Source organism: Leptodactylus fuscus, chromosome 5, assembly GCF_031893055.1.
Source record: "Leptodactylus fuscus isolate aLepFus1 chromosome 5, aLepFus1.hap2, whole genome shotgun sequence".
Classification (NCBI taxonomy): domain Eukaryota; kingdom Metazoa; phylum Chordata; class Amphibia; order Anura; family Leptodactylidae; genus Leptodactylus; species Leptodactylus fuscus.
In genome coordinates this window covers 125,611,972-125,756,150 of record NC_134269.1, presented here as the reverse complement: position 1 = coordinate 125,756,150, position 144,179 = coordinate 125,611,972, and the positions used below count along the sequence as shown (strand labels likewise).

Here is a 144,179-nt window from a genome sequence, read left to right as displayed (position 1 = left end):
ATTTATTATGTCCACGCATTGTGACTGTCCAGTCTGACGATGGCTGCACATAAAGCCATTCCAGGCCATGTCACTCTCACACCACACGTTGTGCATATGTCTTCTAAACACACCCCATATCAATCCCATCTACTTTAATGCTGCATGGAGAAATAAAAAGCATAGTAAAATGACAAGCCATCTTAAAAACTGTAAGCAAAATAAAATTGTTTTTTTGTGTTGTAAGCACATGATTATGCCCTCTGCTGGCACAAATAGATTACTACAGGTTAGTCACTGACATTTCAAGTCTTTAAAACAATTGAAAATGTGACTCCAAGATAAACCTGATCTGACATGCCTTATCCATGTCAGATGGGCACTGATTCAGGTGGAAGGATCGTCAGTTTTAAAAAATTTTAAAAAACCTCTGAGGACTTTATGTGAAAAGCGCTGAAGGAAAAAACTACGATGAGTTGCCGCCACACTTTTTCCTGCAGCGCTTTTTTGCTGCAGCTCAATACATGGGGCCTTAGCCTTAGGGTTGGTTCACACTAGCGCTTGTATTCCGTCCGCAAGAGTCCTCATGGAGACCCCCCCCCAGACAGAATGCAATCGCAATTGCAAGCGATGTGCTTGCAAAGCACACGGAGCCCATAGACTATAATGGGCTCCGTGTGCTTGCCGCGCACTGCCCGCACAAATGAATAGTGCGGGCAGTGTGCGGTAAGCACACGAAGCCCCTTATAGTCTATGGGCTCCGTGTGCTTAACTGCACAGCGCTTGCATTAGCGTTGGTATTCCGTTCAGGGGGGAGGGGGGTCTTCATGCGGACTCCTTGCAGATGGAATACAAGCGCTAATGTGAACCAACCCTAAGGCTAAAGCCCCATGTTGCAGAAGTGTAAGATTTTCACCACTGCGGAAACAGGGCGGCAAAAACACTGCACTGTGTTTTACGGTACCAGCCAAGTGAATGGGATTCTGGCTAATCCCATTCACACATTTCAGAAAAAAAAATTGCAGTGGAAAAGCAGCATGTCAATTATACCTGTAGAATGGCGTTATACATATAATATACTGCCTATACGTATAATAAGGGCTGAGAGTCTGCAGAGGAAAACTTTGCAAAAACACAATGACAAACACTGCGGAAAAAACATGATGCATTTCTGTGGTGTTTTTTTCCACAGCCTTTTTTTTTTTTTTTTTCAATGCTTCGTTACATGGGGCCTTAGACTGAGTTCACACTGAGTTTTTTGGTCAGGATTTTGAGGCCGAATTCACCTAAAAATCCTGACCAAAAAGACGGTTCCCATTGATTTTAATTGGAGCCGGTCATTTCTTTTTTCCGGGAGTGGTTTGTTCTGGCTCCCAGAAAAAAAGAATGGACATGCTCATTCTTCAGGCAGATTGCGGCTCGCGAATCCGCCTGAAGACACTCCCGACTAGGCCCATTCATTTGGGCCTAATCTGGATCGCAGTGCCACGACTGGATGCCGGTGTACTGCACCAGCATCCAGTTGCGGCTACCCCGTATTTTGCGCAGGGACCTGATGCAGCCTCAGCCTCAGATTCCGGTCCAAAATACTCCATCTGAACTTAGCCTCAGGGAAGATTCACATGCAATGTTTTGTGGCCTCAAGCAGGGGTGAACCTGCTCCTTTCGCCGCCCGAGCGAAGTACAGAAAGCCCCCCCCCTGCCGGGAGGAGGGGGCGGAGCGTGGGCGTGGCTTAGCAGAGGGGCGTGGTGCCTCTAAAGGGGGCGGGGCTTAGCGCCGTTCGCCAGCAGAGAGCAGGCCCGGAGACTGCCTGCGCTCTGCCTGAGCATGAGGGGAGGCTGCTGGAGCAGAGCTGCTCCAGCGGCCTCCCCAAACCACCGCTCCGTGCTAAGCCAGTCCAGGACAGCTTGTCCTGGACTGGCTTAGGTTAGCAAAAATGCCGCCCTCCCTGAGGCCCTGGCATAGTGCCGCCTGAAGCGCTCGCTTCAGGTCGCCTCATGGGAGGTGCGGCACTGGCCTCAAGGATGCAGACCAGTTTAACAGAACATTTTTTGGACTATTTCATTGTCAACATGTCAATATTTTTCAGTGGAACCATTTCGGGAAACATATGGTTTACTGATTACATTTTATTAACTCTGGCTTGGTTAGAAAAAAAACTGCAATTTTGCCTCTGCTCTCTTTTGCATTACAGATGTTGTGCAATACACATGAATGGGGTTTTCCATTCACAGATAATAAATGTCTCCTCTGCAGAGTTGAGACCAATCTGCAGATTTTTACGCCAATGTCATTGCACCAAGGCAGTACATATGTGACATTTTTTATTTATTTATTTTTTAAGTTCTAATTCACAAGGTTTAATCATGTTTTGTTACCTTACAACAGAAGTCAGAAGTAACCAAATAAAAGAATTGCAACATATTTCCTGACTACATAATGTTTGTATGTGTAACAGGAAATCATTAAAACTGTGCATGAGATAGAGGAGATCTTGGCAGGCATTTGGGAAATGGAAAGTTTTCGGTACATGGACCAGACCATTAATAAAGAAAGGGGATCCTGCTTCCTTCACTACAAAAAATCTCTAAAACTCCAGCTCTAGTATATAATATGATCATGATGATCACATATATTTATTATAGTCTCTCTTCTTAAAACATCATTGCTTGAAAAATATATTCCTTTACATAAAACTCACAAACTGGCATATTAGGTAGGGGGCAGCTAGTAGTATAAAACTAAGACTTCCTATAACAGCGCTGCAGACCCCAATACAGGGAGCTTCTAGGCCCAGTGGATTGGCAGTGATGACACTACTGCCATTTTTCACATGACTTCTCAGTCACACTTCCAGTCTTTTTCCTTTTCCTCCGCCCTCATTTCAGTGGGTGAAGGGTGAAGGGCTGCCATGTAGTTTTACAATTAATGAGCTTTGATTAGAGGAGCCACACAATGGAGGAGCTGCTTCACTGTATCTTGCAGCAAGTATCCCACTGAATGGCTCCTCACCAACTCCAACCGGTTAGTGTTACCAGATTTATTAACCTGTATAGTGACTTAAAAAAGCTGCTCCTCATGGCCAGAAAAATCTCACGTGCATTTCAGCTGTTTTTACATTACAAATAGCACCCTGCTAGATTTGCAGCTATAAAATGGTCTGTCTTTACACTGCCTTATCTGCAACATCCCAACTCGGTGGCTCTCCACCTTAAACATACTGGAACGTCTCTGTGAACAGCAGAAGGTGATGAATGATTATTGCATTTAGCAGATCACATGGACAGTGTGTTACTTTGAGATACATCAGTGAAGATTCATCAGGGAAGTGTGCTGACTTCTCAAACCTTTTGAAGAAGCCAACAAATTTGTCAGCAGGACAACAGCAGTATCAACAAAGTGATCCCTTTATTGTATATCTTACAGGAACCCCTTACACTCATGCAACAAGCGATGGAAGAGGAGGAACAGTTTTCACCTCTTAGTCATCATCATCATCTGAAACTCCTCCTGGAAGAGGAGGAAGACTTTTTTTTTTTTTTTTGAGACATCACAGGCATAGCAAGAGGAGGAGGGTGACTTATCTGTTTCAAGATGAAAATGATGATGATGATGACCATAGCAGGCCCTTGGGTCCGCACGTGTGCTTGCAAGCAAGGCAGGCTGTATGCTCTGCTGCTTACACAGCCTCAGTGTATGTACATAGTGTAAGTGGGATGCTAAGTCTAGGGATGAGTACTGAATGGCAGTGATCTTAGACTCTCGTAAAATGGGGGAATTCTTCCCTGCTTCCTAAAAAGAAAAAGAATTTGAATATTATCTGGATAGGGTGTATACCCAGCCAACCACCGCATTTAGGAAGACCACTGCAACTGCAAGTATCACATGTACCCAGGTGGCCTCTGCCTACTTATAGTCCACCTCACATAGCCACTACTTCTCTTCCTCTGCCAGTGCCACAAGTGTCAGGGGAGTAAAAGTAGCAGCAACTAGGCCCAGTACAGTAACACAGGTAACCTTATTCTAAAAAGTCACCTGAAACAACACAGAAAACATGTTTTGTGTTACAATCATTCATTGAGCTGTTTGTCACTAATATTCCTGGAAGGAGTTTGCACTGTATACAATCTTCTTATGGGAAATCAATAGATATTTTCTTTTCCTGCCCTCTATTTTGATTTCAGCATTGGATTTCATGTGCACAACATTAAATGAAACTTAGTAAGTGCTATAATAAGAGCTTGAATACTACATCGACATCAACCTTGGAGAATCCTTCACAAGGTGATTTGTGAATAGCAGATCATGGTGAAACTGGAAGTGGACTTTTCATGGGAGGACTTTATAAAGGAGTACAGCTAAATATATAGTACTTATACCTTCATATACTATCAAGCCCAAGATTTGTAAGGATGAAATAAAATGAATAGTTGCACTATTTTTATTAATGCCATTTTTTGATCTATATAAATGTTTGGGCAGATTTAGGGACACTGGCATTACTCACAACAGTTTTCATAGCCACAGAGCCTTTGGAATGTCCGCTTCATATATTTACAGGGAATACACCCCCTCATAAATGAGTCGCACCCCCTGCTTGGCTGTACATCTCAGGGGAAATGTACGCCAATGTGAAGCTGGCGTACATTTCCCCCACCATTCATGCCAAATTTAAATTTGGGAAAGTTGCAAGAACAGTGCAGATTTTGCACAAAAAAATGCAACTTTTCATGCCTTGTAGGCCCCATTATGTTCATTTTATTGCATGGGTTGTATTGGTTACAGCTATACCAAATAGTTTGTGTTACTTACACTTCACTGAATGACCATCACAAAACATAATATTACTAAATATTATTATTGACATCTTTTAAGAATAGTAATACTTTTAGCAAACTACAGAGGTGATTCACCATCTTCTTAAAATTATATTCTTATTAGGTCTATTCATAGGACTCAAACCCACACAAAGAACTAAAGAGCTGAGCCACAGCTTTACTTGCATGGTATTTTTCTTCCATGTATAATGTATTGGTATATAAAGCTATGTCTCTATATGACAGGTAAGTTGTGTGCTTTAAAAAAAAAAAATCTATCTATCCATACAAAAAAATATATATACACTACCGTTCAAAAGTTTGGGGTCACCCAGACAATTTTGTGTTTTCCATGAAAACTCACACTTTTATTTATCAAATGAGTTGTAAAATGAATAGAAAATATATTCAAGATATTGACAAGGTTAGAAATAATGATTTTTATTTGAAATAATAATTTTCTCCTTCACACTTTGCTTTCATCACAGAATGCTCCATTTGCAGCAATTACAGCATTGCAGGCCTGTGGCATTCTAGCTGTTAATTTGCTGAGGTAATCTGGAGAAATTTCCCACCATGCTTCCAGAAGCCCCTCCCACAAGTTGGTTTGGATTGATGGACACTTTTTGCATACAATATCGTCAAGCTGCTCCCACAACAGCTCAATGGGGTTGAGATCTGGTGTCTGCGCTGGTCACTCCATTACAGATAGAATACCAGCTGCCTGCTTCTCCCCTAAATAGTTCTTGCATAATTTGGAGGTGGCTTTGGGTCATTGTCCTGTTGTAGGATGAAATTGGCTCCAATCAAGCACTGTCCACAGGGTATGGTATGGCATGGCATTGGAAAATGGAGTGATAGCCTTCCTTATTCAAAATCCCTTTTACCTTGTACAAATCTCCCACTTCACCAGGGACCACACGGTGGCTCAGTGGTTAGCACTGTAGTCTTGCAGTGCTGGAGTCCTGGTGTTCAAATCCCACCAAGGGCAAAAAAACATCTGCAAGTAGTTTGTATGTTCTCCCCGTGTTTGCATGCATTTCCATCCCATATTCCAAAAAAGACATACTGATAGGGAAAAATGTACATTGTGAGCTCTACGTGGGGCTCACAATCTACATAAAAAATAAAAAATCTCCCACTTTACCAGCACCAAAGCAACCCCAGACCATCACATTACCTCCACCATACTTGACAGATGGCCTCAGGCTCTTCCAGCATCCCTTCAGTTGTTCTGCATCTCACAAATGTTCTTCTGTTGATCCAAACACCTCAAACTTCAATTTGTCCGTCTATAACACTTTTTTTCCAATCTCCCTCTGTACAATGACTGTGTTCTTTTGCTCATATTAATCTTTTCCTTTTATTAGCTAGTCTCAGATATGGTTTTTTCTTTGCCACTCTGCCCTGAAGACCAGCATCCCGGAGTCGCCTCTTCACTGTAGACGTTGACACTGGCCTTTTGCAGGTACTATTTAATGAAGCTGCCAGTTCGGGACCTGTGAGACTCTAATGTACTTGTCTTGTTGCTCAGTTGTGTAGTGGGGCCTCCCTCTTCTCTTTCCACTCTGGTTAGAGCCTGTTTGTGCTGTCCTCTGAAGTGAGTAGTGCACACGGTTGTAGGAAATTTTCAGTTTTTTGGCAATTTCTCACATGGAATAGCCTTTAATTCTAAGAACAAGAATAGACTGTCGAGTTTCACATGAAAGTTCTCTTTTTCTGGCCATTTTGAGAGTTTAATTGAACCAACAAATGTAATGCTCCAGATTCTCAACTAACTCAAGTTGAGGCTTCTGCATCTTTTTTCAGGCCATCATTCCAGACTTGTGTAACGTGCGTTGCACAGACATCTGTGATTTTACTATTAAGAAACATTTGAGCCACCTCCCTCAACTGCTTTTGTTTGTCGCACTAGAACTGATAGACCTTGAAATGAACTGATTTGTTGACTTTGATAATTTGCCTGGACATCCACCTCTTTGCTTTCGAATGGATGGATGGACTTCTTTTCATATTCTTCCAACAATTTGGCAATTTACTTGTTCAAGTGACCGCTATCGATGAGCTAGATGATGCTGTTTCTCTTTTCTTGTAAAACTTTCTTCATGGCTTATCCTTGATTTGAATCAGTAACTTTTCGCAGACTAAAAACAAACTGAGCTATTAGGGCTAGTACACACATATAAACCGCCTGGCTTATTTTGGTCCCGAAAAAAAACGCTTCCTAATTAGGAAGCGGTTTTTTGACCTTGAGGCGTTTTTTGGAGCGTTTTCTGGAGCAGTTTTTTTCACCTCCCATTCACTTCTATTGCTTTCCTCAGACGGAATCTGCCTGAAGAAAGGGTATGTCGCTTTTTTTTTCTGCTAGCAGCAAAAAACTGCTAGCAGAAAAACGAAAGCTAGCAGTCTCCATAGACCACCATTGTATGGAGGCAGATTTTGAGGCGAAATCTGCTGTCAAAATCTGCCTCATTGCCCCCCGTGAGAACTAGCCCTTATGGAATGTGAAAACAGGTTGTAATTTATAGTAGAAGAAGAAGGACACCCCTTTAACACAGTGTTAGGCAACATGAACACGACCATGAAATCTTCTGTGTGCTGCCCGTATTTCCGCGGCCGCATTCATTGGGGCCAGTGAGTACGTTCCACAAAACAGACAGGAATACAGTTTTGCTCACAGCCCCATACACTGGACCATGAAAATAAACGGTCGTGTGTATGGGGCCATAGGAATTAATGGGTCTGTGTGCTAGCCATGTTTTTCATTAGCATGAGGCCTTAGAGTGTATAAAAACGTTCAGCAAGGCTGCATGTATGAAATATTTCTGCCCAGACCTACCATAACTGCCTGTCTATACAGGCTAATTATTAATAGAAAACAGGAAATTATAATACTTACAAAAGAGGAACTTTGTTACTGAAATTTGATGCGAATACTATGGAACAGAATCTGCAGATGTGATTACAGGCTTTATTTTTTTGTCTCTAAAATATCCTGTTCAAGGATTTACTCTTGATTTTGGGCTCCTAAACTGAATGAAAATGCCATGGGTGATCTTGACCTTAGGGAATGATCATGCATATTGTTTTATTCATATTTTTTAGAATTTGCTCTGAGTGAATCGTAAAATATTAATTCTGCTTTACAAAATGCATTTTTGTTTGTATTTTTTTGCATTTTAAAAAATGCAGCATGTTTCATTCTTGGTGCTTTTTATAATGCACTTTTTTTTTTACGAAGGGTTCAAGCATACATGATATTTGTTTTGTATAAAATTTTATTCCTTTGTACACATCATATTGTCTGTATAATGGCATATGTAGATAAGCACTATGGGTGCCGTTGTACAATGTGTTATCAGATACGATATGTATTAAGCTATGGTATTCCCGTAATTGCAATAACTCACCGGACAAAGCTGCCATGTCATTTTTAATGCAAAATGAACACCATAAAAACAAAATGCAAAAAATGATGATAGACTTGTGTGTTATTTCACATGGACCTCCCAAAAATGTAAATAAAAGCTAATAATAACATTATATGTACCCCAACAAGGTGCCAAATTATGGTACAACTCATCAAGAAAAAAATAAGCTCTAACATAGCTATGTCAACAGAAAAAGGAATTTTCGATAAAATATGAGCTTTAATGTTCAAACTACTCTGCATCTGAAAAACCATCCCCTAAATAGTAATAGATGTCTGCTCACAGCATATTTCCTTATTCTGCTTTCACCTTCTTCAGTAAATCACATGATTTTATTTTATTTTGGTAGCATCTGTAAACCTGCAGGTACTACTGAGAACTACCACATGACCTCAGATTCATTAAAGTCCTGACCCTGTTCTTCTGTACTAATCATTTTGTGAAAACACCTCCTCTCACAATCAGGTCACTATTTCTCCATTACCTTCCCCAGTCTTATGAGAAACAGTTGGTGCCGCTTCTAGGACCACTGGTGACCTCATGATCACAGTCTAAGGTCCTGGAAGGTCTATTTTTATTTTAGCTCTGCAGTGTTTTGCAGAAACAGGAACTAAATATGGATACAGGTACTAAACATGGGTGACAGCATCAGCAATAGCAGATTTTGCCAAACTTGCACAGCTTAAAAAACGTTGGCGTGTCTCTTGCAGAAAACTTGTGATATAGTTACAAAAAACCCAGAAGCATGTCCATTTTTTGTTTTCGTTTTTTTTGGCTGAAACACATTATTCGCTATCCATTTTTTGTAAACATTGTTAGGGGATGCTACACAAATTGCATTTGTGCAGTCAAGTGGGTGTCATAGCAATTTAATGTGCAGACCAATTTCTACTAAAACCGTCTACCTAATTATTAAGGCAAAGATTGCAAACTTGGGGAACACACAAACACAGAAGGAATGTATGGATGTCCCAATTTATTTTAACAGAGTCCAGTCTTTTATATCATTCTTTAGATAAGAAAACACAATATGGGAGCCTTCACACGGAGTAACGTTCCGCGCATTTTGCTCCAAATTAGAGCTAGTTCACACAAGGAGGCGGATTTTGACAGCAGATTTTGCCTCAAAATCCGCCTCCATACAATGGTGGGCTATGGAGCATTCTTTTTTCCGCTATAGGCATGTTGCCGATAGCAAAATAAAGAAGCGAGTTGCTCTTTCTTCAGCCTCCGCCTGGCAGTAGCAACCTCCGGTGTTGGCCCATTCATTTAAGCTGACTCCGGAGAGGGAAGCCGCAACAGTGACTGTCGTGGCAGGCGGGTTTTGACCCGAGAGTGACACGGCTCCCCTCGTCACTCCCGATGCCAAAATCCCAGGGGTGAACCATGGCTTTCTGCCGCCTGAAGCGGACGTCAGAAAGCCGCCCCCCCCTGGAGCGGAGGGGGCGGGCCGAGCAGAGCGATCGTCTTTAGCAGGCAGAGAGCAGGCACGGAGAGGACCTGCTCTCTGCCGGAGCGGCGGCCGCTGGAGCAGCGCTGCTCCAGCGACTTCCCCAATCCACCGCTCAGTGACGGTGACCCTAAGCCAGTCCAGGACAGCTTGTCCTGAGCTGGCTTAGGTCAGCAAAAATGCCGCCCTCCCCGTGGCCCTGGCATAGCGCCGCCTGAAGCGGTCGCTTCAGGTTGCCTCATGGGAGGTGCGGCACTGCAAAATCCACCCCACCTGCCCCCGAGTGAACTAGCTCTTAGGGTAAGTTCACACTACTGATACGCTGCTTGATTCTGAACGTTAAAACACGTTCAGAATCAGTGCGTATAAAGCAGTTCCCATTCATTTCTATGGGAGCCGGCATACGAGCGCTCCCCATTGAAATGAATGGCCTCCTTTTTTTCACTACGAGCACTCCCATTGAAGTGAATGGGAAGTGCTTGCGTGTACGGCTCAGAATGAGCAGAGCTAGCCGTACACGCGAGCACTTCCCATTCACTTCAATGGGAGCGCTCGTAGTGAAAAAAGTGTGAATTCACCCTTACATGAGTAAAAATACACGTGTAAAATGTAGTAAGCCATTGAGTTCAAAGGCTTTTTTTTTTTCGTATAACGCGCGTAATTTCACACGTAATTTTGCGCGCGCAAAATTATGTGCTTTATACGGAAAAAAAAACAACATTGAACTCAATGGCTTACTACATTTTACATGTGTATTTTTACACGTGTAATTTGGAGCAAAATGCGCAGAGTGTTACTCCGTGTGAAGGCTCCCATTATGTGTGCTAAATGCCAAGGAAATATAGTTTCTGCAAGGAGGCCAGGTAAGGTAAAAAAAAAACCAACCCATACTCACTTGTCTCCTGCTGCTGTTCGGCCCAGTGGCGCCGTGGGGCTTCTTCTGGAGGTAGTCCTAGCTTCACGTGACCACTAAGGCCAATCAGTGGCCTAAAGAATTGCACCTGTGACGTCCCATATTCACGTGTGGCAAGGACTTACACCAGAAGAAGACCCAGGGAGCAGCCAGACCAGGTGAGTATGTTTTGGGTTTTTTTTTTACCTTTTCCAGCCTCCTTGCATAAAACTGTATTTCCTAGACAACCTTCCAACATGGGTTAAACTTCCAGTTTCTTAAAACAAATGACGAATGGATAATAAATCACATATACATGGACAGAAAACTGCTGAAAAACAGTTAGGCCCCGTTCCCACAGAGTAACGTGCCGCTCATTTAGACACGTATACACGTGTCAGAGCGAGGCGCTTCAAAACAGATCCCATGGACTTCAAAGGGTGCCGGTTTTACGTGCGCTACACTTTGAAATCAATGGGTTATAAAGCCTCCCATTGATTTCAATGTGTAACGCGCATAAGCCGGCACCCATTGAAGTCAATGGGATCTGTTTTGAAGCGCCTCACTGACACGTGTATACGTGTCTAAATGAGCGGCGCATTACTCCGTGGAAACGGGGCCTTATTGTCACAGATGAAAAACTGACCGTTTTCCATGAGTAAATAAACCCTCAGACTTTGAACCTTTTCCCCCTTATTAAGTGGAAGTGCCTCTTCTTACTGAACGTGTTCTATCCCACAGTGGTGGAATTACAGCCATAGCATCCATAATGGCTACTATGGGGCCTGCAACCTTAGGGGGCCTGGGCAGCTATGCTTCGCACATCACATTGCTAAACAGCATCAGGACGCCACTGACACACTTCAGCGCAGTGCAAAGGACCTCCTAGAGGGCAGGAGTGGGGGATCGTAAGTAAAGAGGGCAGTAATCCAGCAGGTAACAGCCTAAAAGTAAAAGCAACAGTAGTCCAACCGGGCACCCTAAGGTCACAGGTCCCAAAGGTAGAGGTCTAAAGTCACCATGGGGGGGGGTCAAAGGGTACTTCCTGTGTAGGGGCATGTAAAGGGGGCATTTAATGCATGGGACCAATAAAGAAGCAGTATCCCTTTTTTTTTTGGGGGGGGGGGGGGGGCAGTAAAGGGATATTTACTTTGTGGAGTCCAGTAAAGAGACAGCAGACTGTTTAGAGTTCAACAAAGAGACAATATACCATGGAGCAGTAAAGGGGTGCGGGGCGGTATACCATATGAGGGCAGAATACCATGTGGGGGCCAGTAAATGGACCATTATAAAATATGAGGGCCAGTAAAGGAGAAATTATACCCTATGGGGCCCAGAAAATGGGGCGTTACACCATGTGGGGGCCGGTAAAGGGGGGGTTTATATGTGTGGGCTTTGGTAAAAGGGGTTTAATACAACGTGGAACCCATTAAAGGGGGCTTTACACCATATTGGGACCGGTAAAGGGGGATTTACTGGTAAAATGGACGTAATACAATGTAGGTCCAGGAAAGAGGTTGCTTTGGGGCCCGGTCTTTGCTAGTTATGCCCCTGCTAGCCCAGCTTGCCTGCACTAGCCAACATTGGAGGTTAAGGTGGCTAGCCTGAAATAAGAAGTGGCGAGTTGGTGCAGAGCAGGTGCATGTGCTGTGACAGACATCTTGTTACTACAGGGAGGAGGTGACGCTCACACAGCACATTCATGGCCAGCTTTGAGGCGCTTCCCTGTGTGTCACCCCATGTAATGTCGCTGTTCCCTCCACCTGACTCCTCTCTCCTCCCCCTGCCGCCCAGTGCTCTCCTCCTTCCCCCTCCTCCTGCCACCTCCCACCTCCTCCTTCCTCCTGGGCAGCCAGCCTTGTGTTTGCCGGTTTCACAAAATGAGCAGCCGTGGCGGATTTTACCGGCAGGAGCTGAATAAGACGGTGTGGGAGGTGCCGGAGCGGTATCAGCATCTCACCCCTGTGGGCTCCGGGGCCTATGGATCTGTCTGGTAGGTGAATGGGCCAGGAACAAGTGCCTCCCCCTGCCCCCTCTTTCCCGGGCCCCTGCAGCCGGTGTCTGAGGCTTGGGAAATTCAGCAGTACTAGTGAGCGCTGGTGTGAGCTTAGTAGTGATACTATAGTGAGTGCAGCGACTTGTATGGGAGTGCGGGGGCCACAGCCCTGCCTGGTGTACAGGAGGCTGCTGCTGCTGCATTCCTCACCATGGCTATATATCTGCCGCTGTCTATAGATGAGAATTGGGGCATTATTACTAGGAAGGTACCATCCACAGTATGTGACTTCAGTACAGCGCCTCCCTAGTCATCAGGCCAGTGCCTGGCATAGCTCACTGCCATAGAGGTCATGTAAGTCCTGTCACTTTAAGAAAAGTAACAAGGTGCCCCACTTCAGCACCTGAGGACTGGCATAAGAGCAATGTCTTATTCATGAGCATGAACTTGCTATGGAATCCTGGTGACAGGGACTGGTACTTTTGTAACCTTCTCTCCAGGCCTCCCACTCTACCTGTTTTACAACTACAGGAACTTTCTTAATTATAGTGTCTGGCGCCATGGTCATTGGCATCGTACCTCCTAGTGTTCTCTGGGTTCTGTCTTTATAATCACTGCGCTGTTCCCCTCACTTTCTGATTGGGCTAAAAACTGGGGCCATATCAAGTTCATTCTGCATTCCATAAAATAACCAGTCTTATATTCTGTATGGTAGCCCTCCTATTTATTATCATAGGAACAGTATGACTGCACTTAGGTACAGGTACTTAGGTACTCTTTGATATAAAGTACCAAATCCAAACCAGACATTGGTTTAAATTATTTTAAAAAATTAAATAAAACCCTGCAGCAGGTTTTTAAACCCCCAGCTGATCATTTTCCTGCTGTGGGTTTGGGGTGTTTTTCAACATTTGTAATGCAAAGGTTAAAAACTATTTTAGTTGCAGGGGGACAATTCCACAGCAAGGGATATGCGAATTCTGTTGCCTTTTGCCACCGGCGGATCAAAGAGATGCCTAAAATGGACTTGTTACGAGTAAAGATGAGCGAGTACTGTTCGGATCAGCCGATCCGAACAGTACGCTCGCATAGAAATGAATGGACGTAGCCGGCACGCGGGGGGTTAAGCGGCCGGCCGCCGTCAAAGCGGAAGTACCAGATGCATCCATTCATTTCTATGGAGCGTGCTGTTCGGATCGGCTGATCCGAACAGTATTCGCTCATCTCTAGTTACGAGTGGCCTAAGGCTGAGTTCACATGGAGTTTTTTGGTCAGGAATCCTCCTTAGGGTAAGTTCACACAGAGTTTTTTTGGTCAGGATTTTGTTGCCGTATCCGCCTCAAAATCCTGACCGAAAAGACAGCTCCCGGAAAAATAAGCGAGATGTTCGTTCTTCAGGCCGATTTGCCTCGCGATTCAGCCTGAAGACACTCCCTCCTCCAGACTAGACCCATTCATTGGGCCTAATCCGGAGTGGAGTGCGCGGATGAATACCGTTTTTTGGTCTGGAACCTGAGGCGGCCTCTGCCTCAGGTTCCGGACCAAAAAACCTTGTGTGAACTTACCCTTAAAATCAGCATCCAAAAAAAGCCTCCCAATAGAACTCTATTGGAAGGATTTTTTTTTAGGCTGATTTTGAGGGCAGATTCCTGGCCAAAAAACTCAGTGTGAACTCAGCCTTAGGGAGCCTTCACATGGAGTAAACTCTCTCTTATTTTGGCAAAATACACATGTAATACACGTGTATTTTTTACATGTGTATTTTGCCAAAATGAGCGAGCGTTTACTCGGTGTGAAAGCTCCCTCAGGGTAAGTTCACATGGGTTTTTTTGCTGCCATGGTTTTTCCTGCAGTGCTTTTTTGCTTTGGGTCTGTGGCCATCCTCCCATAAACATCAATACAGCAATAGAGTTGTATTAAGAAGGAGGGGGGGGGGCAGCTAGTAAAATATAAAAATTAAAACCTCCCAAAAGTTCAAATCACCCCCTTTCCCTAGAATACATATAAAACTAAAAATTCACAGTGAAACACATACACATTAGGTATCCCTGTTTCTGAAAACACCCGGTGTACAAACTTTTAAAAATATTTTTACCATACAGTGAATGTCGTGGTAGGAAAATTAAAAGTGCTGAACTGCTGTTGTCGCCACTGATAAACTAAGTAATCAAAGCAATGAACATTCCTCAAAATGGCACACCTGGCTCCGCAAAAAAAGATGCCCTACACAGAAATATAAAAATTTCCAGAGTTTTAGATATTTGTTAGGGAGCGTTCACACTACCGTCGGTGTCCGCTCAAAAATCTGTCACGGACACTAGAAGCGGACACTAGCTGTGTCCATGACACCTGTCATTTATTTCAATGGGCATCAGGTGCGTTCTTTTGCACTCCGTGCATGCAGGGTTCCTCTGTCCGCTTGAGAAGTCGGACATCTTCACTTGTGGACAGGAAAGGACGGGCACGGAGTGCAAAAGAATGCACCCGATGCCCATTGAAATAAATGACAGGTGTCACGGACACAGCTAGTGTCCGCTCCTAGTGTCTGTGACAGATTTTGAGCGGACACTACATGTCGGACACAGATGGTAGTGTGAACGCCCCCTTAAGGGGTTGAATAAGTTTATTACCCATGGAGTCATACTGAAACCTAGAATACAGGTGACGTCATTTTGGCTGCAGAGTGAATGCTGTAAAAGCGTAGGCCGCAAGAAAGTCACACAAATGCACTTTTTTTCCAGTTCTACCCCACTCTAATTTTTTCTCCAGCTTCCCAGTACATTGTATAGAATAATAAATGGCAACAATTTGTCCTGCAAGCATTAAGCCCTCATACGACTCTGTGAACAAAAAAAATAATAAAAGTTAAGGGGTTTGGAAGGTGATGAGCCAAAAACAAAAATCAAAAAATGTATGGCTAATGTTATAAGGCATGTATGCTATTTTTTATTTATTTTTTGCACAAACTGCACCTGGGTTCTGCACATTATAGTAGTAAATCTTTTCACTTTTGTGCTAGATTGGAAAGTCATTGTGGTGGAGCCAGCACATCCATATATTCTATGGACATCTATTTGTGGCTAAAGGAATCCCCTGGCGGTGACATCTGATTTCAGGGGACAGTGGAGCTGGAAGTGCAGTTATCAGCTGATCTGATTCATTATTACAAAGGGATCGGCTTAAAAGTACATTCCTGCTTAAAAAAAGTGGACAGGCTGTTTCTCTGTCCAGCACTTTATGCTCCTGTCCCCTGCATGCCTGTAGTTGAATATGCACACTAGCAAAAGAATAGTAAAAACGGAGCTAGAACTCTTTATTTAGTGACCATGTGATAAGGTTCCTGTTCTCTGCTTCCTCTCATCTGTCCTGTTCGCTCCTTCTTCACATTGATTTTACTTGGTTGTCTGACATTACAACATTTAATATGATTTGTGAGTCTCAATAAGCTGGGCCGATAATATCTGCAGTGCATGGGAGAAAAACAATATTCATTTTGACCTACATGGTTTTTCCTTTTAATGAAAAAATAAGTCCCAGATTTACTTGACGTTGAAATGAAGCTATCAAAATATGTAAAAATATGTCTGCTGGCACCTGGCTGGAAAGTAATAGTATGCTACGTAGTATATCCATATTCCAGTAACTATGTATAACAATAGAACTGTATACTCTTCTTCTTTTCATTTTTGTTTTTACTTGCAGTCTATGGTGGACATTTGCCCCTACATACATCCTGTGACAGAGAAGATCAAAATATGTTATTCCGAACCTAGCATTAAAATAAAAAACAAAGTTCTTTCTGTCAGCTTAAGGGCTCGTTCCCACGATATAACGCGGTGCTCATTCTGACACGTATAAACGTGTCAGAGTCAGCGCTTCAAAACAGAATCCCATTGACTTCAATGGGTTCCGTTTAACACGCATAACACGTTGAAATCAATGGGTTAAAAAGCCTCCCATTGATTTCAATGTGTAGCATGCGTAAGACGGAACCCATTGAAGTCAATGGGATTCTGTTTTGAAGCGCTGACTCTGACACGCGTTTACATGTCAGAATGAGTACCGTGTTACATCGTGGGAACGAGCCCTTAAGAGGACCTTTGTCCACCTCCAAGAAATCCAGCTCTTTACATTATTGAATAGGTTCTGCTCCGCTGATTCTGGCACAGTTAGATTTTTGCTCTAGCCCACACCATTCATGAACAGTCAATGCTGTTAGTTTGGTGCCTGATATGCTATGTAGACTCTGTACTGTCAGGAGCAGATAAGGGGAGTGATTCTGAGCTCTGACACTGGCTACATCAGATGGGAGCTCTGAATCACACCACCCCTGACTGAATCTACCCTTCTGACATTACAGAACTCAGTCTGAATTCACAACTGCGTTTGAGTCTTCATAGTAGAGTCCTTGCAGGACTTTTCTCTCCCCTGGTTTCAGTATAAAACCGGCGGAGCCCCTGTATAGTCTAGTTGGAGAACACTTACATGCTCCTAGGACAGACAACGGACTCGCAGTAAACTCAATGTTGTCTTTGTGTTTGCATAGAGAGAGATACTGTCTGAGCATTTGTCAGCAAACTGCAGTTATCTGATCTGATGGCCTGGGATCTAATAGGAGGAAAAAAACGGTTCTGAATGTAATACAGAGAACTCATCCGTCCTCCTCTTCAGTGAGCTGTGTCATCTGTCCTATAAGCCTAGATAAGGAGAGAGAACAGGTCGGGTCCCTTGATAACACTGCAGAAACTTTTTTAACCTGCTGTTTTATTTTTGCCAAACCATATATATATATAATATATATTTTTTTTTAATATCACAAGCAGAGAGGTCTGTCAGTGTAGCTCTAAATGAGTGTGGTAGTTTAAGGTGTAAAACCTACTATAGTCTAACAGAAAGCATACTGCTGGGTAGGATTGGGTGATTTTGCAGTATAGCAAGTACAGTACTCAACTATCTACAGTGCTCCCATAGAGAATGAATGAAGCTCATGCTTAGTCTGCTGCTTTAACAGAAACCGGGAAGCAGGTCCCAGCTGTCAGACCCCCCTCCAATAATGAAGTTAATTGTTATCCTGTTGACAACCCCTTTATATATTATCAACTTTTATTAAATAAATGATTCCTATTTCACTTATTTAGTTGCTCATTACCTCTTAGGGCTGGGTGATTATGACCCAAGTCAAAATTGCGATTAATTGGGTATTTACATCGATTTCAGTTAATGAATGATTATTTTAGGCCATGCCCCTTTTTAAAACCACGCCTCGGAGACGGATTATAATCGGCGATTTGGGTGGTAACCCAGGGCATGAAGGCAAGTAATTACCCATTTGCCTATATTATAATCCACCCTCTTAATCAACTATCGGAATCCGCCAGTACTGTTGGTTACTGTTGTGAGGCATGGAAATCTACAAGAAGTGGGTATGTGATGGCTGAACCTCGCCCAGTGGTTTAGTTTGGTTTTTATTATTATTTATTTATATAGCACCATTAATTCCACGGTGCTTTACATTTGGAGGTTACATACAGTACACAAAATATACAGGCAGATATAAAACTAACAGAGAGAGAATTTCTAACAGGAGGGAGTGGTCGACTGTGTCAAAGGCAGAGGAGAGGTCAAGGTTTGACACGGAACTACTATTATACTCTGGGCGTCTCTTGACACTCCAAAGTGTAATAAGCGGAGACCAAGAGGAGATGAGCAAACATAACAAACAGTGTTGCTCACTTTCGGCAAAGATCCGTCAACGCCCATGTGATGGCTAAGGCCCAGTCTCAGGCCTCAGCGGTTCCTGACGTCATTGAGGAAGTCGGAAGATAACTTGGGACCAGAGTCCAGGGGAGGAGTGTAACTATGTTTGTCTCTGCATGCTATACTTTTGGGTCTCAAGAGCAGAGAGAAAATAGCATTTGCAGTTTGAACGTGTTCTGGCTGAAAAAAACTGTAATAATCAAAGTGAGAAAACTGACATGCACAGAATAACCTAGGTTATCCGAGTTACAGTGGTGCAGAGATGACAGATGCAGGTATTTGTGCGTTTTTTTTTTTTCTCCAATAGCCTCTTACGTCCCACTCTGTTCTCCATAGATTTCTGTTCAATAAGTAACTCAAGCTGATGGATCAGAAAACATATATTGTTCACTAAGAGATATATATATATATATTTAATTTTTTTTTCTTTTAATTATCCTGTGCTAATAATTTCTGAAAAAGTTTTGCAGAAATATAAAGAAGCATGTCATCAGTTTATATTACCCGTTATTTGTGAGTTTTCCCAACCTGTAAGCAATAGATATATGGGTTGTTCCTGGCTGTGGTTGCTAAATGTGATGTAACCACAATAAGTAGACCAATGTCTTACTTCATCAATGTGTTTTGAAATTGTCTCCGATTTCTTCATAAGTTTTAAAACCACCTACCCTTTTTTTTTTTTCTCTTTTAATAAATGCAGCCCTTGCCTCACGTGTCATGAAAGTATATTCAGTCTGCTCAGCTTAGCGATTGTGCCTTATGGAACAATAGCAGCACCTTTATTGCTCCAAAGAGCTTGTTTGCATATTGACAAAACAGTGATATATTGGCAACAGAGACCCTAACCTACCTATCTGCAGGGCTGGTTTTATATGCTTGCTTCTGACGAGAGGTGTCTGGGTTTTTTTTGTTAAAGGGGTATACAGAAACACTGTATTGACAGAACCAACCCAGTCATTTAAGAGAATGATACTGTGAATTGCTTGGTTGCCTTGATCATTCACATTTATGAGAAACTTGGGTCATGCTTTTATTAAAGGGGTTGTCCAGGATAAAATGATCTTTCTATTCTAAGCTACCCACACTATCATACTTTACTTGTCTTCCTGTCTTCTGGGCATGAAACGTCACTTGTGCGGTTGCACCTCCTCTTCTTGAGGAGACGGGGAAGGGGGTTGAGTTGGTTAGGAAGGACTAGTACTGGGTGTGTTAGCATGGGAAACAGGAAGGGGAGGGAGGTGGTGAGAGTCCGCTCTGTGTGAAGCACAGGGCATCCTGGTAGTTGTAGGAAATCAGAACAGGAAGCTAGCCATGGAAACAAATGCAGAAGATGCCAAGGGTTCACAGAGAGAGAAATCTCTCAAATCTCTGCTAAAGGTAATTGGTTGCACTTATTAACCTATTAATAGAGCTAACAGACATTTTTTTTGAAAAATAATATTTTTGCCCAGAAAACCCCTTTAATTCTTAGCAGCCATTCACAATGTAGAGGTGTAGAAGGAATTTGTTACTTTCTGTCAGGCCTGTGGTGCCTCTGCTAGTTGCTTTTGCTTTTTACAATGCCGGCCTTCGGTCCAGAACATGGCCTTTTCTTCTTTTTATCACTGTAGAAAGACTAAGTTAATATAATGTTTGCTGTATAGTACAACAGAGCATGAGACAAATGAAAGGTAATCAGGTTGTTGAAGTGCTCATCTGATTTCTTGAGGTTCCTCTTCTGACATCCTCTGCAAATAACTGATTTTACCAGGTAAAGTTACAGTTACATTGCATTGAGGCTATTCCAATATATTGCCAGCCATGCCCTACATGATGCACACGATTATGCTAGAATAGAAGGTGTTCTTCAAGCAGTTACTCAGGATTGTCCTGAAAAGGGGAAACGGATGCTTGCAATATATGAGAGCAAGTGAAGGCCACAGAAAGAAATGCAAGCAGAATTTGTAATAAAATCTTGTTTGTGGTCTTATATATTTTTATTATTATTATTGGTTTAAAAAAAAAACTAAACAAAAAGAGCATTTGGAAAAAATTTTCGTTATACCTAATCTCTGTGTAGAGTCTCCACTCCTGGTTCTGGCTCACAATCATGGATGCAAATCAGCGGCCAAACACTGGTGTGTGAATAAGTTTCAATGAATGTTCCCCATTATTCAGATGTTGTTATAAACAGCCTGTCCTATTAAAACATGTTGAGCTATGGGATTTGGCTAATAGCTCAATTATTTCAGGTTATAGAACTAGTCATTCCAGTTATATGGATTTGCTCCTCCTTGCATATTTAGAATATTAATATGGCAGTGATACGCATTTGTCAGCTACTAGTCATTGTGTGCTTGTGTCAGGACAGTAGGCTGGGCAAGTTCTTAGAAATGTTTTGTCTCTCTCTTGGCAAAGCCACATCTGTATCCTGTGGTTAAAGTTGTAGCTTTGCAGTCAGTAATATTTCCTTAGTCCAAGGCACCCACATGCATTCTAAATTAAATAAGCACTCCAACTTTTTTTAATGTTTCATCATATGCCTGTTCCTACTTGTATATCTTTGTGTGTAAATTCAGGATTCCTTCTCACTTGAGTAATGTGATCTCAAGACCTATTCATATAAAACAGAGTATGAGTTCCCACTGTCCAGGGGAATCAGGACGGTGGGGTTTAGTGATGATACAGCCATGCTCAGATAATAGAAGAAAACTCCCCCTGTGCTCCAAAATCCTCATCGGAATATACAACGAAAGTGCTTTTTCTCTGCATCCCTGGAGCTCTGAAACATAAGAAAGGTATCATTTTTATTCTGCTAACAGCATCTACAGCAGTATGAGAAGTGTTTATTAAAGTAGCTGGGGGCTGTGATAGACTCCCTTTACTACTGTGTAGGAGCAGGTAGTTCTGGTCTTTGGATTTGGAGGCATTGTTTGTGCTTATATTCCTATTAGTGTATGTTGAAGGATACTATTTATTACCTTTGACAATAGAGACTACAATTAGTATTTCTCCAGAGTACCATAATTACTCTGTGCAAATATTAGTAGTTTTAATTGCTATAATGGTTCACTCTGTATTGATAATTAAGTTTGCATATTACATCACAGTCAATGTACAAACTTTTGGATTAAAATAAGAAAAAAAACAGGGAAAAAAAAATCAGTAAACGATCACAGAAATTGATCACCTATGTTTTAGGAATTAAATATGCATACATTTTTTCAAATTCTGTATATTAAGTTTTATGCATGATTAAAGGGGCAGCCATTTAGCCATTTTCAGGATTGTACTTTACAGCACATGCATGAACCATTGGCAAAAAGGTAAAAGGAGAGTTTAAGGGTATGTTCACACGGTGGGATTTGCATTCCGCATGTGAACATTCCGCGCAGCTAGTCGCAACAGGATACTAGTGTAGTGCATCGGCATCCCATTGCGGCATTCCGCTCTGGATTAGGCCTAATTGGGAAGGAGTCTCGCACCGTGGCTAAGTCAGCGGCAATCCACGGCAAAATGGGTCATCTCACTTCTTTTTTCCGCTACTAGTTAGCGGAAAAAAGAAGCGAGTGGCTCCCATTGAAGTCAAATTGAGCCGTTTGTGGCAGTGGATATTGAGGCGCATTCCACGTCAAAATCCGCTGGCAAAAAACTTAGTGTGGAAAGACCCTTATGTTCTAGCAGCATTTAGTCTGCTATGCCTGCCCAAATAGTTTATTCACTTGACTCCAAAAGTCCTGACTCCTGAGCACTCCCAGGTACTTTAACAGTCAGTTCTTAAAGTTTTTGTTTTTCTACCTTCCATTGTTTTCAATGGGAGGCAGAGATCACAGCATGATGCTAAAAAAAAAAAAATAAGCATCATGCTTGGTCTTGCCATGGATTAAAAAAAAATTTAATTTATCTGTTAATGGATTTTGTCTACTTTCTGTGGAATTCAGAGTTGAAATCCACTTCCTGTCCCGTCTCTATTCTTTCCATTGTTTTTGCTAGAAGAAATCCTCAGTGTTTGTGACTGTGTGTACGGAGTAGTACATGTCTAATGCAGAAATTCTGATGCTGGGGGGATCACCTATATATATCAGGTATTCTAAAACATAGGACTATGAAAGATGAGATTCTCCAAAGTTGTGGTTCTACTTTTATTTTTGGATATCCCCAGTTGAAAGCATAATTGGGATTGATTCCGCAGCATGTAAACATGCCAATCCCAACTGTGTTTTCAACTTGGGATGGCTCCAAAAATAATAACGCTTGAATTGCGGCGTAGGTGTCAGAAGATCAAACACCTTTGGCAGGTCACTATCAGGTCATAAAGATCAGGACTGCTGAGATGCAGCAGAGCTGAGTGTGCAGCAGGGTTCACATCTCTGCTCTGGTGTAGCAGTGCTGGCCGTGCGCTCAGCTTGGCAGTATCTACGGTGTAGCCAAGCTAAGCGCACGGCCAGCACTGCTACATCTCAGCATAGGAATGCATTGACCAGCGTTGATTGACCGAATGCCATACAGAGTACAGCATTCGGCCAATCAATGCTGGTTTTGCTGGAGGAGGCGGAGTCTAAGATCGGTCCACAGCAGTCTCCATTCTGGTCCGATCTTAGACTCCGCCTCCTCACAGACGAGCCTCCGGCAGAACCAGCGTTGATTGGCTGAATGCTGTACTCTGTATGGCATTCGGCCAATCAACGCTGGTCAATGCATTCCTATGGGAAAAAAGTCAGCTCCCGCATATCGCAAGCTGATAGGGATCCCGACGCAATACAGTGACTTGGGTGTATTAGATGCCCACAGACATACTTCCCCTGCTGTCCCAGTTGCATTCCAGGGTGTTGGCATCATTTCCTAAGGTGTCATAGTGGACTTGGTGACACTCCTGAGTCGAATAGTGGTTTCCCCCTTAACGAGTATTTATTCCTCATAGACTATAATGGGGTTTGATGTTCGATCGAACAGTCGAGTATTGGGCGGCTACTCGAATCGAACTTCGAACATTTCACTGTTCGCTAATCTCTAGTAATCTCTAGACCTGTGGAATAAAGGTAACCTCATTGTTATTGCACAGTGATTGCCTTAAAAACTAAACTCTTTATTAAACGATGTAATGGTGGGGTTTTTTTTCCAATTCCAGCCCATTCAGAGTTTTTTTGTGGCTTTCCAGTACATTGTTTGAAATACTAAAAGGTGCCCTCTCATTATTATAAAAAATAAAATACAAAAGTTAAATTTATTGGAACGTACAGAGGAAACAGAAAATTTGCCACAGCAGGAAGGGTTAAGATAAATTTCCCTTAATGTATTTATTGTATTGTATTACTTCGTTTTCCAGTTCTGCCTATGACACAAAAACAAGACAAAAGGTGGCAGTAAAAAAGTTATCCAGACCATTTCAGTCACTTGTTCACGCACGGCGGACCTATCGGGAGCTACGTTTGCTCAAACACATGAAACATGAAAATGTAAGTAATTTCTTCTGAGAAAACTCTTATTGCACTGTAAAGGTATAGTCACGTATTGCAGATTTGTTTGACTTTTCTGCGACTCAAATCTATCCCATTCGTATGAATGTGGTTTCTACATACCGTATTTTTCGGACTATAAGACGCACTTTTTTTCCCCAAAATTTTGGGGGAAAAGAAGGGTGCGTCTTATAGTCTGAAGGTGGCGCCTGGCATCCGCTGTAATAGAGAGACGGAAGCCGGCAAGTGATAGACGCCATTACAGGTGCCGGGGCCTGAGACATCGCTGCGCTTCTATGCCCTGCATGAAGCCAGCAGCGGCAAGGGCTCCTCCGTCCCCCCGCCGCTGGCTTCATGCAGGGCAGAGGATCGTAGCGATGTCTCAGGCCCCGGCGTCTATCCCTCCCCGGCATCCGCCTCTCTAGTACAGCGGATGCCGGGTCAGTATCCGTGGCCCCTTCTCCCCCGGGGCCGGTCCCCACCGGCCCCGTACCTGTAAAGTTGCAGGCCGGCTCCTGCGTGGCGATATCGCAGGAGCCGACCTGTTCGGGTGACAGCCGGGAGCCTAATGAGGCTCCCCGGCCTGTCACGGCTCTATTAGTATTGCGGATGGTCTCTATGACCAGCCGTAATACTAATAGACAGAATGTCCCATAGACGGCAATACAGTTGTATTGCCGTCTATGGGACTTGCGATCAAGTGACCGCAGGTTCAAGCCCCCGGGGGGGGAATAAAATAGTAAAAAAAAAAAAAAAAGCTTTAAAAATATGAAATAAATAAAAGTTCTAAATCACCTCCTGTTTTTTTTTCAATACAAGGTGATCTAAGCAATAGATATCCCCCAAAATGGTATAACTAAAAATTACAGCTGGCCCCGCAAAAAAAACGCTCTATGCGTCCCCGTACAGCTGCAGGGTCACCTGTCAATGTGGCCTTGCAGCTGTTGCAAAACTACAACTCCCATATATTAAATATTTTACCAGTTTTTGCTTCAAATTTTTTTTTTCCCTATTTTCCGCCTCTAAAACCTAGGTGCGTCTTATAGTCCGAAAAATACGGTATATAGTAAATGGATCTGTGTAAGCCGTATTGATGATAAAAAAAAAAAAAAGAGAGAGAGAAAATGGACATTTCCACAACAAATTAGCCTAGTTAGACCTTTTGTGTGTTATTATTTTTTTATTTATTATTATTATAGCTGCATCCTGAGATGTTTCAAAAGAATGAATGCTGGCAATAGCCATTCGTTGTAAATGTTTCCTTATCTGATAGGATCATAAATTAGAATGTGGTTTATTTCTTAAGGGCCCTTTACATTGCAGAATATCTGCCTGAATGATCGCTTTTACAGATGTTCTAGCTTAGCTTACTTATTCATGCCCCTTACACAAGACCATGTACTAGTTCAGTGTGCTCTCCAGGTTTTTCCTGGATAGCACACTGACCCATTAATTTCTGTCAGCCCATGCACATAACCATGTATTACACAGATCCATGTGTGGGCTAGCAATTATTTATTTCTTTAATCGTTTGAAGGGATTTCTGAGTACATAATATTTTGTTGTAATCTCAGTGATGCAAAATACATAAGGGTAAATGAGGCCTTAGTAAAAATCCAGCTGGCTCTTGAGCCATAAGGACTGCAGAGATGATGAAAACTATGACTGCGCATTGATTTCCATGGAAATTCTAAACTATAAACTGTAGACATAAATCAATGAGAGCGGAAAGTCTGACACCAGACTAAATTTGGCCATGTATATTACTTTAATAGACGGTTAAATCCCCAAATTTCAGCAAGGTAGGCTGACAATCTAAAAGTGTATGTTGGAGATTCAGATAATCTTGGGAACAAAAGATGTATCTACCTTGCTGAATTTCAATCAGTCTAAATGGTTCCATAATGAGTTTAAAGTTGGCTGTGATTTATGAAGATGTTGGGGCTGGAATCCTTGGTGAGATCTGGAAAAATAGAGGAGGAAAACGTTGGTCGGCCTATTAACTCCACAGCGCTGGTTCTTATGAATAATCGCACCTTCAACGTCACAAACTAAAATGATCAAATTTTCTAAACGCTCAACAGCTGAAACAGACTGTGTGACATATCTTCTCCTAGGCATGGACAGCTAAAAGGGATATTTCCATTTCCAGGATCATATTTAAAATTGAAGTTTATTGTGCTTTACCCAATATATAGCTTTTTTTTTTTTTTTTTTTCTTTACGTATATTGTTAACCCCCATATAAGGCTCACAATGTACATTTTTTCCTATCAGTATGTCTTTGGAGTATGGGAGGAAATCCACGCAAACACAGGGAGAACATACAAACTCCTTGCAGATGTTGTTCCTGACAGGATTTGAGCCCAGGACTCCAGCGCTGCAAGGTTACAGTGCTAACCACTGAGCCACCATGTTGACCCCAATATATTGCTTTTTCTGTCTTGTCCCATTTGCCAGATACTGCTCATCATGTCTCCTCACTGTTTACAACTCATTGGCTTGGTTTTAGACCACCTCTTATCTAGATGGCTAGTAGATCCTTCTGTTAGCTCTGTACAGTGAGGGTTAGAACAGTGCTTGATAAGTTCAATGTCTCTTATGTTTGTATGTAAAACCAAAGACAATAGTGTACAGTGTCTTGAAGCACAACACGGAGCTGGCCTGATCCGTATATCACACAGGCTATGCCTGAGACCGGGAAGAGGAGGTGAAACCCACAGATGGTAAACTCTTTCAGTTTCAGGGAAGATAAGCCACCACCAACAGATTACTTCCCATTGAAAACACACATGCATGCTTTTCTGAGTCAAATGTGTATGTTGAGATTGTTCAGCCAGCAGCAGTCTAAGGAATATAGATAACTAAACTCTGGCACGGTTTGTGGACATAGAGAATATTTATCTAGATACTGGTGTGGACACACCTTGAAAACGTTGTAATTCCCTGTTGTCTTTAGACACGAGATGGCCTCATTTAGTTTTATGAGTCATTGCCATCTCCCAGTAGTGCATCCCACTTAAACATACATTAATTCTTGCTGTCATTTTGCTGTGAAAAGCCAGGCTCCAATAATCAAGGCCTTAGTGCAATGTCTTAGCTAGAGATAATGCAGGGGTGGGGGAAGAATGATGAGGAGCAATGCTGAAAGCAATAGACTTTCCTCTTATAAATAATGGCTTATGAAATTGCAGCCTCTGTACCTTTTTAAGCCTATTTTTATCATTGATTTCTCTGCTCCAATCTAATTATACTGCTGATCTAATCCATCAGAATGTGATTTATGTCACTGTCTTTAGAAAATCTTCCTACATTGAGATGTTATAATTGAATTAACGCATTGGTGAATATAAAAATGGTTTTCCCTGAAAATAAATCTTCAGCATGCCATCTAACTATAGGCGGTGAGACACATCTTGTTAGCGACTTTCCAGTAGGACATGTCCTATAATGGAGTGTTAAGTTTTCTCTGTAGCTGTCATAATTCAAGCAATTGCTGCAAGAAAAGAGAGTGCACAAAGTATCTGTGTTATCAGAAGATATCTCCTTTACAAAGCATAGAATGATAGGTACTGACAGCTCAGTTCTTCACAATGGCCATTCATCATGTGACATATCTCTGCTTGGTGGATACATTTCTGAATTTGTCATATTGTTGGTGTAAAATGTGTTTTAAAAGCCAAGCTGAAACCCAACAGACTCCTGGTGGATCCCGTTATGGTCTATGGGGTCTGAGGGTAACATACTGTTTCAGCGGTCCAGCTCTCTATCACTCTTGTCTCCCGGCAGACCCGAACAACACAGAGCCCAATGCAAGTGTGACCCTAACCTAAGGCACAAATATTGGCACAAATATTCGCTAAAACACGTAATGTGTCACCAGAATTCTTAAGCATTTAGCTTAGTATATCTCCCCCACTGTTTTATAGACGTTTCAATGTGTAATGTTATAGAGTTAAAAGTTTCACTTGTTTTTCAGGTCATAGGACTACTGGATGTCTTTACCCCATCTACTTCGGTTGAAACGTTTAATGAAGTGTAAGTATTAGTACCACCTATGAATTTAGGTGAATATGCCAGCAGTATTTGCACAAGTCTCCGTGCTGTTTGCTCCACTGTCTGGTAGCCAATAACAGTTAGATTTTTAGAACAAGCACAGGGAATAAATTATGGAATCGCTCAATTCTGAGGAAAAAAATATGGAACCATAAAAAACAAGCAAAATAACACTTCAACACATCACTAGTACTTTGTTGCACCACCTCTGGCTTTAATAACTGCTTGCAGTCTCTGAGGCTTTGACTTCATGAGTAATAATCTTTACTCTTCATCATTCTGGCTCAGTATGGGGACCATTCTGTAGTCAATAACATCAGATACACATGCATAAGTCACAATTTTGCGCTTTAACAGCAAATGTATGATACACTATATAAAGGTGGCAAGTGATATCAGCGGAATGCTATGAAAATATTATTGAACCAGTTTATAAATGGTAACGGGTTACCTTCTATGACCATTCATTCTAATAACTTATGTTAGTTGTAATATCTTCATATGACATTATTACTCATTTGAATGAACTAACCAATATGTCATTCACGCAGGGTGGAGGTGAAACAGCTGTTCTACAATGGGCTGAAACATTATATCACTAGCCTGGCTCACCTATGGATTTAGTATGGGAGTTGTCATGCTATAGGAGTTAGATGTTTACCCATATGCACTTGACTTGCGTATGCTTGCTTTGTACACCCACAAATATGTGTTTTACTGTTGCATTACATTTAAAGAGCCAGTAAAGTCTATCTTTGCAGCTAGTATGTCTAAAATATTTTAACAAGTGCCATAGCAGTGCTTGTATTCACTCTTCTCCGTAGAATGACAGATCTGGAAGCTACAAGTACTAAACAAGGATGTAAAGTGGAATTGGGATTCTGTAATATGCTTACTTAGTTGTTTTTTTTTTTATTTAACAGGTATCTAGTAACAAATCTAATGGGAGCAGACCTTAATAACATTGTGAAGTGTCAGAAGTTGACAGATGATCATATCCAATTCCTTATTTATCAATTACTTAGAGGACTCAAGGTAATACTCCCCCTCCCCTACACAAACATGTCAGTAGAAATGTACTTGTTAGGTTATGTATAAACATCAGATTAAATGCAGTGTGTATAGGTGTAACCAAAATCCGAGTCTGTGCCCTCAGATTTCTGTTGTGAGTGTGTAGCAAATCCAAAGCAGGTGTGCCCAAAGATTAGCCTCACATAAATGGGGCTAATGCTCTGTATTTATGACCAAAAAAATTATGTACCACTTACTTCCAAAATCCGAAATGTCCAATGATGTTAACGGTGTTTCAAAAACCCTATTCACATACAGTGGATGCCGATTTTGTCTTATTTTTGCCATTTTATATTTTTACACTTAATAACTGAAGTATCAAACTCCTACAGATTTTCATTTGCCTCTTTAAGGTGGACCTGTATGAACAAATGACCATAGTGGGTGCTGGGAGTGAGTGCCTGCATGGGGTCCCTAACCCCCCTACTCCACAATTCTCCCTGCACTTTAAAAGTAAAATGGATTTTTTTCCTTTATTTATTCAAAGCAGATAGTGGAATATATATATATTTTCTTATTTATTTTTATTTAATTTTCTGATTATGAGGGCTGCCATCTTGTCTGAGCTTCTCATTTGCTCTAACAGCAGTGATATGCTTTATGGCATCGTCATGGCCATAGGCAGCAATAGACTGGAGCTGGCTCATTGAGGTCTCCAATGAAGAGTTGATATTTTATTTGTATACTATAGTAAGGTGTCATCTGATCATCAGCCTGATAAGGGGATGGGTCTTATGAAAAAAAAAAAAGTTCAGTTTTAAGATTTTAAGAATTTTTTTTAAAACAAATTATGCCAGTTTATAGGTAAACTTAGACTAGGCAGTATTGGTAAATCTGCAGCAAAATGGTACATTATAGAAATGAAAGGCTAGGGCCCCGCTGCAAAGTGACACTAAATCACACTTTTCAGAAAAATACGCGCATTGCTATTTCCAAAACCGTTGTACCATGTCAATTATACCTAAGGAAATGCTGGCGGTCTCCCTATAGGTATAATTAAAGAAGAAAGATTTTCTATGAAAAGCACAGTGGGAAAAACCGCAAGCTGTTGCTTCCATGGTTTTTCTCGCTTTGTGGAGCCTTACCTTAAAGATTCTTTAAACAGGCTAGTCAGGAGAGCTAACACTTCCTCTCTAACGTACGACAGAACATTAGTTCAGTTATTTCAAGTGTTCATATTACACAATGTCTAATGTCTGAAGGCAGCTAAAAGCAGAAATGTGCTGTTGCTATATGTTTAGCACTTACTGATCTTTCAACTAAAACACCCATTCCACAGTGCATTATACAAGTGAATGGAGCTCATCTGCAGTAGCACTGTATGGCCACTACACAATGTATAGAGCAGTTTACTTCCAGCTCTTTACACTGTGTCGGCGCACTCCCATCAATCTAGAATGGATAACTTATCCCAAGACAGGACATCAAAATGTAGTCTTGGATGGAATTGTGTAAACACACTTTCATACTAGTCTTACAATAATTCTGGAGCATCTCCTTGTTTTAGAACTTTATTTTGTTGTTCTCCTGTTATTCCTACTATATATGTAGGAATAAATTTACTGTGTGTTGCAGTTTGGAGCTATGTCCAGTCAGTGTTAGTGTGTAGGTGCACATTCAAAACTGGTAGAGATGAGCGAGTAGTATTCGATCGAATACCTCACTGCCATAGGGTGTAAGCGGCCGAACACTAAGGGGTTAAGCGCTTCAAATATTCTCTGCGCTTAACCCCTTGGTGTACGGCCGCTTACACGCATTCCTATGAGAGCGAGGTATTTGATCGAATACTACTCGCTCATCTCTACGGCCTCTTTATAGTATTATTCATAATCTTCTAGGTGGAATGACAGGAATGGCACAACAATTTTCTAATATACAGTTTACTATTATGTGTGGAGAGTGGCGTTCTTGACAGAATGAAATTCAGGTTCACATATTTTTTAAATTCTTTTTGCACTTAAAAGTGCATCAAAATTTGCAATCATTTTCTTACCGTAATTTGTGTTTTAATTTTTTAATTTTATTTCTTTTACGTCCTTGTCTTTTTATCAGTGTCTTTGACCAGCAAATGGGGGATGTAAGGATAAACTAGACAGTCTAAGGAAGCACCAGATTTATTATTCAGCATAATCCAAGGGCTATTAGACTGTTGTGTAAAACTACCCTAAACGGGCACTGGCAAATGTAATTGAAATCTTTCTTTAAAAAACCCTTTTCTATATAAAGTAGTAGTGTCCTAACGTGGCCACCTATGGGATATGTCATAATAATTGACCTGTAGTATTTTCTGTACTATTGCAGCATGATGTGAGTCCTCACTGGTTAGTTCACAATTATTTTTATACAGCGAATTGGAAACAAAATGTTTAGAACTAAAATTTAAGCACTACCCCACGGTTTCAGATCTGTGTTGGTGCTGTGGTTCTGCGGAGGGCTCCTTCTTCCACATCTGGTGGGAATGTGGGGAGTTTCACTCCTTTTGGGATTTTGTGTTTTCCCTGTACGTGAGAGTGTGTGGTTGCCCTTTGACCCCTTCCCCCCAGCTTGTGCTTCTCTCTCTCATTCTGGGCAAGCTCCTGAAGGTGAAGGGAGATCTCTTGCGTCTCTTCCTCACAGCCGCCAGGATGGTTATCCCCCGACATTGGCGCCGCTCCACGACCCCTTCTATGTTGGAGTGGCTCCAAGAATTCCTCCCTATCAGGAGGATGGAGGGCTTGGTTGCGGAAGACTCTCCCGACCCGTCCAAGTTTGATGCCCTCTGGCGGCCGTGGGTTGTGTTTCAAGAGTCCTTTGTTTCCTCCCTGTTTGGTTGAGCCCCTGCTTCCTCTACTGCCTAGTCCTGGCTACCCTCCGCTTACCCTCCTCTACTTGTTGGGTCTTTTCTGTCTTGTATTCCCCTTTCCACTTGTTTCTCCTGTGTCTGATGTTCTGTGTCCTCCTCTTTTTCCCTTTCTGAATTTGTTGGTTGTTTTGATTTGTTTTTTGTTCTTTTATTATTATTATTATTATTATTATTAGAGATGAGCGAACAGTAAAATGTTCGAGGTTCGATATTCGTTACGAGTAGCCCCTCAATATTCGACTACTCGAATCGAATATCGAACCCTATTATAGTCTATGGGGGGGAAAATGCTCGTTTCAGGGGTAGGCAACGTTATACTTACCAAGTCCACGAGTGAGGGTCGGGCTGGATCCTCTGAGAAGTCTTCTCCTTGCAGCATCCTCGCGGTATCTTCTGGCTCTGAATTCACTCTACCAGGCATCGGGCCTGAGCAGAACCGACTGCGCATGCCCACGCTACAAGCAGACATGCGCAGTCGGCTCTGCCCAGGCCCGATGCCTGGCAGAGTGAATGAAGAGCCGGAAGACGACGTGGGGAAGCTGCACGGAGAAGACTTCTAAAGGTAGGAGAAGAACCAGCGTTGATTGGCCGACTGTATAGCATTCGGCCAATCAATGCTGGTTCTGCATCAAACTTTTATATTTGAACAGCGAGTGGTACTCGATCGAGTATTTCGAATACCGTAGTATTTGATCGAATACCTACTCGATCGAGTACTACTCGCTCATCTCTAATTATTATTATTATTATTATTATTATTTGCCCCCTCCCCCCCCCCCCCCTCCCTCCCCGGCTGTGTTCTCCCCCCGGCAGATGATTAACCTTGCGGTCTCGCTGAGACCTTAGTAGATAATTTGCAGGCATAAAGCCCCTCTTTCATTGTGTTGTGTTCTTTTCTATGAAACCGTTCAATAAAAAAGTCATTACACCTAAAATATTAAGCACATCAGACATTTGATCCTAAATGTTTTCATTGTTTCCACAGTATATCCACTCGGCAGGAATTATTCATAGAGTAAGTAATTTATCTGTATAGCTTGATGTGTTTTAAGCATCTAGTCATTTATGTATCTTGAAATGTAACAGTTTTATCTTTATTGTATTTTAGGACTTAAAACCCAGTAATTTAGCTGTAAATGAAGATTGTGAACTAAGGGTAAGCTTGCTACGTTCGTTCACATAGACAAACCACAATCTTTTCTTCCTGTATAATTCTTTAACATCTTATCTTGTCATTGATAATCAGTCATAAATCGCTAATATTTGTTCTGCTTTTTTTGCGTATCAGATTTTAGATTTTGGGCTGGCCAGACAAACAGATGATGAAATGACTGGATATGTAGCAACCAGATGGTATCGAGCTCCAGAGATAATGTTAAACTGGATGCACTACAACCAAACAGGTAGTGGAAAAAAAAACCATGCAAAATCAATTGGATTGCCAAAGTAACAAAAGTGTGATCACTAAAGCAATAAAAACATTAAGGGCCTGTTCAAATGGTGGAACTCCACCCTGAGATGGAAGCTGGGTACTGAAGAAAAAAAAATTGAGCATCCTGCTTGATCTTTCTGTAGGTTCTGCAACTGAACCAGCCACAGAGTATGCGGCTAGAGACATCATGCTTATTTGGCCCTTTTATCTGTGCCTTATCAGTGACAGAAACCCAAAGCTTTGTTTTGGCGTTCCATCGTGGGGAGCCAGGGAGATGCAGGAGATGAGAGAAATCTCAAATTCTTCTTCCATTTTCTACTCTGTGAATATACCTATGGTCATTATTTTCTTTAACCTTTTAATAATAATAGAACAAGTCATCATACAGGCACATGGGCCAAAATAAAATGTGATAACTTTTGGACGTTGAGGTGTTTTAAAAATAAAAAAATAAAAAATTCCATGATCAAAATGAGAATTTGTATGGTTTTAAAAGTAACTAAAGTCATAAAAGTATACAGCTGGTTAGAAGTATTACATGAATTTATGTCACTATTTCACTAGCAGAATTACATCACATCTTCTAACCTTTTTTTTTTTTTTTTTTGGTTCTTATTTAACATTTTGTATTATTGTGCTTTTTGCAGTTGACATTTGGTCGGTTGGATGCATTATGGCAGAGCTCCTGAAAGGCAAAGCTCTTTTCCCAGGCAATGATTGTATCCTTTTATTACAGTTTAACTTTATCTTCTATAGGTCATATGCTATAACTTAAAGAGGACCTTTCATCAGTTGGGGCACATACAGTTTTATATACCGCTAGAAAGCCAACAGTGCGCTGAATTCAGCGCACTGTCGGTTTTCCAAATCTGTGCCCCAGGTGAAGAGCTATTGGTGCCGGTTACCGTAGCTCTTCACCGTCAGAAGGGCGTTCCTGACAATGCTGTACTGTGAGAGCGGTGAGGAACGCCTCCTCCCTCACCTCACAGTACTCATCCATAGACAAGTACTGTGCCCCAACTGAGCATGTGCCCAAACTGATGAACGGTCCTCTTTAAGCATAGTTGGTAATTATAATAAAATGTCATCTAGTACTCAATAAGATTAAAAGATATCAAACCAACATTAGCCATGAAGGTGTCATTCATTTCTAAATGTCCATGCGCTGTTAGTGTAGACATGCCATCAGAGAATTTCTATTTCACAGGTTATTTGTGATTCTTCTAAATGGAAAGCTTTAGTTGGATTAGCAGGAACCCATGATGTTGAGATGAATGGGACTGAGCTGTAGCATTGCCATGTCACCAATGAATGTGAGGTATCCACTGAAGCAGTGAAGCCTTTATTGAAAGAAAGCAGCCATGTTTTCTGATCCTGGATATCCCCTTTAAACCTAGGAGAGATCAATCAATTGATATGTATATTGATGATTGTATTGCATACATTTTTTTTCTAAATAACTACAGATATCGACCAGTTAAAGAGGATAATGGAAGTTGTAGGCACACCCAATTCTGAATTTCTTATGAAAATTTCATCGGAACATGTAGGTTCTCTATTCTTCCTGATATCTGCTGTACACATGCATTGTATAATTGCACGGTAAAATATATAAATATTTAATGTATATTATAAATATTATAATGTATACATTTTTTTTTTTTTTTACAAATATTTTAAAATAAGAAAAAAAGTCCAAACATCCCCTTTCTCAGCTTTAGAAACAAAACAAATTTACACATATTATGTATCAATACGTCCAAAGCTCTCAGGACTATGTGGGGAAGTTAGCTCAGTAGAAGCAGTGGTGCGGATCCAACCAGTCAGGGCTCGTTCACATCTGCGTTCTGCTCTCCGTACTGCAGGTTTCCGTTTCCTGCATAAAACAGAGCAGGAGACGGAAACCTGCAGGAGTCTCTCACCCATTCATTTGAATGGGTGAGAAAGCTGTGCGGCGGTGAGCGTTTTGCGCTCTCCGCCGCGAAACCGGGTTTTTTAATCCGGACACAGAGTCGGACATGCAGTACTCTGTGTCCGGATTAAAAAATCCGGTTTCGCGGCGGAGAGCATAAAACGCTCATGGCCGGACCCGGTCTGTGCTTTCCGTCTTCTGGCATGCAGAAGACGGAAAGCACAGAACGGAGAGTAGAACGCAGGTGTGAACCTAGCGTCAGAGACAGGGACACAAATTTTGCAGCAAAGCAGTTTAAGAAAAACTGCAAAATAAATAAACCTTTACATCAGGCACAAAAATGAACAAATAAAATACAGCTTTAACTTCAGGCAAAATAACATTAAAAAAAATCCTGCTCGTCTGAGCGCTAACTAAACAGAAAACACTGTATGTGTGTCTTACTATCAACCAAAAAAATACACTGTACCGTATCACAAGGCTCTCCGTATCAGGACAGACTCAGCCACTTCCTCTCCTCCAAGGATCTGCCCTGAAGTGCGCGCTCTGCAGCCTTTTATGGGCCAGTAATGAGCCTATGGCCCACACCTGAGCTGCAGCTTATTCAAGATCCGCCTTGGACCACACATATGTCAGGAATCTGGGCCTGATATAGCGGGACTCCAGCACTTTTTCTTTCACCTTCTCACAACTATTATAAATTGCTGGACCACCAATTTTCTTTTGTGGTAGCCACCCATTGCCATCCCTAAAACAGAAAGATTGGACCTGTCCCATGGACAGCGATTTGTTGTGGCCAGAAAAAAAGATGGTGCTCTAGCAGTTGAGGTCCCATATACAACAAGATTGCTCTTTGATACAATAAAGATATGTGCAGTAATGAGTAACTTCCCCTATAGCAGCTGATAGGTGGCTTATAGGTGTTTTGGTGGTGGTTAGACTCCCTTTAAACTTGTAGTTAGTGAATTAAGATTCCACTGATAAAGTCCTCAGATGCTTATAGTAACCACTTGTGCGGATGATAGACTGGAAAATTGGTGCAAGAAAATGGGTCCATTTTTTTTAAAAAAAAAGAGAAATGCGGCCGGGAAAAAAAACAGCTGTAATAGAAAAAAACAATTGTCATTTCTTTTGTATCATTAGGCTAGAAGGTATATTGAATCTTTGCCACACATGCCGCAACAGGATCTGAATGAGGTGTTTCGTGGTGCCAATCCTCTAGGTATGTCACTAATCTCCTGCCGTAGTCTATGACTGTTATGCCTGAAGTTGGGGACACAGTAACTGTGTTTTATAATAGTTTAGAATAATTGTACTTCTAAAATATAGTCTCTGTTATAACAGCAAGTAGATGTGTATGTATCATCATTTTTCAAAGATATATGTGAAGTTAAATAGGAATTGCAGCTAAAGCCTGTAACACATACAAAGCCAGCTGCCATGGGTCTGATATTCTCTGGATTATTGAAAATATCCAGATTTATGGCTCAAACATTCTTCAGTGTGCAATCTTGTTACGGTTATCTCTTCTATGTAAAAAGCATCAAGAGTTTGACAAGATGACTTATCTTTTTAGCAATTGACCTGCTGAAGCGGATGCTGATTTTAGACAGTGATAAACGGATCACAGCCACTGAAGCCCTCGCACATCCTTACTTTGAGCAGTATCATGATCCAGAGGATGAGCCCGAGGCTGAGCCCTATGATGAATCTACAGAGAATAAGGAACGCACAATCGAGGAGTGGAAAGGTGAAGAATTTGTCTACATTTGTGTGATCATTTGTGACAATTTTACCATATACCAGGGGGCCACACGGTGGCTCAGTGGTTAGCACTGGAGCCTTGCAGCGCTGGGTCCTGGTGTTCAAATCCCACGAAGGGCAAATAACCATCTGTAAGATGTTTGTATGTTCTCCCCGTGCTTGCGTGGATTTCCATCCCATATTCCAAAAAGACATACTGATAGGGAAAAAAATGTACATTGTGAGCCCTATGTGGGGCTCACAATCTACATAAAAATAAATAACATTTTACCATATACCACAATTACTATGTACCAAACCAAACCTGAAGTATAATAAGAAGCCCACACAGGCCAGTTGCTTACTTGAAGGGATTGTTTCAAGATCTTTTCCATATAATTCGTTGGGGTGTCAGCTGGAAAAAAGGCTCCTGCTGTTGTGAACTTGTTCCAGCTATGTATTACATGATTCCATTCATTTGAATGCCAAAACTGCTTATGTCGAGAGATAGGTCGAGACCATCCCTTTAAGCAGAAAAGTGAATTTCTTGACAGACAGATAAATGTGACATATGCAAAGGCAGGCACCATTATCTTCATGTTTCACATTATCACGGCTGTCACCGTGGGCCAGTGTCTACTTGTTTTGGTTTTTTTTTATGCATACTACATTTCTGTACTCCTATGCAAAATGTTAATATTAACAGGAGCTGCTATTTTATGATTTTTTTCCTTTTTTGTCTCCAGAGATTACATATGAAGAAGTGGTTAGCTTTAAGCCACCTGATATTAAAATTGATAATTTGGAAATTGAACAGTAATGACTGCCATTTCTCCTGCTTCCCATGGACAATTACAGTATTGGCTTTGGCTTTTGCGACGTGAAAGGCTTCTGTTGACCAAAGACAAGAGGGTCCTTATGTACCATCATTGTAAGCTCATCACAACTGCTGCCATAATCCCATGACCTTTCTGAAAATTATTGTTTTAAATAAATTCTCCCATTTTTATTATGCTACACACAAGCACAAATGCATGTATTCTTTTTAAATGTCATGATAACTGGATATCTCATGTATTATTGTCAGTTTTATATAATTTAAGATATCGGATAAATGCTCTTCCAGTCTCTTGTCAGAATACATGAAAATGTGTTATTTATTTTCTTTCTATATAATACTACTTTGACCTAGCACTGATCAAGGTCTAATTTCTCTATCTAAATAAACACGGTGTGGCCATTAAGTGTACAAGTTGGGCAGCTGGATTTTTCGCATAGAGGGCTTTTAATACAGATGGAAGTTGAATGTGCAGACCCTTAAAGAGCATCTGTGGTTAACATGCAGTCACACTTGCCAGCATTACTGATAATGACTGGATGACATTCAGAAGCGTTATTATTATCTATGGGAGTCATTTTTGGGATAACTGTCAGCATTACAGATACTACGTCATTAATAACTCCTCACCAACCCATGATTATTGTTATGAAGATGAGAACTACATCAAACATTAATGTTATTTTACCACATTGGATCACGTTAGATTTATGTGATGCTAGGACACGTATTTAAGTTTATGGGTACTGTATAGAAGAGATAGATTCTGCAGATTACTGTCTCCAACAGCATCCAAATCTGTTTTTTGAGACTACTACATTATTCTAAAGTTTTTGAAAAATGAATGTCAGATTCCCTGTGGGACCAGATCTGTTGTAAACAATCTTGTTCATCTGTACTTCCTTCCAATCTCTAGTAATGATATACTTCTATGAGCACAGTGATGTGTGGGTGTTCCAAGGTATTTTGACATTGTGCGTAAACAGTGTGGGTGAACATTATTTATATGCATTGCTATATCATGATACAGCACGGCGTGTACATTTACAGCGACATAAATATTTCCCATGAATGTGAAAAGCTGCTTTTTTATGTGTGATTTCTGCATGTTACATTTAAGGTTATAATGTTAATAGAAGGGAGCTCCATGGAAAATGGCTTCACTGATCAGGTAAAAGTTTACTCCTCAGATTGAGAGGATTTTTGCCAGCTTTAATAGCGGGTGCCTTCATTGGGTGGCTGGGCAGAGTTACGCCTATTAGTTCTTTGTCTGGGAGGTAATGTGAAATAAAAAGTTGATAAGCCTTCTATTTGTCCTGCTGCCAATAAAACATTCTTTTAATTACTTCTTGTCTTGTCTATTTAGTCTCGTTTTTTTTTTTCTTGGCACTTGAGGCAAGTACATGATTAAAAAGGTGAATAATAGTTGATCACAACTCACTTTGGAAATAAATGATCACTTGGTTATGACTGTTTTGATAGTTCGTTTGATTCTAAAGGGAAACTATAAAATCAGTAAATTAAAACTGTGGAGGAAAAAGGAGAGCTATGAAATGAGTTCTTTAGCTCGGTGTATACAGAAGAACAGGGAATAGTTGATGTTGGTGTAACCATTGCTGGTAATACATCAATCAATCAATCAATATACTAAACTGGATAAACCTAGAAATGGTCCAAGCCAAGCTAAAAATCAACAAACAAACAAACATGAGCGAGGCTTCAGGTCCAGATGGACTACACCCATGAGTACTTAAAGGGATCCTATCATTAGAATCCCTTTTTTTTCTAACTAACACGTAGGAATAGCCTTAAGAATGGTTATTCTTCTACCTTTAAGTGTCTTCTCCACGCCGCCGTTCGGTAGATATTTCGTTTTCTGTCTTTATGCAAATGAGTTCTTTTGCAGCACTGGGGGCGGGCCTCCATCTTCTTCAGGAAGCGGCCTTTGCACTCCCCATAGAAATGAATGGGCTTCTTTTTTTTCCCTATTGCTTTCAATGTGATAGGATCATTACCTATTTGTAGAAGCAAATCCTCTTTTCAATTTCAGCTTTTTTTTACAGGTGGTGTTATGTTTATGCAAATAATTTGCTAAAATTTCATTTAATCCATTCTTCCATCTACCTATGAAATGTTTCCTGTGCCAGTGGCTGCAACACAACCCCAAAGCACAATTGATCCACCCCCATGCTTAATGATTGGACAGATTTTCCTGAAATTCTGTGCCTTTTTTTCTCCAAACATACCTTTGATCATTGTGGCCAAAGAGTTCTATTTTAACCTCAGCGGTCCACAGGACTTGTTTCTAAAATGCATCAGGCTTGTTTAGATGTGAACTATTACCTGTGGGGGTTACCAATATCTATGTGGGGAAATAATTAGGACACTATTATCCTTCAGGAAGCGGCCAGTGTGCAGAGCCGACTGCACCTGCGCGTGGCCATTTTTTTGTGGCCACTTACTACAAGAGCTCGCGTAAGTGGGCAAAAAAAATGGAGCTGATTGCGAATGCATAGAAGATTGAAAGCCAGGCCGGAAGACGACGCGTGGAGGCCGGTTCCTGAAGAAGATGGAGGCGGCGCTGGAGAGCTCTCTTGCAGCGCTGGGGCCCGCCCCAGTCCTGCAAGACAACTAATTTGCATAAAGACAAAAAATGGAATATCTACCGCAAGGTGGCGCGGAGAATACATCTAAAGGTAGGAGAAGAATAGCTTTTCTAAAGGCTATTCCTACGTGTTAGGAAAAAAAGGGATTCTAATGATAGGATCCCTTTAAAGAACTCTGTTTAGTCATTGCTTTACCACTGTTGTTAATTTTTTGGGATTCTCTGGTGACTGGTACAGTGCATTATGCACCATAGCGGCCCACCCATGAACAATTATTATACTCTGGGATTGGAGACGCCGGGGAGGATACAGTCACAAAAAAACTATGTTAATAACCTCTCTCAGGCTCCGGCGTTCTTCCCCGCCAATTTTGGCCTTGTTCAATAATGCACCAGACATCACGTGAGCCGGGCCTGCGTCGCGACACAGAATGATGCAGGCCTGGACCACGTGACGTGGGACGTTACCAAACAGGCCCGAAGACTGCTGGAGTGCAGGGGAGGTAAGTAACACTGTGTTTTATGTTCCCTCACCCCCCTGAACCTCTGATCATTACATTGCAGGGTCTGAAAAGAATGGTAAGTAAATAGGGCACGTTGCCTGAAGGGGTTACTCTAGCAGCTAACGGCCTAGTAAATAAAAACCATCAGGGGCCCAATGGACCACCTAATGTCCCGGGCCCTGTGGCAGCTGCTACCCCAGTAGTTATACCACCGCTCCTTTGGTAACCCCTAGAATTAAAAAGATCAAATTTTGATGTGTAGACAAACTCAAAGCCATCTCCAAAATAGCAGGTATTGGTCAGGGGTGTTACTGGTAGACAATAATACCTATCAAAAGTGGTTCATGGAAGGACAGCTGGTGAACCATGACATGAGTGTCCAAGATTTATTAATGCATGTGTGCTGCAAGGTCTAGCCTGTTTGGTCCATTGATAACACTGCAGCACAAGTTCCTGAAAAAATTAATGCTGGCTATGATAGAGTTAGAACACACAGTGCATTTCAGCCTGCGGCATGGTAGCAGATCAGTTAGTGACAATGCTGAGCCCTAAACTCCACCAGCAAAAGCGCCTACGGTGTGCATATGAACATCAGAAGTGGACCAATGCGCAAATGAAAAAGATGACTTGATCATTATTATATTCTGTCATTATTATCATCATTTGCTATATTCACGACACTTTAAAGCTTCTCATATGACCCAGAAAACCCTGCTAAAGCCTCTTGTCACCTTTATTAGAGAGGAACCATGAGGTAGTAATCAGCTAAACAAAAATGTCACTGTGATAGACAAATCAGAACATAACTGGCATTATAACCAAACCACTCTGAAACCCAGCATGGAACAATAATCCAAGTGACAGCCATCAAGTGAGCGCAGATCACCACTGTGCGGGAAGCACTTGAAACAACTGTCATTGCTGAACGGATTGGAAATCATAATGACAGCTGACTGCACACAGCAAGCGGAGCCCATCAACAAGCCTTCATAACAATATCCTTAACTAAAGTGTGGAAGGAATCCTTATGTCACTGCAAAGTTGGAAATTCATAACAAAAGTAAGCAGCCTATTATCACCTATTGCTAGCCAACAAGATATGTGAGATAGATAGGAAAACCATATCAAAACACTAAAAACTTATTTCATCATGTTTTTTGGGTTTTTTTTTCAAATGTTTTTCTTTTGTTACAAAGGAAGTATTTGCTGCTTTATCAGGTGACTTGTGCTGAATGCTTCACCATTTGGTTTTCTTAAAACCAATTAAGTACATCACACTTTTCTGATTGTAGAGTTTTTAGCCTATTTTCTGTACAATATTATCGGGGCTGCTTGGACTTCTCTGCTCAGTTAACAGCATTTAATGATCTGCTTTAGGGCCCCTTCACACGCTCGCTGATTCTGAACATGCAACACGTTCCGTATCAGCAGCATTAAAACAGATCCCATTGCTTTCTATGGGAGCCGGCATACGTGCGCTCCCCATAGAAATGAATGGGCTGCTTTTTTCCCTATTGCTTTCAATGTGATAGGATCATTACCTATTTGTAGAAGCAAATCCTCTTTTCAATTTCAGCTTTTTTTTTTTACAGGTGGTGTTATGTTTATGCAAAGAATTTGCTAAAATTTTATTTAATCCATTCTTCCATCTACCCGTGAAATGTTTCCTGTGCCAGTGGCTGCAACACAACTCCAAAGCACAATTGATCCACACCCATGCTTAATGATTGGAGAGATTTTCCTGAAATTCTGTGCCTTTTTTTCTCCAAACATACCTTTGATCATTGTAGCCAAAGAGTTCTATTTTAACCTCAGCGGTCCACAGGACTTGTTTCTAAAATGCATCAGGCTTGTTTAGATGTGAACTATTACCTGTAGGGGTTCACCAATATCTATGTGGGGAAATAATTAGGACACTATTATCTGCCTTATGGTTGCCTTCAACAGGCTATACATGTAACTACACATAACTGGCATAACTACATTTACGTTATACAGGCCCAGAATTACTTTGAAGACAACCATAAGGCTGATGTGGCCCTTGACGAAAATTAGTTTGACACCCCTGATCTAATGAATATTGTAGTTATTGTCTAGGTGTCCTGCCAAGTTCATTAAACATGAGTTGCTCTTCCAGCCTGTTGAACTTGTAGATACTACAGCAGATATATTGTGTACTCTCTGAGACAGACTGTTATCTATACTATTGTATTGCCATTAGTAAAAGCTCTGAGCCGTTAAATGACCCTGTAATTGCCAAGCCTTGTACCTAGTTCTGCCTATATCTGCCAAACTTTGTGCCTTCTTGTAGACATTAACCGTTGCACCTCCTTTGGGAGTAAATTTAAATTTCCAGCAGTGTGTCTTATTCTTTACTGTACCATCCTCAAACTAATAAGGATCAATGCAGAAATGACACACAAATATCGTCATTTTGTAATGCTTAGTCAGCTGACCATAAATGTGTTTTAGAGAGTAAAGGGAACTTTTATCACACTTGTATGGGCAGTTATTATATGTGCCACTATTTTTCATAGTACTCTCACTTGGAGTGATCGCCCAATAATATATAACTTTTCATAATAGTGTTAAAATAACACCCAAGAAAAAAACACCCCCTTTATGATAACACAACCAAATGTGTAAATGTAAAATATATGTAGGGACTCCATGCTAGATAATATACACCCTACAGTATAAGTTTAGTCCCTTGGATGTGTACATAGATGTGGAGTTTTCCTTTCCTGATGCCTAGAGGGTTTTCTCTAATATATCTAACTTAGGTGTCTCCACATAACGATTTGCACCCTGGATACACAAACGTTATCATGGATCGAGTACCCATCAATATGAATAGCTGGTGTATTGCTCTGCACAATATTATCCTGGAGTCACCACCATGATCTAACAGGCACTATTGCTGTGTCTCTTTAACCTGAGGAGTGGTGTTTGTTTGTAGTCAGTATCTCACTCTAATCACATATAATATATTATTATGGTCATGGGTATTGTCCCATATTCAGTATCAAGTAGACATTCTGCCTATACGTCAGGTTCACACCTGTGCTTGAGTTTCTGTTCTTGGGGACCTGAAAAATGGAAATCAAATCTGCTTAAAAAGCTGTAACAGCTTATAGCTTGTAACTGCAACTGATTATAATGGGTTGTGCTGGGTGTTCGTATGGTTTCTGCCCAGAAAATGCGGAGACTACATTTTTCAAGCGGAATGGGGAACGGAAGCCCCAAACGGTCACACAGTGCAAGTGTACACCCAGCCTTATTACTCTAGACTGTATGCACTAATCATCAGCAGTTAGAATAATTAATGTCCTACTCCATCTATCTGCAGGTGATAGTGCTACTAGTGTCAACCACTCTCATGCTATTAGCTCTGCAAGGACCAAATATACTATATCTATGTCCATTTCAGTGAAAGAAGATAATGGTTATCTCTCTCCTGCCCACATATAATCAGGACCATAAATTAGGTACCCACTGCTAGTAATTGCATGCAGTGGCGCCTAAGCGTTTCCCCCCTGTAGCACTAACGTGGGTTCCTCTTCAGAAGAAATCCATAACAAACATAGGGTGGAAAAGATGGATCCATATACAAACATGCAGTGAATATTAAGCCACTAGCCCAACATAGCTGGGAGCTTTTTGTACTTTACCTTAACCTGTCATGGTGTACTCGTGTGTGCCAGAGGAAGGGGCGTTTCATAGACATATATGCAGTAGCCTGGAATATATTGGAGAGAACCTTCTATGCATCAAGGAATAGAAAGTATCAGCATCTATGTACTCGTATACACCCAAGGAACTAAGACTTACACTGTAGGGTGTATATTAACTGGTAGAGATGAGCGAACAGTAAAATGTTCGAGATTCGATATTCGTTTCGAGTAGCCCTTCAATATTCTACTACTCGAATACTCTATGGGGGGAAAATGCTTGTTTCAGGGGTAGGCAACATTCGATTATATTATACTTACCAAGTCCACGAGTGAGGGTCGGGCTGGATCCTCCGAGAAGTCTTCTCTGTGCAGCATCCCCGTGGCGTCTTCCGGCTCTGAATTCACTCTGCCAGGCATTGGGCCTGGGCAGAGCCGACTGCGCATATCTGCACTACAAGCGGGCATGCGCAGTCGGCTCTGCCCAGGCCCGATGCCTGGCAGAGTTAATTCAGAGCCGGAAGACGCCGCGGGGAAGCTGCACGGAGAAGACTTCTAAAGGTAGGAGAAGAACCAGCGTTGATTGGCCGACTGTATAGCATTCGGCCAATCAATGCTGGTTCTGCATTGAACTTTTACATTTGACTAGCGAGTGGTACTCGATCGAGTACCAGTATTTCGAATACCGTAGTATTCGATCGAATACCTACTCAATCGAATACTACTCGCTCATCTCTATTAACTAGTGCAGAGTTCCTGTACAACAAATATTTTATCATTTACACATTTGGTTGTGGTATCACAAAGAGAGGGTTTGTTTCTTCTTGGGTGTTATTTTAACGTTATTATTAAAAATTATTTTATTGGGCCATCACTAACAGTGAGCCTATAGTTTTGAAATTTTTTGGTCCTTCTCTGATTAATTTTTTTCATTGCATATGGATGTAGAGTCCCCAATTTTGCTGCAAGTAGAAGAGGCACCCAATTTTATGCTAATGAAATGACAGAGCTCTACAGTTATATTCAGCACCTACCAGAATAGTAATTTACCTATAAATCTATCTTTGTAACTCCTCTAACAAACCGTGTGCTAATTGAGGTATTTTACAGTCAAGGGTGTAAGATTTATGGGTTTTTCAGCAAACAATATGAATTTTTTTTCTACTTGCTAAGATATTTCCCATACAGGGCAGTATTCTAGTATCATATGTTTTAGATTTTACTATAATTTTATGCACTAACCTACTCTAAAATGTGACCAGGTCCTAAGGACCTAACACGTACAGTAAATATAAGGATCGATTCTAATATTCTTATGACTTATGTTTTATTCATCATATTGATTACAATGCTATGAATCTTAGACCAACCAGCAAGAATCTTCAGTAGGTGGCAGCATATCATAGAACATGCTTATCCGTGTATAAATGTACTGTAGTATGTCTCTCATCTACTTATACCTAGTCTACAGTATAGTTTAATGCTATGTGCGTTACTATTCTCTGACATTGTGCCAATTTTAATTGATTCTGTAGAATAAATTATTTATTAGATGAAATGATTTTGTTTAATATATATGCTGAATTCTGAATTGTTGTTGCTTGCTTATAACTATGAATTATTATCTGTGTATATTATACTTTATTATTATGTTATCATAATCTAAGGTATTAACACCTTACAGCAGGATGTTGACATGATGATTCTTTATGATGTACCGTGATGTGTTTTTCATAGTGTGCGGTTAAATTTATGCCTAATATAGCATGCCTCATAAGACCATGACATTCACTGAATTATATCCATATTTAGCAGAAAGGTCATGTAAGTTGTTCCCAGCAGTGAATTACTATTCTGTAAGGTTTTGGGTTCTAAAATATCTAGTTGACGTTTGTAGCGAGTCAAGTCTCCCCCAGTTGTCTCTTGCTGATATCTCTCACTAGTGTCTCTTTGCACAGTCCCTCAGCATTTGATGATATACTGCTATAGGCAGGTGTATAACTGTGCCATATTTCTGCTTGCTAACTTTTGACTTACTGTTCATTGCCAAAGTAGATCAAATGTTCCCTTTTCTTTATCGTGTACATTTTGCCACCAAGTCTCTTTTCTCAATTGTATTAAGGTTTCTATTTTTAATGGATTCATTTTTAAACTGCAAATCGAATGGATCCCGTAGGATTATATGTGTTCTGACAGGCTTCCTTTGAGTTCTTTAACTAGGTTGAATAGAATAAAAGACTTTGCAAAAGCAAAAAAGCAATAGAAACTTGACTGGACTGAAACCTATCGGACTCCATCTAATTGAACATAATGTCCATTAAAATCTGTCATGATGTTCCTGGATATGTTATGTCTTCCTATAAATATGAGAGACATTTTGAGAAATAGAAACAGTGAGAATATAGCCATGCTGACTCATCACCAGCACATTCCAGATACCGCTGTTTGTACTAAAATGACTTCAATGCTTTGATAGTGGGTTATCTATTCTGGCTAAAGGCTGGAGAGCAGGTCATGGTAAAATTGTGGCTATACCATAATTCACACATCCTCAATGTTTCACGTCAGAATAGCCTTAAGAAAGGCTATTCTTCTCCTACCTTTCATTGTCTTCTCTGCGCCGCTGTTCCGTAGGAATCCCGGTTCTTGTTGGTATGCAAATTAGTTCTTTCACAGCACTATTTGTCCTGTACATAGAGCCTGCTCCGGAGCTTAGCAGGGGCCAAGTAGAGCAGGTGTCAACTGTAAGATACAGCTGACATCTGTAAAACTTACAGTCAAACATGATTTTGGAACCTGAAGGCTTGTAACTGTTGTGTGACCCTGAATTAATTGCTGTTGTACCCATGGTAACCTGTTTAAGAGGTTTTGGAGTGGATATCTCTGTCAGTGGTAGCTGGGGACTGAAATGACTTAGTTTTGGAGAAGTTATAATTGTACGTTTTATTACCAGTTTTATATTCATTTCATGAAAGTAAGTTAATTCCACACTCAAAGGCTAAAAATGTTTCCTACACCCCTTAATAAATTCCTTGACGGGTGTAGCTTAAAAACTGTGGTCACTTCTTGGGGATGTCTCCAAAAAATGACCTGCATCTAAAGACCAGTTCTACTAAATCTAAACCCCAAAAGCCAAAAGACTTAGCACTCCTTCCTTTCTAAGGCTAGGGCCCCACATTGCGGAAACACAGCTTCTTTTGTTGCAGATTTTGCTGCGGGTTTTTGAGCCAAAGCCAAGAATGGATACAAAAGGAATGGGAAACATATAGGAAGTTGTTATACTTCTGCCTTCTTCTCAGTCCACTCCTGGCTTTCGCTCAAAAAAAAATGCAACAAAATCTGCAACAAAAGAAGCTGCATTTCTGCAACGTGGGGCCTAAGCCTAAGTCCTGCTGTGTTCCCTAACATCAGTTTACACCCACATCGACAAATTTGTACCCAGTATAAACCTCTTTATGCTCAGATCCCCATGTTGCAGAAAGGCTGCTTTTTACACTGCAGATTTTGTTACGTTGTTTTGAGCCAAAGCCAAGAGTGAGCAGAAGGTAGAAGTATAAGGACTTCCTATTTATTCCTGGCTCTATTCATTCTTGTCTTTGACTCAAAAAACACAGCAGAATCTGCAACAAAAAAAGCTGTGTTTCCACATCATGGGGCCTCAACTTTTAGGAGAGCATGTCTCTTTTGACACAAAGTGGCCAGAGTATATTGGGCACTGGAATAGTAAATTTCTGTAAAAATTTTAATTTTCCCTTTGCACATAAAATTTTTCATAAGCACTCTTGGTCTCAAAATCCTCAATATAATCCTTTCTTGAGGAGTGTCATTTCTAAAATTTACATTGTCCAGCTGAAATCGGGACCGGCAAGTGCTGGGGCGGGCAAGTGCCAGGGGCCCCAAGAGGCTCTGTGGGCCCCGGCACTTGCCCGACTATGCCCTGCGCTGACGCTGGCCCTGAATGACTGGTGCAGGCGCCAGGGGGCCGGCACACGGTGGCGGGCCAAAACCGGGCCCCCACCAGTTTTCAATTTGGCCGGGCCCCTGACGCCAGTACCAGTAATACTGGCCTATCGGCGGCCCTGCTCACAATGTACATGTGGGTTTTTCTTGCCCTTGGCGGGATTTGAACACCAGGACTCCCGTGCTGCAAGGCTGCAGTGCTAACCACTGAGCCACCGTGGCCCCGGGCGAGAAAAACACTTTGGCCATAGATGGAATGATATTACAGTAACACCATTTTTTTCTTAGTGCATATATAAGGTTTTAGTTTTATTACATACTATAACCATAATATTATGGTGGATGTTGGGAAGGGGTTAATTTAGAGGACAAACTTATTATTATCATCACTGCATAATCCAAAGCAATTATTACTTGAAAAACAACACCAATATTGCGATAGAACTACAAAATAATATAAGCAAGGCTAGTGGAGCAAAGTTTAGTTAGTTTTAATCAATTTTAGGCACATAGGCAGACAAATTGTTGGGAGAGGGAGAAGTGTTGTGCTATGGTGTCTGTGTGAATACAGTTTTTACTCAGTTCCAGATATAATGGACAGTTCACTCCCACTGCAGCAAAAAACGCAGCATTTTACATTACCTGTTAAGTGGGTAGTATTCTGGATAACTCTATCCACACATTGCAGAAAAAAATCTGCAGTGGAAAATCTGTGATTCAAAAAAATGCTCACATTTTTTGAAACTCACAGCGTATCAATTGTACTTATGGAAATTCTGGCTTTTCTCTATAGGTATAATAGGGTTAGAAGGTCTGCAGAAGAAAACTTTATGGACTTTCTGTTAAAAATCCTGCGTAAAAAAAAATATGATGAGGTTCCGCTGCAGGTTTTTTTCCTGCGGTTCACTATGTGAGGCTTTAGCCTAAGGGTTTCTTTTGGGCAATAGTGGATTTTTTTTGTTAACCAATAATAAAGTGCCATTATCATAGCAAAAAAACAAACAACTGTACCACTTACACATCATCATAACAGGCTAAGTTTTATATAAAACCATTGCTTTTTGCAATATAACTGACGTGTGTTTAAAAAAAAAAAAAAACACATGCAAGCATTTTCCCCCAAAACAGGCACATTTATTGAGCATGTTAAGTATTAAAATGCATATAGGTAAGCGGCAGAGTAGTGTATAACTAAACTAAGAGTTTGTATTCTTTGCTTACCATCCATCTTTCCATAGACATACAGGTAATTTTTTATTTCTGTGTTTGCCTTAGAGATTAGCTAGATAGGTTCCTAGGAGCCCTGACAATGTTATACACTGCTTGAAGTCAATTTTAGTACTGGTTCACATCTGCGTTCAGTATTCTATTTGGGGAGTCCACATGAGGACCCCCCGAACAAAATACCATACACATTGACAAGCGGTGAGCTTATGAAAGTACACTGACCCCAGGGGTGAACCTGCCCCTTTCACTGCCCGAGGCAAACTACAGAAAGCCGCCCCCTTCCCCAGGAGGAGGGGGCGTGGCGGAGCGCTAAGGGGATGGGGCAACGAAAAGGGGGCAGGGCTTAGCAGCGTTCACAGGCAGAGAGCAGGCAGGGAGAGGACCTGCTCTCTGCCTGAGTGTGAGGGGAGGCTGCTGGAGTAGCGCTGCTTCAGCGGCCTCCCCAATCCACCGCTCGGTGCTAAGCCAGTCCAGGACAGCTTGTCCTGGACTGGCTTAGGTAATCAAAAATGCCGCCCTCCCTGGGGCCCTGACATAACGCTGCCTGAAGCGGTCGCTTCAGGTCGCCTCATGGGAGGTGCGGCGCTGACTGACCCCATAGGCTATAATAGAGTCTGTGTGTTTTCCATGCAGTCTCTGCACGAGTCATGCGGAGATAAAAGTACTTCATGAACTACTTTTCTCTCCGCATGACTCGTGTGGACAGTGCGCAGAAAACACACAGACCCCCTTATAGTCTACGGTGTACTTTCACTGCTCACTGCTTGCCAATGCATTCGGTATTCCAATTGGGGGGACCCAATGCGGACTCCCCGAATGGAATACCAAACACAGATGTGGACTGGGGCTAAGCTATGGTTCCTACCAAACTTATTTGACCAAAAATGAATATTTGGCCCATCTCTATTTCCTTTTTTTTTCTGGTCCCAGCTTGGTATCCCTTTAAATTGTGCTTCTTAGCCTTATTCCCCTTTCATTCCTAGTCCTCAGCATGGTTCCCCTCTCATTCCTACTCCCCAAACAGAGCATTCCTTTAAATCTTGATCCTTAGCTTGGACCCCCTTCTGAACCCCAGCATAGTTACCCCTCTCATTCCTAGTCCCCCAACATGTGTCTCCTTTCCATTTTCTGCCTGCATTGCTAACCTTGGCCTGTTTTTCTAATATTTTATAGGCGAAATTCCAACTTTAGAAACCTCCTGGGAACATCCAAAGACTTGCATTTTTTTTTTTTTCATGTGGGCCCAGTTCCCAAGATTATCTTGACGATATTGGGACTGTTAGCATGTACTGTATTTTTCTGACTGTAAGATGCACTTTTTTTTCCAAAAAATGTGGGAGGAAAATGGGGGTGCGTCTTATAGTCCGAATGTAGTGGGTGGGGGGAGGGTGATGTTGCAGGGTTGCCCGGAGTGGTACGGGGTCTACGGCCAATTGGAGATAAGGATCATTTAGGAGTATTGGCAAATTTATATCCATGTATTTTATTGTTAAGGAAGGCTACTCTTATTATATACGGGGGAATAGTATTTTCCCTAAGTCTTTAGATCATAACCTTCTCTTGGCTGTTAAAAGTCCTTATCCTTTGTGCCGTTACACCTGTCTCTGGAATTGACAAAAAGGTACATTACTTTCAACATTATATTACAATATGCTTTTTTAAAGGGATTCTACCATTAAAACCCTTTTTTTTTCTCGTTGACATGACAGAATAGCCTTAAGAAAGGCTATTCTTCTCCTACCTACAATACTGTGTAAGCGGCCATTTTCTTGTGGCCGGCAGGCATGCGCAGTCGGCTTTGCCCTAGGCCTAGAAGTTTGAAGCCAACGCCCGAACGTGAAGCGTGAAGACCCCATTCCTGAAGAAGATGGAGGCAGCGCTGGAGAGTTCTCTCGCAGCATTGGGGACGCCCCCAGTGCTGTTTGAATGCTGGGGCCCGCCCTCAGTGCTGCGAGAGAAGTTATTTGGATACCGGTGAAAAACTGGATTTTCACCGAACGGCAGGGCAGAGAGGACATCTAAAGGTAGGAGAAGAATAGCCTTTCTTAAGGCTATTCTGTTGTGCCAATGAGAAAAAAAAGGGTTTTAATGGTAGAATCCCTTTAAAAAAATGTTCCAGTGAAGATTTTGTTATCTTTGTGAATTTGTTTTATAGTCACCAGAATAAATGAAATCAATATGTAACTGTTCCACATTATTTGGGATCACCAGTGTATACACTTTGTGCTAATTTTAAACTTCTTTTATGAGTAAGTATGTTTCAGAGGCAACGGTGGGAACATGACTCATCTTATTCTTATAGTCTCGATATTGCTGTTTCTGTTTACTTAGAATGCCCATTTATTGTGTTCTTTCACATTTAAGATTTCTTCCTACTTGCTTACGTTATGCATGTTTCATTTTCTATATTTGTTCAATGAAATGAATAATAATAGCAAGTGAAATTTGCCCTGAAATAATATACATGGTACATGCAAGAAAAGTGCAAATCAACCATGCATAATATCAATCATAGTTTAAAGGAATTTACAAAAATGCGCAGAGAATGGCGTCCTGTCTGCCTCTTTTGTGATTTAATTTGATATGTAGCTATTAACATGCACACAGCTGGACAGGGCAAAGGGTTCTTATTAGAGATGAGCGAGTAGTATTCAATCGAGTAGGTATTCGATCGAATACTACGGTATTCGACATATTCGTACTCGATCAAATACTACTAGCTATTCGCAGTAAAGATTCGATTCAGAACCAGCGTTGATTGGCCGTATGCTATACAGTGAATAGCATTCAGCAAATCAATGCTGGTTCTGCAGCAGGCTCGTCCTTACTAGTTGGTAGAGAGATAGCAGCTTGCTGTTACGAGGGAGCTGACTTTTTCTCATAAGAATGAATTGACCAGCGTTGATTGGCCAGTGTACAGCATTCGGCCAATCAACGCTGGTTCTGCCGGAGGCTTGTGTGTGAGGAGGCGGAGTCTAAGATCGGACCACAGCAGTCTCCATTGTGGTCCGATTTTAGACTCCGCCTCCTCACAGACGAGCCTCCAGCAGAACCAGCAGTATTGAAATGCATATAGGTAAGCGGCAGAGCAGTGTATGATTAAACTAAGAGTTTGTATTCTTTGCTTACCATCCATCTTTCCATAGACATACAGGTAATTTTTATTTCTGTGTTTGCCTTAGAAATTAGCTAGATAGGTTCCTAGGAGCCCTGACAATGTTATACACTGCTTGAAGTCAATTTTAGTACTGGTTCACATCTGCGTTCAGCATTCCATTTGGGGAGTCCACATGAGGACCCCCCGAACAAAATACCATACGCATTAACAAGTGGTGAGCTTATGAAAGCACTCTAACCCCATAGACTATAATAGAGTCTGTGTGTTTTCCATGCAGTCTCTGCACGAGTCATGCGGAGAGAAAAGTAAAGTGGACAGTGCGCAGAAAACACACAGACTCCATTATAGTCTACGGGGTCCGTGTGTTTTCACTGCTCACTGCTTGCCAATGCATTCAGTATTCCGATTGGGGGGACCCAATGCGGACGCCCCGAATGGAATACCAAACGCAGATGTGGACTGGGGCTAAGCTATGGTTCCTACCAAACTTATTTGACCCAAAATGAATCTTTGGCCCATCTCTATTTCCTATTTTTTTTCTGGTCCCAGCTTGGTATCCCTTTAAATTGTGCTTCTTAGCCTTATTCCCCTTTCATTCCTAGTCCTCAGCATGGTTCCCCTCTCATTCCTACTCCCCAAACATAGCATTCCTTTAAATCTTGATCCTTAGCTTGGACCCCCTTCTGAACCCCAGCATAGTTACCCCTCTCATTCCTAGTCCCCAACATGTGTCTCCTTTCCATTTTCTGCCTGCATTGCTAACCATGGCCTGTTTTTCTAATATTTCATAGGCCAAATTCCAACTTAAGAATCCTCCTGGGAACATCCAAAGACTTGCATTTTTTTTTTATGTGGCCCAGTTCCCAAGATTATCTTGACAATATTGGGACTGTTAGCATGTACTGTATTTTTCTGACTGTAAGACGCACTTTTTTTTCCAAAAAATTTGGGAAGAAAATGGGGGTGCGTCTTATAGTCCGAATGTAGTGGGTGGGGGGAGGGTGATGTTGCAGGGTTGCACGGAGTGGTACGGGGTTGAAAAGGTTCACCAGATATCTAGATTTGAGGAGTTAGTGGGCTGGATGACCAGAACACATGATACCTACCATAAATTGTGGCAACCCTGGAAAACTTTCCACGTCACTGCCTGATTTCCCCCCCCCCCCCCACACAGCCTCCCTTGCTCTTAAACTCCCCTTAACACACACACACACACACACACACACACACACACACACACACACACACTTCTCCAGTCTCATCTCTTTATTCCACAGTATTTCTCTACTCCCTTTATAGCTCTGTCTCAGTATCAGCATATGTGTTACCTACAACATCATAACTTAGGTGCTGTCACTTGTTTTATGTGTTATCTTTATTCTAAGACAACTGAATGACAAATTTAGAAGACGGATTTCCTGTTGTTCAGAGAGATTTATTTTGCTTCCATGATTGGACTCTTGTCTACTTACTAGTGGACTTTCAAGAAAGGAATTGGCGCTCTTTTGGGTCCCACACCACTGCTCCTGTTTGTTACACTGAACCTTGTTGTAATGTTTACTCTCTGTTTTGGTACTGTTCTTTTTTTTCTCATGATTGTAAAAATAAATAAAAATAAGAATTTTTTTTTAAAAAAATGCTAAACTAAAAGAGTGGACTGAGAGGATGATAGAGTGAAACATACTGAGGAGGAGGCATAGGTAGTCTACAGTCTGAAATGCTGTTGAGAGATCCAGAAGAATAAGAAGAAAATGGTTGCCTTTAAATTTAGCTGATAGGAGATCAGTGTAAACTTTTGAAAGGGCTATTTCAGAGTGTGGAAGCCAAATTGTAAAGGGTCGAGAACAGAATTAAAAAAAAGATGGCGGATTAAGTGAGAATAGACCAAGCGTTCTAAGATATGAAGGAGAGGTTAGAGACAGTTCGGTAGTTAGCAGCGCAGAATGGATTAAAAAAGGGTTTTTTTCCATCAGTGGGGTTATAATTAGAGATGAGCGAACACTAAAGTGTCCGAGGTTCGAAATCCGATTCGAACAGCCGCACACTGTTTGACTGTTCGAACGGATTTCGAACCCCATTATAGTCTACGGGGGGAAATGCTCGTTTCAGGGGTAGGCAACATTCGATAAAATCATACTTACCAAGTCCACGAGTGACGGTCGGGCTGGATTCTGCTTGAAGTCTTCTCCCGGCTCAGGGTCCCCACGTCCTCTTCCGGGCCGACACCTGAGCAGAGCCGACTGCGCGTGCATGCGCGTGCATGCACAGTCGGCTCTGCCTAGGCAGAGTGAATTCCACCCGGAAGAAGACGCGGGGACGCAGCGCGGAGAAGACTTCGGAAAGGTAAGAGAAGAACCAGCGTTGATTGGCAGAATGTATAGCATTCTGCCAATCAACGCTGGTTCTGAATTGAACATTAAACTTCGAACAGCTAGTACTCGAGTACAAGTATTTCGAATACCGTAGTATTCGATCGAACACCTACTCGATCGAACACTACTCGCTCATCTCTAGTTATAATAGCATGCTTGAAAGAGAAAGAACATTTCCAGAGGACAGAGAGAGGTTAGATATTTTAGTAAGGTAGTTGTCTGACAGGTTGGTCGGAGTAAAAGGGTTTAAACAGCATGTACACACTAGTCTTTTTTTTTTTTTTTTTTAATTACTGAAGCACCTTGGCAGCAAAAGTTTCCTATGTAAAAAACAAATAAGATTCAATTCATTATCCTTCTTGTTCAGGTGTTTTCACAAAAGCTTACTTCAAAAAGAAAAAAAAACACTAGTGTGTATTTGCCCTGGTGCAGCGCTGCAAGCAAAATAACCTATGCTTAGCTTAGTTACAGTTTGCTTATCTTTACAGACATACCAAGACATGCTTACTCCGGATAAAATATTAGTACATACATTAACCCTTGCATGAGTTAAAGACAGACTTTCAAACCTTAATAACTAGTACAAAGTATTACCTCTTTCACTCCTGAAAATAAATAATTTTGACTTCAAATAAAATATAAAATTTCAGTGTTCAGCACTTTCTGCATCATCCTGATAAAACGCTGAGAACAAAGGTGTTACTCTCCTGCTGATCTTCTCCATCATTTTGTTCTATTGAAGAAAGGGCACAGCAGGGAGGCTCTTGTTGCAGCCACTTGCATTACAACCTTTTACATGACTGTCAAGAAAAAAAGAGGGGAACATAGTTGAGCTCCTAGGACACACAAAATATTTATTGATATACAGTTGGTTCAGAAATACAGTGGGTGAAATAAGTATTGAAAAAGTCATGAATTCCTAAACCCTCCTCTAATTACCATAGGAATACCCTTAAATTAAAGGGATCCTATCATTCAGATGACATATTTTCTAAGTACCATATCGGAATAGCCTTAAGAAAGGCTATTCATCTCCTACCCTTCCTTTTCTTCTCCGTGCCGCCGTTCGCCTACAATCCCGGTTCTTCTCGGTATGCAAATGAGTAAATACAGAGGGCTCATGACAAGGTGCATTGGCCAGCTTCAAAAAGATAAAGGCCAGATTAAACAGTATTCTTCGGACAGATGGAACTAAGATCAACCTGCGCAAAAATGATGGGAAGAAGAAAGTATAGAAGTAGTAGTATAAGCTTTGAACAGCTCATGATTCAAAACATGCCACATCCTCTGTAAATATGGTGGAGGCAGGGTGATGGTATGCATGGCATCCAATGACACTGAGTGACTAGTGTTTATTGTTGATGTGAGCAGCTGGATGAATTCTGAAATGTAAAGGTTATATACACGCAACAACTGAAGACAGTTGCAGAAAAGGACGGGGTTGACTAGGTAGGAATGTAAGAGGGAAAAACAGACTCTCACACAGAACAAAACTCACACCACTTCCAATTCAGCTCCAGAAACAGTACAACTCCAACTAAACTCCTTCAAGACTGGGCCAAGAATCCTAGCTGGTAACCACCAAAAACACTCAACCATTTTATAAACAATTCAGATCCTGACAGAAACCCAGCATTTGGGTTCCAGACGGTCATTGTCTGAAAAGTATTAAAAATGAATATTTTAATTATGGTAATGTTAATTTGTCCAATTATTATAAATTGTAAATGAGGAGGCTTTGTGGAAAAATGGTTGCAATTCCTAAAAGTTTCACAGGATATTTTTGTTTAACCCCTTGCATTAAACCTAAAAGTATACACTTTAATTGCATCTCAGTTGTTTCATTTCATTTCCAATGTAGTGGTATGTAGAGCCCAAATCATAAAGATTGTATCACAGTCCGAAAGCCGACTGCACATTGATGAGGACATGAAAGGTCCTCTTTAAGTGGCACCAACTTCAAATATCCTGTTAAGGGATTCTGAAATAATTTATTGGGGATCCTTTTCTAGGGCCCTCAACTTTTAGCCAGATGGTACAACTGTTGCAAAGAGTCTCTTCAGGCCCTTCTAAATCAGTTAATCATTGAAATGAAAGTATGAAAGAATGTTCATTCCCGTATCTTTTACGCTAGCATGATAAATATCAGCTGTTGGTATCATATCTTTCCATATAAACAGGGTATGTGCTGCCAACGAATGCAAACTGTATGGAGACAATCAGTCCTCTTAATAATTGTTACTCTTTGCATGCAGTTTTTGAAGCCAAAACCATCTTTGTTGTTTCAAAGATTTCATGCAAAGATCAGAGCAGGTAAATGCACCCATCACATAACCACTGCTCAGTCTAAGGGTGCATGCACACTACGTAACGCCGGGCGTGTATGAGAGCCGTACACGCCGGCGTTACAGCAGGGCTGCCGAACACTTCCCATTCACTTCAATGGGAGCGCTCGTAAACGCCGCTGTTACGAGCGCTCCCATTGAAGTGAATGGGAAGTGTTCGGCAGTCTGCTGTAATGCCGGCGTGTACGGCTCTCATACATGCCCGGCGTTACGTAGTGTGCATGCACCCTAAATGTACAAAGTAACAAGCTATTATCGTCAACCAGCACTCATGACTGAACAGGAAATCTGCTTGTGTAAAAGGACCCTTACTCACGGATATTACACAGTCAAACTGATTTCATGTGAATTATGTAATACTTTTGGATTGCTCACTGAATAGGACATTGCAGTTGGCACTGTATGAGCTAAAATGCAGACTGCCGTGTAAAAATGGCTTGCTGATTTTTATTAGGACATGTTGTTTAACATATATTAGTTGCAACGCAATAATTTAAAAAATGCCCTTAAGGTATTATAGATTAATTTAGACATAGCACAACTTGCACAATTGTGTGGGGCCCCAGAAATCAGTGGAATGCTAAACTTTTTTTAAAAAATAATATATTATAATAATATATTTTGTGGGGGTCAGTAAAGGGGTTTTATACTATGTGGGATCTAGTAAAGGGGGACTCTATGCTGTGTTCGGGCCAATAATGGGACCTTGTACTTTGTGGAGCAGTCCCATGTTAAATATAGGAATCTTACCATTTTACCAGACAAGACAGTGCAGTCTTTAACGTGTAAAAAGGGGGTGTGGCCTAAGAATTTGAATTAGGGAGACCACAGACATAATGGTGGTGGGGGTTAGGGAGGGGGTCAGGGGGGTTGGGACCAGAGGGCAGAAAGTAAGTGGGGGGGGCGGATTGCACATGTGGAAAGGTGGAGGGTAACAGGGGTCACGGGTGGTTGGTGGTGGGGGGAAGGGGTAGATGTAGGAGGTGACTGTAATCTGTAAAGGGGAAGAAGGGGGCTGGGGGCACGGGTGGGGGGGAAAGGTGAGGGACAGAGGCGCAGCAGCGGGGCCCCCGGGGTATTTCTGGCGCACCACGAATAGTAAGTGTTGACAACAATTAAATGTAGTCTGTGTGTAGTTAGTACGGTTGAAAAAAGACATACCGTATTTTTCGGACTATAAGACGCACCTAGGTTTTAGAGGAGGAAAATAGGGAAAAAAAATTTTGAAGCAAAAAATGGTAAAATATTTTTTTTTTGCGGGGCCAGATGTACTTTTTAGTTATACCATTTTGGGGAATATCTATTGCTTAGATCACCTTGTATTGAAAAAAAACCCCGGCGGTTTAGCAATTGTGATTTTGACGTTCACCGTACAGGAAAACTATTAGTAGACTGGGCATTTTCGGACACAGGGATACCTAATGTGTATGTGTTTGACATATGATTTTCTACTTTTATATATATTCTAGGGAAAGGAGGTGATTTAGAACTTTTATTAATTTTTTTTTATTATATATTTTTTAAAGCTTTTTTTTTTTTTTTACTATTTTATTCCCCCCCGGGGGCTTGAACCTGCAGTCACTTGATTGCAAGTCCCATAGACGGCAATACAACTGTATTGCCATCTATGGGACATTCTGTATATTACTATTACGGCTGGTCATAGACCCAGCCGCAATACTAATATAGCCGTGACAGGCCTGGGAGCCTTCATTAGGCTCCCGGCTGTCACCCGAACAGGTTGGCTCCTGCGATATCGCCATGCAGGAGCTGGCCTGCAACTTTACAGGCATGGGGCCGGTGGGGACCGGCCCCGGGGGAGAAGGGGCCGCCAATACAGACCCGGCATCCGCTGTACTAGAGAGGCGGATGCCGGCGAGGGATAGACGCCAGCACAGGTGCCGGGGCCTGAGACATCGCTACGCTCCTCTGCCCTGCATGAGGCCAGCGGCGGGAGGACGGAGGAGCGGAATAGCATCGCCCCTGCCGCTGCTAGCTTCATGCAGGGCAGAAGAGTGTAGCGATGTCTCAGGCCCCGGCACCTGTGCTGGCGTCTATCCCTCGCCGGCATCTGCCTCTCTATTACAGCAGATGCCAGGCGCCACATTCGGACTATAAGACGCACCCTTCTTTCCCCCCCCCTTCTTTTCTTATAGTCCGAAAAATACGGTATGTCCATCAAGTTCGACCAGCGGATAAGAAAGGCCATGATATTTTATACATTTTCAAAAGTACCAATACTATTTTTTCTCTAAAAAGGCATCTAATTCTTTTTTGAAGCTCTCAACTATGACTGCTGTGGCTGGCTCCTGGGGTAGGCTATTCCACAGATTCACAGACCTTACAGTGAAGAAGCTTTGTTGGCTCTTGAGAGTAAACCTTTTTTCCTCCAGTCAAAGAGAGTGGCCCTTGTCTTTTGAGGGGATTTTCGCCGTATTTCCCGTATGGGCCATTTATATATGTTTATCATATCTCCCCTTAAAATCCTCTTCTCCAAACTAAACAGATTTATTCCTTTAGTCTCTCCTCATAACTGAGGTCATCCATGCCTCATCACTTTTGTGGCCCTCCGTTGAACTTTTTCCAACTCTGGGATATCCTTTCTATGCACTGGTGCCCAGAACTGAAATGCATAATACAGATGGGGCCACACCAATGACTTATAAAGTGGTAATATTAGATCCTTGTCCCGAAAGGCCACACCCCTTTTATTAATACATGACATAATCCTGCTGACCTTAAAAGCAGATGACAGACATTGCATTTTGTAATTTAACCTATGATCTACAACGTACACCCAGGTCCTCCTTCACTAGTGATTCTCCCAGCTTTACTACCCCCTAGGACGTATATTGCAAGTGGATTATTTTTACCACACGGAACTTCATTTGCCATGTGGATGACCAAACATAAAAGGGGTATTCCCATCACGCTTGTTCAGCAGCCTATAGGCTGTGTGCTCTCTTCACTTCCTGGTTTTCTCGGCACAATGGTGGGCGGGGTTTCACTTGCTCTGCTATCTGCTATGTTTGCAGTCAGTAATGAGGGATTGGTTGTAAATGAATTATCACAGTATGAAGCTGATGTAGAGGCTGATGTAGCAAAGCTGGATTTGAGTCAGTTTGTAATACATACAGAGGTACGGGACTCCCTGTCTCAGCCCTTATCAGCCAAAATCAATTAAACTGACTGATAAGTGGAAGAGCAGGAGATAAGAGCTCAGAAATCCCGGAGCTCTCACCTCCCCTATCTGAGGAGCTCTGTTGCTTGTCTGTGGCAGAGACATACACAGCTCAGTGCTGCTCCCAGCACTCAGCCCCTCCCTCCCCCCTGAGAGCAGTCAGCTACTTAACTTGTGGACTGAGCAGATAAGCCCGTGGTCCGTGGTCATCGAAACGCATGTAAACAATGAAGTGAATAAATTAAGATAAAAGCCAAACAAAGCAGTTTTGATAAAGCAATGTATTTAGAAAAAGTCTTATATCCACATAAACTAGCAGTATAGATAGGATCCTAGTTATGGAACAACCCCTTTAAGTCTGCCCAAGTCTACTTGTAACCTAAGTACATCCTCTATAGACTGTACTGTACTACATAGCTTGGTGTCATCTGCAAAATAGAGACAGTGCTATTAATTCCGTCTTCTATATATTAATAAATAAGTTAATAAAAGCAGACCCAGCACTGAACCCTGGGGGTACACCACCTATTACAGAGTATCAGTCTGAGCTGTAGTCCTATGCATCCCCGTACACGGACGTATAAAAAAGTTACGGCTGTCAGAATATGGCGACTTTTAGAAAAAAAAACAATTTTTAACACAGTTTAGGATTTAAAATGTAAATAAAACCGTATAAATTTGGAATCGTACCGAAACACAGAATACAGGTGACGTGTCATTTTGGCTGCACAGTGAACTCCGTAAAACCGAAGCCCGTAAGAAAGTCGCAGAAATGCATTTTTTCTTCAAATTCACCCCATTCTGAATTTCTTCCCAGCTTCCCAGTACATAATACAGAATAATTAATGGTGGCAACATGAAGAAAAATTTGTTCCGCAAAGATTAAGACCTCATATGGCTCTGGGAGCAGAGAAATAAAAAAGTTATGGGGTTTAGAAGGAGGGGAGTCAAAAACGAAAAAACAAAAAATGCCATCGGCGGGAAGGGGTTAAGTACCCATGGGTGGAATCCATCTGATCCTGGAGCGTTGCTCATGTTTGTTTAGCTTGGCTTGGACCATTTCTATGTTTATCCAGTTTAGTATATTGGTTGATGTATTACCAGGAATGGTTACACCTAAATCGACTATTCCCTGTTCTTCTGTATAAACAGTGTTAAAGAATCCATTTAGTAGCTCTTTTTCCTTGATCCCTGGTGTCCAACTCTCCATTACCATTATTTAGGGGACCTACTTGTTCTGATATGGGTATTTTTCTATTTATATATTTAAAGAATTTTTGGGTTTGGGTGTTGGTTTTGCTTCCCATTGCCACCTGCCTTTCATTATGTACAGTAACTAATTTTATTTCCTTTTTACAGATTTTGTTAAGGCTACAGCTCGCTCTTCATATTTACATTTTTTAAATATCTGTTTTTTTGGATTTTTTTGTTCATCGCACTTTTAACCAGAGCTGTAAAGTATGTAGGGGGGAGTTCCACATTCTCACAATCTTTACCCATATTTGCCTCTTTCTGAGGCTTGGTTCACATCTGTGTTCGCTATTCCGTTTGGGGAGTCCGCATGGGGAACCCCCTGAACGGAATACTGAACACATTGACAAGCGGTGAGCAGTGAAAGCACACGGACCCCATAGACTATAATGGGGTCCGTGTGCTTTTCGCGCAGAGTTCGAACGAGTCACGCGGAGAGGAAAGTAGTTCATGGAGTACTTTCCTGTTCGCCGCGCGGAAATCACACGGACACCATTATAGTGTATGGGGTCTATGTACTTTCATACGCTCACCACTTGCCAACGCATTCATCCTTCCATTACATACAAGAGGGGATCAAATTTAAGGGACCAACTAGTTCACAGCTTTTTGAAGCCGATTATAAATGAGACATGGCTAGGGAGAAGCGTACGCAGGGGCACGCTAAAGTGTGGATCATGTAGAGCATGCCAATTCATTAATCAGTCCACCAGTTATGAAAATCATGATCAGGGCAGAGTATGCATGCTACAAGCCATAGCGAACTGTTAGACTAGGGGCCTTGTTTACCTTATGACGTGTGTGTGCAGTATTCAATACATCAGGAAAACTGTGCGGGAATTAAAGAGGAGAATTCTGGAACATGTATCCGATGTAAATAGGGGGGCGGAAACACCGGTCGCGCAACATGTAATTTCTGAACATGCAGGGGATCCAAAGGTCCTTAGTTTCCAGGTTCTAGAGGTGGTGAAACCATCCCCAAGAAGTGGGGACTTTGATAAACGTGTCCTACAAAGTGAGAAGCGCTGGATTTTCAGACTGGGTACATTAAAACCTGGGGGCTTAAATGAACAATTATCATTCCAAGCCTTTTTGGGGTGTTAAGATCATCAAGCCACTAGCTATTCAAAGGTGTGAGGATCAAATACAGAATTGAATGGGTAATCTATAATATGTTGAGTGGTAGGATAATGTCACTGTATTTGAATAGTTTACTGGATATATACATGTATAGACAGGTAAATAATATCAGATAATAGAATAACATTACATCCCATGGAGTCCCATAAACATCGTATATTAACAATGGAGATATAACTACTGAAGTGTATATGTGCATCATTTGTAGGTCCAGACAGAATAACAAAATACAGCACGCTCAACATGTAACTGTATGAGCAAATCGGAGATACCAAATACTGGACACATCGTGATTAGAGATGAGTGAACACCGTTCGATCGAGTTGCTATTTGATCGAATATCAGGCCGTTCGAGGTATTCGATTCCAATCGAATACCAGCCCGCAAACGCAGTAAAGATTTGTATCCCCTCCCACCTTCCCTGGCGCTTTTTTTGCACCAATAACTTCGCAGGGGAGGTGAGACAGGAACTTCGACAACGTAGGAATTGAAAAAAAAATTGGAAAAACCCATTGGCTGCCAAAAACATGACCTCTGATTCATAAGAAAAGAGTCGGCCATCTTCGTCTTATTATCGTTTTGGAGTGATAGGGAGAGCTTGTTCTCAGTGTGAGAAGCAGATTATAGAGTGTTTTGTAGGCAGGAAAAACAGCTCTTTTCAGAGCTATACTGCAGGAACACGGTCACTGTCATGCAGCAGGGTAGCAGTAGGGGACATGGGCGAGGACATGGATATCCAGTCCACAGTCCAGGTACTGGAGAGGGGCTGCCAGCAGTGCCCCTCGACAGTAGCAGCAGGGGACGTGGATATCCAGCTGGGTATCCAGTCCACAGTCCAGGTACTGGAGAGGGGCTGCCAACAGTGCCCCTCGACAGTAGCAGCAGGGGACGTGGGCGAGGACATGGATATCCAGCTAGGTATCCAGTCCACAGTCCAGGTACTGGAGAGGGGCTGCCAGCAGTGCCCCTTGACAGTAGTAGCAGGGGACATGGGCAAGGATTTGGATATCCAGCTAGGTATCCAGTCCAGGTAATGGAGAGGGGGTGCGAGCACCCAACTCACTCATCCTCTTCCTCCAACCCCAGCCCCTTCACCATTATGTAATTGTGAAAAACAATTTTAATTAATTTTTCATGGATACCCCTCAAGGGCCTGCAAATCATTTTTTTAGGGATCCAGCCCAAGGTCCTGCAAAATAATTTTTTAGGGCTCCCCCCAAGGGCCTGAAAATTAATGTTTTAGGACTCACCCCAAGGGCCTGAAATCTAATTTTTTAGGGCTCCCCCCAAGGGCCAAAAAATAAAACACTGCTGCTACAAGGCTCTAGTCACCCCAAGGGCCAAAAAATAAAACACTGCTGGTGCATAGCTCAACTCACCTGAAGGTCAAAAAACACTTGTTTAAAGGCTTAACTCACCTCAAGGGCCAAAAACACTGTTGGTGCAAGGCTCAACTCACCCAAAGGGCCAACAAATCTCTGCTGGTGCAAGGCTGAAGTAAGTTAAAGGGCCAAAAACTCTGCTGGTAAGAGGCTGAAGTCACCTCAAGGGCCTCAATCTCTGCTGGTAGCTCAGTTTATGGGCCTCTAACTTAATTCGGAAGGGCTCATGTTAAGGGCTAGAAAAGTGAATTTTGGAAGGTCTTACCACATCAAACACACAAACATCCACAATAACAGTTCAGGGTGGGTACTGTTGGATTTCCCATTAGCTATTCCATCTGTGGTTGTCATGGGCAACGTGATTTAAAGGGGTGCTTGTTAATGTTTGTTGAGGATGATTCTGAAAAAGCAAGATATTAGAGTACAATAGATTCTCATTCATGCAATGAATCTTTGAACACACACACCGAAATGGCATCATGGCTCTCTTGTGGATGATGACATCCTGACACTGTACATTTGTAACATTGAGGAAACAGTGTCTGCTTAGAAATTCCCTGTCAACATGCTGAAAAGTGCATTGAAATGCCAGCTTGTGAGTGTTCAACCAGAACCTGTGGCGTGGACATACGGAGACATCGTGGTCGGGGCATGTGGTATTGACACTCCCATATTCCGATCGGCTCTGAATTCCTGCACTACAAGAAAATGGCCGCTTACAGTCAAAGAGGCCATTTTCTTGTAGTGCAGGCATGCACAGTTGGCTCTGCCCAGGCCCGATGCCTGGCAGAGTGAATTCAGAGCCGGAAGACGCCGCAGGGACGCTGCACGGAGAAGACTTCTAAAGGTAAGAGAAGAACCAGCGATGATTGATTGGCCGACTGTATAGCATTTGGCCAATCAACGCTGGTTCTGCATCAAATTTTTCCATTCGAATAGTGAGTGGTACTTGATCGAGTACGAGTATTTCGAATACCGAAGTATTCGATCGAATACCTACTCGATCGAATACTACTCGCTCATCTCTAGTGGTGATATTAGTGTTTTCTAGCTGAGCAGCAATTTAACCCATTACCCTACACATTCCCCAAAAGCCGCAATGTGCATATATACAGGCATGAGCTGAGTATATAGCAGGCAAGAAAAGATATAATTAAGCTGCCTGAACTTATGTGCATTAGTGCCAATAATTTACTCTGATAGCAGTTTCTAGGGGAGATATCATATATAGAGAGGAACATGCCAACTCATCTTGTATAGGAGCTGTGCAGGTACGCGTATGCCGAAAGAAAGTCAAACCCGTTATTTTGGGAAGGTGTTTCTCAAGTGGCTTTCATGGTTCGGTAGTGAACTAATGCTACTGATAGCTTGCATCGTCCATTCATGCACCACATGGGTGATGTGAGATATATTATCTTAGGACCAATAGGACGATAGAACTACTGGTGCGACAAATAGAAGGATGGAAATATTTAACAAGAGAGACCATCCGTGCTGTTTCTACAAGCACCCTAACACCAGTAAGCAGAGTGGGGTCATCGGTAGCTTCCACAGTATGGACGATTATCACACCGCCCTCTGCTGACTGAATTTACCCACAGTCCAGAAACAAAAGTTGCCGCACCCCCAGCTATGCGGGTTACGCTGGGTTCACACCTGCGTTCATGTCTCCGTACTATGGTTTCTGTCTTCTGCATGGCAGAAGACGGAAACCATAGACCGGGTCCGGCCGTGCGCGGTGGTGAGCGTTTTAGGCTCTCCGCCGCGAAACCGGATTTTTTTATCCGGACACAGAGTAGTGCATGTCCGACTCTGTGTCCGGATTATAAAACCCGGTTTCGCGGCGGAGAGCGCAAAACGCTCACTGCCGCGCACGGCCGGACAGCTTTCTCACCCATTCAAATGAATGGGTGAGAAAGTCTCCTGCAGGCTTCCGTCTCCTGCATCTGTTTTATGCAGGAAACGGAAACCTGCAATAAGGACCGAACAACGCAGATGTGAACGAGCCCTTATACTCTTGTCAGTGGCATAACTACCGCCATAGCAGCAGAGGCAGCTGCCACAGGACCCGGGACATTAGGGGCCTGGTGACAGCTGCTACCATTATACTCGGGGGTCTTTTTGGACCCCCGAGTATAATGATTGGCGGACCGGGAGAGGTAAGAAACATAAAAAACATGTTACTTACCTCTCCACGATCCTGCTAGGCCTCCTTCCTGACGTCACATGAACCCGGCCTGCATCCCGGGTCATGTGACGTCCGACGTCATTGTACAAGGACAGCAGTGGAGAAGACCGCGTAGGAGCCGGGGGACAGGTAAGTAACAGTAGTTTTTTATTCCCCCGGGTCTCCGATTATTATACTCTGGGGTCTGAAAAGACCCCAGAGTATAATAATTGTTTATGGGTGTCCACAGTGGGACATAATACTGTGTGCAGGGGCCACTATGGCAGATAATACTGTGTGCAGGGGCCACTAAGGGGGATAATACTGTATGCAGGGGACACTATTGGGGATAATACTGTGTGCAGGGGCCACTATTGGGGATAATACTGTGTGCAGGGGCCACTATTGGGGATAATACTGTGTGCAGGGGCCACTATTGGGGATAATACTGTGTGCAGGGGCCACTATTGGGGATAATACTGTGTGCAGGGGTCACTATGGGAGATAACACTGTGTGCAGGGGCCACTATGGGGGATAATAGAACGCGCAGAAATGTGTAGGAAGGGGTCAGTCGAGGTCTTCGGTATTGGCGGCGGCGGGGTGGCGGCATGTCAAAAGTTCACCACGGGGCCCCGCCATTCCTAGTTACGCCACTGACTCTTGTGCTTAGGAAACCCTGAAAGTCCTTTGCGACTGGCCTGCAGAAGGGCGCGGGGAAGGTTAATGCGGGTAGCAGCAGCAGCAGCCACCTCAGTGCTGAGGGAAGGGGAGGGCAGGCACCACTGTGCTGGGGTCATGTGACTGGGAACAACAAAGCTCTACGCTGTGTACAGGGCGCACTTCCCGCACAGGACAGCACGGGGTAGCTGCAGGCAGAGGGAAAGCAGAAGAAAGTGAAGAGAAGGAGGCGCTGAGCGTGTGGGAGGAAAGGAGTGCAGGGTGGAATTGAGAGCACACAGAGCAGCCCACACTGAGGAGGGGGCGGCCAGTCATTCATGGTGTATGTATGCTGCATGACGAGCTCTCTCTCAGGAGACCAGAGCCGCCACTGAGCTGACAACACGCTGATCCCTGACACCCCCTGCTCCAGGAGCCATGTCCTTACCACTGCCCAAGAAAGGCTTCTACCGCCAGGAGGTCAACAAGACGGTGTGGGAGGTGAAGGAGCGCTACCGGGACCTGCTGCCAGTGGGCTCCGGAGCCTATGGCACTGTGTGGTGAGTGCTGCACCTGGAGGACCCCTCCCCTATTACCTGTACACCTTCCTACCTGCTCCTGTGTGCGCCATGCTTCACGACTGCTGCCAAAAGTTGCACGGAGCTCTGCTGGGTCATGGAGCTTGTAGGTCGTTTGCACACTAGGCGTTTTATATAACAACCTGACACACTGCTCTGTACTGTTCACACTAGGCATGTAGCACTCTGCTCTTGACTGGCTTAAAGGGCAGTTCCCTGTTTAAAACGCTGACCCTACACCCTTAAGATCCATGTCATTGCTGCAAGCTGGGACCACCAGCAGGAATAAAGGGACTGTACTATATAATAACCGCCTTCTGGCGCTTGCTGATATATCCATACATTAGTGCTGCTTGCATTGATTTTCCTCTAAGTGCATTTGCTGCCTCAGTCAATATCATGCTCACATTTGCATTTGCTTCTGATTAATGTCTCGTTCCCTTCACCTGCTATTTGCATATATTACAGGAGCCTTGATTTTCAGCCATATAACTTTACTGTCCTGGTTGCAGTTTATGTGCACAGGTGGAGCCTATTTAATGGTTAAAATCCTGCGATGACTACATAGCTTTTATTAGGGTGGAGCCGGCTTTCATGTAAATGTAGGTAAGGTGGTTCATCTCCATGACTTCAGTCTACCTATGACGCTGTCTTGGTGTACAGGTATCAGATTTTCCAGCCTGAGGGGTTGTTTATTTCCTGAGCATCTGGGTGCAGAATGGTGCGATTGGAGTTACCATGGGGAGTGTAGTCAGTGTCATCCATCACATTATGCTCTAGTTTCTGTAGGAAGTGATGAAGTCATACCAAGGCTGGCACACTTCATCCTGGGAGTCCGAAGACAAAATATTTTGATATAATGTAACAAGTCAGAAGAAATGAGCAATATAATGCATATTTATGTTCCATTGGTGTTAACAGTACAGTGCTTTGCTATAAATAAGGTCATGGAATCAGCCAAGCACAAAAGCATAACCACCTCCTCATTTATTCTCTGCCTGGATGTGGCAGTCAGTGCCATCTCACCTGTTCTGGAGATAGGTGGGACCCACATATCTATGCCATATGGCATATTCAGAATGAAGTTGTGGTTGCGCTTGCTGGAGTTGTGCAGCCTGCTTTCTGTATATTAACTGACGCAAGAACATCCATCTGGTACTGTATACCTGAAATACAGCTCTACTCAGACATACAAAGGAAAGATGTTGTGTTGGTGCTTCAACAACATCTAGACTATTGTGGTAACAGGAATTTATCCCCTATTCACTGTATAGGGAATAACTGCTATATGTGTGGGGTCCGTCCCCAGCGGCCAGGCCACCACTGATTATCCCCTCTCCAGTAGATCAGAAAGGGGCACTGTGTATCCTTAAGGAGTCTTGAGTCTTTTTAGGCCACCTTGCGGTGAATAGGAGGTTATAGATATTTGCATTTCTTTTCAAAGAATCCATAACTAGGCATACAAGTCCTCTTAGTCCAGTACATAGGGGATAGATAACTGGTTGTGCCACCTTTTAAAGTGGAAATTCTTGTCTGTTGCATTCCTAATGGGAAAATAAGCATATATCGCTGATATTAGATAATGTTTCATCCCTATTCGGTCTTGTTTCTTCAGTCAAAGAGATGGGAATTACTGATTGTCATTTATAGCCAAAAATTTTTAAAGAAAGGGAGAGCCCTCTGGGTGACCAGGTGACAGACAAGCAGTCCCATCTAATATACTGTAGAAGAAAAGGGAGGCTTTTTCCTACGAGATAACTGTCTTAGGCTCGGTTCATATCTGTGTTCGGTATTCCATTTGGGGAGTCCACTTGGGGACCCCCAAGGAATACCTATACGCATTAAAAAGCGGTTAGCAAAGAAAGTACATGGATCCCATAGACTATAATGGGGTCCATGTGGTTTCCGCACGAAACATGCGGAGAGAAAACTACTGCTTTGCTGCATTTTTGTCTCCGCATGATCCATGTGGAAACCACACCGACCTCGTTATAGTCTATGGGGTCCATGTGCTTTCTTAACTAACCGCTTTTTAATGTGTATAGTTTTCCTTTGGGAGGTCCCCAAATGAAATACCGAATGCAGATGTGAATTGGGCCTTAGACTCATGTTGCGGAAACGCAGCTTTTTTTTTTTTTTTTTTTGCAGCTTTTGTTGCAATTTTTTTGAGCCAAGAATGGCTACAAGAGGAATGGGAGATATATAAAGTACTTATACTGTACTTCTCCCTTCTGCTGAATCCACTCCATGCTTTGGTTCAAAAACCCGCAACAAAAAAAAGCTGCATTTCTGCAACGTGGGGCCTTATCCTTAGACGTGCTTGTGGTCAGTTAAAGTTTTAACTGGCCACAGCATTGTCTTCCATTGACTCCCAGCAGAAGTACCTACCACACACGAGTGCTGAAGTCAGCTAGAGGCCTCCGCAAAGGGCATGGGAGATCACTGCCTGTGATGTTCTGGTGTCTCTTCCTGAGGCTGCAGATTGGCCTCAGTGGTCACATGACAGCTGAGGCCAGTCGGCTGCTTCATATGTCTTTTTATTTTGTACTCATACATTATTTTTACTACATTAACTACAGTAGTGGTGCAGGCCTATTTTTCTTGGTAGTGACATAACTTTTTTCCAGTACAGATTTTTCTTGTCACAGTATCAAAAAATGAACATATGGTGAAATCCAATTGTAATGCATGTGGGCTAGACAACGGAACTGATTTATCTGACGCCTATTTTCTCAGCTTGTGTTGCATGTACTCCAGGGTTGCACTCACAGTTCTTTTAATAGGCAGCACCGTATATGATAATAGACTTGGGTGTACATGGTTAAGTCTGCACACATTGCTTTTCTTTTGCATTTTGAAATGCATTAAAATTGCATTAGGGATAAACGCAGGTAAAAACATATGTATTCTTTATAGTTAAAAAAAAAAAAAAAAAAAGACTTTTTAAAAAAAAATTATATATGGCCTATTCTTAGAAGTCCTAAATCCCATCGGTCCTACCTATATTATTCCCATCGGTATTCCAAATTGAATATACAGTCAAGTTTAGGGAGCAGATGTACAGTATATAAATAAACCAATCTGTGTTGCCCTCTAAATTCCGTGGTAAATCAAGGTCTACATGTTCTGGCTTCAGCGGTACAGCAAATGTGCTAGAGGCTGGGAGGTGTACACTCTGGTTTAAAGGGGCTCTATCACTGGGAAAAGTCATTTTTAACTAATCACATCTTTGCATAGCCTTTAGAAAGTCTATTCCACACCTACCTTTAGTATGTAGATTGCCTCAGTGGTTTCTGAATAAGTCCATTTTTATTCATATGCTAATTAGACTGTTACACGATACATCGTGGACTCCTCTCCTGTTGTTTCCTATGGGAGGCTGCTGCTGATGATGACTCCGCTTCCTGTTTGCCTCACACACATAGGAGATAATAGAAGAGAGGAGGCTGCTGGGAACTTCCTGTACTGGCTGAAAGCTCATTAGCATATTAATAAAAATGGACTTATTCAGAAACCACTGAGGCAATTTACATACTAAAGGTAAGTGTGAAGTAGCATTTCTAAAGCCTATGCAAGGATGTGATTAGATAAAAATAACTTTTCCCAGTGATAGAGCCCCTTTAAAGGGAGTATATCAGGTCCATACTGCTTCCCAAATCAATAATGGTTCAGGGGGGGGGGGCTTTATCCATTTGAGGACACAGCCTAAAAACACCTTAAGGCTAAGGCCCCACGGGCCGTATCTGCAGCACTAAAGCGCTGCGTGAAGAACCGCTGCATGAACGCATTGCGGTTCTTTCCGCAGCACTTTTAAGAGAAAGTTCAGAGTTTTCCTCTGAGGACTTTCTCTTAACAAAGCCGCCGGCGTTTCCGTAGATATAATTGACATGCTGCGATTTGCAAATCGCAGCGTGTCGGCACTGCGATCTTTTCCACAACGTGGGGATGGGATTCGCATGAATCCCATCCACTTTGCCTGCACTGTACAACGCCGCGATTTTTCCCGCAGCGTCTCCGCTGTTATACTTCTCTCTCCTGCTTAAACCACTCCTGGCTTTGGCTCCACAAACCGCAGCAAAATCTGCAACAAAAAAAGCTTGAACGTATGAATAAATATGTACCTTTCTTATGTTTGCCAGCCCTATGTATACAGAGAAAATTGAGTTTTATTCAACATTCAAATTAGTTACTTAAAGCACTGGGGGTGTTTCTTTCTATTGAAAAGCATTGCTTTAATAGTTGAAAAACACCCCTGATGCTTTTATTATGGCCTTTGGACATTGGGAGTTGATGCACTCACTGGTCTGCTCCAACGTCACCAAATCATTGACGAAAACACTAAATTGCACAATATATTCATGTAAACCTTGCAATGTGCTCATACACACAGAGGACTGAAAGAGCAAAGTGATTTGATAATGTCAGAACAGTGTGAGGATCAACTCCCACTGCCCAGAGAGGTGCGCTAACAGCATTGTGGTAAAGCATGTTTTCAGTTCAGCAATTTATGTGGATCGAAGGTAATGCTTCCAGTGCTCAAAGTATCTAATTTGCCTAATGAATAAAACTTAATTTTCTCAGCAATCATGGGGCTGTGATAGATGAGAAAGGTTTGATTTTTTTTTTATTTTTTTTTAATTTATTTATTTTTTATATTAATGTTATTGCATTTACCACTGGTGGCAGTTTAAAGTGGTTGGGACCGGGGTGGGGTGGGGTGATGAACTACCTCTAAATGGAGTCTGTCACTATGAAAATCTGTATCCGACTAATGACTTTATCTTGTAGAGTGACTTCTACACTTTCCGAAGATGTCTTTCTTATTCTGTGTTGCAGCTCCATTTTTATGAAAATCAAGATTTTATTCTTATACAAATTAGCTGAAAAGTGCTTAGGGTTTCATCTACTGCTAGGGCTCAACTCTCTCTGCTCTAGACAATTGCTCCTAATTACAAAGAGGAAGATCTCACTCACTCAAGCAATTGGGGTCAGAGTTGGAGGCAATTAACTAGAGCAGAAAGTGAAGCCCCATCAGGAGAGGACGTGCCCTTAAAGCCCTTTTCAGCTAATTTGCATAAGAATAAGACACACACTGTCTCCTGAACATGACAATATGCCATACATGGCCATAAACTGTTGTATTGGTACATGGCAGGACTTGACGAAAAAAGGTGCTAGTGCAACTTGTTACACCATTTCTCCCAATTACAGAAATGATGAAAACTGCTGTTTGGACAGGGCAGAGAAGGCGAGGAGTGTCAATAGACTTTGAGAGAGCTGAATCATTTTCAGGTATCAAGGGATATAGTGATAATTTCTACCCCAGAGATTCTTTCCTAAAAATAAGTAAGCAACAGATGGGGAAAAATTTATATTTTACCAGACATATGCTATATCAGTGGCAGCTTTGTCCCGTGATATAAGAAATATCTTACATGAGGCACCAATCTTTTGCCTGAAAATACAACAGGGCGCACAAGTAAAACAGCAGAATTCACATTTCAGGCCTAATTTGGTTATTTACACTACTCTTGGGGAAAGTTGCAGAGGCTTGAAGGTAAAAATATTGAATCCCCTATTGTAGAATCTACATCCTTCAAGGTGGATAGTAATCATTTTGCTTTCACATATCAAGTGAAAATTTAAAATTTTTAACAAAATAATTTCAGTGCCCACTTTGTGTTAGAGAAATGCATGCCTAAAACCTTTAACCGATTAGTAAACTACACCCCCTCAAGAAATTATTATTAAAGAGGCGTAGCAAGCATTTTTACTCCTTGAGTGTTACTTGTATTTGGTTTCCAGAAATGAATGCACAAGCTGAGTGAAAAATTAAAAAATTGCAAGTTTTCCAGAGATATGCTATTTCAGTGCCCTGCACAAAGCACTTTTGTCTCCGCGGGTTTCAATATAAAAACTACGGAAGCCTGGTGGGCCCTATCATTAATCTATGAGGTGCATGGGTAACCACTGTTTTAGCGGACAGGCTCTCCATCATTTGGGTCCCCTGGCAGCCCTGAATGACAGAGAGCCCAGCACAAGTGTGAACCTAGACTGAGCAGGTTATTCCAGGTACAAAAGTTTCTGGAGTGTTCCTCTGACACAAGCTGGGCACAACGTATCGCACAATGAAATAATGTATTTCTATGGGAAAAAAAATAGCAGTTTCCACTGGGGGAGGGTACAAATGTTCACTGCACCTCTTTATAAATTCCTTGAGGTAAGCTGACTCCCATCAGTTTCCTTCAAAATTATAGAACATAATGCAGCACTGTTTTGTCTGGGAAAATGACACCATGATGGACCCCATTCTAGTTAATTGAATTGGTATGGTGCTGTTCGTATCTGTCATATGATGGTTCTTTGTTTTTTGTTTTCATTTTGCTTTGGTATTTTATTTTATTGCCTTGTAAATTTCCTCCATTCGTTGTTTTAGTAGTTTACTTTTGTGTGTTCATGCTGTTGATATATTTATGGTAGTTCCTAGCCCAACTATTAAAGCTCCTTACTGGGTATATAGCTCTGTCTCGGGGACAGTGAGGAAGAACAGGAATGTTTGCTGCCGATTTACACAATAGAAATTGTAAAGTTTTGGCAGCGCACCATTCCCTAATCTAAATGGTGCTCTTGCCAACTTGAAAATAATTTTACTGTATGAAAAATCTATCTGGCATGCTTTCCCCTATATGCTACGTGTGATCATTTTATATGTATTGTTTTCCAATTATTATCAGGTTAGCGCACAAAAACAAGCAGAACCTAAATTGTGGTTACATATTATACATGATTTGCAGGTGATGTGAACATGACTGTGCTGGAAGTAAATAGGATGGCAGAACATATGCAGCACTCACTGCCAGATGGCTTGCCTAGCATGAACTTCTCCTCATCTATTCAGTGATTGCCTTTTAATGGCAGCCATGCACAGAGCGGAGGTTTCTCCAGATCAAACTGTTATGAGTATTGTACCTAAAGGTGATCAAAATTATAATTATATATCCTGGAGTCAACCCGCTACCCCACTGGTCAGTCATCTGGGTCATAAATACTTACTAAATTCATGGTTTTGTTATAAAATAATCTCACATGCATTATTTATTTATTTTTTATTTTTTTTGCATTGCTGCATGTGACATACTGTAGTACCTATCCTGAATTGACCTGTTTACTAATTCTTTAATCTCTGACCTATGAAATAAGGTTTCCTTGAGTATTGCTCACACTAGTGTCATGGCTTTAGTTCATAAATAAGCTTTATTTACAGTTGTGAAAGCCTCATTTAATTCAACTAAATTTGCAATCCGGTTAGTATACTAATGTAAAATATCCTATTGTAATCACTTTTAAAGGGGTTAGCCACTCTCTTATATTGATGGCCTATCCTTAGAGTAGTCCGTCAATATTAGATCTGTTAGGGTCTGACAACCACCCATGCATATTAGCTGGAACAGTGCAATTCACGGTAACCGTTACATGCAAGGAGCCGAATTACGCACTTGCCATACAAAGTGTAGTGACACTTTTTACATTCTAAGAATAGGCCTTCAATATTAAAAAGTGGATAGCCCCTTATATCCCTTTTAAAGATGTAAGAAATTAATCTCTAGAAAATGACCTGTGATATGCTTAACATATTTTTTTCATGATTTAATTTTAAAGGGGTTGTCCCATAAGAAGGATCCTATCTATACTGCTAGTTTATGTGGATACAAGACTTTCCTAAATACATTGCTTTATCAAAACTGCTTTGTGTGGCCGCTATCTTAATTTATTCACTTCATTGTTGACACTGGCCCTTGGGATTATCTGCTCATTTGTCAAGTGAGGTAGCTGCCTGCTCTCAGGGGGGAGGGTGGGGCTGACAAGCAACGGAACTCCTCATATAGGGGAGGGGGAGGTGAGAGCTCCGGGATTACTGTGCTGTCTATCTTCAGCTTTTCCACTTATCAGCCGGTTTAATTGAATTTGGCTGATAAGGGCTGAGATAAGGAGTCTTTACCTCTCTATGTAATGTAAACTGACACAAATCCAGCTCTGCTACATCAGTTTCCACATCAGGGTCATACTGTGGATCATAGCAGACAGCAGAGCAAGTGAAACCCCGCGCACCAATGTGCAAGAAATCCAGGAAGTGAAGAGAGTACAGAGCCTTCAGGCTGCAGAACAAGAGTTATGGGAATATCCCTCTAAATTTTCCATTTTAGGATAGGTCATCATTATCAGTCTGGTGGGGGTCCAGAACCTAGGAACCACACCGATCAGCTGTTTGCAGCAGATACTGGCATAGGAACTAACACAGAATGGATTTGAAAGCACAAGTCCGTTCTCTTTGTAGTAGCCACATTGGATTACTGCAGCTCAGCTCCCATTCAAGTGTTGAACTCTCTCAAATCTAAATGCTCCATTCCCACAGAGTAACGTGCCGCTCATTTAGATACGTAATCATGTGTCAGAGCGAGGTGCTTCAAAACAGATCCCATTGAAATCAATGGATTATAAAGCCTCCCATTGATTTCAATGTGTAGCGCGCATAAGCCAGCACCCATTGAAATCAATGGGATCTGTTTTGAAGCGCCTCACTCTGACACGTGTTTACTTATCTAAATGAGCGGCGGATTACTCCGTGGGAACGGAGCCTTATACTGATGTTCTATCCTAAGGAAGGGGAAAACCAATTTAAGTATTAATGAGCTCTTCCTTATAACACACTTTGCATCTGTGTAAGTAGAACTTTTAAGGTGCAGGCCCAACATAGAGAACTGCAGATAGAAAACATGTGGAGTTTTTTCCCGCTGCATTTTTTCTTTTTTTTTGGCTGCAAATTTCTTCCCTTATTAAACTTATGGGAAAATGTTCAGGTTTCTAAAGCTAAAATTGCCATGCATGTGTTTTCGAAAACGCAACTTTTCTGCAGCTCTTTTTTTCTGCATGGTCTGGATGAGATTATCCAGAATCTCATTCACTTTGCTGGTACTGTAAAATGCAGCGTTTTCTTTCGTAGATTTTTTTTTTTTTTTCTGTAGCAGCCAAAAATGCTTTGGTTCTATGATGTGGGCATTTAGCTTAAAAGGGTTTCGAGGCTTATTAATTGATGACCTATCCTCCTGCCAGTTATTTGAAGAGACAACAACCTTTAGGTGCGTGCTGAAGCCTCTTCACAGAAAACAAAACACGGTGCCATACATTTGTATGGCGGCTGTGCTTGGTTTTGCAGCTCAGTCCATCCACTTGCATAGTACTGGGCTGTGTACAGGCAATGTGACTAATGAACATGACATCACATGGCCTGTGAAGTGGATAGGTCATCAATATTAGAAAGTGGATAACCCTATCAAATGTCACTAGGAGTCAGAGCCTAAAAGTCTTGTCTCCCATGCCCACAATGAGTCAATAGCTGTGGATGGGTATGGGTGTTTTTTTTTTTTGTAAAGAGCATGTACTAGTACATTCTCAAGGTTATACTACGATGATATATATATATTTGTATATGAAAGTAATCAGTGCTTTACCCCTATTTTACAATGGTTTCCAGTGGTTGCATAACATGATTTGTAATTGCATGTTTTTATGTTACAGCTCATCTACTGACAATAGAGCTGGAACAAAAGTGGCCATCAAGAAGCTTTACCGTCCTTTTCAGTCTGAACTTTTTGCAAAACGAGCATACAGGGAGTTGAGGCTTCTGAAGCACATGCAGCATGAGAATGTAAGTATCTAATTAGCTGCCTTGGCTGTACATTCGTGTGTCATGTAAAATTATACACTGACAACAATCGTGCCACCAGTTCTTCAGCATACAAAGCAACTTCTAATACAAAACCTATGCATGTTCCTATTTAGTAACCTGCTCAGCTATGGAAAGTAATAGACCAAGGTTATGTTCACACGGCGGAAACTGGTGCTGATTTTGAGGCAGGTTCTACCCTGATTCTGTCTCCTATTGTTTTGAAAAGGAGGCAGAGATTGATCAGGAGGCTGAAAAAATAAGTTTTGTGCTTGATCTGCAGCTTATTCAGCTACAGAGTCCACTGTGTGAGACACCCCACACTGACCAGGCCCATTCGTCTGAGTCTAATCGGTGGTGGATAGCCGCAGTCCTGCTTCAGCATTCTGACGCAGGGTTCTGGAGGGCCAGAAAATGAATGAGTGGACTTCCACCTTATTCAGCTTTCATTTTCCACTCTGTGAACTGTTCCTAAATGTCCATATATAGCCTAGTATATAGCAGCAAGACTTGTTGAGCAAATGTACAAATGAGTGAGAATGCTGCTGAGTGCAGACTAAGATCCTATGCACTTGTATGCATTTGAGATCATGAGCTCAAAGAAGTATGTGGTTTTTTTATGTTTTCTTTAATCAGACCAAACATTTTTCCAAATGAGAGTGCATTCACCTCTTGAAATGGAGCTGCAGTGTACCTGTATGACAACCTTGGCAATCATAGGGCATAAGTGTGTGCATGGGCCAGCTCCTTTGAAGCCCAGTAGTCAAATTATTTGCAGATGGGTTGCCTTATTGCGTGCTAGCTGATGGTTGGTTGCTAGCTCATTCCTGCCCCTCTTTGTGGTAAAACAATAGCCAGCATTTGATAGTGGTGTTACATAGCAACAGTGCAGAGGCATGTATAGACAGTAGTTAATCTCCTCAATACTCCATGTTTAACAGTAGTCACCGTTTCAATGCAATATAACTTACACGATGATATATTTTATTCATATAGTGCCAACATATTCTTACTTCATACTGTGCTTTAATTGTAGGGTTAAAGTACAGATGAAATTAAACATTAGAGTAATAAATCAATTAACAGAATAGGAGGGAGAGCCCTTCTTACTAGAGCTTACAATCTTAGTATTGTCAAGAAAAAATTATCTTTGTACCGTATTAGCCAGTGGATATGAAATGTAAATATTGAAGGTATCAAACTACTGAGGACTCTCAATCCATCATTGTCAAGTAAACATATTCCTACAGTAAGCAAGCTTCTGCCTACTAAATGGTAGATATGAAGTAATACAACAAACCAAAATGCTAGGAAAACGGAACCAAAAGGGGGAAAAAGCCAGGCTGCTACCTAGTGTAGTGTATATTTATAGGAAAATGTGCATAGGTGTGCACTCATTTTGTATCACTCTAGAAATAATCGGCACAGCTCATTCATAGATGGTGTTTAAATGGCCCCGCTACATCCGGCTGGGAGGTTTCCATCTACTGGGGGAAAATGGGGTGGAGTCACAGTTTGGGGTCTGTTCAGGTTGTGTATCATCTGACAGGGTTTCTGAGGCAGTCACCATGGCACCTGGAATGAACGCAGGAAGGTATCGGGGCAGGTTTTTATTTATTTAATTTTTTTTGGTCAACTCCTGGACAGTTCCTTTAATTTTGTGTGTAACCCTCTGTTTGAAAGTAGATAATGTCTGAAATGGAAAACTGTATGTTTTAGATAAACTAATGACAAACTGTGTGTTTATTCTGCTGGGAAAGGTTTATTTCTTTTAAAATGAACACTTTTATTGCATGGATCTTTCAGAAATAATTAAAGACCTTGGATCTTTTGTTACAGAGTTGAAGGTTTTTTTTGTTTTTTTTTTAAGTTTCAATATTTTTACATCCTGTCACCATGGAGACACTGACACCATGTAAGACATCATAAAAGTAACGTACTGCAGCATCCTGTAACCTTGAAATAGAATACAGCACAAAGGATCTGATTTCTGTACAGCGACACTGTTATTTTATATGCTGTTTCGTGACAGTGATTTACTTTTTTTTTCTCCTTCTGCATGTTTTTCCAGGTATGCTATTATGGTAGTCGTGCTCTTTAGAGAAGGCCATTGCACTCTTACCCCGTTCTATCTAAGCATTATTTTTCTTTATTTAATGTTGGCAGTCACGGTATGCTGCCTTCTACACATCGTTACTCTGAAAATAGTCATCCACACAAGTGAAGGATGGACTTGTAAAGCTTTTCACACAAACTGGGTAGCTAGCCATCATGGCTGTCTCTGCCACACACATCCGTACACTCCGTGCAAGTGTGTTGAACTGGGAGAGGAGTTGGGAGCTTCCCTCTCATACGCAAATATACACATTTTGTCTGGACTGGCCTGTCGTCTAATGTTTGTCCAATTTTATCCCTCAGTTATTTTTTATGTTTAAGCTACTTGACCTTTTAGTTAAGAGACTTTTAGAATCCTATCCAAGTTATTTTACTTTGGTGTGGCAGCGCTGGCACTATCGCAGTACATAACTCTGTTCAAAATTAGTATTTTTTCAAAGTAAGTGTGATTGTACCAACACACAGATGCTTTTCAATACCATAATTACCATGTGGTCCCTTGACTTTCGCGGGGGATACGTTCCAAGGCCGCCCGCGAAAGTCAAATTTCCGCGAAGTGGAGATGCGGTGTTTAATCTCATGTTAGGGGATGTCCTGCAATACTGTTCATATCCAAAATAGTCTACATACAGTACAGTACAGTTTATGAAATGATATGAGAACTCACCATTGAAAAAGATACACACAACTTTTCTGATGATATTGCTGAGCGGCCGCGGGGAAAACCCGTGGTGTTCAACAAAACAACAGAGTATCCTTCCATTAATATTAAAACCCGTGGTATAGCCCTTCCGCGAAGGTCGGACCCGCGAACGTCAAGGGACCACTGTATTGTATATATGCTAAGGTCCCGGTTTTTGCTTGTGTATCTTTAGTGCTTGTTTATCATTTGGAATTGTTTCTTCTGACCTGGATGCTGTAGATATGCCATCAGAGTGTAGACTGCTAACAGTAGTCTGTCTTCTGCCAAAAGGGTAGCAGACACAATCTATTATAAAGTTGAATAGAACAATGTCCAAAATGGGTACATACTGGTGCTTGAATAGAGGCCCTAACATGTAATAATTTGGTGATTTTGTTCTAAATAACATACAATACTTCCAGGTTACACTTGCACAAGTCCTGCCTGAATGGATCATACTTCTATATTAAATCACTAGTCTGACAACACATGATATGTGATACAGAGGCTGCCAACCAAAGTGGTGAGAATATAGTGAGTGGACTGCAGTGCCCTGAAAGATGATGGGGTTATTTGGTTTGGGGGAAAGACTGCTTTGGGTTGACCTAGTAACTATATAGGTCAGAACAGATATCTAATGATTTTTCCTTCACTTTCCTTTTTCTTTTGGGTTAAGGGGATAGCGTCACTTCTTAGGGAGAAACCACCGTTTAGATGTGTGGAGTTTTATTAAGCCATTTTGCACTGTATTCCTAGGGCTTTGTTGCTGCAGGATAATAGCTTGAACTAGATGGACTTCCGAACTATGTTACTATGGAGTGTGGCGTCCTCTCATAATGACAGGAAACACAGGGAGGGAGGACACTGTCTAACGCTGTAAGGGCATGGTAGAGTTATGTCCTTACATGCCTTCCTCTATCCTTTTGTGCCTGCTCTTCCTTAGTAGGACACACACTGACCTCAATGACACTTTTTACCTATTTATTTTTCTGCAAACTTTAGAGGAAAAATCACTAGTAAATCAAATCTGAATAAATTTAAAACCCCAGCCCTGGCACATGTCTGCAAAAGCTTGAGTCCGTGAGGTGTTCTCTTCTGTTCTGTGTGATAAGCAGTTTAGTTACAGACTTCCATCCAGTTTTTCCAAGCTTCTGATTAGCAAGTCTGCTTGTGTGGTTTCCTATCACCAGATAACCTAATAGGTTTATTGCTATAGTCCGCACCTTATAACAACATGATGTGGCATCTGCTAGAGGAATTCTTGTCTTGGCATTACATAGTATCTATTTACATTATAGCTTGGTCTGACAGAGCTGCACATATAGAGGGGTCTTGATTGTGGTACTACCAAATGTCACCCATATGCTTATAGCACATTAAGTTACCCCACATTATCAGTTAGAAAGACGCCTGTTTTCTGAACGTTTTGTCATTCTTGGCTGCCGTGATCTGTGGCCTAGTCTGGGTTTTCATTGATTGCCTATAGATCTGTTGTTTGGCATGAACAGCTTTTGAAGTGCAACAAATCCACATATTCCCTCTTTGCCCTAAAATATAAATATGGTAGCTTGTTTAATTTCTTTTAATGCATTGCATTTTTTTTTCTAAAAGTCTGACACTTTAAAAAGAGCTAAAAACACAGACTTCAACACTGTCTCAATCTCTTTCAGGTTATTGGCCTACTAGATGTGTTTACACCGGATTTGTCACTGGAGAAGTTCACTGACTTGTAAGTTATCATAATTTTGTACTAACTTTCAGTTAGGAGGCAAGAGAACTCTGCATGCTTTGGAAGAGAATGTGTATGTTGCAATGTGATGTGTGGGATTGCTTGTGTCTTTCTGATGTCTATTGGCTGTGAAATATCAGCATTTGCAGTCCTTTCTGGCTACATACTTAACATATTTTCAGTTAGGCCCTACAGCGATCCTCCTTTTCAGAAGCAAGTTGTGACAGGTTGAAAGAGTTACTGACACACTGGATACTGGTAAATAGCCCTACATTTTCCAGCTTCTGTTGCATTCGCTCCTTTAACTATTTTCTGTGATTTGTACATGTTTTGGAACCCATTATGAGACATTGTATGGTGTAGGAATTTATTTTCCCTAGCTCCCCCAAATTAATAAAAATCCCCATTAAAAATTAATTTATTAAATTCTACATTTATTTTTTTTTTTATTTTTTTTTTACACAAGTCAAATTAGTTCAGGCAGAGAAGACAGCATGAGGCAAGTATGTGGGCAGAACTATGCTTCGATTTCAAAAAAATCAAGTGCCCATAAAGGAAGAGTATAATCCGTACTAGAGTGATCCACAAGGAGTTAAAATTGTGCTTCACTCATTTGTGGTGGTGTTACTCATACACTTAAAATAATGTGGATTTTTGAAACATCATTTTTCTATTAGGTTCCCAGACATTTCATTATGGTATTGGAAGATGCTGCAGCTTTCTCTGTATATGTACGTATTTATCAATAATTATTATAATATTCTAGCAATAATAATCCTTTGTACGCCAGCTGTCAGTATAAAGGTAAGTGAAATAGCCCGGCAGATTCTAGGCTACAGTCTCTTGTGCCTCAGATGCCACCTTGAAAGCCAGCAGAGTAAGTGACCCATTTAACGGATCAGCTAAAAAGTGATGCAGAGTGAGTGGCATCAGCTTACATAGAATATCGAAATCCATCTGATAGAAAAGGGAAAAAAGCCTTAGATGCCCATAGCAACCAATCACAATGCAGCTTAAATTTCTTATTTTTTTATGGGGGGGAGGGAGGGAAAGTGTAGTAGACTAAGGCTGGTCTTACACGGCCATAATGATTTTACGGTCCGCAAGTTGCTGATCAGCAACATAGACACCGCAGATGCCTGTAAACTGCCGCACTCGCCCATAGAGTTCTATGGGCGAGTCCGTGCAGTGCCCCAATTCACGGCTATCACGGACAAGTTCTATAAATTGCGGACCACAGTTGCGGCCCAGCCACACCACGGATAAAATATCCGGTGGTGTAAGAGGCCGCATTGAATATAATGTGTCCGCAAATGGTCCACAATTGAAAACCCTCAGTTGCGGACCATTTGCGGACTTGCATTACAGCCGTTTGAGAACAGTCTAACATATCCTCTAAAAATGGGTACAAATTAGAGATGAGCGAACACTGTTCGGATCAGCCGTTCCGAACAGCACGCTCCCATAGAAATGAATGGAAGCACCAGGCACGGCGACCGGCCGCCGGCAAAGTGTACGTGCCAGGTGCTTCCATTCATTTCTATGGGAGCGTGCTGTTGGGAACAGCTGATCCGAACAGTGTTCGCTCATCTCTAGTACAAATGTGTAATGTGTTAAAAGGATCTGCTACTTGGATGATTAAAACATGATACTAGCAGCCCCACTTCTATAATCATTTGTGATACATTCCTTTGTGGACTTTAAAGTGAATAAATCATATTGTGTCTCTTCATTCCATTTTTTTTTTTTTAAATAACTAATAACCCATGGCAACCAATGACGGCAAAGCTTCCTTTTTTTAAGAGTAGAATATGAAAGGAAAACTGTGCTGTAATTGGTTGCTGTTTTCCAGATTGATCACGGCTGTAGTAATAGAATGCGTCCTAGTGAGTTATGATACAGTGACCTCCCAGATGACTAGATTGGTATAAACCCACATAAAGTTGCCAGTTCAGTGCAGTAATGATCCAGCCATATGGGAGCCCACTACATTATAATACACTATGATACAAATGACCATTGTATTGAAAGCCGGAGGTTTTCAATTCAGGGGCTGTTGCAGTTGAAGTGCATAATTTAATAGCATAAAAATATGCTAGTCATTACTCCAATTAAAAAAGCACACAGTTCTAAGGATGATTTGATTGTGAAAAAAAAAACAACTTTTAGAACTTTATCATCTGAATCCTGCTTCCAATGCTTTGAGAGAGAAAAAACACAACACAAATCCATCATGTAAATTCATCCTAAAGGGGCGTTCACGCCGCTGTCTGCCTCCGTGATTTCGCTGGCTCTCAAATTAAAACCCATTCATTTCAATGGGTTTTTAAAGTAAACCGCCGGTGTCCATATGCATGTCGATTTTGTGTCCATACAAAAAAAAAAAAAAAAAAAGGTTTCACGGCTGAGAAGCTGCATACAGACACCGGCGGTTTACTTTAAAAACCCAGTGAAATAAATGGGTTTTTAAACTGACAGTCGACAAGCTGTCCTAAACTGTTTTTCCTGGAATTTTGGCAGAATCACGGTGGGCAGATAGCAGCACACATGTGAACGCCCCCTTAACAGTGGGTTTCCAGGGTCAGGTTTTTGCTGTGGTTTTTAAAGCCAATACAAGGAGAAATAGCACCAGTCCTGACTCTTTATGATCTGCTTTTTAGCTTAAAAAGAAACTGCATACAAAAACTTGAATGTGAAAACACAACTTAAGAAGGTTGAACAGAACAATAATTGATGTACATCAATAGCCATTTTGTTAAGGTACATGGATCATATTCAGACAGCTGCAGTGTACATTACTGAAGAAAATCACTGTTGCATACAGCTGGATGGATGACTGATATACTGTAGATTGCTTCACAGATATACTGTAATAGCATTTTGTAGACAGATGCCCTTTAAGAAACGTGTCTAGTTTCAGGGATTTACTCCATGACTAAATGCATTTAGGACTTGGCAAAAAATATCAGGACTATCATAGCAAATTTGGGACTGTTTCAAACTAAGTCTAAAAGTAAACACTTAAGAGAATTTAGATCACACACAGCATACAAGTAGATACATCTCTATTACAATAATTTTTAGCAGTTTAATTTGTAAATTGATATGCTCTCACGATGTATATATCTAATGACCATCCCATTTATGAAGTCCTTTAGTGATTTCAATATGTAAGAGACGCATGGACGCCTAGCATGATGGATAACCATGATTCTAGGAGTCACTCTCCCTGCATAGTGTTCAGCCTGGTAAATCAGACACACACGGACTGAGTTTTATGGCTGAAATTTGGTCATGTCAAAGCAACCTTAATCACAGCCATGAGTGCACTTGAAATAATACACATCTATTCTGTGAAAGCTTAAAGTCTCGTATGTCCTTATAAAAGTACAGTAATTGTGAGGTTCACACTGCAGATCCATTAAAAAATGCATACTGCCCTGTTTTTTTCTGATGTAATGCTGGAGCCCTTGATAGAATCCTGACAACCCCCATTGTAGTCAATGGGATCCATTAGGAGGTGTTTGTATCCACTGTTTGACATATGCAAAAAAATTCTGTAATAAGAGCAGAAAAACTTAAACCTCTAGTGCATGTGAACACACCATAAAAACTAGACACCCCCAAAAAACATTCACTCCTCTGTGAATTATGAACTGTATACGCATGTATGTTTTGTGTGTGGCTAAGTGCTTTGTTTGTGTCCTGACATGTCTTTTTGTATCATATAGGATAATAAAATATTAATAATATATAAAATTGTAGTAAGATATACAATCAATAATAATTGCTCTTTGATTACACTACTATTAGGATTTAAGGGGAAAAAGTTTTGCGATTTTGCAAAATACTTTCATTTTTTTCAGAGTTTCTGTCTTCTGCTGTGGTGTGCATGTTGTGGTTTTTTTTGTGTTTTTTTTTTTTAATAGAAAGTTATATCAGTCCTAATATCCATCACAGTTGATATTGACTACTGCCAGACAATGTACATCTGGCCTGATTTAACTTGATTGTGAATTGTCTATCCTTGTCTCCATTTATCCTTCCCAATTCAATGTGAAAAGAGGTTCAGTGAAAAACAAATGGATGTTTCATATACAATGTATAATTTTATGTGCAGCTTGTCGTGGACAATGTGTTATGACTTGTATTAATTTTGTAATTGTTTCACATTGTGGCAAAAGTGTGAAAAAACTCCAACTGAGATGTTACATGCTGCTTTCCCTTAAAGTGATATTAATGACACAATTTAACTACAATTTATATTTAGAGTAATTATCAAACCTTACAAAAGCTACTTTAACTTTGATGTCATTACGCTTTCAATTTAACATGAAATTATTTTAACATAATATTACTAGATTCTAGTAATATCACTAATTCTTAAAGTTTGTAGTTAACATTGAAGAACCTCTCTGCTTCTTGGTAGACCCTGGAAAGCTCTCATGAGATGTCCTGGTGATATATTGCCGGAGCAGAGAAAGTTATTAGAAGCAGTATTTTTATCCCTGTTCATGTTTACTTCCTTTCAGTGAATGGTTCCAGAAGGTTTTATGATGAGAGCAGCAGTGTCTGCAGAAAGCCCTAATAGATCCTAAGGGTTTGATCACAATTATTCATGATCCATTTAAAAAAAAAACATTCATCATAGTTGGCATGGCTTTTAATGACAGCCATGATGTCCATGTGAACTATGCCTAAAATCTACACTATGGTATGCTTCTGCGTTCTTTGAATACTGTTGACACTCCATTGTATGGTTGTATGGCGCTCCTCACTGCATGGGCATAAAGCCTGCAAAAGAGACAGTGATTTTTGGAAAATTCAGAAAGCCCATATATCAATCTGAATGTTTTGTTTAAAAGTATCATACATCAGGGCTACTCTAAGTGAATATCATAAAAATTGTGTGTATGTGTGTGTTGTCTTGCATGTCTACAGTTACCTGTCTTAAGCTGTTTCCAAAATTAAAGTCTATACCATTTTACAATATTGATAGCTGTCGGTACTAAAAGAAAGTAAAAAATCTCTGCATATGCCCTTGTTTTATCTGTACTCATCGTATGTCTTTTTTTTTTTTTTTCAACAGTTACCTGGTTATGCCATTCATGGGCACAGATTTGGGAAAGATAATGAAACATGAGAAACTGTCAGAAGATCGAATTCAGTTTCTTGTATATCAGATCTTGAGAGGGTTAAAGGTTGGTAATTTTACACAGATAACATAAGTAATTAAAGAAGTTATCTGCTTTCTAATATTGATGGCTTATCCCTAGACTTCAGTGTGGCAGCACTACAGTTCCTAAAGCTGCCACTACTCTTTGTACAGCAAGTGAGCAGTGTGGCTTGTGGCATGTACAGTACAAAGAACCGAGAGATTCACTGCGTTGGGCATCTGATCTTTGGGGAGCTGGTGGTGGGGGTTTGCAGATCTATCTTAAGGATAGGCCATTGATTTTAGAAAGTTAATCTAACCTAACTTTATACTATATGTATTAAACTTCTGATACCTAGTTAAGGCAACTAAATATTCTAAAGCTAGTAGTAGTGGTAACTAATAAACTTTTAGGAGCCAGGCAACACTAGAAATGTTGGTATCTATAGATATGTATGGAAATCACTACTAGGAACATTAAACTAGCTCCAGGACTGCTGTATTGGCTTCTAAAATGTAAAGTAAAGTGTCCACCACTGTTGTTATATCTTTGTTTGTTTAAGGTTGAACTCTTTATAAAAGGCAGACACATGTTGTCACCTTAATGACCCATCTTATGTATTTCAAAATTAGAGTATGCTCTTATATGTATATTATGTTTGTCATCCTCTTTTGTCCATACAGTTTGCTTAATGCTTTGGAAGTTTGTCAGTATTTTCTGCTGTCAGTATTAGGGACTTTGCAAAACACTTTCCACTAAGCAAGACAGGGAACCTTTTGTTTTTGTGTAGATCTCTGTAATAACGCTGTAATAACTGCTTATCTCCGTTCATGCATAATAATCAAAAAATCAATAATTATTTCTAGTTAGCACATAATAATTCAGCAGTCTATGGCTAGTGCACCAGCTACACTTAGAATTTAGTTTCATCACAACATATCAAAGCTATAAAGGGGCATAATAGGTTCCCTGTCTGGGACTGTAGTGTTTTCATATTTAATTTATGTAATTTACTTGCTGTAGCATAAAGATCTATGCTACTACCCGTCCAAAATCCAAGGTGACAATAATTTAGCTTTAGTATAGTGGAAGCATCAGGTTGCTGCTATGTTCAGTGTAATATATAGATTGTAGATTAAATGGATGGATGTCTTTGGTGGGATAGAAACAAAATCTCTGACCATTTCCAATCTGTTGTTTACTTTTAATTTCTACTTAGAGAACCTTTGTCCACATCCATATACAGGGTGGCCATAAAATAACCTCAGGTGTTTGGAGTCGTGTGTGGGCTGACCAAATGGACGGAATTGCCTGAAAATTTTTGTGTGCTAATCAAGGCATGGGGAAACCGACGGCATGTAAAAAAAAAAAAAATTAATTAATTAATACGAAAACTCCACACCAGGGGATAATGTGGCGCTGTACAGTGAACGCACGGCACAAAACCCGTCTGTCGATACTTGGGGATGTCCCATTTGGACCACCGACTAGCATGACTGTTCAATGTGGTCATTCTATGCAGAACATGCTCGAAGCTTGCGTGTAACATCTCTGGTGAGATGCTGTGCACTTCCAACGTGATGCGGTCTTTGAGGTCAGGCAGGGTTTCAACATTCTCCCGATAAACACGCTTCTTCAAGTGTTCCCACAACCAGAAATCACAAGGAGTGAGATCCGGAGAGCGCGGTGGCCACGCTGTAGGGAATGAGCGGCTCAAAATCCTATCATCGGGAAAATGTGCACGAAGAGCGTTCTTCACAGGATTTGCGATGTGAGGAGGGGCTCCATCCTGCATGAAGCTGATCGTCTGCGGACACTGCCGCTGTTGGTGTTGGGGAACGACCACTGTTTCCAGCATTGTACGGTACCTCACTGCTGTGACGGAACAGGTGGCAACCCCAATTGGGCCCAAATCTTCGAAAAAGAACGGTCCGATCATGAAGGATGAGGTGAACCCACACCAAACGGTCACCTTGGGTAAATGCAGCAGAGCGCACGCGGGTTTTCGGTGGCCCATATGCAACAGTTCTGTGTGTTGACCGTTCCATTCAGGTAAAAATGCACTTCGTCGCTCCACAGGATATTCCATGGCCAATTGGTATCCACCTCCACTCTGGCCAGAAACATTAATGCAAATGTCATGCGGGTGTCATTGTCACGAGGAAGCAGTTGGTGATGATTTTTAGGGTTGTGGTTTATTTTTTATTTTTTTCATGCTGTCCGTTTCCCCGTGCCTTGATTAGCACACATACAAATTTTCAGGCAATTCCGTCCACTGGGTCAGCCTGCACACGACTCCAAACACCTGAGGTTATATTATGGCCACCCTGTAGTACTACTCTCTACATCAATTAATAGTTGCTACTCCAATGATTCTGGAACAATTGGACTTATTTCTCTAGCTCCCACCATTCCCGAGCAATCAATGGTATTAGTTTTCATGCTTCATATGCTATTTAGGCTCCGTTCTGTCAGGAAGGTGGATTTTGGAGGGCGATTAATTTTGGAGCAGGTGGTTGACCTGATGATTCTTCTTCTGAGGAGAGTGTTAAATACTGTAAACTGTGTTTTTCCTTTAGAAGATACAGAACTACTACTTAATGCTATTAGAGCCATCTTGAATGTAGATGATTCTAAGGAACAAAAAATCTAGAAGAGGTATTTGGCTTTTGAAAGTAGACTGTGTGTCCTCCCCTGTTAGGAGTAATATCTTTTTGGAACAGACCTTGATAACCTATTAGCCAAGGCGGCTGATAAAAAGATATTCCCTCAACTTGATCAGATTTTTTTTTTTCATAGACCCAAAGATCAGTGAAAGGGAGACAATAAAAAGCAGGGAAAATGGAGAGTCTCTAAGAAAAAAGCTAAGGGGTAACTCTTGGGTTCCAACTCACAGTAGTCTATTAAAAAGCAGTCTTCCCTATGATGCTAAGGATCGGGTGTGGGGGGGGGGGACATTATTAAAATTTGTTCTTGCTTGGACTGCAATTCCCAACAGTACTTGGATCCTCAACATTATCTCTGAGAGTCTGAGATTGGGATTCCATTCATTTCCCATATCCAGATTCATGGTGTCATCCCAAAACTCCAGGGAGAAAAGTCTAGCCATATTAAATGAGGTAAGAAGTAGAGATGAGCGAACAGTGTTCTATCGAACTCATGTTCGATCGGATATTAGGCTGTTCGGCATGTTCGAATCGAATCGAACACCGCGTGGTAAAGTGCGCCATTACTCGATTCCCCTCCCACCTTCCCTGGCGCCTTTTTTGCTCCAATAACAGCGCAGGGTAGGTGGGACAGGAACTACGACACCGGTGACGTTGAGAAAAGTAGGCAAAACCCATTGGCTGCCGAAAACATGTGACCTCTAATTTAAAAGAACAGCGCCGCCCAGGTTCGCGTCATTCTGAGCTTGCAATTCACCGAGGACGGAGGTTTCCGTCCAGCTAGCTAGGGCTTAGATTCTGGGTAGGCAGGGACAGGCTAGGATAGGAAGGAGAAGACAACCAACAGCTCTTGTAAGAGCTAAATTCCAGGGAGAAGCTTGTCAGTGTAACGTGGCACTGACGGGCTCAATCGCCGCAACCCAGCTTTCCCAGGATCCTGAATGGAATACACTGTCAGTGTATTCCCGTATACCCGATATATACCCCGATACCCGTTCCAACGGTGTGCCCCCCCACCTTCACCCCAGAAATACCCTGCAAGTCCCCTAGCAATAGAATTGGGGCTATATACACCCACAATTTTTACTACTGGTATACAGTGCCATTGTCTGACTGGGAATTCAAAGAATATATTGGGAATACAAATACCCTCATTTCTTGCTACTGCCATATAGTGCCAGTTTCTGACTGGTAATTCAAAGAATATATTGGGGTTACGTGCACCCACAATTTTTACTACTGGTATACAGTGCCATTGTCTGACTGGGAATTCAAAGAATATATTGGGGTTATAAATACCCTCATTTCTTGCTACTGCCATATAGTGCCAGTTTCTGACTGGTAATTCAAAGAATATATTGGGGTTACGTGCACCCACAATTTTTACTACTGGTATACAGTGCCATTGTCTGACTGGGAATTCAAAGAATATATTGGGAATACAAATACCCTCATTTCTTGCTACTGCCATATAGTGCCAGTGTCTGACTGGGAATTCAAAGAATATATTGGGGTTACGTGCACCCACAATTTTTACTACTGGTATACAGTGCCATTGTCTGACTGGGAATTCAAAGAATATATTGGGGTTATAAATACCCTCATTTCTTGCTACTGCCATATAGTGCCAGTTTCTGACTGGTAATTCAAAGAATATATTGGGGTTACGTGCACCCACAATTTTTACTACTGGTATACAGTGCCATTGTCTGACTGGGAATTCAAAGAATATATTGGGAATACAAATACCCTCATTTCTTGCTACTGCCATATAGTGCCAGTGTCTGACTGGGAATTCAAAGAATATATTGGGAATACAAATACCCTCATTTCTTGCTACTGCCATATAGTGCCAGTTTCTGACTGGTAATTCAAAGAATATATTGGGGTTACGTGCACCCACAATTTTTACTACTGGTATACAGTGCCATTGTCTGACTGGGAATTCAAAGAGTATATTGGGAATACAAATACCCTCATTTCTTGCTACTGCCATATAGTGCCAGTGTCTGACTGGGAATTCAAAGAATATATTGGGGTTACGTGCACCCACAATTTTTACTACTGGTATACAGTGCCATTGTCTGACTGGGAATTCAAAGAATATATTGGGGTTATAAATACCCTCATTTCTTGCTACTGCCATATAGTGCCAGTTTCTGACTGGTAATTCAAAGAATATATTGGGGTTACGTGCACTCACAATTTTTACTACTGGTATACAGTGCCATTGTCTGACTGGGAATTCAAAGAATATATTGGGAATACAAATACCCTCATTTCTTGCTACTGCCATATAGTGCCAGTTTCTGACTGGTAATTCAAAGAATATATTGGGGTTACGTGCACCCACAATTTTTACTACTGGTATACAGTGCCATTGTCTGACTGGGAATTCAAAGAATATATTGGGGTTATAAATACCCTCATTTCTTGCTACTGCCATATAGTGCCAGTTTCTGACTGGTAATTCAAAGAATATATTGGGGTTACGTGCACCCACAATTTTTACTACTGGTATACAGTGCCATTGTCTGACTGGGAATTCAAAGAGTATATTGGGAATACAAATACCCTCATTTCTTGCTACTGCCATATAGTGCCAGTGTCTGACTGGGAATTCAAAGAATATATTGGGGTTACGTGCACCCACAATTTTTACTACTGGTATACAGTGCCATTGTCTGACTGGGAATTCAAAGAATATATTGGGGTTATAAATACCCTCATTTCTTGCTACTGCCATATAGTGCCAGTTTCTGACTGGGAATTCAAAGAATATATTGGGGTTACGTGCACCCACAATTTTTACTACTGGTATACAGTGCCATTGTCTGACTGGGAATTCAAAGAATATATTGGGAATACAAATACCCTCATTTCTTGCTACTGCCATATAGTGCCAGTGTCTGACTGGGAATTCAAAGAATATATTGGGGTTACGTGCACCCACAATTTTTACTACTGCTATACAGTGCCATTGTCTGACTGGGAATTCAAAGAATATATTGGGAATACAAATACCCTCATTTCTTGCTGCTGCCATATAGTGCCAGTTTCTGACTGGTAATTCAAAGAATATATTGGGGTTACGTGCACCCACAATTTTTACTACTGGTATACAGTGCCATTGTCTGACTGGGAATTCAAAGAATATATTGGGGTTATAAATACCCTCATTTCTTGCTACTGCCATATAGTGCCAGTTTCTGACTGGTAATTCAAAGAATATATTGGGGTTACGTGCACCCACAATTTTTACTACTGGTATACAGTGCCATTGTCTGACTGGGAATTCAAAGAGTATATTGGGAATACAAATACCCTCATTTCTTGCTACTGCCATATAGTGCCAGTGTCTGACTGGGAATTCAAAGAATATATTGGGGTTACGTGCACCCACAATTTTTACTACTGGTATACAGTGCCATTGTCTGACTGGGAATTCAAAGAATATATTGGGAATACAAATACCCTCATTTCTTGCTACTGCCATATAGTGCCAGTGTCTGACTGGGAATTCAAAGAATATATTGGGGTTACGTGCACCCACAATTTTTACTACTGGTATACAGTGCCAATTTCTAACTAGGAATTCAAAATGCGCAAGGCTCCCGGAAAGGGACGTGGACGAGGCCGTGGGCGAGGTCGGGGGAATGGTTCTGGGGAGCAAGGTAGCAGTGAAGCCACAGGGCGTCCCGTGCCTACTCCTGTGGGGCAGCAAGCATTGCGCCACTCCACAGTGCCAGGGTTGCTTGCCACATTAACTAAACTGCAGGGTACAAACCTTAGTAGGCCCGAGAACCAGGAACAGGTCTTGCAATGGCTGTCAGAGAACGCTTACAGCACATTGTCCAGCAGCCAGTCAGACTCTGCCTCCTCTCCTCCTATTACCCAACAGTCTTGTCTTCCTTCCTCCCAAAATTCCGAAGCTTTACAGAACAATAACCCAAACTGTCCCTGCTCCCCAGAGCTGTTCTCCGCTCCTTTCATTGTCCCTCAACCTGCCTCTCCACGTCACGATTCCACGAACCTAACAGAGGAGCATCTGTGTCCAGATGCTCAAACACTAGAGTCTCCTCCATCTCCGTTCGATTTGGTGGTGGATGACCAGCAACCCACCCTCATCGACGATGATGTGACGCAGTTGCCGTCAGGGCATCCAGTTGACCGGCGCATTGTGCGGGAGGAGGAGATGAGACAGGAGTTGGAAGAGGAAGTGGTGGATGATGAGGACACTGACCCGACCTGGACAGGGGGGATGTCAAGCGGGGAAAGTAGTGTGGATGTTGAGGCAGGTGCAGCACCAAAAAGGGTAGCTAGAGGCAGAGGCAGAGGTCAGCAGCTTAGGCGAAGCCAGGCCACACCCGGAATCTCCCAAGATGTTCCAGTTCGTACCCAGCCCCGAAAAACTCCCACCTCGAGGGCACGTTTCTCGAAGGTGTGGAGTTTTTTCAAGGAATGCGCCGAGGACAGATATAGTGTTGTCTGCACAATTTGCCTCTCGAAATTGATTAGGGGCTCTGAGAAGAGCAACCTGTCCACCACTTCAATGCGCCGTCATTTGGAATCCAAGCACTGGAATCAGTGGCAGGCAGCAACGGCAGGACAAAGGCCGCCTGCCGTTCACGCCACTGCCACTGCCTCTGCCACTGCCTCTGCCTCTGCCACTGCCACTGCTGACTGTGCTGGCGATGCACTCCAGAGGACGAGCCAGGACACCACTTCATCTGCCTCCGCCACTTTGTTGACTTCTACCTCATCCTCCCCTGGTCCTGTCTTATCTCCTTCTCCTGCACCATCAAAGGCACCATCAGGCGTTTCTTTACAACAACCCACCATCTCTCAGACATTGGAGCGGCGGCAGAAATACACTGCTAACCACCCACACGCGCAAGCCTTGAACGCCAACATCGCTAAACTGCTGGCCCAGGAGATGTTGGCGTTCCAGCTTGTTGAAACTCCCGCCTTCCTGGACCTGATGGCAAATGCGGCACCTCGCTATGCCGTCCCTAGCCGTCACTACTTCTCCCGGTGTGCCGTCCCCGCCTTGCACCAGCACGTGTCACTCAACATCAGGCGGGCCCTTAGTTCCGCGCTTTGCACAAAGGTCCACTTGACCACCGACGCGTGGACAAGTGCATGCGGACAGGGACGCTACATTTCACTGACGGCACACTGGGTGAATGTAGTTGAGGCTGGGACTGCTTCCCAAACTGGCCCGGTGTACCTCGTCTCCCCGCCTAACATTCCTGGCAGGGACACGAGAAGAACACCCCCCTCCTCCTCCTCCTCTACCGCCTCCTCCTCCGCCACCGCCTCCTCCTCCGCCACCGCCTCCTCCTCCGCTGTTAGATTGACCCCAGCTACGAGTTGGAAACGTTGCAGCACTGGCGTTGGTAGACGTCAGCAGGCTGTGCTGAAGCTGATCAGCTTGGGGGACAGACAGCACACTGCCTCCGAGGTGAGGGATGCCCTCCTCGATGAGACGGCAATATGGTTTGAGCCGCTGCACCTGGGCCCAGGCATGGTCGTTTGTGATAACGGCCGGAACCTGGTAGCAGCTCTGGAGCTTGCCGGACTCCAACATGTTCCATGCCTGGCCCACGTCTTCAACCTAGTGGTGCAACGTTTCCTAAAGAGCTACCCCAATGTTCCAGAGCTACTGGTGAAAGTGCGGCGCATGTGCGCCCACTTTCGCAAGTCGACAGTAGCCGCTGCTAGCTTAAAATCTCTCCAGCAACGCCTGCATGTGCCACAACACCGGCTTTTGTGCGACGTCCCCACACGCTGGAACTCAACGTTTCAGATGTTGAATAGAGTGGTTGAGCAGCAGAGACCTTTGATGGAATACCAGCTACAAAACCCTAGGGTGCCACAAAGTCAGCTGCCTCAGTTTCACATCCATGAGTGGCCATGGATGAGAGACCTTTGTGACATCCTACGGGTCTTTGAGGAGTCCACAAGGAGGGTGAGCTCTGAGGATGCGATGGTGAGCCTTACAATCCCGCTCTTGTGTGTTCTGAGAGAATCCCTGATTGACATCAGGGATAACTCAGATCACACAGAGGAGTTAGGGATAGCATCCGATCCGTCACAGCTGGAGAGTAGGTCCACACATCTGTCCGCTTCACTGCGTTTAATGGAGGAGGAGGAAGAAGAGTTGTCCGATGATGTGATGGTGATACAGGAGGCTTCCGGGCAACTTCGAATCGTCCCATTGTTGCAGCGCGGATGGGTAGACATGGAGGATGAGGAGGAAATGGAGATTGAACTTTCCGGTGGGGCCAGAGGAGTCATGCCAACTAACACTGTGGCAGACATGGCTGAGTTCATGTTGGGGTGCTTTACAACCGACAAGCGTATTGTCAAAATCATGGAGGACAACCAGTACTGGATCTTTGCTATCCTTGACCCCCGGTATAAAAACAACATCTCGTCTTTTATTCCGGTAGAGGGGAGGGCCAATCGCATCAATGCTTGCCACAGGCAATTGGTGCAGAATATGATGGAGATGTTTCCAGCATGTGACGTTGGCGGCAGGGAGGGCAGTTCCTCCAGTAGGCAACCAAGTTCTCACCGGTCCACACAAACGAGGGGCACACTGTCTAAGGTCTGGGACACCTTGATGGCACCCCCTCGCCAAAGTGCCGCCACGGAGGGTCCTAGTGTCACCAGGCATGAGAAGTATAGGCGCATGTTGCGGGAATACCTTTCCGACCACAGCCCTGTCCTCTCCGACCCCTCTGCGCCCTACACGTATTGGGTGTCGAAGTTGGACCTGTGGCTTGAACTTGCCCTATATGCCTTGGAGGTGCTGTCCTGTCCTGCCGCCAGCGTCCTATCTGAGAGGGTGTTCAGTGCAGCCGGTGGCATCATCACTGACAAGCGCACCCGTCTGTCAGCTGAGAGTGCCGACCGGCTCACTTTGATAAAAATGAACCACCACTGGATAGAGCCTTCATTTTTGTGCCCACCTGTGTAAAGCACCCCAACATGAAACTCCATGTCTGTACTCAACCTCTCCAATTCCTCCGCATCCTCATACTCATCCACCATAAGCGTTGCACAATTCTGCTAATACTAGGCTCCCTCCAACATGATTTCCCCCAACTCTGCTGGTTAGAGGCTCCCTCCACCCTGATTTCCACCAACTCTGCTGGTTAGAGGCTCCCTCCACCCTGCTTTCCCACAACTCTGCTGGTTAGAGGCTCCCTCCACCATGAATTTGCCCAAACTGGGCTGTTTAGAGGCTCCCTCCACCATTAATTGGTCCAAACTGGGCTGGTTAGAGGCTCCCTCCACCATGAATTTCCCAAAACTTGGCTGTTTAGAGGCTCCCTCCACCATTAATTGGTCCAAACTGGGCTGGTTAGAGGCTCCCTCCACCATGAATTTGCCCAAACTGGGCTGTTTAGAGGCTCCCTCCACCATGAATTTGCCCAAACTGGGCTGGTTAGAGGCTCCCTCCACCATGAATTGGTCCAAACTGGGGTTTTTAGAGGCTCCCTCCACCATGAATTGGTCCAAACTTGGCTGTTTAGAGGCTCCCTCCACCATGAATTGGTCCAAACTGGGGTGGTTAGAGGCTCCCTCCACCATTAATTGGTCCAAACTGGGCTGGTTAGAGGCTCCCTCCACCATTAATTGGTCCAAACTGGGCTGGTTAGAGGCTCCCTCCACCATTAATTGGTCCAAACTGGGCTGGTTAGAGGCTCCCTCCACCATTAATTGGTCCAAACTGGGCTGGTTAGAGGCTCCCTCCACCATGAATTTGCCCAAACTGGGCTGTTTAGAGGCTCCCTCCACCATTAATTGGTCCAAACTGGGCTGGTTAGAGGCTCCCTCCACCATGAATTTGCCCAAACTGGGCTGGTTAGAGGCTCCCTCCACCATGAATTGGTCCAAACTGGGGTTTTTAGAGGCTCCCTCCACCATGAATTTGCCCAAACTGGGGTGTTTAGAGGCTCCCTCCACCATGAATTTGCCCAAACTCTGCTGGTTAGAGGCTCAATCCACCCTGATTTTCAAAACAAATGTTGGTGCCAACCTCAACTTACTACAAGGGCCAAATTCACTGCTGGTGACAAGCTCTCCTCACTGCAAGTGCCAAATACACATGTTTCAAGGTGTTTTCCTACTGTCAGAGAGGTGGTATTGAGTGTGTAAAGTGTGTAGTTGTTAGGCTGTGATGTTGGGGTAATAGAGGGTCTTTGGTGTGTTACATGCCCCCAGACATGCTTCCCCTGCTGTCCCAGTGTCATTCCAGAGGTGTTGGCATCATTTCCTGGGGTGTCATAGTGGACTTGGTGACCCTCCAGACACGGATTTGGGTTTCCCCCTTAACGAGTATCTGTTCCCCATAGACTATAATGGGGTTCGAAACCCGTTCGAACACACGAACATTGAGCGGCTGTTCGAATCGAATTTCGAACCTCGAACATTTTAGTGTTCGCTCATCTCTAGTAAGAAGCATTCTGGACTTGGAGGTAATTGCTTCAGTTCCTCTGGAGGAAGTAGGTTAAGGGTTTTAGTCAAATCTTTTTTCTAATGCCCAAGCTCAATGGTAAAAGGAAAATGTTTGTTTTGGTACGGTGTTAGCCAGTGGTTATGAAATATGAAAAAAAACAAAAAAACTTTTTAAGTCTTCAGTAGGTGATACCTTTTTTAATGGCTAACTCATAAAGATGACAGAATATGACGTTTCGAAGCTTCCTCTGAGCTTCTTCCCCCTCCCTCCTGTAATCCTATCCCTATGTGTCCTGTTGTACATAAATATGCAGCCTCTAGAAAGTGTTTTTTAGTTATATCTGAAGAAGAAGCTCAGAGGAAGCTTCGAAACGTCATATTCTGTCATCTTTATGAGTTAGTCATTAAAAAAGGTATCACCTACTGAAGACTTAAAAAGTTTTTTTGTTTTTTTTCATATTTCAAGCTCAATGGGTCATGGAGGACCATCATATATTTAAAACCACTCAACAAATTTCTTGTTTAGTTGAAATTCAAGAAAGAGATGATGAAGTCAAGAGTAAATCTTCTATTCTGGGATTGTTACATGGTGTTAATTGACTTAAAGGATTTGTATTACCAAGTGCCAGTGCACAGAGAGGAACAAAATTCTTGAGATTTGCTGTAAGTAGGAATTCAAGAATCTTTCACTTCCAGTTTCGGGCACTGTCATTCTGTATCTGTATATCGGCAATGACTTTACCAAAAATACTGTCAGAAATGGCTGCCCACATAAGAAGTGAAGACTCAAAAGTCTTGCTCAATCGACAGGTCCGACATGCTACTGGCCTTGGATGCATTGGCACATCCATGGAACTGACATCTAGCATATGCCTTCCCTCCCCTTGCTCTACTGCCCAGGGTCATAAAAAAGATCAGGGAGAGTAATTTGACAGTCATACCCCTTCCTGTAATAGTACAGCATATCTCAGGCATTTAAATAAGGCAACACATAATAAATTTAAACAACCTGGCTCTAATGCGCTCAGTGCTCAGTTACTAATCACAGTAATTAAGGCTCGAGGCACCATTTTCCCAGCAGCTCATGGGTCCCGCCATTTTGAAGAGGATCGCCAGCACCGTGAGCGAGATTTGTGGCTGGGGATCAAGTGCAATGGAAGCAATGACTATTGAAGGCTCCAAGGCTTGTCTGGCATATACTTCTATTACAATAGAGATAAATTTTGCTGCACACACTAATAGTTCAAAGTGGTGTAATCATTTATTATACAACAGTGAATACGCCATAGACATAATGCAAAAAAGTATGTTTGAATAGAGGGATAACTAGATCAAACAGTGTTGACGTTTCGGTCATGTGACCTTCATCAGAACTGATCTAGTGTGAACATGGAAGTAGGAACGTCATGGCGTGTGTCATGTGACCTTCATCAGAAATGATTTAGTGTGAACATGGAAGAAGGAATGCACGCCATGACATACCTTCTTCCATGTTCACGCTAGATCATTTCTGATGAAGGTCACATGACCGAAACGTCAACACTGTTTGATCTAGTTATCCCTCTATTCAGACATACATTTTTGCATTATGTCTATGGCGTATTCACTGTTGTATAATAAATTGATTACACCCCTCTGAACTATTAGTGTGTGCAGCAAAATTTATCTCTATTGACTACGTGGGTAGGAGGACCCCTTTATTGCTAGCACCAGAACCAAAAACGAGTGTGCGGTACCACTGTTACTCTATACTTCTATTACAGGCTGCTCTATACCAGTATTTTGCAGTGCTTTACAATACATTGCATCAGTGATCAGGCTCCATGGGTATCAAGAACCCAAAGGAAGGGGGTCTAAGAAGTACTGTGTAAAAGGGGGAAAAAAAACCAAAACATTTAAATGAATTAAATTCGGATCACCCCACATCTTCCCCTAGAATACATGTAAAATTAAAAAATGACACTGAAACACATTCACATCAGATATCCCTGTGTTTGAAAATACCTGTAAATAAAATTATTATACCCGTATAGTGAACGCTGTAGCTAGAATAGAAATCCCCAATAGAGATCCCCCAAAATGGTATAACTGAAAAGTACACATTGACCCTCAAAAAGGTGCCCTTATGCATCCCTGTATATGCAAATCTAAAAAAGTTGCAGATGTCAGAATATGGCGACTTTAAGAAATTTTTAATTTTTTTATTTATTCCAAAGTTTTTTAAATATTTTTAAGGGGTTAAAATGTAAACTGAAACTATATAAATGTGGTATCCCCAGAATCATACTGAAGCATAGAATACGCGTGCCATTTTGTCTGCACAGTGCGCGCTTTAAAAACGAAGCCCATAAGAAAGTCGCACAAATGCACTTAGTCCAATTCCATCCCATTATGATTTTTTTTTTCCAGTTTCCCTGTACATTGTACAAAACAATGTCCCACAGACCTTAAGCTCTAATATGGCAATGAGAACGGAAGGGAAAAAAATAGGTTTGGAAGTGGATTGTAAAGCCTTGGACTTCAAAACTACAATCCAAAATTGGGTAAAAATCCAGCAACACTCAAAAATGAAATAAAATTTTACTTTTATTCCTTAGTTAAAATCCATCTTGAAGGCCATTGTCCAAAAAGCCTACGCATTTTGTAGCTAAATGCTTCTTAGTCATAGCATTCTCTTTAAAGAAAGGAGGCTTATCAGTTAAAGTAGTAGATAAGGGTAAGGAAGCTTAGAATCTGGAATGTGTTCTTGAGGTATTATTGATGGGTCTCTCCCTAGATTCAGTATTTCCCCCAATTTCTAGGGTTTTTTTTTTTTTTTTACAGGCAGGTTTGGATAAGGGTTTAGCCTGTTTTTTTAATTTAAGTTGGCTGAAGATCCATGGATATTGAGGTTTATCAAGGCAGTGTCCAGTAGTGTCCCTGTTTTATTATCCTGTGGTCTCAGTATAGTCCTTTGTAACCTGTTAAGGCTATTAACACTAAATTTATTAATCTTTTTTTCCCCTTAAAACAATGTTTTTGGTTGCTAATACCGTGACCCTCTTTGAGTTGGGGAGAACCATTCTTTATCTGCCGCTTTGCCTAACACTGAGATTCTAGGTGATGGGGTCATTCTTAAGCAAAATCCAGCATTTCTTCCTAAGGTGGTTTCCCATTTTCACAGAGTTCAGGAGACTGTCCTTCCTATTTTTGAGACAATCCAAAAAATACAGTTAAATTTATTGCAGTGATGTGCATAGATGCCTGAGGTGCACAAAAGACTGGAGAATGTCTAGGAAGCTTTTTGTTTAAATATACAGGCAAGCACTTTGGCCAGATGGGTCAGGCAGGCTATCACTTAACTTATAAGTTTAAAGGGTTTTCACCTTCTGACAGAATCTTGGCCCACTAAGTCTATGGTCACTTATTGCGCATAGAGGAGACATGCTACCATTGATGAAAATTGCAAGGCGGTGGTCTAGTCCTCTCCGTCCGTTTCTTTAAACATTATCAGGTGGACTTTAGGACATTTGACACTAGGTGGCACTAGGAGGATGGCTTGCATTGGACTGCTATTCAGGTGGTGCTCACACCCCATCTAGATGCATAGAAAAATATCCACATTTAAAAGAGCAAAAAAAGAAGGGGTCTGTTACAAAGGCATGCCATCAGTGGGGAAAAAAACAGGATACTGAGATTTGTACATGGCCACTACACAGGCCTGGGCTGGGGGAAGTTCTCCTATCATAGAGCTGCCAAAAGCAAATGTGAGATATATACAGAAAGATCCACCACACAAAAATTTGGATATTACCTAGTGTCAGACTAGCAGTTTACAGGTCCTGTAATCTGACACTAGAGTGGGACCATGTATCTCAGAGGTGTGTTTCTGGTGGGACACTTATTGTAGTGCACCTCAGATAGCAAGAAGAAGGGAGGTCCTACTCTCCATATTGATGCATGTCCCTTATGATTACAGGTACAGTGATTAATTGCTGCAGCCATGTTGTTGTTATATTCTCATATTGTATTGTTCAGTATATGTTGATACAGTCACTGATGTTAGGAATGACTGAGAACTTGATGCTAATGTATAACTACTAGATAGTATGTAAGGACACTTATTGTAGTGCACCTCAGATATAGCAAGAAGAAGGGAGGTCCTACTCTCCATATTGATGCATGTCCCTTATGATTACAGATAAGGTGAATAAAGAATATAAACCCCCCCAACCACACCAGTGTTAGTTCATTAGGTGTGCAACAAAAATGGCGACGAGGATGGGATTGAGTGACAATTCATAGAAGATACAGAGCAGAATTCACTCAATAAGAGATAGAAAAGAACCAATTGTACAGTGCAGCCATCTCAGTGATATCCTGTGAGTGTCCCCTCAGTGAGATCCTGCCCAGCAGACTGACAATGGATGTGGAGAGCTGTATTAATGACATTAGTGAGTCCTTGCTGCATCTAACATTTGATGAACTGGGTGCTGTTAGCAAATATCTTAAAGTGCCAGGGGAGCAAATCTCCAAAGCCAGAACCCGCAGGCACCTGCTGAATGCTATCAATAAACTGCTTGATGAAGTGGGAGAAACAGAGGATGAAGATGTTACCTGTCTGTTCCTCCAAAAGTGCAAACAGTTCATTACAGATCTGCATTCAGAGGCAGAGGTCGGGGCACAGGCAAAAGAGACTAAGACCCAGACTCAATTGGAAGATTTAAAGGCACAGTACCTTGCTTTGCAGAAAGCATTCCAGGAATCTAGCAAACTGTTAGAAAAAACCCTTGTTTCTGAGACATCAAGTCAAGCAAAGCAAGAGGTGTCAGAGAGAGAGACTTACTGCAGGACTTCTCCACAGAACATGTGGCCAGAAATGACAATACGGAAAGACTTTAAAATTAGTGGTCAAATTGGTGAAAGAGGTCAAAAAGACAAACTGTCTTACACAAATCTCATGCACCAGATAGACATGGGACTGCAAAAGGGCTACAGTGAATTAGAAGTGATTGAGGCAGTAGTTAAAGCAATAAGCCCCGGCCTGAGTATAAGAAATATGTTAGAGATGAAAAGTGATCTAACACTGCCACAGCTGAAGACTATCCTAAAAGGACACTACAAGGAGGAGAGCAACTCGGACTTATACCACCGGCTGGTAAATATCTCGCAAGACAGCAAAGAATCTCCTCAAAATTTCCTCTTCAGGGCTATAGAACTAAAGGACAGACTTCTCTTTGCCTCTAGAGAAGTGGGAGCAGAGGAAAAATTTGAAACGGATTTGATTCAAAGGAAATTCCTGAGATCAGTAGGAACAGGACTGCTCAGTGAACACATTAAATTCCAATTGAAACCTTATTTGGATGATCCCACTGTCACTGATGACGTATTAATAAAGAAAATGAATGAAGCTGCCAGTTGGGAACAAGAGAGGGAACAGAAATTAAAGAAGTACTCTTCCAGCAAAATCAGCAAACTTGGCGAAATGCAGGCTGGTACCACACAACAAGGATTACTTACAAAAGTAGAGTCATCTACAACTCAAACCGCCCCACCTACGCTAAAATCAAAGAAAGTTCCACCTTCAGGAGATACAGAAGTGACAAACTGGGAGGAGGCTGTGAAAGAACTGAGGAATGAGATGTCAGAATTGAAAAAGTTACTTAAGACTTCTCAAGAACCAAGATTGGTTTCATCCCAAGTAACTTCCAGAAATAAGCAGAATCCAATTTGTGAGGCCTGCAAGACATCAAATCAAGGTCATACATGTCGCCACTGCTACAAATGTGGCAAAGAAGGACATTATGCTAGGGGATGTTGTGCACCCAGATCTGCACAGTTAAAAGACAGGAGGTTGCTGATGAGGGACAATCAGTAACCTGTGCCAAGCCCCAGTCCCAACCAAAGAAAGTACCATCTTCAGGTATGGAAGCCAAAGAAAATCTGCTACATACTTATTTCCAAAATGTATGTGATCGTATCCAACAACTGGAGCTTCAACAGAACAGTATACAGCAAGTCACCTCTAGGAAGTGCACGACAACTAACTTACAGATGAGTGAAAGTGTGTCGAGAGGCCAAAGAAAACTCATCAATTTAATAGGAAAAAGGTGTATGGTCCTATGTAAACTAAATGGGGTTCCTCTTCAGGCATTATGGGACACTGGAGCTCAAGCAAGTATCATCAATGAAAGTTGGCGGCAGCAGTACCTTCCTCAAACAGAAGTAAGGGCAGTGGAAGAATTACTAGGCTCTGAACCATTATGCGGGAGGGCGGTAAACAAAACCGAAATTCCTTTCATTGGTTGGATAGAAGTAACCTTTCAGCTGTCCTCTGGTAATGACAACATAGAACTTCTGGTGCCTTTTCTAGTATCTAGTGACAATAATGTAGCTGAAGAGCCACTCATTGGATATAATGTGATTGTGGAAGTCATCCTGAGGAAAATCCCTTCATCATCTTTGGTGAGTACACTGGCTGCATCATTTTCACTGCCGACAAGAAGAGCAGAGATGGTGGTAAAAGCCGTCCAAGTGAGCCAAGCAGAAACATTTGTGAAGGAGGTAAGAACTGGAGTACGTCGTACCATTATTCCTGCAGGTACTATAATGGGTGTCAAGTGTGGTGTCCATGTGGGACCTCATAAGAAGAACCAGGAAAAGCTCTTTGTGCCAAGTAACACTGCACAGTTACCAGAGGGAATATATACAGATGAGACAGTTGTGATTGTACCTTATGACAACTATGCTCGGGTAACCATTCCAGTAATGAACCCCACTAAACATGATATTGTACTGGATCCAAAAACCGTGTTGGGTCACTTGGAAACAGTCAAAGCGGTATATCCAGCTTGCATAAAACCTGTTCAAGTTTCTTCTCTGACTGCAAACATACAAACAGTGGAAAATGTTGAAAAAGCAGAGGGTGAAGTGTCTTCAGTTAAAGAGGAATGGGATCCTCCGGTTCCTATGGATCATCTTGATGCAGACGAACAGTGCATAGTAAGGCAGATGTTAAGAGAAGAATGTCATGCCTTCTCCAGAGATGAGTCTGATGTTGGATATATTCCATCACTCCAATTAAAGATTAATCTAAAAGACACCACCCCCGTTAAGAAGACATATACTTCTGTGCCGAAACCGCTTCATAACGAAGTGAAGGAGTACCTACAAGACCTGATAAATAGAGGATGGATTAGAAAGTCAAAATCATCCTACTCTTCTCCTATAGTATGTGTAAGAAAACGAGATGGTAGCTTGAGACTCTGCTGGGATTATAGAGAACTAAACCAGAAGTCAGTTCCTGACCGTCATCCTATACCGAGAATCCAAGATATGCTGAATAGTTTGTCAGGAAGTTCATGGTTTTCTGTGCTTGATCAAGGGAAAGCCTATCACCAAGGATTTATGGAAGAATCCAGTAGGCCTTTGACAGCCTTTATAACACCTTGGGGATTATATGAATGGATCCGTATTCCTTTTGGGCTCAGCTCAGCTCCAGCGGAATTTCAGAGAAGCATGGAAGAATGCTTGGAAGGACTGAGAGACAGTATCTGTCAACCGTATCTTGATGACAACCTGGTTCACAGTAAGTCTTTCACTGAACATGTGGAACATGTACGGACTGTGCTTCAGCGCTACCAACAGCATGGAATCAAGCTAACACCGAAGAAATGTGAGCTGTTCAAAAGACAAGTCCGGTTCCTAGGTAAGATTGTCTCTGGTGATGGCTATACTATGGATCCAGCAGAAATTGCTCCAGTAATGGCTTTGAAAAACAAACCTCCATCTACAGTGGGAGAGCTTAGAAAAATACTAGGTTTTCTGTCCTACTACCGGACATATATTCAAAATTTCTCCCGGATTGCCGCTCCACTGTATGATCTACTGTCAGCAGGGCCATGTTCACCATCAGCCACACAAAAGAAAGCAAAGAGAGATAGATCCAAACAGAAGGAAAAAAGTCAACTTCCTGCACATCAGCCCATCAATTGGACTGCCCATCATCAAGAAATCCTGGAGAGACTGATTGATTTGTTAGTTAAGCCACCAGTGATGGGATATCCAGACTTCAACATCCCATTCATACTGCACTGTGATGCGTCTCAGGAAGGACTTGGTGCTGTCCTATATCAAAGGCAAAATGGCAAGTTGAGAGTTATTGGTTATGGCTCAAGAACTCTTACTGCAGCAGAGAAAAACTACCATTTTCACTCGGGGAAACTTGAGTTTTTGGCAATGAAATGGGCAATATGTGACCGTTTTAGAGACTACTTGTACTATAGTCCATCATTTGTTGTATATACAGACAACAATCCACTTACCTATGTTCTCACTACAGCAAAATTAAATGCAACTGGCCATAGATGGGTGTCAGAACTTGCAGACTTCAATTTTAGCATTAAATACCGCCCAGGGAAAGCAAATGCAGACGCTGATGGATTGTCAAGAATGCCACTAGATCCTGACCAGTATATGAAGGAATGTTCCCAAGAAATCAGCATGGAAGCTATTGGTAGCACTGTCCAAACAGTTCAGATACAAGAGGAGGAACATATGCCATGGTGGTGCCCTGTAACTGTAGAAAGTGCGGCTGGAGAAGCTGAACAAAGCCTCAGAGCAAGCATTAACCAGCTCCCAAAAGAAACTATCAGAAAAGCACAAGAAGAAGACAAGATCATTGGGAGACTGCTACACTACAAACATCAAAATAGATTTCCGGCTAAGAAGGAGAGACAAACAGAACCACCAGCTGTAACTGCCTTATTCAGAGAATGGTCTAAGTTATACCTCAATTCAGATGGTATTCTTTATAGGAAGACTAGCCATAACTTACAATTAGTCCTGCCAAAAGTCTACCATAGGACAGTATTCAAAGAACTCCATGAGCAAATGGGACACTTAGGAGTAGAAAGAACTGTCAATCTTGTTAGAGAACGCTTTTTCTGGCCATACATGCAGAAGGATATTGAGCATTATGTCACCAGAGAATGCAAGTGTCTAAAAGACAAACGTCCCAATAAACCAACCAGAGCATCATTGAACAACATTGTCTCCACCTATCCTTTTGAAATGGTATCGATTGATTTTTTGCATCTGGAAAAATGCAAAGGAGGATATGAGTACATCCTTGTTGTAATGGATCACTTTACAAGGTTTGCACAGGCATATGCTACCACAAACAAGTCTGGTAAGACTGCAGCAGACAAGATATTTAATGATTTTGCTCTAAAGTTTGGCTTTCCAACAAAATTACACCATGATCTGGGAAGAGAATTTGAAAATCAGTTATTTGCAAGACTTGGGAAATACTGCAGAATTCAGAATTCTCATACAACTCCATATCACCCAGAGGGTAATGGACAGGTTGAACGTTTTAATCGTACATTGTTGTCAATGTTGAGAACTCTTACAGAGGAAGAAAAGCAAGACTGGAAGAACTCTTTGTCAAAAGTTGTCCACGCTTACAATTGTACTAAAAGTGAAGCAACAGGGTATTCACCTTTCTACCTATTGTATGGTCGTTCACCAAGACTTCCAATTGACATAATGTTTGACACTCCAGTATCAGAGAAATACAAAACTTACGCAGATTATGTTACAGTCTGGAAAAAGAGAATGGCAGAAGCTTATAAAATAGCTTCAGAAACAGCAAAGAAGTCAGCATGTAAAAGCAAGGAATACTATGATCAAAAAAGTCATGGTGCTGAACTGACTCCAGGAAGTCGAGTTCTAGTGAAGAACTTACATGAGAAAGGAGGACCAGGAAAACTTCGCTCCTATTGGGAAGATAAGATTTATGTTGTCGTGAGAAGAAAACACGAAAACAGTCCAGTGTATGAGGTAAAACCAGAGTCAGGTGGCAACAGATCAAGGATTTTGCACCGTAATCTGTTATTATCTTGTGACTATCTTCCAGATGTACAGCAGACTGCTGAATTGTTAGGCCAAGAGAGATCCTCCAAAGCAAAGCGACCAAAACCAACATCGCATGTAGGATATGAAACTGATAGTGTTGATGAAGAAGATGAAATGTGTTCATTAAGTTCACCTATAACAGATAACTATACAGCACAAGGCAGTAAACTTAATCCTGACGCAGCAGAATTTGAACCACAAAATTCATCAGAGATCTTGGCATCACCTGAAGGTCTACTGTCAGAGTCAGAAAAGTCATCAGAGGAATCTGCAACAACTCCAGAGGAAGAAGTATGGATGGAGAAATCTGAATCAACAGACCCAGAAACAGATGAAGAAACAGAAACTTCAGGACAACAGACTTTGAAAAGATCTTCTGTTGCGAGAGAAAGGCGAAGGCCGGTTACACTTACTTATGATACCATGGGAGAACCAAGTAGGGTACCAAGAAGTTTTCATGCTAAACAGGTAGTGAAAACCATTGGCCAAGAGAAACAACCTGAATGGTACCTACCACCAGCATATTTTCTGGAGAACTGTGAGCGGATATAAAGACTATTTACCTTCAAAGCAATTGCACTGTTATGTTTACAATTAGTTTGTTTATTTGGCAATGTTTCTAGTTGTTTAGCGATAGAAACTGTGAGGTTATATGGTCGTATTTAATGCAAAAATTAGACCTGACCAATCTCCACCTCATAAAATGAGGTTCAGATATTGTAGTAGCATTGTTATGCATGGTGGTCCAATACTACTTAGAACCAGTGCTAACATTGGCTCTTCTAGGTCTCTTAGCTAGCAACGGACCTAGAAGTAACTTGTGACATTTTTATAGGAACATATGTCACAATGAGGCATTGACCTCTATTGGAGATATCACCACCAATTGATTGTTCCCAATTACTAAAGTACCTTAAGACAACCCACATAATTGTGGAAATGCAGAATGTCGAGGACGACATTAATTTAGTGGGGAAGAATGTGAGATATATACAGAAAGATCCACCACACAAAAATTTGGATATTACCTAGTGTCAGACTAGCAGTTTACAGGTCCTGTAATCTGACACTAGAGTGGGACCATGTGTCTCAGAGGTGTGTTTCTGGTGGGACACTTATTGTAGTGCACCTCAGATAGCAAGAAGAAGGGAGGTCCTACTCTCCATATTGATGCATGTCCCTTATGATTACAGGTACAGTGATTAATTGCTGCAGCCATGTTGTTGTTATATTCTCATATTGTATTGTTCAGTATATGTTGATACAGTCACTGATGTTAGGAATGACTGAGAACTTGATGCTAATGTATAACTACTAGATAGTATGTAAGGACACTTATTGTAGTGCACCTCAGATATAGCAAGAAGAAGGGAGGTCCTACTCTCCATATTGATGCATGTCCCTTATGATTACAGATAAGGTGAATAAAGAATATAAACCCCCCCAACCACACCAGTGTTAGTTCATTAGGTGTGCAACACATATATAAATAATACAGTTCTTTTGTATATTTTATTTGTGCCCCAGTATTATATATATATTGTGGTGATCAAGATGTCCTTCTGTAATATTTTTTTCTTTCAGCAATGTCAGGTTATTATTGCTTGAACAGAAGTGAAGTGCATCCCTCTTATTCTGTAATGTTTTCTGCTTTGCCCTCTCACCAATGGATTGTTTCCACCCCCCTGCTTTACAGTAGTAGAAATCTGGAAGCAGAGTACAAAATGTTTCAACTGCCTTGGCGCTTGTTACCTAGGTAACATTTATAATGCTGTCTTTCTGAACTAAACCCTCTTAGTGTGTCATAATACATGCCATAACAGACAACAATTGTCAGATAGGTGAACTCAACCTGTTCACAAACTAGTTCAGACTGCAGGCCAGTTATGTCTGTGCACCAGGTTCCAGGTCTATTGAATCTCAAATAGGAGGGGAATCAAGTTACTTTCTGATTGCCGTCACCATTTATTATTTCTCTTACATAGCACTAATGTTCTGCAGCGCCTTACAGATTTTGCCATCTGTCATCAGATTGTAGTGTCCATGAGAAATCAGGGCAAATACTGGGAGTATGTACAGGTCTAACTGCTGAGCCTCCTCACTGCACAGCTATCACTCTGATTGTACTTTTCAACATGTAAGGTTGAGTTCACACTACCATTGGTGTCCGCTCAGAAGGTGTCTGTTTAAAAATAAAAAATAAAATGGACACCTATTGTAACGGACAGTAACTGATGGCTATCCGTTATAGACCTCAATGTTTAAAAGAAATGGACACATACTGTATTTTGCGGACTATAAGGCGCACTGGACTATAAGGTGCATTACCCATGAGCGCCTTATAGTCCTGTCTAGGTTCATATATAAGGCGCACCGGACTATAAGGTGCAGCGCTGTCCGGTGCGTCTTATATGTGATTGAAAGCGGCGCCACGCAGACTTTGCCGGCGGCCGCTTAACCCCCCGTGTGCCAGCCGCTTCTATTCATTTCAATGGCACACTTCCATTGAAATGAATGGAAGCGCTCGGGACGCGAGGAGTTAAGCGGCGGCCACCGGCAAAGTCTGCGTGCCGCTTCCATACATTGCAACGGGAGCGTGCTATTCGAATAGTATTCGCTCATCTCTAACTTCAATTGTAAGAAGTTACCTCCTCGCGTGCCGCCGCTTCCATCCATATATAAGGTGCACCGGACTATAAGGCGCACTTTCGATTTCTGAGGAAATCGTAGGATTTTATGTGCGCCTTATAGTCCGGAAAATACGGTACTGTCCGTTTTCAAACGGACAGAAAAGTCCTGCATGTAGGATTATTTTGTCCGCTTGAAAAAACGGACATGGTTGTAAACGGACACAAATGGACACTAAAGGACACAAGATAAAATCCTATTGAAATGAATGGAAATTGCAAATGGACCAGCTAGTATCCGTTGCTAAAATTATTTACGGACAATTGCCACGGACACTGCTGAGCGGACACCAACTGGCACTCGCACTGAAGTGAATTGCGGCTTTTCACAAGGTCTGCAGAGGTTTCCTTGTGGACTTCTTGCTTTCATTATACCTATAGGGAAACTGCTAGCATTTCCATGGGTATAATTGACATGCTGCGAGTTCCAAAACTACAACAGTCTTGGAAATTGCAGTGTGTGCTCTGCGTGTATTTTTCTGCAATGTGTGGACTAAATTCCCTAGAATCCCTTCCACTTTGCAGGGACTGTAAAATGCACATTGGGCCCTGGCCTAAAAGTGAGTCTGTGCCTCCAAAATGAATAATACTCCTGTTTTATCGGAGCGGAAACATACCTTTGTCAATACAGATGTCCGCAAGTGCTTTGAATGTCCCCTAAAATTACTCTCCTTTTAACAGTGAATGGCATTTTCAGTTTCGGCCTGTATCACAGCTGTCTGTGGGCAAATCTGACAACTTATACCAGCAGGATGATTTGCTTATGTATTATGAATTCATCTGTTTTTTGGCCATGAGGGTATGTTTCTGTTTCTATTAAATGCCCCTACACATCCTTATTATTGGTATAGGAGTCATTTTGGAACTGACAGACCCTTTAAATAGTTGTGGTGTTCAGTGCCACTGCTTATATATTCCAAAAATAGTATTTTGTTTCTTGGTTGCAATGTATAGGGCTAGCATCTTGATAACCTGTTAACATAGTTCCTCATGAGCAATTGGCTCAATTCAGAAAAAAAACGCATCCATCTGCAATACTGCTGTTTTTAATTTGACTCAATAGGAACATACACGTGTGTTTGTGTAGTTTAAAAAAATGTAAGAAATAGATATACATACAGTGGCTTTCAAAAGTATTCATACTACTTTAACTTCACATTTTGCCACCTTACAACTACAAACCTAAATGTATTTTATTGAGATTTGAAGTGATAGACCAACACAAAGTAGCAGATAATTGTGAAGTGGAACGAAAATGATACATGGTTTTCAAAATTTTAATCTAATAAGAATCGGAAAAGTGTGACAGGAGAAAGTATGATGCTGCTGTTTTCCTGTAGCCATTGAAATGAATGGAAGCGTTAGGAAGCAGATTCAGATTTCTCCACTGACATTTGATATACATGTTATGTCACCCCTCCGTTGTCATTGTTTCCAAATGCCTCTGGTTCTGTAGTCTTTCCTTTTAATTTATTACTTTGGTTTCCAGCCTTCTCAGGCCTGGTTCACATCTGCGTTTGGGCCATTCCGTTCGCATATCCACATGAAATATGCGGAGAGAAAAGTCCTGCAAGCAGCACTTTTCTCTCCACATTTTTGGTGCGTAAGTCAAGCGGAAACCACTCGGAGCCCATTATAGTCTATGGGGTCCATGGGTTTCCTTAGGTAACCGCTTTTTTATGTGAATAGGGCCTCACCCGCTCAAGCTCTGTAATATCTTTCTTGAGGACAGGTGTGCAAAACAAAGTACAATATTCCATTTGTGGTCTGACTAGTGAATTACAAAGTGGCGGGACATGTACTAGTCTGTATTCTCTTTGCCACAAATGCAACTGTTTCTGTATTTACTGTGTACAGAGTTTGTAGGTTATCACAAATGACACTTGTATAGTAATTCTCTGCAATTCTCTGAACACTGCTATTGCCAAAGGGAGCTGTTGCACCAATTGATAAATAGAGCCTCCAGATGTGACCTGTTATATTGTAATAGAGGGTCAGTTTATAATAGCAGCAGTACTTCTAGATATCAGATACCAGGGGTAAAAATGGATTCCAACGTTGGCATATACACACGTGTTTTTATTGCATAATTTGTGAGACTAGCAAGGACATGATATTTCCTAGAAGAGTCTGTCTACATTAACTAAATATCCTTACAATTAGAGCAGTAACAATTACTATTGCACCTTTTGCAGTAGTTTTTTATATTTCCTTTGTAAGGTGCAAATTACATTCCCTAATTTTGTTGTGGCTTGTTTGAGATTCTTTTCCTAGCTCATTTGCAGTTTTGTTCTGACTTGTCACACATTTCATGGAGATTATCAGAGATAATTTGTCATCATGTATTGTATTGTTTTGAGCATACTATTAACTTTAGAAACAATATTACAATAATATAAAATAACCTCTATGCAAAGAGAGTTTAACATAGTTGCTGATGAAATCATTTGAAACATTATACACACGCACATACATAAAAATATTTTGGAGATATTATATTTAAACACGTGCAAATCTTTTACTTACATATGTATTGTACCAAGGAGATCTTTATCCTTTCACCGGTTCCCCAGTGGTCCAGTCTGACCCTGCGCAGGGGTAGCAGCTGTCGCCGGGCCCCTAATGTCCCGGGCCCTGTGGCAGCCGCTACCCCTGCTACCTCGGTAGTTACATCACTGCAGAAGTTAACTGTGCAGTTTGAATGTGTTTAGTTATCCAGACTTTCCTTTGTTGAGTAATCCTGAGATTGTTTATAAGAAAACTGGTTGGTGTAGATTCCAACAGGAAGCACAGAACAAACCTTCAAAGGTGCCAAAATCGCAAGCTCTCCTATGACTAATAAAAAGAACTTCTATATTCTTCTGGAAACAACCATTTTCTATCTCATCTCAAACTCTAAATATGTACTGCATGACCCCTCTGTATGTTCAAAAATGGTTTGAAACTGGTGCTCACTAGTGAAGATTTGGGAATTTTTATTTTATTTTTTATATATACAAGAAAGGTTGGCTTTATTATAGCTATTGCACAAGGAAAAATGCCCAAATGACCTCTGAAGAATGAGGGCTGAAGTCTTGTTACCATAAGCAACTCCATTTTTTTTAATTTTTTGCCCTCCCACCCATATACGATATTTCTGCAAGGGTCTATTTCCAAATATCCTGCTGAACACATAAACTAAAGGTGGTTATTTAAAATAAAAAAAAATCCCACAGGTTTGTTAAAATGCTTCAAAGCAATCCTTGCAAAAAGAATGAAAGTTGTAATAAGGGTATAGGATTCACATCCAAAAAAATGAAGTATAATAAACTTAGCAGCTGAATCTTCTGTTTGTCTACATCCTAGACTCTGCTTGTAGCTATTTACGTGTTTATAAGCATAGGTCTGTCTGATGTTCCTATTAATAATCCTTTATATTATTTCTTTTGCAGTACATCCATTCAGCTGGCATAATACATAGGGTATGTATTGAAAAATCTTAACTCGTGTACCATTAGACAGCTGTTTTAGAAGCTTGTAGTTAGTATACACCAACTACATAATATTCTGCATGTCTTCCTTCCTTTTCTTTCCTTTCGTATTACTAGGTCCATGTGCTGTCTACTATCCCCAGTAGGGACCTTCTTTGTGTCTAAATTTGTGTGACACTAATAATACCTTAGTGGTTGGTAGTGGAACATAACAGAAATAACTTGGTCTTAATTCCCTGTTAGAAACCCAGTTTCTGCTAGTACTTTCAGTTCTCAAGTGTTGACAAGGCTCCTAGCTGGAAGCACTTTAATTGGATGGTATATACTATATATATTGGATGGTATATACTGTGTTTTCACTATATTAAAGTGCAACTAAACTTTCCAACAACTCTTTAAATTTTCAGTCAGCATTGAAATATTTTATTACCATAATTCATTTTGTCTCCTTCCTGAAATCCTTCATCCCTTTTTGCATTTCCTTGTTTCTTTATTGATAGTTTTCTCCTGCTTCTTAATATGTACAGTGTCTGGGATTGTTTGTAATGAATTTTACTTATTGAATGCTTTATTCAGTTTTGACTCCTTACTGTGAAATCCTGTATTTCTTTTTTTTTTCCTTTGATTCTCTATTGAGATCTGTCTCCTGTTACTCACTGTGTATGGCCCAGCGGCAGTAAGTACACGGTTGTGTCCAACCGGCCTTAGTCAAATGAAAAGTGAGAATCTCCTCTATACAACCTTAAAAGAACATACCCATGTTTAATAATATTTGAAGTAACCTCCCCACTCTCATTTTCTTTTTATTTCACACAAGCCTATACACACTAAGAAGCAGGAAATAGATCTGAATAGAGAAGCAGGGGAAATAAACACAAGTTTTCACAGTAAGGAGTCAAAATTGAATAAATTATATTACAAAATTGCCAGAAAATCAAAAGTTATTGGAAGTTTAGTTGCACTTTAATGATTGAGTACCTATATTGTATGGTCAGAAAATTGATAGAATAGTTATCGCTTTATAACATGTTGCTATTATGACTGTTTCTATTAGGTTTTTCTATTTAGTGCTTAGAGTACATAATGGTATACTGCTGTGGGCAAGCATTGGGTCTGGTCGGTTGGTTAACATTCTAATACCCTCTGCATCCCCTCACTGCTCAGCACATAAAAAGTGCCACTTTGAGATGTGCCTTCTCATACAACCCCCTCCCTTGTTTATGTGTGTTAAAGCCCACCAAAATTACACCCAGCCATTTATCACCCTTTTATTATGCCCTCCAGTTGCAATGACAAGTCTGCGCACATAACATTTAAGCTGTCTGTCTAAAGTATATGTTCCTTGCTGCATACATTTGCTTTGCTCTATACCTTCTGTATAGGAAAGCTTAGTCTGCTATACTTCCCTATGCAGTTTAAAAAAGGCATGCTGCTGATCCTACATAGGTCTATAGTTATAGACCTCTAGATGTGTGTAAACTATATGACTGGAACGTTTCCCAGTGCGTGTTAATACTGTTATTTAGTGTGAATCTTTTATTCTATAATTTAATTGAGCTGTACTGTGATACCAGACACAGTAGACCCTGTTGGCTAAATCTAGATGCCCCCATATAAGATAACTTAGAGCATAAAGAAAGTGATATCCGAAATAATAACAGCTCTATTACTTGCCTTTAAATACCATACCCTGAAATAGCAGGGGACAGATCAGCTGAGTAAAAGGTTTTCATTTTTGAAAGTCCAATTTTGTCATTTTGGAAAATCCCTTATAAAACAACCATTCTCTATATATGTATTGTTGTTTGTTTTTTTTTCACCACATTCATGTCTATTCTCCTGCAGTAAGCTTGTCCGTGTACTGTATTCTAATATATACCCCAGCCCAGACTCCTAAGCTTGGTAAAATTGTCCAGCAGGTTGTTAGGTGTTTTGTTTTGTATATAGCATATGCCACTGTGGAGTGGAAACAAAGTCATAATCTGCAGATTGCCAAAGTGGAGGATTAGCATGATCTACTGTAATGTGTCAATTCTCATAGTAGCCAATAGACCACTATTGCTACACTTCCTAGAATTCCATCCTATATTCCTCTAGAGATGCAGCCCCACAATAACAGTTCAATCTCCAGTATCCTCTGATATAGATCTTCCTCAGCAGACAGATTTTCAGTGCTGGAGTTCAGGGTATGCGTTTTGAGCACTGACATGTTTTATATATCCCCAGATGCCATTTTAAGTAACCCTAAGAGGCACAATATTATTTTCAAAGTTTTGCTATTAAAGGGGTAAAAGAAAGGTTATCTTTAGAGATGAGCGAACAGTAAAATGTTCGAGGTTCGATATTCGTCTCGAGTAGCTCCTCAATATTCGACTACTTGAATCGAATATCGAACCCTATTATAGTCTATGGGGGGAAAATGCTCGTTTCAGGGGTAGGCAACATTCGATCAAATTACACTTACCAAGTCCACGAGTGAGGGTCGGGCTGGATCCTCCAAGAAGTCTTCTCCGTGCAGCGTCCCCGCGGCATCTTCCGGCTCTGAATTCACTCTGCCAGGCATCGGGCCTGGGCAGAGCTGACTGCGCATGCCCGCACTACAAGCGGACATGCGCAGTCGGCTCCGCGGGGAAGCTGCACGGAGAAGACTTTTAAAGGTAGGAGAAGAACCAGCGTTGATTGGCCGACTGTATAGCATTCGGCCAATCAATGCTGGTTCTGCATCAAACTTTTACATTCGAATAGCGAGTGGTACTCGATCGAGTACGAGTATTTCGAATACCGTAGTATTCGATCGAATACCTACTCTATCGAATACTACTCGCTCATCTCTAGTTATCTTTACTGAATGTAAACTCTTCACAGCCTTAACTTAAAACTCCTGAACCAAACTGAAATAACTCTCTCTTGAGATCCCAATACCTACCATATTCCATTTACAATATAGTATTTTTACTTGCATGGCAGGGGGTCCTTTTGGCTCTCCCAGCCACCAGGGCCCAGTTGAGACTCCTGCTTCTGCACCTTCTATAGCTACAACTCTGACATTTGTGCATATGCATTTTGAGGTGTAGTAAACCCTTTCTACATAACTCAAAGCGCAAGGTTTTTGAGAGCTAATATGGGGATCAGATACTTTTCAGTGTATGATAGTCAATCTGTACATTGAAGTGATTGTTTATTTTAGTTTAAGACCTGTGCTTTAGGCCCCGTTCACGCAGGGAGCGGATTTTGGCCCCGAGAGTGACGCGGGAAGCCTAGTCACTCTCGGGCCAAAATGCGCCTGTCACGGCTTCCAACAGTCGCGGCTTCCCCCTTCTGGAGTAGGCTCAAATGAATGGACCTACTCCAGAGGGTGCTACCGCGAGACTGGAAAAAGTAGCCTGGCGGTCTACATAGACCTCCATTGTGAGGGGGCGGATTATGACTTGGATTCAGCGCCATAATCCGACCCCTCTTGCCCAGTGTGAACAGGGCCTTTAGTGTGGTTTCTTTGTTTGTTTGGGTTTTTTTGTTCATAAGTGTTTCACTTTTTTTCAGGACCTAAAGCCTGGCAACTTAGCAGTGAATGAAGACTGTGAATTAAAGGTATGTTAATAGGCTTATGTAGAGATTGTTACCGCATATTCACCATTTCTATATTTACTTATTTCTAGTACATCACTGAGTTGTCTGTTTGGAGGCAGACCTTGTGTAGCAGAATCTCTGGCTAAAGATTGCGTAGGGCTTCAACATTAAAGACGAGTAAATCAAAAAGCTGCTTAGTGGAAGTCTGACACCAGGGGGAAGCTTATTAAAACCAGCAAAACAGATAAGTCAGGCTCCCTGTAATGCCTTTTTACCCAGGAAACTTTGTGCTGCCCTCCGTGCTCCCAATTGATCGCTTGCATATTGCGAAATAAATTAATATCTTAGCTAGGGCTGACGACTACGACCTAAATCAGTAATGCAGTGATCTTGGTAGCCAAATGTAAAGGGCAAGTACCAGCAAATAGGATTTATTTACTATAACTATCACTTTCTGAAAATGCATGGGGACATTGAATTTCCATTTCTGCGCAGTCTCTGCCCTTGCGGCTGTAAGTATCCTGGCTACAGTCCATCTAAGTTTATGGGCGAATGGTATCAAAACATAACCCCAGCAAGGCAATCTCTAAATATATTATGCCAGGTACTCTGAATATTTGGCCAAGTACACCACATATGGAGCAGGTCACCATGCAAATTACCATGACTTCATCATCTGTTACAGTATGTTGGATACAGTCTCTCTAGTCTTTCTGGCATTGGGAACCATCTTAACTGTAATTTACATATCTTTTCCAAATGATTTGTATGATAAGTATACTTAACGGATAATTGAATTGTCTGTAGCCAATGCTTTAGTATGTTCAAACTCTGTCCCAACTCTTTTGATAGTCTTTGTGGAATTTTACCGATAAAAGGAAACCTTGAGTTGGGAATCTAAGTCAGAGGATGCTTGCAGTTTCATATCCTCACAAATCTCATCCAGAATAATTATTTTATGCTTTGTCAATACTTTCAAATCTGATCCCCATAGCAAATCATTAAAATAAGTGGAATTGAGATAAACTACAGTTCGTAGAAGAGAGAGACTGCACTTTATTGGCCATCAGAAAAAAAAACCCTAAAACCGACAGATGTGGCCTTTAATCTTTGGCCACATACACACGCACATGTATTATCGTGAGCCTGGGGCAAAACTCAGGACAGATCCTATGCCTGCCCATTTGCGGCCCTAGGTCACTAACAGCAGAAATTGGAACTGTGGAGGCACAAGTGGTGCGTAGATATCATCCATGTACTGTCTGTGCTGTTTATTCACAGGCCGGCAATATCTACACAGTACTGTGTATGTAGACTTAGTTTATATGTTACATGGGTTTGACATGAGGCCCAAAAGGCACTAATATGGCATCTTTTGCGTCTCCCTGTATAACACAAATTATTTTCTAGACAAGCAAGAGTGATTTGTCTTCTGTACTTGCTACCCAGCACCTTGTATAGTGTTTGTATTCTGCAAATATTGCGAACAAATGGACTGTCACTGTTTCTTCCCATGCTATCCTTAAAGACCGAAAAAGGATTGCTGTAGAAGCAGATATTGGTTATATATTTGGATCTGACTCATGATTATGAAACTCTTATGTACTGTATATACTCTGGTTATTTAAATACTATCCATAGGAATAGGTTTTCATCTGATCATTTATGTGTATCGTTAGAACACTAGTGATGTTATATGTGAAAAATTCTAGATATGACTGTTACTAATAGCACAGTGTACAAAGTGCAATTTTAAGAGAGGACAGATAAAACACGGTTTAGTTTTCCTTCCCACACAGCGCATTTGGATGATTTCCTGATATATTATCACTCACATATGTTCACAGATCCTTGATTTTGGACTGGCAAGGCATACAGACAGTGAAATGACAGGTTATGTTGTGACCAGATGGTATCGAGCTCCGGAGGTGATTCTGAATTGGATGCACTATACACAAACAGGTACAGAGTTTGGCTGGTCTGTTTTTTTTTGTTTTTTTTTCTTCTTGCATATATTAATGCAAAATAGCAAAAAGTGTAATTACATACTGGGAAGACACTTGCAATATTGGAAATGGTTTCTAACTATTCAGTGATACTAATTGACATATGGAAAGTTGAAATGGATTTCCATATTGATGAGTTAACGTTTAGTTAAAAAAACTCCTTTACCCAAACATTTGGTTTGTTGACCAGACCAGGACGACACACATCATAAAATTGAAATGATACAGAGAAAACTAGCAAATTTGTAAAGTGTGCCATAATTAATAATAAAATTAAATAACGGGTGCTTGTTTGCTTGTCTTATTAGTCATTACTGAGTTAATCGATTGAAGTCCCCTATTCACAAGCTCCCAGTGTGTCTGTGCATTGTTACGTGGACAGCCCATTGGCTAAAGGGGTTGTGCCAGTAAAGACACCTATACTCAGGATAGGGAATAAGTGTGACATCACTGGGGGTTCGACAAGTGGGACTCACATCAATCGGGGGAACAAAAATCCCACTGAAACCTCCCTGTGAATAAAGTGCCAGTGCAGTTGGGTGACCTTCACGTCATTTACTGCAATGGGGCTGCTGAGACTGCAGTCTCCAGTGGACAGAAGGTAAGTGTCTTTAATGGCACAACCCCTTTAAATAAGAACTGAGTAATGTTTTCTCTGGTAGTGTTTCTGGGGAATTGGACTGCTTCCAGGTTCCTACACAGATTACATCTGATCATTGGGGTCCCAGCTGGTTATGTTTGAAGGACCATTCTAATGAAAACGTAAGATCAACCCCTTTTGATCATATTCTGAATAGTTCTGGTTAGACAGCAAGCATGCTGGTGTTAGACTTCTGGCTTATTTGCTAAAAGGATGGAAACTGATCCTAACACGGGGAGGCAGAAAAATTTTCTTTGGAAGTCACAGAAAATAGGATTACAATGATCTAATATAACAAGTAATAGCCATACTTATTGATACAAGATAAGCTTGAAATATCAAATCCCAGTAGGATGCAGACAACCCAATATGTTATGAGGAAGATCACATAGCAGTGCATGGGGACTTTCTTTGGTATTTTGCACCTGTTTCCTATGAAGGGTTGGCTACTTAGTATGTTAAATGCAGATGAATAAGGATTCTATAAGGTGCCAGTCATACATGTAGTGCACCACACTGTTACTACATATTGGTCATTAGCACACCATTCTATGTAAAACTTACTGCAGACAAGTATTTTGTCTCTTCGCTTACTTAATAAAACTGTGGCCAGTGTCCTTTTGTGAAGACTTAGTCCATTACAGCTTCCTTAATAAATCAGATGGAGTGTGTGGAATCTCCCAATGAATTTCAGACCTGTGAAATTACTAGTTAATTACTCTATTGTGGGTAATTTTCTTTTGTACCATAGAAACATATTTGTGCTGCTGCTCTTGACTTTACAAACAATGTTCTTCTGTGATCTTTCTGACACAACTGACTGTTCACTAAACTCAGAAGCACATTTAATACCAGCAATTACGATACCTCTGTCAAAATTGTGTATTTCTGAGCTCCAGTTTGTACTGGGGGAATAATAGTTGCTGTGCACAATGATAATTAACATAAATCGCAGCATGTGTGATGAATAAAGACAATACATTGGTATAGTGACATAATGACAGCCTAATGCATTAGAGTCATTGTTGCTGGATTTTATTAAGCTGGAAATATTATGTAAGTCAACAAAGCTACATAAATTGTGGGACTGAAGTGACTATAGATATGGGTTGTGTTGAGATGCGATGGATAAAGTATGACTCGGCCTATTATGTAACCCTGACAGTATAATCAACAGGTGGCCTACCTCTTAAAAGCAATATTGCGGTAGGTAATATGAGTTGCTACATAAATATGCATCAGAGTGGGGTTTCTTGGTCCCTGCCGTGAATTGCACAATATGTCTATTGCTGCAATAACCTTGTTCTGTGCACTCAGCACAACTCTGGCAGCAGGTACATTATTATCTCTATTATACAGAGAAATACAATGGCGCTGTCGCTGAGGAACAAGCATACAAACACTTCTAATTTCACTCCCACAAGAAGAGGCTTTATTACATTGAAATGCAGTAAAATAGTGCTTTCTCTCGTGCACTGAAATAAAACCTATGAAGCCATAGCCCCTTGTGGTGCAGGTTAAAACCAGCAGGCGTACCATACAATAGTAAATGCTGCTGGGCTGATTAAATTACTGTTGCGGATGTAAAGTTTATGGCTACAAACCATTAAGCATGTTATTCTCTGCTTCACTCCAGGAGCCTTGAAAGCAGACACCTCTAATAGACTGAGCCCGTTCATCCCAGTTGCATACTTTACTTTGTGTAATGGTGTCCAGTTTATTACTGACTTATTTATTTGTGTAGTTATAAAGCTCCTAGTATGTGTTATAAAAGGTTGGAATCTGATCTCGATAAGCTTTCCCATACTTATACACAGTCTACACTTTAAAGTGAAAAGTTACCTTGTACATAAAATTGCAGCATCATAATGACCTATAGATTGTTCTACTGTAGTTATATAGTGTAATGTAAGAGAAATGTTCAAGCGCTATACAATAAAAAAAAATGTTGCTTCAAAGAAACCATGATAAAGGTGGCTACTGACAGATTTGTTCGGACGATATGGATGGAAGTAGCCTTCCAAACTGGCCAGCGTGAACTATCAGAAAGAGCTTTAAATATAATTGGTGCACTGTTTTTTTTTTTTATACTTTTGCAGCCTAGCTTATTACCTAATAAATGGCAAAATAGTGGCTTTAAGTTTTATGTTAATTTGCTGGTTATATGTCACTATATAATGTATACCGGTCTGCCATGACAGTAAAACCATGGACCAGTGAAGTAAATAATCTATATTCTCTTGTAACAGTGGAATGTATCGGACAGGTAGTAAATACATTTGAGTTGATTTGTTTCTAGGTAAAAAAAGGAAGTTAAGCACGAGGATCTATACATTCTCTGACATGAAGCAAATCAGTCATTGCTAGGTGCCTGAGTCAGAGCATATCTAAATTAGTTGACCTTATGAAGTGTCTAATCATGCCAAGATTATGATTTGTCTAAAAAGGTCCAAAAAAGCGCAAACTGTGAATTGACAATAGGATGATGGCTGCCTAAGGTTTGTCGATGTGCATGAGGAGCAAAGGCCAGTTTGCTTGGTCTGAGCCAACAGAAAAGCTAGCACAAATTGCTGTCATAGCTGGTATTAACTTTTTCAGCAAACGTTGCTTAAGGGTGTATTCACACGGAGTAACGTGCCGCGTGATGTGGCACGTATACGGCGTGTGAGACTTTGCGCGCCGTAAAAGCTCCCATTGATTTCAATGGGAGCCTGGATCGTATACGCCACGTTATTTTGCAAAATAACGCGGCGTATACGATCCAGGCTCCCATTGAAATCAATGGGAGCTTTTACGGCGCGCAAAGTCTCACACGCCGTATACGTGCCACATCACGCGGCACGTTACTCCGTGTGAATGCACCCTAAGGGTGCATTCACACAGAGTAAAGTAGCGCTGATTCTGCCACAATAACTCGCAGCAGAATCAGCGCTGATAAAGACTCTCATTGAGTTCAATGGGTTCCGTCTTCCGCATGGAACACATTGAAATTATTGGGAGGCTTTTTAACACTTTGATTTCAATATGTTCCGCACGGAAGACAGAATCCTTTGAACTCAATGGGAGTCTTTTTATCAGCGTTATTGTGGCAGAATCAGCGCCACTTTACTCTGTGTGAATGCACCTTAAAGGCTGTCCGTCCCCAAACATATATATATATATATATATATATATATATATATATTTATTTATTTATTTTTGTTAAATTCATGACCTATCCACAGAAGTCATCAGTATGTGATGTGTAGTGGACCGACACCTGGACCCTGCACAGATCAGCTATCTGGGTAATGGAACCTAGTATTGATCCACTGCCTAGCAGCTGCTTCAGGGAATTGCAGCTATGCTGCACTAGCTTCCTTTTGACTACAGCTTCTGGAACAGTTGATCTAAGCATGCCCTGGGTGTTGGACCCCCACAGATCACATGCTGATGATCTATCCTGTATACATCTTCAATGGAAACATGAACATCAGAATTGGACTGAGAGAAGTTGGACAGTAAAGCTTCTGAATTTTGTGACAAAACTCTTTACATGTTTCAGTAGGTTCTGCCCCACTAATTATGACACAATTGGCATTTTTTTTTTAATATAGCTACACTTTTTCCTGTGTTTCAGCACAGTTCTGCTCTCTACTGACAGCTGGGCGGTCCCCATCTTTCTGCTGCAGTGGAGGATCGCCCATCTGACAGCAGTAGAGAGCACAATTGTGCTGAAACTTACAGATATGAAGGCTCTTAAATGGTTGGGGCAAATGAAGAAAAAATTCCAAAATTATCTAAATCACTGGAGTGGCATCTATTGAAAAAATGCTCATAAAGGGTCCCCTTTAACCATGTTCTGTGATCAGTTTGCGTAACAGTTACTTTGCGTTTTATAAGCTCAGGGTCTTGTGTAGTCCAGACCTGAAAGAGTTAGCTGATTTGGCATCACAAGGGGTACTACACAGTATTAGGTGGCGTGTGTAGACAGGCCGCGATTAAACAGCACACAGATGACATCAGTGTATTAATGAGTAGAAGTGAAGCATCATTTTACATAAATGTGGCACATGTTTGTATTTTCATGTACAAATGTGTTTTTTTTTTTTTTGAGAATTCTAAATCACCTACTTACTGACTAACAAAAAAATGTTTTCTGCTAAATTGTATCTGGACTGTGGAGCTAAATATTTGATTTTGTTTTAGTGGACATCTGGTCTGTTGGCTGTATCATGGCAGAGATGTACACTGGGCGTCCTCTTTTCAAGGGTAATGATCGTATCCTTTTTCTACAGAGAGTACCTTGTAATTCCACCATCAGGTAAACTATTGATTATTGTTTGGGATCACTTTGGCTTCCCAGATGGATTTAAAAAAGGAAAAGCTATTTTATAATTTTTCCATCAGTTAGAGCTCTATCTACCTTGCATAGAGCTCTAAATCTCTTACTTCCTATTATCAGTGGTAGAATTTAAAATGGCCACCTTCTGCCTTAAAAAATAAATAACCTCTTCTCTTCTATACTGAAGCTTTGCTTATTAAAGACTTTAATATTGATGACCTGTGGCCAGTAAACTGGATGGGTGATGGCTTGCCAGCGGTCAGCTTTAAATCCCATTCATTTTAATGGGTTTTTAAAGCTAACCGCCGGTGTCTGTATGCAGCCTCTCTACCTGGAAAATGTTTTGTTTTTGTTTTTTTTTTGGGGGGGAGGGGGGGTTGCACGGACACAAAGTCGTACGTGCAGGACTTTGTGTTCTTGCCAAACAAAAAAAAAAAAAAAACACTGTTAGCTTTAAAAACCAATTAAAATGAATCTATTTTAAAGCTGACCGTTCCCTGTCCAGTTTCCCCAGGGTTTTGGACTGAAACCCTGGGTCGGATAGCGGTGGTAGTGTGAACTCTCCCTTCAGGTATAGCACATGAAAGTATTCATTGGCTGTGCCTAGTACTACAACTAGTTCTGTCCCAATCAATTGAATGGGAAAGAGCTGCCATAATCTGCACTACAGCTCAAAGCCGCTACAAAATGTACTATACGTGGAGAAGAGGCTGCATTACTCGCCTGAGCACTGTGGTCCTTTGTTAGGGTGCGTTCACACAATGTAAAATTGAGCGTGATCTGGCACGTATACGGCGTGTCAGAGTTTGAGCGCTTAAAAAGATCCCATTGATTTCAATGGGAGTTACGAGCGTATACGCCACGTTATTTTGCGGCTGCAAAATTATGGGCGCAAAATAACGTGGTGTATACGCTCGTAACTCCCATTGAAATCAATGGGATCTTTTTAAGCGCTCAAACTCTGACACGCCGTATACGTGCCAGATCACGCTCAATTTTACATCGTGTGAACGCACCCTTACAGCTGATTGGTGGGACCGATCCCTTCTTATCTAGTATTTATTCATATCCTGACGATAGGTCATCCAAGTCAAAGTAGTCAGCAACTTTAAGCATTCCAACTGCAGTGAAACTACAACTCCCAGCATGATCCACTTGCTTTTATGGGAGGTCCAAGAGCATTCAGAGCACAGATATAACCTGCCTGAAGGCTGCATGGCCCTACTATACCAAAATGGAAGTTATTGTGGAACGTGCATTCTTGGATAATAGTTGGCTGTTGGTTGCATGAGTAGAAGCCAGTTATAAAAAAGCACACGGATAACCGCTTCTGGATTTAAAGGATGACAAAATAATTTTGCAAAGGCAAAGTTTGCCATTAAGATGTTGGTGTTTCTTAACTATTACCATCTCTAACTTTATTGGAGGCACTAGAAACACGTATTGTAATATGCACTCATTGCACAGGATGTGGTGTGCTCAAGTGTGCCATTAGCAGCGTATGATAGAAGACGTTGGAAACTGACAATGCACCACTTAATTGCCTAAGTTAGAGTATTTGTTGCTTTAAAACAAGGCAAAGAACCTGCACTCTGGAAAGATAATTAAAAAAAAAAAATCTTACAGCTAAAAATAAATGTTCTTTCCCTTTTCTGCAAGTTCTTCAGCTTCACTTAGGGAATCAGTGTTCTTGTAAGAGAAGCGGTAATTAGTATTTACACGTTTATGTGCTGCATTCAGAAAGGAAGCAGTTTCTTGCCTGCGGTAGAATGCCACAGTAAAAACTACATTTGGGGCAAATTAACAATGGGCTTTTATCAAGCTGCACTTGCTGTTTCGAAGGCTAAAATATTTTAAGAATTGGCGTTTAACTATCATTGAATTTATTATTCATACCCTAACCCATACAGTTTTCACAAAGTATAAACTGCCCTGTCAGTCAGTTCATGCCCATTGTCATTAGGCTTATTTATATTTTATGTATGGTTTTTAAATCTCTTTATAGCGATTCATATTTTTCACAACTTTCCTGGATTTCTGCTTTATCTAGCGGTTGTCCAGAAAATACAGAGGGGTTTTATTTTTCTGAAGGCTGGGAAGGTGAGGGGGAAGGGGGGAAATCATACTTTTCTGTCCTCTGCGCCCTTGTATGCCAGGAAATCCTCGCCGCACATGATCACTTCAGCAGCCTAAAGAAAGGACCTGGTACGTCACAGGTTACTTATGTGAATGACATCCCAGGTCGTTTCCTCCCAGTGATCCGGCAGAAGTCACATGCAGTGAGGACTTCCGCCTGGACAAACCCTGGGGGGTCACTAGACTGGACAGTGGCTGGGGACACCAGACCACTGGAGATGGGTATGGGTATGGGTTTTTGTTCTCGTCTGTTTGTTTTTTGTTGTCTTCCCTGGTTTTCAGGAAATATCTTTTAAGTCTGATATACATGATCGTATCAGGGTTTTTGACCATAGACTTGGAAACTGTGTTATGATTTTAAACAAATACTTTAGATTTGGATCAGCTGACAGAAATCATGAAAATTACAGGGACACCAACTCAGGATTTTGTACAGAAACTTCAGAGCCCTGATGTAAGTAAATCATTATATAAAGATTCATACATCACACCTGTATTGCCAGTTGCTTATGTACATGTCTGTTTTCGACTGTGACAACAGTTAAGATATTAAATAACTGTTAAGACTTACACATGGAAATATTTAAAATCATACATATTAATTTTTTTTTTTTTTAGGCCAAAAATTATATCAAGAGTCTCCCAAAAGTACAGAAGAAAGACTTTGGATTACTGCTGCGATATGCAAACCCTCTAGGTAATCTTAGACTGAAGCTTAGTTCATTAGTAATTCATGAAAAATGCAAGAAAGTCATCAACTAGTTTCTGGAAACTACTCCTAGATTCTGACAATCAATTAAAGACTTGCTTTTTCACTTTAATAATTTTAAGTAAATTTTTGTTTAGTAATATAATAGTCACAGTGACTGCTGAAAATCTCCAGTTGAAAAAGTGCGTTTGACTTTTACATCCAATGGTTTTAATTTTAAAAGAAGACACCTGACTGATTCCATTAGTCAATAAGATCCACCGGGCACCTGTCTGCCGTCATGTCAACTGACCAGAACAACGGACACTGGGGTGCAGATGTGAACGTAGTATTATGAAGGACAATGCAAATTTAGCACTGTATCTTATTGCAAGAGAAATGCCTTTATCAGCTCATGAGGCTCTTTTGCTCCCACCACTAAATGCAAGGGAAAGGGGTAGAAAAAAGGAGTGTTGTAAGTGAAGAAAGTATCATTACTTAGAGTATGCACCATATATCTCCAGCATTAGCACTTTGGTATGGAGAAGTATAACACGTGCGTTGTTTACTTTCTTGTGTTCGCTGACTTTACTTGGTACATGTGCAGTATCATACAGAGGACGCCCCTGGAAGCATAATTCACATGCTTCCACTTTCTTTATTTCTTTGTACACACAGGGATCATGTGGTCAGTGCCCTGGTCCCATCAGAGTCCTCACACTTTACAGGTAACTACGCTCGGGGATTTTTGGATCACATTAATGGATGTTTGTGTATAAGTGGATTTGGACTGCTGGTGTCCACCAGTTTCGACTGAAAGCGACAGACAGAAAAGTCCTCAGTGCAGGATTTCCTCTCTGACAATTTTTGTCTGTTTATATGATGGAGTCTCTAACGAAGAATCTGGTGCAGACGTGAACCCAGCCTGACAAGTATTAGAAGTTAGGAAATGGCAAAGGAACCTTCTTTTCATGGCTCATGTGATTTTATAGTGCTTGCTATCTCAAGGGTAATACAAAGCCGTGTTCTTGTACAAAGTACAATCAGTACTAAGTCAATTAACAGAGAGTCATTTGCTTTGAACCTTGAATGTTTGTTTAATGCTGCTCTGACTATCACAGAATGCCAAAGTATCTGAATTTATTTCATCCTTGCTTTCTGTTTTCTCTTTAGCTGTTAATCTCCTGGAAAAGATGCTGGTGCTAGATGCAGAAAAAAGAATAACAGCGACCGATGCTCTATGTCATCCTTACTTTGAGCAGTTCCATGATTCTGATGATGAGATGGAAGCAGATCCTTATGATGAATCGTATGATAATCTTGAACTTCCTCTTGATGAATGGAAGCGTAAGTGATCACCATGTTTTTATTTGTGTTTAGTAAATTTATCTTGCCTTGCTTTTTTGGAATTTGAGACCTGTCTTAGATATGAGCCATTCACTGCTCCCCTTTAACATGCTAAAGGAACCCATACACATAAGAGAAAAATAGATTAAGCCCCAGTTATTTTGTGTATGGTGGTCTTCTGAGTCTCTTTTGACCTTAGTTGTCGGGGGAAGTAAGGATCAATATTGAATTTCAACACTTAAGGCCCCTAATAGTCCCATTAAAATTGCAAAAACACTCCTGAAATTTATTTTTTTATTGCAGATTTTTAATTAATGGCTGAGATAAATATTACTGGCACATAACTCTGAGGCCTTAGGTGCATTTTAACCCTTTAGTGTTCTAACACATTTAATCTTAAACTAGTAACATTTTATTCCTCTCTACTTTAATAACCTGTTATGTTTTGTATTTTGTGAGTAGGTAAGATTTTTGATTTTAAGTGTTATTACTTTTTGTTTTTGAGAATTTTGGCATCTGAATTTTAATATTTTATGGCGTCTATCATATAGAATATTGTACTAATTTTAATTTGGGGGTTGTTACAGATGTAGTGATACCAATTCTGTGTTTTGTTATCCTCCCCCTTTCCTTGATAATGAAAAAAAAAAATTACTTTATTTATTTTTTGTGAAAACACTTGGGTGGGTTAAATGGCAAGTATGTTCGTGTTTTCCTGCACATGATTAAAATGAAAGATAGAGGAAAGATAGAGGATCTGGCTGATCTAGAGAATAGAAGGCTCTTTTTCCTCCGCTCTACATTCATTCTGAATGCAGCCAGACTAATTGTGGTTGGCACTCCCAAACTGAAGTAAAGCACTCTTCTATCTCTGGCACTCCCAGCACCCATCATGTCCATATTCAACCTGGCTGTGGTCACACTGAATCACAGCAGAGGAAAGGTCTTCCAGTTCTTGCCCCATAACCCCTTTTAAGTATTTAGTTCTCAAACAAGATAAACTACCACTAAAGGAGTTTGCCAATGGCCTACTTCCCCTTTTTTCAATGTATCCTCAGCAGAGGCAAGTGCACGTGTATGACAGCCTGTGTACTGTATAGTTCCATGTTGGGTACCATATCACAGAGCAAATTTTTCCTTTGCTTTTTTGTGATGTCAGAGAAGCCAAGATTAATTAAATGTGCTATTTTAAGATAGGTTTATGACTTGTTTCTTTTGCTCACTATAGGTCTTACTTACAAGGAAGTGACAACATTCCTTCCACCGGTGACCGAATCCAAGGAAACGTCTGTATAGTTGTCTGTAAGGCTTGAAAAGAAATATAGGATATAAATTATGAGACATGAACTCTTAAACTGTATAACTGGATATATTATGTGTTTTCTATCATTTGTGTCATTGTTTTCATTCCAGTTGGGGATATAGTGCCTTTTTTTATTTCCTTTTAAGTGGGGATTTTTGTCTTGCCTATTTGTCTGCAGAGTGTACTGTATCAAAGAGAAGTATTGTGAATATACTAGTAGCATTGAGTCAACTCTGCCAGCCTCCTGTGTTTCTAAGCAAAGTGCTCTATCTCTGTAGCAGTGAGATCTTGCTGGTATCATGTACTTCTGTAGATGTAGATTCAGGAAAGCCCTGTCACATTCCAATACACTCTGCAGTATTATGAATAATAAACCTTTTAATTAAAGTGCTTGCATTTTGTCTACCGGACAGATTTTTCCTATTAATTGCAGTGAAGTGGTGTGTAGTCCTATTAGCAGAAGGAAGCATGTTTAATGCCCACATGGTTAAAAATACACACACACAAACGTTTCCAGAAAATTTGCCATGGTGAGATAATCCCTGTTAGGCTGTCATTTTAAATGGATAATCAGAATGTGTTTAATTTCCCTCTTCCCACTTGACACACCCCGTGGAGCTTCCGTCTTTCTTTGTGCTCCGTGCCGCACACATGGCAGCAGGTGCAGGGGAGTAATCCGAGGTCAGTACAGTAATCATTTAATCACCAGAGAACTAGCATTGCACACTTCCAAAAAAACAAATTACTGCTCTATTCCTCCCTCTCCGAGAACATTTTAACAGTGGATTATTAAGTGAAAGCAGCGCAATGACTAAGCCAGCTATTTATGGAAAAAGAAGAGCTAGCTGGTAATGGTGCAGTAGCAATATAATGCTGTGCATGTTATCAAGATGAGTAGTATACTACTTCTGATATCTGTCTGTATTGTCATTCCAGTGACTGCATCGGGACCATTGTGCCCATCGCTCTGAGCTTTTATACCATGTAATTTTTTTGTTTTTTTAATATTCTCTATGTTTATGAAGTTAGCTTCAGTGTTATATACTCATGTTGCATTATTTTCTGTATGGTATAGGGAGGTTTGGTTCCAATGTTTATAAAGTGCTTTCCTCAAACAAAATGTGTAAATAGAATTGAAAGTAAAATGTGTGATTTATACCACAGTTTGTGTTTCTGTACTGAAATGTTATTAAAGGGGGTTTTCCAACATTTTAAAAATTGGATATGACATCGATAGCAGATCAGTGGGTGTTCAATAGCTGACCCCCCCCCCCCCCCCCCCAACGATTAGCGGAAATTTGGAGCTATGGCACCAGGAGTGGAACAGTGAAAACAACTCCTTGCATAGTACTGGTGTCAAACTCTCACTGAACTGATATGATGATAATTTTAGAAAACTCCTTTTAATAACATTTCTTGTGTATGTCTTTTTATGTACAGTAGCCTGTGGCCTGACACCCCATTACATTGGTTGCCTGGTCACTCAATTGACAAGGTATGGGCTGCTGTAAATGGCACCTGCTTTCTGTTGACACTTGCAATGACTGTGAAATTTCCTACCATGTTATCATAATGGGTCTGCTTTTAAAGAAAATAACATTAAGGAATTTACCATGTTTAGGACTTTTTTCTTTTTTTTTTCTTTTTACCAGTGGCACAGGTAGCATAAAGCTACCTAATCCATTGGTGGAAGTTATTCTAGTGTTTAAGCTTAAAACACAAGGAAAACATACAATATTCTATGAACAGTGGTACCTTTTATTTGTAATCTATCTTTTGTTGTGATATTTGGTAGAATTGTATGTGCTTTTATTTTTAATAATGAAAAGTCATTAATCAAAAAACATGGTGTTTTTTGATGACACTGCTTTGAAACATGTGCCTGCATTTTGAAATAAAGCCAAACTTTCGCAGACGATGATAACAATCATAATGAGTTTTGTACAATCAAAAATCGTGAATTGTGTTCATTTGGTGCTTTCTGGCCAAAGGTTTAGTTTGCAGGTTCCTGGTGTGCAAAGAGCACAGCACAGTTTCTAAATTTAGAGCCATGCTATCCAACAGTTTGATTGTCTTCTAATTACAGGTTCTGCAATGCCAAAAGATGTGCACCACTTTACAATTGTTCTCTTAAAAACAGCTTTTTACGTGTTAAAGTTTGAGACACTATTTTAAACATTTTGTGAATAAGAACCGTTTTCAGTAAAAGCTGAAAGTCATTAGTTAAAGTTGACCTTTCACCACCTCTACCAGCTCCAACTCTTTGCTTTCTTTATTGGGTGCTGCTCCACTAGTTTGGGAACAGTTGTATTTCTTTTTTCTTACCTTTATCTGTGGCTCCTACCATTCTTAAGTAATCAGTGCCATTAGGTTCTGCATCCAATATGCTAATTAGGTCCTCTACTGTCAGATGGGTGGTCCTGAGCTGGAGCAGACAGTCTGGGCCCACCCTCCTAACAGTAGAGAACCTAGACTATTAGGTCCTGAAACTACCTGTACAGATTGCTTGGTCATGGTGGGGGCTAGAGAAATAATTCCTACTCCGTAACAATCAGTAGAGTTACTCCTATTAAACGATACAAACATGTGGAGGCAGTAAAAGGTTCTCTTTAACCCAAAAGTCTTAATGGATCCTTTCTTAAAATATCAAAATAATAATAAAAAAAAAAAAAATGGTTCAGGATGCCACAAATTTTAAACCTGTTTTATGACTGGACAACTCCTTTTCAATTAAATGTAAAAGTTATAAAGAAAGTATGATTTTTGACCAGCTAATAGTTGTTATAATTAGAGATGAGCGAACACTATTCGAAACAGCCGTTTCGAATAGCATGCTCCCATCGAAATGGATGAACTTTGCCAGCAGCCAGCTGCTTAACCCCCAGCGTGCCGGCTATGTCCATTCATTTCGATGGGAGCGTGCTATTCAAAACGGCTGTTTCGAATAGTGTTCACTCATCTCTAGTTATAATGCCCAAGACAGGCTTCTTTATATGGTGATGGATACAGCGTTGAGTGGTATTTTCCTTTACAATATTAATGCAGTTTCTAATCTCTTAAAGGGAATTTTATCAACATATATTTTTCTTGTATTTAATAAAAACTGATTTTATTTTTAACTCCTTCTGAGCCATTTATAACGACAAATTCTACCCTTTTATTTATTTATTGACAGTTAACATATTTAATGGTTACTTGGTGATCGGTGGGGGTCTGACTACTAGGACCACACAATTACAATTTTTGTACCCCAGTTTGAATGAAGCAGCAGGCTGATAACTTGCGCAGCTGCTCTATTTATTTCAATGGAAACCACCAAAGATGACGGTGCTGTCCCTTCACTCACTATCTCCATCATTATCCATCATAATAAATAAAGTGGCAACACACATTTCCAACCTACTAGTCCACTTAAGCTGGAGTACAAAACATAGCAGTTTTTGTGATCTCTGTAGGTCAAAGCAATCAGACCATCACTGATACTCCTTTAATACCACATATACTCCTTTAATTTGCAGAATTTCAGCATTTTTAGACACTATTTTAGAAGTTCTTGTTATATAATCAAGACAATGAAGGGTTCTCATTTTTTTCCCTTCATTTTGATTTTGTATTACTGTAAAATGGACTGAAACGGAGCCCTGCAGGAGATTATTGTAATTGTGCATTTTCACCTTCATCTTTTAAGAGGCAGCATTTGCTAATGATCATAATTGAAGTTACAAGTGTTGAACTAGATTCATCTGATAATGATGCATTTTATACAGCACAATCCATTTACAATTTATGAACAGATGGATTTTATTAGGCGCAAGTAGATATTAGTGGAAATTACCATTGCCTTTTATTATACTCCTTACTGTACAAGAACCATTTTACAGATCAAGTGAGCTAACAAGTCTCAACTTCAAACTTGCAAATGGATCACATTGTATATGAATAGAAAGATACAGGTCTTGTGACCAAAAGGGTATTTAATAACCTTCAAATTGTCTATGAAACATTTGCCAAGATTTTGAAACTAGTGTACAACTTGAGTTTCGCACACAGATCAATATTGAGACAAAAGAACTTTTGTTTATTATATTGGGTCTTCAATGAATTCACAGCTTATAAATGGGCCAGTGACTGCAAGGACTGGGAAATCACTAAGCTCCTGGGATACATAGATAAGTGTTTCTCTAGATTTCTGTTTTAACTGTAATGTGAGGCAAACTATAACCAAGGGAAAGGAGAAAATTATTGAAGCAAGGGCTGGAAGATTTTATTTTTCTGGTAATTTTTTTTGGGGTGGGGTTAGGATTTCTTTGGATAATGAATACGCAAATTACAATAATATGGTTTAAATTGGTTGTACCAAAAATGTACGGATTAGTGATCATCGTTTTAGGCCGAGTTCACACTGGATTTTTTGGTCCGGAAACTGAGGCGAAGGCTGGTTTTAAAGTAATAGCAAAGTGGATGGGATTCATGCGCATCCCATGCCCACTTTGCAATTAACACCGCAGCGCGGACATGCTCTGATTTCTAAAACCGGCACGCTTTTGGAAATCTTAGCATGTCAATTATATCTACGGAAACGCTGGCAGCTTTCCCATAGATATAACTGTAACAGAAAATCCGTGGAGGAAAACTCTGTGAACTTTCTGTTCAAAGTGCTGCGGGAAGAACCGTGATGCGTTCCCGCCATGGTTTTTCCTGCAGCGTTTTAGCACTGTGTATTGTCCTGTGGGGCCTAGCCTAAGGCTGGAATTGTAGAGCATACCCAACCTGAATTTTCACACCATGAATTACAGGATTGATAAATCCTTCCCGTCCCCCATCCCCTAACCTGTTGTAAGGATGGCTACCTATATATGACATGTTTTTAACAAGGGTTTGTAAAACTTGTTTTGAAGCAGCATATATAGTTTGCTGTGTGTAAACTGCAATGAAATCAGATTTGTCCTTCAGGTCCGTGACCAAAGGCATTACAGTATTTTATCAATACCTGTGAGGAAAGTGATTATTAGTTTTGTTACTTGGATATACAATCACGAGAAAACAATGTATAACCTCTTAGAATTCTAATGTTTTATGTATCAGAACATAATAATAAAAAAAATTCTAGTCCTTAAAGTCTTAAAATTACTTAAATTAAGCCTTATAAGATGGGTGAGAAAAAGCGTAGGTGTTTGTGCTGATATGCGGGGTCATGTTACAGGGCAATAATTTTAACCATGGTAGCAAATCTACAACAGAATGGCTGAAAAAGAATAGAATCAAGGTGTTGTAATGCCCTAGTCTATTACCTCAATCCAGTAAAATGCTGTGCGTAAATGAGTGTCCACAGACCTCAAAGCAATGAATCAAGGTTGCAAAGAGTGGGCCAAAATTCCTCCAAACCAATGTGAAAGATTAATGAAGTAATTTACTGTATGATTTTTCTTATTGATCGTAAAGGTGGTTCTACAAGATATTGATTCATGGGGTGCACTTAGGATTTTTTTTGTTAGTTTTTTTTTTACACGTCTTTTCCATTTTAGCTTCATTTTTGTTGAATAAATATTGAAACCGTATAATCTTTTTTTGTGGTGTTATGGGGTTTTAGTTACCTAATTGTAAGATCTTCAATGTTTTTTTGTTTTGTTTTGTTTGTTTTTTTAATGTCCTGATACCTAAAACCATAGAATAACAAAATGGTGTACTGTTTTTTTTATTTATTTATTTTTATAATGACTGTATTTGACACCAGCGCCTATACTTATCTGCTGTTTGAGAGTACGCTTCTGGAACCAGTACAATAAAGTTCACGGAGTCTGAACCAGATGTCTGTGTATACTGCAGAGCTGTAGCAATATTATATAACCACTATATCACCATTGAAATGAATGGGAGGTGAACTGAAATAGCAAGACTTGTCCACTTTACAATTTACTGCATCCAGCACCATACATTGTAGAATAAACTGACACTTTTCAATTCTGTAAGGGTTTTCTTTGCTGCAGTCTCAATAAGACAAGAACAGAGTACATGCTGTAAATTGGTAATGGAGAAGAAGAAAAGTTCATGAAAGATAGCAACAATGTACAGAAAATAAAGAAAACCTACCATCAGAAAAGAAAAAGAGTGGAAAAATATCATGCATAGTTCACACTGGTTTTAATAAATAAAACAAAGTGATGCATTCCCTTTAAGTAAATGTAGAGATTAAAAACAGTAATTCATAATATAGATTTTAACAGCAAAGGGAAAAAAATGCATGTTTGCATCCAAGCTTACAGAAATGCAGCTTTTTTTTTTGTTGCTTTTTTTTTTTTTTTTGTAGGCCACAGTCAGGAGTGGGTTGTGCAGAAGGTAGAGGTATAACAGATTTCTATATCTTTCTCATTCCTTTTGTGGCCATATGGGGCTTTTTGTCCCATGGATTTCAATGGGTTCTGTGCGGAAAACGGAACCCATTGAAGTCAATGGGAGTCTTTTTTTCAGAGCTGATTCTGCCGTGACTTATTGTGCCAGAATCCGCACCAACTTCCTCCATGTGAATGCCCCCTAAAGGGTTTTCCGGGATGAAGAAAATTGGACTAAAGGCAGTTTAATGCTTTTTATATGAATGAATGAATAAACATAACTAATTTTTACCATTCCTCATATTTTCAGGCTTATGTAATACTTCCTAGTTTACACTTCCTTTTTGTGGGAATGTTAATGTTTTTCCAGGCGTGCCATCCCAGTATCTGCCCTTTGCTCCTTTTAGAAGTTTTTCATTCCCAGTATACATACATGTGTTATTAAAAAAAAAAAAAAAAAAAAAAAACCTAAAATAAAATACAGTTTTATCTGCATGATGTTAATAAAGCATTGACATCTTATGCACATGTTGCTCATCTAATTCACTCACCCCGCCTCCTCCTGGCAGTCAATCAATAAAGTTTAGACAGATGGTGCTTTCATCATGAAGTCATAGTGATATCATGTTCAAGGTGGGTGTGGGTAACAACAGAAGTCATGTGCACAATGGACGGCATATGATCAGGACTAATGTTAGCGATTGTAACAAAGACTATGTTGCCCACACATTTATGCAAAATGGTAGGAATTTTTTTTTATTTGTGCTCAATTTGAAAAATTTATTTCAGCACATTTTTGTCCAACAGTGAAAAAATAAAAATCTCAGAAAAACCCCTTTAAACAGTTAGATGTTTGGTTCTTAAACATAAAGTTACTTGCCTACCTGATTCGTCCACTGCTCCAGTTCAGACACTGTCTAGGCCCCTGTTGGGATTTACTACCTGGTGACTGTCAACACATTGAAAATGATTGGAGATGTCTGCTTAAGCCATCATTGGCAGCAACCACTTTCCCTTGTTATTGGCTGAGCCAGGCCTATCCTGTGTGTTGGAAGTAGACTCAGTGTGGGCCTGAAGGATGTCAGAAGTTGATAGGAGTTGTTGTTTTTTGTTGTTTTGTTTTTGTTTTTTTAATTCAGAACTCCCTGATTAGCTATTTAATGTCCCCAGAAAATCGGTCCAGAAAAACAACACAACTATTCACTAGACATATGTTGAAAATTGACAAAAAGGCAGTCATTTTGTTACATGACCATCATTTTAATGGGATGGAGCTATGTGATTGCCACGCTACCAATTGATGTGAGGTCAGTTCTCAGTGGATGTCGGGCCTTTAAAGATGGCAACCACATAGCTACCGGGGCTCTGACCGTGGGCATTGCAAGCCAGGACCACTACACTCCCTTGAAGAGCAATTTGTCCTGCAAACTTAAAGGGGTTGTCCAAGCAAAATTAACTTTTAAATCACCTGGGGGCAGTGAAAAATAAAAAAATACATATTCACATGTCCCCAATGCACAGCCTGGTCCTTCTACTCCAGTGTCTTCACAGCCAGTGAGTAGACTCCCTTTGAGAAATCACGTGATTGCTGAGGCCAATCAGTGGCCTCAGGAAAACACCCATGATGTCACAGGTACTGACATCACATGCCCTTCCCTGTTTGGCCTCAGCGAAACTCTGGAAGAGATCCGTTGAGCAGAAGGACTGGACAGCGCCAGGAGGACACCAGAGCATCAGGGACAGGTAATTTTTTTTTTTATTATTTTTTTTATTTTTCATCTGATTTAAAATTTAAAGGGGTTGTCCAGTCTTTGAAGGTAGTTGGTGCGTCTTAGAGTTCTGGACAGTCCAGGAGGTGGCGGAACTGGGAGCTCCCAGGTAGGCAAATCCGGTAAAGGAATGTCCAGTGTAGAACAGAAGGGCTCAAGATCTGCGTAGACTCTGAGTGTAGCAGAGTGACCCTCGTGCCTAGCTGTCAAGGCGAAAGGGAAGCTCCAGCGGTACGGGATCTGACGATCTCGAAGGAATTGAAGCAGGGGCCTAAGGTGTCTCCGTTTCTGAAGGGTTATCAGCGAAAGGTCTTGGTAGAGCTGAATTTTGGCCCCATCAAAGTCTATGTCCTTGAGTCTCCGAGCCTTTGACAGGATAGCCTCTTTTAATGCAAAATCATGCATGCAGCAGACCACGTCACGTGGCGTAGGACCAGTACCTTTTGGGCGGAGGTGTCTAATCTTGTGGGATGAGGGCTCCTGTAGAACAGAGTTGAATATAGCCTCCAAGGTGACGTGGAGATCTTCCTCCCGCGTAGCTTATGGGATACCCTTGACTCTTACGTTATTGCACCTGCCTAGATTATCCAGATCCTCCAGGTGGCGTTGCATGTCACTGACAGCCTGGGATTGAGACAGAACAGTGTCCTGAAGCCCTTCACCCCGCCCCTTTTGCTCTGCCACGCCCCCTCCGCTCCATCCCCTCCTCCGGGGGGAGGGGCGGCTTTCTGTCGGCCGCCTCGGGCGGCAAAAAGGGCAGGTTCATCCCTGTATAGAAGGAAGGCGAGCAAGGTAATCCATCCACAAGTGAGGTGAGGGTGACATAGGATGAGTCTGCAGCAGTGGAGGAGAGGATGCCTGGGTGTGAGCTGCAAAGGGGGACATAGATGGGGTTGCCCCAGGTCAGTGTCCTTATCAACAGGAGGAATGGAGGTAGCAGCAGGGGGCTCAGAGGACTGAGGAGGCTTGAGGAAGAGATCTCCCATTGCTGGAGAGTTATCAGCTGGAGGAGAATGCACTCACTGGCTGCCAGGGCTGCTGATGGACGACCTGTGTTGGAGGAGACACGTTGGGGGAGTGGAAGGTGAAGCAGAGCCCGCACTTCCCAGGCCTGGTACCTGCAAGGGCTCCATTGCTGCAGAGGGCAAGCCCTGATGAAGCGAGGGGTCCATAGCCGAGAGTCCTGCAGGCGGAGGAGGGCGATCTAACACCAGGTCCAGGGAGGAGGATGGAGCAGCCGCAGCAGTGTAGGCAGATGGAGTGGGCAGCGCTGCCAAGCAAGATGGCCATCGCTTCGTGGAAGGCCGGATAGCAGAGGACGCGGAGGAAGGAGGTGAGCGTGGACTGCCCGGGCCGGCTGACAGGAGTGGAGGGAGCAGGAGACGAGGACTGGGTGTTTTTCTTCCCCATGGAGCAGGTAGGCTCGGCTGGATGTCTCAGTTGCAAGCAGGTGGAGTAGGAGCTCAGCGTACACGTGTCCTACTCCATCAGCCCCTGCTCCACACATTTTAACATCCCCCTTCCGCACAGGATGTCAGCCCCATCACTGCTCCCACACAATATAATGGCCCCATCACTGTACCCCATACATTATGGGGGACCAGTGAAGAGACCACTGTATTGGGGGAGACCAGTGAAGTGGCCATAAAAAATTTGGCCCAGACATCCCCTTAAAAGAGGTTGTCTATAAACTGGAGTAGTCACTGTGGTGGCCGCCAGGGAGGTGTAAAAATAAAAAAAAACTAATTAAAAAAAAAAAAAAGTATACTCACCTGTCCCCAGCACCCCATTGTCCCCGCCTGTGTCTGTTCGGCCTCATGGTCTGATTTCTGGAAATTCTTTACCTAACTAGTCTCGGCAATTATATGAGATGCAGGACTCCCAGCAAGGAGGCGCCAGCACGAGACCGAATGGTCACTGGCAGCGTACAACGGTGCGATGGGGACAGATGAGTATGCTTTTTTATTTATTTGTTTTTGATTTTACACTTCCCGCCCGGAACATGAGTTTCTCCAATTCCTGGACTTCAATGGGAGCCGCTCGCTTCTTTTTTCCGCTAGCTAGTAGCGGAAAAAAGAAGCGAGCTGCCCTATCTTGCCGCGGATTGCGCGGCTGAGTCAGTCTCAGCATCCTCAGCACGATGCTCCGGTCCATTCATTTGGGCCTAATCCGGAGCAGAATGGCACGACAGGATGCCTGGCATCTGCGACAGAATGTTCACATGCGGAGTTCATGTATCTCCGTGTGAACTAGCCCTAAAGGATTTATTCATCTTTCTAATATTGATGGTCTGTCCTTAGTATAGGCCATCAATATTACATCTGCGATGATACAACAGCCAGGACCTCTGCAGATCATCCTTTTCCAGGATCGAACAGCTACAGGTAATAGTAGCATTTATAGGAGCCATGCTGTTCTCTTGCCATAAAAGGTGTAGCAGTACATTTAGCACATGGTATAGTGGGTGAGCAGCATGGCTCCCGACATGCTATTACCTTTAGTCATCGGGTCTTGGTACCGCTGCTGATCTGCAGGGTCCTGGTGGTGGGCCCTTAGAAACAGTACTGGTGGGACGTATACACCCCAGTCCGACCCTGATCAGGGTCATCAATTACAAATCCTCCACATACAATTGCAGATGACAAGCATGTATAATTCAATTTTATCAACAAAAAAGAAAAAGTTGGTATTTCTACTGGATTTTTTTTTGTCTCAACTGTTAATGATTCTTTCTGCTACAGTCTAGAGTGATAAGGAAATTAAAGGGGATTTTTCACCACCTCCAACAAGTCCAGCTCTTTACATCAATTAATAGGTGATTCTTTGCTGATTCTGGCACAGTTGGAACTTTTTGTCTAGCTCCCACCTTTCCAGAGCAATCAATGCTGTTAGGTTTGGTACCTGATTTTCTATTTAGGCTCTGTACTGTGGGGATAGCGGCATCAGTCAAGAGTAGACAAGGGCTGAGATTCTAACCTGTGACACTGGATGCCTCTGACTACAGTTCTGAATCTCCCCAATTCCTGATCCTGCCCTTCTGACATTACAGAGTCTAAATAGCTCACCAGGCATCAAAACTAACTGCTATTGTTGCTCAGTTATGGTGGAGGCTAGAGAAAAAATCCTAGCTGTGCTGGAATCGGTGAATTGCCACCTATTAGTAGCTGCTGAGAACCTAAATTGATGGAGGAGATGGAAGTTTTTTTTAATGCAGTATCTTTGAATAGGCTGTGCATAAGTAACGTCCTAGCTAGTGTTTATAATAATCTGTCTGGCACACTGTTCAATCTATATGAACCCTGTCCCCTTTGCTCATTGATATGAATGGCAAGTCTCTGTGTCATGGCAGTATTTTTAACTCAAAGGGCCAAGCTGCTTCACTTACATTACAAAAAGGCTTGCTGCTGGTTTTGGTTACATGGTGTCAGAAAGAATTAGCATTTTTGTTTTTTTATCTAGCCTGTGCTTGCTTGTAAATCATGCTGTGAAACAGGGCCAAATTAGTCATTTTTCTTGGTAATAATATTTGCATACTCGTTTTATATAATTGTTCAATATACTCAGGAATAATACAACAATTGTTTGCCTTAATTAGATGTAGTGCATGATGTCTTTCTTGTATGGTGCAAAAAATAAAACTATTATTGAATTGACATCTGCGTATGTGATTTTCAGATATTCCACAATAAGTCACTGGCGCTAGACCTCTGTCAGAATATCTGTCTTTGTGGTTGTGGGCTTCACAATGTCTCCTGCCTAGGCTCAGCAATGAACTCCAATAATGAATAGCAAAAACAACAGAACCTGCTGTCAATGAATACAAAGTTCCAAGCACAAATAAACAGCTAAACATAGACTGGCACACCATTCAAGTACCACTATTGTGAATTGGTGCATTTTGTTCTACAGCAACTTCACATCTTCCTTGAAAATGGAGCATGATTTCACAGAAATGGGCATGGTTTAAAGTGTATATCCAACTTTAAAACCACTTTTTATGAATGAATAGTACAGATGAATATAAAAAAATTCCTGAAATATACTTCACTTATCAGACTGCTTTACTGGTTGCTACCAGTTATGGTTTATTGGTGTGTTCCGTACTGTGGTAGAGCATTATCTTGCGAGCAGTGTTAACACAATGTTGTTTTTTCCAGCAGGTCTCTCCCCCTTCCATAAACTTCTATGTAAAAAAAAAAAAAAAAATTGTTTAGCCTGATGGAGAAGAAAGCATTTTTCTTTAAAATGATATATTACAGTATGTCCAAAAATAAGCCAACTAATGGGTAAAATAAACTTCAGTCTAAATCTATGTCTTATGGAACAGAATTGTAAGTTAAAGCAAACCCACAGTTCAAAATAATGTCTCACTGCCCCAGTGCACAGAGGAAGATTATTCTTGTTGGGTGCGTTTGGTGTGGAAGAACTTGACTGGTCTCTATAAAGCCCTGACCTCAACCCCACTGAACAACTTTGCTATACATTACAGCAGAGATTGTAAACCAGGTCCTTTCCCTACAGACTTTACAATTTCAGATGAATTGGCAAAACATCCCACATACATATTCCAAACTGTTGTAGGAATCCTTCCATGAAGTGTTGAAGCGGTTTTAGATGGAAATGGGGGGGGGGGGGGACCAATCCCATATGAATGCCTATGGATTTTGAATGGGGTGTCATAAAAGCACCTATAGAGGCCCCTTTGACTTAGTCCATATTTGTAAGTCAAAATCAGGTGCACAACACAACGAAGAGGAAAAAATAGTTCCATTTTATTTTTTTCTCTGTGGGTTCCGCTTCTGATTTTAACTTACTAATTCTGATGCAAAATACTGAAATAGCGGCTGAATAATTCTGTACTAAGGCTAGAGTCACGTGACTGTGAATACTGACTGACACCTGTTTTTTGTTCGTTTTTTTTTTTTAGGGGGGGGGGGGGTTAACAGACATCACATGACAGCATTAACTTAAATGTCAGTAAATGGAGGGTATTGACATGACTGTATTTTGACAGATCCCTCCATACAGTAAAACGCATGTGGTATCCGTGAAAATGGGTGCAAGAGGGCTGTGAAAATGGATATTTTTCATGGCCCTTTTGCACCTCTCTCATGTGAATGTAGCCCAATATTTTTTTCCATATAGTGTGTACTAGAACGATCAGTCAAATTGCTGAATTCTAAACTCACTTTCATATAATTTACAGAATGTTAAAAACAAGACTGGAAAACTTGAAGACTGGTGAAGTAAAATAAAAATAAATTTGACAAAAGAAGTGGTAGAAAGGGAGGATTTTACATTTTTGCTGTATGGACACTTGCTTTGACCAGTTGTAGTTTTACGACTCTCAGCATTTTATGGGAATATGTATTACAGGAGGTATTTGGCACCTCAAGTGGGGAGGGGCTGTTTTCAGGTATGGTTTTACTAATATATTTTTTCAAGGTCAATAGAGAATAATATACACAGCCTGAGAGTATATAGTGGGAAATAAAGTAGCATCTATGCTGGTGGTCACTTTTTATTTGCATGTTCAGTTCCCTAAACTCAACATAGTCACTAGATGGCAGCACTCTCAATATATTTAGGCATGATCCTCACATAGTGGCCATAGCTTGGCCTAAAACTGTGCTAGCATGTCGTTTTACCACAAATCTGAGCAATCA

At 41.4% G+C, this 144,179-nt stretch overlaps 2 protein-coding genes across 2 annotated transcripts; both read left to right on the top strand.

Annotated features, from left to right (window-relative positions):
• Window positions 1-12,395: 12,395 nt before the first annotated feature.
• MAPK11 (mitogen-activated protein kinase 11) lies at window positions 12,396-38,969 on the top strand. The gene is made up of 12 exons (XM_075274183.1): window positions 12,396-12,563; window positions 23,629-23,758; window positions 27,737-27,795; window positions 28,737-28,848; window positions 32,712-32,741; window positions 32,835-32,882; window positions 33,015-33,129; window positions 33,806-33,877; window positions 34,625-34,704; window positions 36,214-36,292; window positions 36,647-36,820; window positions 37,560-38,969. Exons 1-12 carry the CDS (start codon window positions 12,451-12,453, stop codon window positions 37,631-37,633), a joined length of 1,086 nt encoding a protein of 361 aa, XP_075130284.1. The 5' UTR covers window positions 12,396-12,450; the 3' UTR covers window positions 37,634-38,969.
• Window positions 38,970-67,642: 28,673 nt separating this feature from the next.
• On the top strand, window positions 67,643-131,632 carry MAPK12 (mitogen-activated protein kinase 12). Its single transcript, XM_075274164.1, has 12 exons — window positions 67,643-67,791; window positions 77,386-77,515; window positions 82,001-82,059; window positions 87,149-87,260; window positions 114,366-114,395; window positions 117,945-117,992; window positions 119,819-119,933; window positions 124,806-124,877; window positions 127,452-127,531; window positions 127,696-127,774; window positions 128,939-129,112; window positions 130,341-131,632. Exons 1-12 carry the CDS (start codon window positions 67,670-67,672, stop codon window positions 130,406-130,408), a joined length of 1,089 nt encoding a protein of 362 aa, XP_075130265.1. The 5' UTR covers window positions 67,643-67,669; the 3' UTR covers window positions 130,409-131,632.
• Window positions 131,633-144,179: the final 12,547 nt, after the last annotated feature.

Excerpts from the sequence above, each read along its gene's own strand:
- MAPK12 (XM_075274164.1), top strand. The coding sequence starts at position 67,670 with ATGTCCTTACCACTGCCCAAGAAAGGCTTCTACCGCCAGGAGGTCAAC. Across the intron at positions 67,792-77,385 it reads GGAGCCTATGGCACTGTGTG|CTCATCTACTGACAATAGAG; the intron begins GTGAGTGCTGCA and ends TTTATGTTACAG. Across the intron at positions 119,934-124,805 it reads GATGCACTATACACAAACAG|TGGACATCTGGTCTGTTGGC; the intron begins GTACAGAGTTTG and ends ATTTTGTTTTAG.
- MAPK11 (XM_075274183.1), top strand. The coding sequence starts at position 12,451 with ATGAGCAGCCGTGGCGGATTTTACCGGCAGGAGCTGAATAAGACGGTG. Across the intron at positions 32,883-33,014 it reads ATGAAGATTGTGAACTAAGG|ATTTTAGATTTTGGGCTGGC; the intron begins GTAAGCTTGCTA and ends TTTGCGTATCAG. Across the intron at positions 33,878-34,624 it reads TCTTTTCCCAGGCAATGATT|ATATCGACCAGTTAAAGAGG; the intron begins GTATCCTTTTAT and ends AAATAACTACAG.